A 122,202-nucleotide genomic window follows, 5' to 3' on the forward strand; every position below is an offset into this window, starting at 1 on the left:
CACCCATCGTGTTACACATGCCAGTAATTACACAGTCGTAGATAAGTTCTAATACCAGAATCATTACATTTGTCGGCCACAAGACCATTTAAGTAAAAATAATGTCAGTACATTGATAACAGTCTGTAATGTATGAATAATACAATATTTTCATATTACCGACTGTTGACTCCGAAACTTATATTTCTCGACAGGTTGCCTTTTTTTGTTTTTGGTATGACATCTTGGTACTCTGCTTCAAGTTGACGGAGAACCAGGATTTCCAAACGCATTGAATGCTGGTAAACAACCTTTTGATATCCTCGGAATAATTCGTTCTTTGGGAGAACAACGGTTGCTTATCTTGGAATAAATTGCTTTGTTTGGCAGAACAGTGGTTGGTTATCAGTTTACATACTATCTGCTAATTACATGTAGCATTGATAACTATGTAAGATGGCGGCAAGTATTTTACGATTGTTTTTTATATCTTAATTTCAGTTGGTTATTGACACAAAGTATTGTTTTGGGTATAGAAACATGATCAGCAGTTAAAGAAAGCTATGACCATATATGGGTTTTTAATCTATGCTATGACTTGGAGGTAATGTATAAATACGTAGCCATGTCTAGTCGTTGTTGGGGCATTCAATTTTGATCCTACCTTACAAACTTATTTTCTGGTGGAGATCTAAATTATATTCCGTCGTTAATACGTCAAGATAATCCACTTCATATACTTGATTTGTATATAAGTGTTAATATGCTGTATTTGGTTTTTTGTTTGTTTGTTTGATTATAATAATTGTTCAGTACAAAATGAATGCATATATTAAAGGCTTTTAGTGTTCTCATTTGAATTGTTTTATAAAATATTTGTCATTTCGTGACCTTTGATATATTGCTATGCGGTATAATTGCTCATAGTTGAACGCCGTGTGGTATCCTATAGTTGCTTTTTAAAATTCTATTCGATTTAATTTGAAGGATCTCTTGTGAAAAGTTGTCTCAAAGGCATTCATACCAAATTATCTTATTTATATTTGTATATAATAGGACAAAAGTTGTATTAGTAAGATATTATACGCAACTGCATCTTACACAAACATGTTCAATATAGTGGTGGAAGAATGCATTAGCGCTATCGGCATGAATGATGGTTTGTTGAAAAGGGGCAAATTTAATGATTAATGGTAAAATAATTTGAACAATTAATTCAATCAACTGTAAGGAAGTACATACAATGCATACTTGCTAAACGTGCTAAATGTCCGTCGAGAAATGTCCCTTCCTAATTTTCTTCTTTTTTGTTCAATTTTGACCCATTAACAGTTTTATTCCTATAACTAGGGGGAATTAGTATTGCAGTTTTCAGTTAACACATAAATTAGTTAGAATTTGAAGAAATGAAAGAAAGGGAGTTGCAGTACAAGTTCTAGAAAGGTTTTTACACATTAACGAAGGGAAAATGTAGAATGAAAACTGAAATAAATTTCGCGTAAATACTGTAGGTACCAGTCTTGTAAAACAACTCCAGTCAAAACATGGAGGGAAACAAAATAGTGCATTTTTTCTGAAATTTTTTCTGAACTAATTTTTTTTTCTGTTTGATTATAGGTTTATGCTGAATTAAAACATATATATATAGACTCTAAAAAAATCTTGCATCTTTTTGGGATATCAATCCAGGAAAGTGGAAGGATATCATGTTTACTGGAATTGGTGCGGCCTAGTAAAAACACACGAATTGAATCCTAAAAAACAACAAAGGACAGGTCAACCTAAAATTCAGGTGAAAGTCCCTTTGCGTAGTTGCGTAAAGAACGTTGTTGGATAACTGAAGGACATTGTGAAAAACACAAGTACAAACGTTTATTGATTTAAACACTTTACTATGTGTTTACAAAGTGCATATTTGAACAAATAAACGTGCCAAGTATATTAAAATATTACCCATGATTTGTGTATGTTATGTTTATCTACAGTTAAGTCGTATTGTTGTCTCTCTGACATATTTCCCATTTCATTCTCAATTTTATTTAGGTCACGTTAATTTCGCTTACAACATGTACAAAAGACATTTGAGTACAATGGCCATATATGGAGCAATAACAAATCAAACAAATTTGGACATCCCATGATTCATATTAAAATATTTAATTTAAAATTGTGTAAAAAAACATGAATAGTAACTAATATCAGTCATTGCCTAAACTAATGTTAGGATATAAAAATCCTTAACTAACAGTTTGGATATCTGCTATTTATTTTCCCCCATATAAATTCCATCATTCTTGGCGATAGCTTAGTAGCTGTTATCCGTTTAGAATTCACAAAATCACATGCTTTAGGCGGAGTATCATACCAGAATGTAAAACCATTCATGTGCTGGTGTTTAGTTCGTATTGATTTAGCTAAAATACCAGTGATATACGCATCCTCTATTGGTAAATATGGCATGTACTCAGAGGCCTTTACAAGTCTATTTGCAATATTCCTTGATACTAAATATGTATTTCCAAACATATAGTTGGGGTAATGCGGAAATGGGTATGAATCTGTTCCTACTTTCCATACCCCGTTGCGTCTCACTTTTCCGTCTTTATTTAGTTTTCCTATTATCACACCTCTATAGTCAAATGAGACGTTTGTTTGTAGAACGTGTAATAAATAGGGGGTATTAACAAACGTGTCGTCGTCTGCTTTCAAAATAAATGTTGCATTGTAACAAAACAAATGTGACCATTCTAATCCCATTAAAATATTTAATGTCAGATTATAATACGAGTCTACAAAATCACCTTGTAAAATATCTTTGAAAACTCTGCTTTCTTTTCGTATGTTATCGTTCCATGATGTGTTCAAGCTATAGCCAACTAGGAACACATGTCTTACTAATGTAGACGTTGACATTGCCCATGTTGAACGGATTGCATGGCGTTGTCGACTGTTCTGTACTTTTGAAGGAATAATAATTATCAAATACGTTCTTCCATCACATAAATTTTCGTTCATTAAAGTGAAATTTACTGAAAAAGGATTAATTTTATTTTTACGTAAAATGAAGTAGTCGGCGTACCGTTCGTCTTGTGTTTTGCGCTTTCCATCTCCATTTAATGTAAAATTCTTATGACTTACAATTTTACGACTGTAAAACTTGTGCCACATAAAAAGAATTGCGAATATAAACACGGCTACTATAATCATTGCTTTGACAATCCATTTTGAGAGTTTGCATGGCTTTTTGGTCATCTGAAACGAAACTTGAATTAATAATCCATATATTCGGAATAAGTTAAAGTCGATGCAATTATGTTTTAATAAAAAAAAAAATGTCGTTTATGATAATTTTTTTATACCATAAAAAACTTTTAAAAAAAAATTTCAATGTGGATACCATCGTTTTAATATTAGAGAGTTTTACACTATTATTATTAAAAGTTTTTCTTGCAAGATGCTATTTCGCTGATTAAAACAAATCAATTAAATGACGTGTCTCTTGTGTAATCTTTTTTTCTAGCAATTGTTTGTTTTCACTTAACGAATCTTAATTTATTTTCTTGGATATGATCTTATTGTTTCTAACTATTTTTCATGGAACTGTTTAATAGTTGTAAATTCAGAGACATATGTGTGTGTATACGTCTATGGTTAATTCATTTAAGACTTTTATTTATTTAAGACTTTATTCTAATATGCAAAAGGGAAAACAATAACTGCTGGATATTTGTATCCAGTTTACAAATTTGTTTAAGCCTTTACAAACTTCAAAGTTATAATAAAGAATTCTGCAGCAATTCGCCCTGTGAGATTAACTATAAATTTCCAATAAATCTTATCAATAATTACTGATGAAAATGGTTACTCCTTGAAAAGCTAATCACCATGATCACCTCCACTTTCCTCTATCCTTATTTTTTCTTTCTTTAAAAAGTATTTTTTGAAAGCTTAATTTTTCTTTGTGCGGAGAGTGTCGACACACTATTCGTTAGCCATATTCTTTCCAGCAAAACATACAGACTTATTTCATTTCACAAAGTTATTTATAGATCCTGTGTATTGTTTAAACAAAATAAACATGATGAAGTTCTTAGTGGTAAAGTTGCGATTTCTCTAGTTTTGTTCAGTTTTGATTATTTATATTAAATCAAACTTTTTTTTAATTGTACGAAAACAGATAACTACAATATAACAAGTATGTTGGTATGCATAAATAATTGCATAAGACACATTTCTTTCGCTGGCACAGATTTTGGTAAAGTGATCTAAAGTACTACTTGAACTACACAAACGTTTAACGATTATTTTAGAATAGACTTTCGGTACTAAAGTTAACATATTATATAATAGTTACATACCTCCGGTTCAGTTACATGAAACAAATCGTTTTTGAGCCAGAAATGATTTTGGTTTGGGGATCTTTCATGGAATATATTCATCGCATTCATAATGGTTATCATCTCCCGGAAGTTATCTTATTTCAACAGCTTCTTTATGTTATGATGGTTGACCTTTGAACTTGTAAATTTACACGTGAGTATGAATGATAAGTACTGCCTGATGTATGCATGTTGATATCAATCATATATCGATAAGATAAAAAGTTGGGAATCTCATCTGTTGTAACTGACTACAGTGACTGCTTGATTAGGGAGATTTTGAGTGATAATTCACAGGTACATATACTTTTTATTTCCTTGCATGTGATAATCGATCATAATTATTCATTGAAAAAAACGGTCTAAAATAGGAAATATATTACAGAATTTCAAAAACTATTTAATATGAGCGGATTTTCATAATTTCATTTCTTGCATTGGAAATTGACAAGTTGTAAGATCGAAATCCTATATTATAATAAAAAAATCACTGGTACAAGTACTCTTGTCAAGTGTCTGTGTATTTTAGAAATGTAAATGTAAATGAAAGTGAACAGAATTTTTAATATATATTTTTTTTCAAATATATAAGATTGAAAACTGATGATGCTGCTCTTGAATTACAATACTAGTAGTACTTTTGATTCGTATCATGGTGTGTAAATTGTTTCTTTTTTACGATTATAATTTGAAGAAGACAGGAATTTTCCATATGCTAAAAAAAATCTGTTTTGTGTAAAGAAAAAAGTATTTATATGTCTATTTGAGGGTCACTAAATAAGTTATGGATTTCACACTGCGTCAAATATAGCCTCATTTTGTCTACAAATGAATTTCGAAATTTGTTTTCAAACAAAAAGATGGATGATAGTTTTAATGTCTAACATGAAGCACAAAATAATTAAACATAATATATCAATCAATTTTTATAATGACGTTTGAAATATGAATATGAAATATCTATTATTTTTCAATTTCAAAAACATGACTCTTTTGAACGTCTTTTTTTAAATGATTTCGTGGACTCTTTGTAGTTGCTGATTGTGGCGCCATGCATTTTGTTGATTTAATTCCATTGTTGCTGACAACATCATTTCATTAGAGGTTGCTTTCCGATAGGAATAACACGAATACCAGTGATGCAATACAGATTGTAAGTTATATTAAAACCATCACAAATCAGGAATATGTTAGTCTAATATAATCATATACATGTATTTTATCAGTACAGGCAGTTTGTATAATTGAAGTGTAAAAATGTATTCCATATTTTTAACATTTTTAATGGTCCTAGATTTGTTATCGATATATTGTAACTATAAAGGCATAGACTCGTCACTTTTGTGCTTTGCAACCAAAACGAGAATCCAGGATGATGAAGAAGTTTACTTTTCGCTTCTCTCCTTAATATTCCAGTAATATAGGCATCTTCTGTAGGTATACTCGGCATATGATTGGATGCCGTTACGAGACTTTGTAGTAATGTTCTTGGTATTACATACGAGTTTCCAAACACATAAGGTGGATAAGTTTTATGTGGATACAAGTCTAAATCCACCTTCCATCTCCCTTTGCGATTTACCTCTCCACTTTCAACCACGAGACCTATGATCCTTTCGGAGTGTACATTTTGACTGAGAAACAAGAGGTGATTTGGCACTAGTATAAGAGTATCGTCATCCGCTTTCAACACGTATTTGGTATGTTTGCAGTTTTTATTTATCCAGTTTAATCCAATCAAAACTTTCAATGTCAGGTTCTCATATGAATCAATAAAGTTACTACATAAAATATCTTTGAAAATTTTACTCTCGTTCAGTATTGCTGATTCCTCGTTTCTATTTTTCAAACCTAATATGAAAATATGTTTAACTGTAAAATTTGGATGTAAATTAGTCCAGACTGAATTGAGCCATGTGTTCCGTATTGAATTGCGTTCTTCTTTGGCACCAAATGTTGACGGAACTAGAACAACTAAATATGGGGACGGGTTGCAAACGTTTTCCAATAAATTGGAGTTTATTCTAAAAGAATCCACATCGATTGTTTCCCTTTTTACCATCTGGGTCTTTCTGGATATTAACATATTTCTGTTTAATGCGTTAAAAGCAATGTGCAAAATACAAATAATTGTAAATACCGACAAAACTAAACACCATACATTATGTGATACTCTCACAAAATAACGAGCATGTTTCATTGTCATATCATTATACAAACGGGTCAAGGAATTCATTAACTGCCATATTTATATGTACAAAATGTATATATTTTTAAGAGAGCTAATTATGATACAAAGGTAAACGTGTAATCTAAAAGTAATCCTTCATCATATTCATAAAGACTTTTAATGAATTCAAATACATGAATGATAACGACAAAAATTTATTTTACATTGTGGAAAAGCACCAATAATTGCGTTGTGCATTGCTTGTTCAAAGTCAATATATATATATATATGCATAACCTCGGCCACAAAGGCAAGTTGTTTTTGACGACAGAGATCGCAAATTATTTACCCCAACACTTCATAACACTGTTCGTCTTTCTCTGATAAGAGGGCGTAAATTAAAGGTACGTAGTTTCCATTTTTACATCCGTGTAAAGTATATAACTGATGAAAGTATTTCGGACAACACTTAAAAGTTCCATCTATAAATATTGCTGACATAATATCATTAAAAAGACATTCAAGATCGAGGTGCGTAGAAAGAATAAGCATACCTTTCACGCGATCATTATTGCTAACCTTTTGATATAATATGTATGTATTTACTCGTGTATGTTAAACTGTAAATGCAATAAGAAGCAAAGTATAACAGTCGGAAAGCTGACCCCGGTTTGACCCCATTTCTTAATGGACGTCATGTGATTACCATATATGGGCATTTTTTTCCCCAAATTAGAGAAGCTCGTTTTTTTGAATTTGTAGTTTTTTGCATGAATTAAGGACATACGATACAGTTTTGATCCTGTATTTACAAGTTCTTGAAAACTTGCATAAAGGCTATTTTTTACCTGATTAAATCAAATATGTAATAAAAAATATACCTTCATGTGCTAATTTTTGAGTAAAATTAGGTCGAAATTTTGAATATTTGCTCAAAATTCAGATTTGTGGCCGTAATTTCTTTTTCGAAAGAAAGACATAACTTTTTTGTTATAAAAGATAAACACAAATTGTTTTTTAATAAATAATCGGTAATTTCTGTATTTTATGCATTTTTTTTCAGAAATAACTCATATTTATCAAATGTTTATGAATTGAGGAAAATACGTAATTTTTTGCTGCATGTTTATCAAAATTAAAAAAAAAAAAACTCTCTTTACAGTTTTATAAAATTTGGGTCACATAATCTCCCTGCAAAATGAAACAGATTGCTGAAATCAGTCGAAAAATGCATCTTTTCCCGATATGTCACAGTTTGACGTCGCGAAAATAACATTTTACGTTTACTTAGCAACGTCATTACCTCCCCTGTAACTGTATCGTTTGCCCTTAAAACTAATTTCCTTTTAAGTGAACATTCTTGAGTCTATAAGAAATATATTACTCGATCCAATTATGGATTAAACTCATTTTTTTCTCTCAAAATGTGTCTTCAAAGTCAGGGTGTTGACGAAAAAAAATTGGTCACAGAAAATTCAAATCGTAATTTTCTTTCTTAACTTCTCGGGAAGCTATGCTGAATTTAAATTATGTTATGTAAATTGGTACCAGTCGATATGCTAAGATACGCAAATGTGCCACTTCGATGTGTACATATTTCTGACGAAACGGGGCCGACGGTAATTCACTAGTTACGTCCCTTTGTTTGACACTATCATGAACAATTTCAAACTATTGTTATAGCAAGTAAATAAAAAAATGAGAATGGAAATGGGGAATGTATCAAAGAGACAACAACCCGACCATAGAAAAAAACAACAGCAGAAGCCCAGATAACAATACTTGGTTGGGCCAACATTGGTGATTGGTTGGCAAAGTTTGTAAACAGTTGGCGTTGAGACCAACGTTGGCTGGCCGAACAAAATTCAGCCAACAGTTATTTTGACACTGTTGTCCATTCGTTAGCCTAACAACTTGGCACCAAAGTCTGTCATTTTTGTATGGTTGGCCTGATGTTGGCCCAACATTTTCTTACCAACTGTTATTTAAGTAGTTGGTCTAATGATATTCGACTTTAAAATATGTTGTCAATTGGATCAGTGTAAGATCTTCTGACTGAACCTACTGAACAAATTTAAAAAAAAAAACTTTATTTGAATGATTCTTTGGTTATATTTCATGACAATATTGAAATATAAGCCAACATTGTGCCAACAATATGCCAACATATTAGGCACTTATCTCCCCGTTTTATACCACAGATTTCTTTTTTTAAATATTATTCCAAAGTGCAAACAAAAAAATGTGCTCTTCATTCTCTTTATCTAATATTTTCAAATCTGTATATATAGTCATCTAAATGTATTTATCTTAATGTTTGAATATTTTTTTGCCCAAACAAAAAATATTTGAATCCAGTCTAAAACAATTATTTTAACACAGAAATTAATGTCTACTCAATTTTTACACGGGGTAGTCATAAATAATGGATCAAGACAGTATTAAAATGATAAAAAAAAAACCAGGAGTTTCTTTTCATTACTGACACTTGCAAGTTGGTCCCATCTTTTTCATTTAAGAATTGAATGCTTCTTTTTGTAAATTTATTGGGGTGTAAAAGCGTTGACTGAAGTACATTTTGTATGAAGCGCGCGGAAGCGCTTCATTCTAAAAATGTACGCACGGTCAACGCTTTTACAACCCTATAAAGTTACAAAAAGAAGCATTCAATACTTATGATTACATTTTTTAGCTAGGATTATAAAAACACGATTTTCATGAAGTTTAATTTTTAAATTCACCTGTGCACTTTATTGTGGGACCTCGTGTGATCATGAATGAAATGTTATTGTCTCATGCAATTGCTTACGAAATAACATGTGATGTGCAATTAGCCAATCAGAATAACGTATTAAAATGAAACATACATCTAATGTAATCATTTATCTTAAAAGAGATAATAATGAAAGTAGTCTGAATGTAAAATCTTCATTATTTTAAAAGGACAATAAGTTTGAGATCCTTGTTTGAACAAACTAAATATAACAATAATTACAAAAAAAAATATAAATCAATTGTTTTAAAAACAATTGTTGGCGGTCTTTCCATGTAATAGTTGGTTGGATGTCGGTTAAACACATGGACAACGCGAACAGGGAATTGAGAGTTAAACACGGAACACGTAAAATAGGTATTGAGAGCTTAAATAAAGTGTCCGTGTGTAAACACTAGAGATCTAGCCTCTAGGAACACATGAAAACGGCATTGAGAGCCTAGTGTCCGTGTCTAAACACTAGAAAACCGGCCTCTAGGAACACGTGAAAACGGCACTGAGAACCTAGTGTCTGCGTTTAAACACTAGAGACCCAGCCTCTAGGAACACGTAAAAACGGCATTGGGAGCCTAGTGTCCGTGTTTAAACACTAGAGATCCAGCCTCTAGGAACATGTGAAAACTGCATTGAGAGCCTAGTGTCCGTGTTTAAACACTAGAGACCCAGCCTCTAGGAGCACGCGAAAACTGGTCTGGGAAACATTTTAGTTCTATTAAAATTATGAAATTTGTAGGAACATGCAAGGATATATACACGCTTACACAAAAATCTGTGCATCTTCCTTTATAAAAGTTTTTTTTTTAAATAGGCTTTCCACAATGTTGTCGTGTCTTATTTACTTGTTGATCTTATTGTGTGCATTGTATTCAATTTTATATTGAAAGGAAATCGGACCTGACCTGCATGGTTTTAAATGTACGTACATTTTTTTTTTCGAAAAGGGGAAACCCCTATTTCATTCAAGGAAGTACCGGATGCAGCGATTGTCACGTCATGTGCACCAATCAGATATACTTAGAAAGATAGTTTATTTAAATCCTTTGCAGAGAGAGACTTAGTATGTCCTTTGACCTTGACCTAATTTTCTTAGTTGGGACTCAAGGACCTTCAATAAAGCGACTCTAGGTTTATACCCCTTACGGTTTAGGAGTTTATATGCATAACACTTCTATTAAATGCATAAGGGGAAATAACTCTCATAAGGAGACTCCGGAGTACTGTGGTGCATACCTATACTCTGCATCATGAAGATATAGCAAGCACTTTGGTCAAATAAAATTTTCGGCTCTCCCTTGACACCATTTGCGAGTAAGGTCTTGAGGAAACGATGATAGTCCGTCGGACGGGGACGATAAATGGCTGGCCCGTGTTAAGAGAGAGCCACATCTCTTGCACGTTAAAGACACCCTTGTAGATTTCGAAAAAGAGCAGGCTAATGCCGCTACAAGGCAGCACTCGCACCCACAAAGTGGAAAGGGATTAATATAAGTTGCAAAACTTGTTTCCCAATCCACTATAAATAAATATGTTTAAACTAAATAAATTTGTCGTAATCTTTTACGGTTGCAAAGGAGTCGTGGAAACAAGAAAAACAGTGTCCGGGGAGATAACTCTTACACCATAAAGTGTACAGTTTGGCAGGGTCAGTTTCAAAAGAGCAATAACTGTTTGAGATCATACGCGAAAAATCAAAGCGATATCTTGCGAAACTACCATTTTATGCAAGAACAAAATGTGGCGGAAGAAAAAAATAAAATCTCAGAAGAAAACCAATAGGTCTTTCCACGGAAAAGTGGAAAGACCTAATTACACATTAAACCAATAAATAAATGGTGCAAATCATGAACTTGAAAATAAATAAGAACAAAATAGACTCAGTAATATTTTTCTATTAGAAAAAAAATAATAATAACATTAAAAAAAACTATGCATTTTTATATTTATTAAAGCATTTCAGTGCAGTTTCTAGGGGCTATAAAGTCACTGACGTTTTAGATCACAAGTCAAAATTAAGTCACACTTCATGTCAGTATGATCATGCTTTGAATAAGATTGATTAAAATCATTTGTTTTCAGGGAGGGGGAACTATGGATTTTTCCCCAGACAAGTTGAAAACAATTCTTCCCATTCAATTTTAGCATTTCATTTAATGGCAGCTGAGGGTAAAACTTTTTTTTTCTCAGTGTCAAAATCATATTATTTTTCATCCAAAATTGGAAACAAACTTTTTTTTTCAAAACAATCAATAGCAACCACCCCTACCCTCACCTGAAAATCAAACGGTTGTTGACTGCCTAAGTTCAAATTTGGGAGTACTTTTTCATTTACTTTTTCAGGATTCTTTTATCACAAAAAGAAATATATTACTAGATCTATAAACAACAAATGAGTTTTATGTCAGTCATCTAAAGCAGTTAAGGTTGTGCAAAGACAGTATAAGATTACCTTGTTTTAGTCATGTAAGTCATACATTTCACTGACCTAAAAAGAATAATTAATCCAGTCAAACATTCACAGCTGATCTCAGCATTACTTAAATTATTAAATAATAACCGTACTAAATGTGTACATTGACTGTGTTCAGATCTATGCAAGGTGACATCGATTCACAAGACCGAAAAACAACAATGTCAAAAATGTCTTTCTTTTAGAATTTAGTTCAAACGGGGCGTCCCAAGGGGTGATAAAACGTTATAATTGATGGGTTTTTTTAAATTTTGAGATACGTTTTATTAATTGTATGTATAGTACATATAGTCTGTTAATCTGTGAAACATGGAAGAAAATAATTTTAAACGACGATCAACCGCATTACTGAATCGTTAAAAGACGGCCAATTTGACATGTTTGACTCGGATTTTTTTTTCCTTTTGATAATATAATCCATGCTTAACAATTGAAATAAATCTATTTCAGACCCTAATGGCAAGTAGGAATCGGAAAAAAAGATAAACTTCCAAATTGGTGCCCTAAAAAAAATTTCGCGAAATTAACGCTATTTCAGAATGGCGGGTTTCAATATCAGTGCCATTGTTGTCTTAAAAAATAGCAACAACGCGGGTCGTTTTTAAGAGCTGGCTTTCCGACTGATAAAATCGACGCAAATGAAAGAATGACAAGTCATTTTTAAAAATCGTTGCAAATGTCATACACCCGCTACAACTTAATTTTCAGTCAATATAGTGGGTTTTTAACGATTCAAAACTTTAACCGTAAAATAAGTGTTGTCTTACTGTAATTTAAATTGATTCCAACAGTATAAACAAAAAATCTTCAAATGTGCATATTTGTATATATGAATGATTTTTTACTAAAATATATAGTCTGCACTTTTGATAGTTTAAAGGGGCACTAGCTGTCAAATTCATGGTCACCAATTTGACTCAAATTCTCATATTTGATTAATAACAATGTAAAACATTTACCCAATCTATCAAACGTTTAAAATAAACAGTTTACAGAGCATGGGGTAGATGATTTTAGGTTCGTTTCGTGTGTATTTAAATCCAGATGCCATCTAATTAACTATCGATTTGACCTCAGATGACCATATAAGCGATGTAAACACAAATAAAGATATGAATAGGTTAAACCAGCACGTGCAATTGGATCTTTATAGGTCTGTTTGATTTGAATTTTTAGATTTAAAATATAAGTTTCTCATTGTTTTCAACCGTATAAGAATGATTTATGTGGATCGAATTAGTAATCAAATGATTTACCGTAGTTTCACTTTCATTGTTGACATTTTTTTCTTTAAATAACCAGTTCACGTACAATGCATGCGTTGTCAGTCTCTAGCTAGGGGGTTAAATTGAAGTTCACATGAATACCGGTTAGAATGATGATGACGTATTTACTTGCAAGTGAATCAGTCAAAAATTATGTATAATCGCTCATTTCAACAAAATTAAAGCAAATTGATTGCTAAAAGCAAATTATTATTTCATTATTCCGATTTAGTTAATGATTAATCTAAAAAAAATCATACTTTATTTTTTTATATATATCGTAGCGTGCTCCTTTAAAAAAGGATAACTTGAGCATTACGTAACCCTGAATTCGGAAGACGCTAATTTAAATTTTCTCTGAAGGAGGACTGTTGAAAAGAATAGCATTGACTTGCTAGCATGCAGTGCACTGATTATAAATGAAACGACATTAGACAGCCACAATGTAGACAGCACGGAAATCAAAATTCTTACCAAGAAAATAAAATAATCTTGAACATTTAAAAATAAGCACAAATTAAAATGGTCAATCTAGCAGCAGGTGAACATTTATCCTCCGTATCGGAAATTTTAAAAATCGTTTTCTGCGACATCATGTTTTGTCCCTATCAAAAGACATTTGTTAGAACTGAGCACAGGAACAGGGGGCTCTTGAAATATTTATTTCCAATATTTATATATAAATGATCATGTTGGTATTGTTTGAATCATTTGGTAATACAGTTTGAATTGAATTTATGTTTTCTGTGCGAGTACATGTACGACTCCCCCCTTCACACCCCACCCCAAATCATGCCGGTACGCATCTATGTATCATATAATTCATTATACTTGGATTCGATCACGAGGTTTTGTGCATGTTACATGATTTTAAATTATATAAGATAAGATAAGATAAGATAAGATAAATTTTATTTTCCAAATTAGGTCCCCAGGGGGGCATATACACATAACATATATGATTGATACAACATACAGTATTTTACATAACATTGTAAAATAAACTATTGAAATAGTCATACAGGTATTATTTGTTAAATAAAAAAGTATTTGAGAGTTGCTACTCCAGAGATGTGGCAAACCCCACTTTTTTTTTTTTTTTTTTTTCTCACTTGATTTTATAATATTTTGCTGAAAATGTATAAATATAAAATATAAAATAAATGATTGTTTAGCTGCAACAGACACCAAGGGACGATGCTCTAGGATTGTGATCTTAAAAGCTCTAACAATCCTCCTCGTATCTGATGCAGAAAAACAAACACAAATGAAAAAAGTTTATGTATATTCACAGCAAATAACATATACTGCAGTAAACAGGTATTGAGAATAGTGTAGGTTTCCCTACTGCAACAGACACCAAGGGGCGGTACTCAAGGAGCTGTGGTATTTACACAGTCCTCCTCGTGTCTGAAGCAGACAAGAAGGCCACATAATTAACAATTTTTCGAAATAAATTTACATGCAGCAGTGAGAATAGACTTATCTTCTGTGTTCATAAGCCATATCAGTTTATCTCTTGCGTTAAGAGTTAAAAAGTTGGGGCAACTTTTAGTTATCTCTTGAAATAGATGATTCCGGTCATCATTAAATTTAACACATTGGAAAAAAAAATGATATTCATCCTCCACATCTCCGGAGTTACAACGAGTACAAGTTCTGTCATTTAGGAGAGTACCCTGATACCTTCCAGACTCAATTCTTAAGTGGTGTGATGAAATTCTGAGCTTTGTTAAGCTTCGTCTCTGTTCAAAATTCCCAATAATGGAAAGATATTTTTCTCTTCCAAAAACTGATTTAAATGTAACATAAGTTCTAAGTTTACCATCTGAATGCTTTACCAATTCAGTGTTCCACAAGTCTATAAAATATGATTTTAATATTTTTTTCATATTAGCTTTGAAGCTATTAATTTTTGGTAATGGTGAAGATAGATGATTGATGTCTGGGATCATTTCAAGAATTGACTTCATAGAGCCATACCAAGATGGTTTTTTTGAGTGAGAAAGATTCTGTGATGTTACATAAGCATCTTTAAGAAGAGAAAATTGGGAATCAAGATTTTCCAAGCGATACCAGTAATTTAACATGGATTTAATCACATCATAATATAGTGGGAATCGTCCTAGCTCGGATAAAATTCCAAAATTCATGGATTTTTTATGAACACCTAAAACCAGTTTACAAAATTTTATATGTAGTCGCTCACATTTTAAACTGGAATAGATTTTTTCAAATGGTAAAGTTCCATTTCTGAATCTTGCTGAGAATGGATTAAAAGTTCCCCATATTTCAGACCCATATAGGAGTATTGGTTTTATGGTATGATCAAATACATGTAAGCTGGTATTTATGCTTGGATTAAGTGATAATAAATTCTTGTACAATTTATAATAAGCCTTCAAGGACTTTTTATACAGTTCATTTTGAGCATATGAAAATGACCCTGATGCACTAAAGTGCAAACCAAGATATTTATAATTATTTACACTCTCAATCAACATATTTTCATAAGTAAATTTTTCACAAATGTGTCTGCCTGCTTTATTGAATATCAGAACCTTTGTTTTGGTGTGATTTACACTTAAACACCAATCTTTACAATATTTTTCTAGGTTGTTTAGTCTTGTTTGCAATCCTTTAGCAGATGTTGATAAAAGGACCAAATCATCTGCATATAATAAGCAGTTAACTGGTTTTTCATTAAGTATTACAGGGTCTCCACTTTCTTTTAAATACTCTGGCAAGTCATTTATAAATAACTTAAATAGATTGGGACTTAAATTGTCCCCTTGTTTAACTCCAAGTTTTATTTGGAAAAAATCTGTTACTCTGGATTGAATTTTAACACAAGATTTACTTGATTCATACATGTGTTTAATAACATTATAAAATGAAGTACCCACGCCCGCAGATAGTAATTTCAACTTAATACCAATATGAATGACTGTGTCAAAAGCTTTCTGAAAATCCACAAAGCAGGCATAAACTCTTCCATCCTTTGAATTACAGTATTTATCAAAAATACATTTAATAATAAACATGTGATCTGAAGTTCTAGCTTTTTTTGTAAAACCTAATTGACATTCATGAATTAATTTATGTTTCAATAAAAAATCATCAAACCTACTATTTAGAACACTATTAAACACTTTTCCAATGGCACTGGTCACTGTGATTCCTCTATAATTGTTAGGATTTGTAATGTCACTAGATTTGTGAATTGTTGAGATGTAACCATCACTCCAGCACTTGGGATAAATTCCAGAAGAAAGACAAGTGTTAAAAAGTTTTTTAAGAATAGGTAATAGAATTGATTGACCATGTTTTAACATATTGTTTGAGATGTTATCCATCCCTGGACTTTTGTTAGGTTTTAGTTTAGCTAAAGCTTTTGATATTTCAGTGTCTTTTATGGAAATATCAAGCTCATTAAAGCATTTTACTGTCTCTAATTTATCTAGCTGTTTTTGTAATTCTTAAAATTATTTCCCTCTAAACATGCCAAACATGAATAAGATAACGTCCTCGACCCATGCAGTAAATACATATCCACAATAACTTTTAATAATTACAACCCTGCAAGTGTCCCCCATTTTAAATGCAAAAAATTGAAAGCAATTTTCAGGAAATCATAATTTTACCTTCTGGATTTTCTAGGTCAAGGACACCGTCAATACGTAACAATGTCTACGAGATGTACAGTGGCAGAGTGTGAATGCAAACAGTTTGAACAACAGTACAATGTTATCAAAGCAAAGAACAAACAAGGTTTGCAATGTAAGATTGGTAGTGGAGCTCCTCTCTATATTTTCAATTTATTCAGGTATTTAGGACCCGTGGCTAATTTTATTTTTAGGAGTTGAACTTGTTTATAAATGTAGCTATTTATTTCCAAATCGATATTGAAGGATTTACCAGTTTAGCTATTCGGTTATGTTTATTTTCTACCTAATTAGTCCAGTCAATCTAGCATAAATTTGACCCCAATGAAACCGAAAGTAACTGCAACAGAAGATTTTTAAGATTTTAAACTTTAGCATTATACCCCAAATATACACAGAAAAAAAGTCCCTTGAAATCTAACTTGAGGAAGACTAAAAAAATCACCATTTAAAATTCCTATGGAGATTTGCATTAAAAAGGGAGATAACTTGCAAAAAAGACAGAAATATTAATAAAAATTGATACAAAATTATAATTTTACCGCTTCTATTCATCAGAATGTATTAATTCCTGCATTTGTAGTGGTCTTTAGAGTATAACAAACAACTTTAAAGGTGTTTTCATACTTTTTCTCAAGCCATAATCTAGATTTCATAATTCATCAGTTGACCATTTATTAAATTTTTCAACATGTCAAGGTAAGAAACCTACCATTTGATTTTTATGGGGGGGGGGTGGTTTAAAGTTTCTTTAGATAAGTAAGTTGCTGAAAAAATATAATATACAGATATAAACAATACCAAATTTTCACATTATTTTTTCAAAACGGTTACAAAGCTCCAAATTTGCAATTTCTTCAATGAAAAATGCACAAAAAAAATAAAAATACCCATAACACTTCGGGTTTGAACATTTCATGAGCAGAATATTATATGATTTAGTCAAATACAAACTTATAACCCCATCAAAGTAGCATACTTTACATAAATTTTAAGAAAAACAACCAAAAACTGACAGAAAAACCCTCATTTTAGCAAGAGTTATCTCCCCTTCCAATGTTAATTTCCATAGGAAATTGAAAATGCTGATTTTGAGTTTTCCTCAAGTTAGATTTCACGGGACTTTTTTTGGTGTATATAAAGGGCATAATGCTATAGATTAGAACTAAAACATTTTCTGTTGCAATTAGTTTGAAGTTAAATCTTAGTTTGACTGGACTAAATTTCATTCGTACTAAAATAAATACTTTCTAACTTAAGTAAATAACAAACAAGAAAACTGTTGGTGCGTTCGTCGTAAAGCTTGCATAAATTTTTATGTAAATAAAATCAACAAAAAGATCATACATATGTGTCAATGTCATCATGTTATATAATTAAGAATCAAGTAAGTACAAGAAGGAGGACAGAAGCGGAATTCAGGGGACGGGCACCTGTCCCTTTTTTTTGTCTGGGCCAAATTTGGTTGATTATTTAGGGAATCACTGAAGCTTGCATGACAGGAGCGGGGACACTCTAGGGCAATCCCTACTTAGGGAATCTAACACATACAACTAGAAATATATACTAATAAAATGTGTTTTCCAACTTCGTAGCAAACGTCGCATAAATCGAAAGACCCATACAACTTATTCCTTATTATACCATCAACCGAAACAACGCGTGCAAAAACATAACTCGGGAAACCTCTAAATGACACAACGGAACGCAACGAAATAAAGAAATAGATGTGAAAATGAATAATACTCGCCACTTACTTTTAAAGTCATTAACGGTATCTGTATTTTATCGGTATTCCAATAATGTAACTGTTAAGTTCGTAGTTGATAATTGGGGAGGGGGGCTTCCAATATAAAGATATACACATATGTTTATCATTGTTTATAAGGGTAACTTATTTTGGGAAATCAAATTATAAGCAATGGGTATGCCAAGTGGATCATAATTGTTCCTTTTCTATTATTAAAGATGTCTTTAAACATTGTATACTGTGCTTATTTTCTACTTTTCTGCTATAATATTTAAGATCCCATCGGGTTACCATCGCACTGAAGTACGTCTGTTATTAATTTTTCATTATTTCAAATTTAATATTGAACTATTTTAAACAACAAAAATTCCTCGGTTCAATACATGGACGACCTCAAAACAAAAATATTTATAAAAAATTAAAATACTCTAGAGTACCTTTTTTATTTTCACTTTAACTTTGCTGTCCTTTATCCCCTGAGTATAGATTGTATCACAATGACCTTTAGAGGGTTTACGAATGCCAAAATACGAGTGAAAATTAAGAAATAGCGTACTAGTAATTTGAATAATGCAATGGACTGCCGCGACCCTTCAGCTAATAATTAAGCCTCGGTCACACCTTACCGGATAGCTCGAACGGACGCCTAACGGATAACTTTTTTTTTCCAATCCTTTCATTAGACGTCCGTTCTTATCCATTAGGCGTCTGTCCATATCCGTTTCATGTTCGTTCTGTCCGTTAGAAAATTTTGAGCATGTTCAAAACTTTGAACAGACGTCCAACAGATAAAATGTCCGTTGGACGTCCGTTAGGTGTCTGTTTTGTACAGTACTCGTCCATTTCGTTTCCGTTTTGTATCTGTTACGTGTCCGTTATACATCCGTTGGAGGTCTGGCAGATAAGCCGCGGCCACACCTTACAGGATAACACGAAAGGACGCCTAACGGATGAAAATAAATGTTGCCCGTTGGCAAAATTGTTATCTGTTGGGAGTCCAATGATGTAAATGCCAAAATTAGATTGGAAAGGATGGAGTGGGACAGTGGGTCTTAGGATTGTAATTTAAAAGCTTGACATATATGTATTTATTGTTATCTTCATAAGTCCGTGTGAAACATGAGTGATAAATGCTGTGGAACTATTAAATTATCACAGATAAAGGTGTAAGACAAGGAGATTCTTTAAGCTTCACTTTATTTAATATTTTCATTAATGACTTAAGTCAGATATTTGAAAAGCAAACTGTACCCCTGTAAAGCTAATTAATTGAGACATAGAAAGTCTCTTATTTGCAGATGATTTAATCATATTATCAGAGAGCGAAAACGATCTGCAAAATAGCTTAAGTAATCTCTCTGAGTATTGTGATAAATGGCAATTAACAGTTAATACAAACAAATCTAAAACCATGATACTACAAAATAACCCAATTAAAATAAATAAACCCTTTTTGAAATTTAAAGGAAAATACCTTGAAAAAGTATATGAATATAAATACCTTGGATGTGTTATAACATCTAATGTCAGTCTAACTAGTTGTAGTTCAGATCTTTTAGTTTTATTTTAGTTTTATTTGCTATTAACTCTTAATCATTAGGCTTTGGACAACTTCCTGTGAGAGTGTCTTGCAACCTTTTTGAAACTTTGGTCAAACCTATTTTTACATATAATAGTGAAATATGTTATATGGACACTTATATTCAATTTTATAGAGCTAAACTTCGAGCTTACAAAAATAGCTCAACACCAGATGCTATTCATTTTATTCATAAAACTGTTTTAGAAAAAAAACAGCTACATTTTATTAAACAAGTACTGTGGACAAAAAGAAGCTCAACAAATGTAGCTGTTAGAAATGAACTAGGACTTCTGCCATTAGAAACTTTCCTAAAAACCCAAACTATGATGTACCTACCTAGATTAAAAAATGAAAATATAAACCCACTTCTTAAGGTAGCACTACAGTCTAACATTGATTTTTTGGTCATATTTTTTTTATCACATAATTCTGAAGTAAGTATTATTCTGCACAGTTTGTTAAAATCCCAAAGTCATTATCATATCACAACAGGGAGTAAATTGATAATGAATTTATGTAAATAAAAGCACATGGTAATTAATCTAAATATATAATAGGCATTTAGGAGGGCTAATGTGTCAATCATCTGTTGATGCCAGTGTCCAGCTGTTAATCCCTGACCACAAGATAAATAATGGAGTCTTATCTCATTGTTTTGAAACAAAAATTATTTATACAACATGGAAGTGAACAAAGAAAAACAAAAACAAAAAAACTAAAGGGAAAAAATCTACCAAAAAGGAAAAAAAGTACTATGGAAAAGAGTGGGGAAGTAGTTTTGAAAGCCTCTGACTGCCTGAATAAATTTCTTCTCTTTGGTCTTCTTCATTTATTAAATACAGTTTTATGAATATTAACTAATTTTCAGATAATGTGTATTTTTTCAGTCCCATGAAATTAAATGTATTTTCAAGAAAAGGGTGGGTTGATCTTTTTATCAACATGTTTTTTTTATGCACACTTTTCATGTATTAGCTAATTTCAGACATAGTTTTACTTTATTTCTTTTTTAAAATTCAAATGAAAATTATTCTTTATATATAGAGAATAATGATGTTAAACATTGATTAATGCAGCTGGTCAATCATGTTTTTCTCTTATCTGAGATTGTCTGGAAAGAGGCGGAGCTTTGCCTATATTAAATTACTTCATCACAGATGTTGGTCAGATCTGTGACGTCAAACTCCCGCCAAATGCCAAATGCCAAGTTAGTGTTGGTCAGTTCACATGTAATGCAAAATTTACAGCATTAGCGCATCAAAAACACAAAGTGTGTGGTTCTATTGATATAGTAATGGTATCAGAACACTCCTGGGGTGTTCCCAGTGGAACGTCTGTATTTATATTGACTTTATAGAGGTTCTAAGGGGGAAATTCAGTTTTAAGGTCATTTCTCAGAACAATTTTTCATGAAAATTGTAAGGAAAAAATGACAATAGAAACTTTATGGGTACCCCCTTTGGCTTGACTTTGAAATATATGAATGAAGGGTGTAATGTCTACAATACCGTGTCCCAGTTTTAGGATAATTTGTTTCTAAATGAATTTATGGGTTTCCAAAGATGAAAGGTGAAATGAGGTTTGGCACCCAGGAGTTAAATCAATATATCTTCTTACTGGAGGCATATATCAAAAATCTGAGACACGGTTTTGGAGATTATATATGGTTGATTACAGGGATGAAAACAAATTTAAACTACTATTTGACATGAATGTGCCATTTTCATCCAAGTTGGAAGACCACTTTTTTGGCTATTAATGAGCTATATTTTGAGACTTATCAAACCAAAAATAAATTTGAATATAAATTAAGAAAGAGTTATATTTCAGCTTTAAAATGAGTTAAAGATTTTAAAAATCCATTGAGTAGTTTTGGAGAAATTGATCTTTAAATACTGTTGATTGGAGTCAGAAAATTCTGACTGTAGTGCTACCTTAATGAAGCCTTTAAATTAACTAAAAGTTTAGACACTAAGGGAACATACTCTTGGCAAAAAATGTGTCACAAGATATAAATATTGACATTAAACTTATTGAGGAAACTAAAACTTTTAAAACAGACTAAAATATTAAAACCCCAATTAAAAAAGAGTTATATCAACTATTATCAAACTCATATTGATGACAACATAAATAACTTAAACAAAAATAATAAAATATATCTATATAAATTGCTTAAATCTAATATAAATAACCCTTGAAATGAAATACTACCTATCACACCCAAGTAAAGAAACAAGAAAAATGTTAACCAAATTTAGAATAAGCGATCATTGTCTCTTAATAGAAACTGGACGATATACCAAAATACTACGAAATGAAAGAAAATGTAAAATATAATGTAATGTTTTAGACGATGAATTTCATTTTTTCTCTAACTGTAAAATAAATATAAATAAAAGAGAAATCTTTCTAAAATATTATATACAAAAATATGTAGATTTTTAAGTTAATACACTTAATTTTACTGATAAACTCGTGATTATACTAGATCCATCAACACCAAATGATGTAAAAACAGTTGTTTCTTTTATTAAAAGTCATTAGAACTGAGGAAAGGAGAACAGTAACTGTTTTTATCATATATATCTCTTATAATATTGTCGAGTTTTCATTATGTTTGATCATGTTTGTTTTGTCAATGTATTTGCCATAACCAAAATTGTTTTTTTGTATGTTTTGCAAATAAAGAATTATAAAATAAACTTTTATAATTTTCTTTTTATCTGAGTATTTAGTACACAGTTAGGTGCATTCACCATGGCACGACGTACCGACCCCCGCGTTATATTAACAGTGCTGTTCTAGTCAAATACTTGTTTTTATTGTCAGGAATTATTACAAGTTTCAGTTACTTATGATTGGGACAAAATAACATACATACATGTATTCTAATCATTCAATGCAACTTAGGCCGTGTTCACACCAAACGCCATGTAGAGTAAACATGTTTACAATTAGTTCAGTGTAGTGTACACTGGTTTCACATTACATTTGTTCACATCTATACACCTTGTTTAGCTAACTGTACATAAGATTTGTTCACACATGTAAACTATATGTCATTTAAATGTTCATTACGTAGATCTGAATTCAAAATTTTTGGCATTTTTTCTTGCGGTAAGGGAACAACCATTTGACTTTAAAGAAATAAGGGGGGGGGGTGAAAATGGAAATATTCCGATCCAAAATTTGATAAAAAAAAATGGTCATACAGATGATAAAAAAAATATTCTGAATCAAGAGTTTCCCCATACATTATAGTGTTAGATATTTAAAAAAAAAGTATTTGATCACCAGCATCGAAAAAAAAGGAATAAAAACGTTCGCGCGAAAAAAAATCTGACTCAGATAAAAAAACCAAAAAACTCCCCCTTTTTTTTAAGTTTAGGGGTTGCTACTTTATGAAAGCCATTTTTATAACTTGCAATAGTTTGAATATACTAGAGATGTCTCGATTACGCATTAGAAAACTTTAGCTGCAGCATCGTGCTTACAGCCGAAAAAAAGGATTGAGATATTAGGGATCACTACATTTTTATCTTTTCTGTTTGTTTCAAGGCACTGGCTACGGTTACATGGAAATGTAACAATAATAAAAATATTATTGTTACATAGGAGACTAAATGCCGGAATGCAAAGGCGGATAAGGGACTGATTAATTACGAATGTAGCAATAATTACGGAGGCTACGGTTACATGGCGTTATTGTTACATGAAAAACAGCAATCATTAAACTTAAATCTTGTATAGTTTTGTTGCCTTAATCTTGCATATGTACGAAATAATACTTGTAATAATGATAAATAATAAATATTATCGTTAACAAATGGTGTTTAAATTGTTTTTTCTAACGTATAAATGGTTTTGGTGTTTTAAAGATAGTTACTTTAGATAAGTAGTGCCAAATACTAAAAGGCGAAAATATAGACCGATGGTTTGTTGTTGAGAACTCCGGCTGAGAAAAGTATTCACTTTAAGTATTTAACTGCACACCTACTCGTATTACTGTCATTATACAATGCACAATGGATGAAGAGATTATAGTGACCAATTTTGTTGTGGGTGAAAAATTTAAAACTTGGGATATAAAACTACATCACATGCATGATGCTTCCAACCAAAATATAAGATGAGAACATAAACATTGCTCGAGTGAAAAAGTATTTCTCACCGGAAGCATGGCAAACATTAAAGGTTGCATTATCATCAAAAAGGGATATCGCAGAATGGAACTGTACAGTATGTGATACGGACGTTCACAGTGCGGACTCAGAAATGCTCCAAAAAAACACTTACTGGATATGATAGACCCATCGTATATTGCTGTTTTTCATGTAACAATAACGCCATGTAACCGTAGCCTCAGTATTTATTGTTACATTCGTAATTAATCGGTTCCTTACCCGGCTTTGCATTCCGGCATTTAGTCTCTTGGAGGTGGAGCGGGGGGGGGGGGGGGGGGGGGGGGGGGGGGGGTAGGGGGCATGGGCTATTGATTTTTTTTCAGGACAAATTTTGGTAACAAGTCGAAATCAATTTTAGCATTATATATAGTGGCAGCTGAGGGTGAAACAAACAAACTTTTTTTCAGGGCCAAAAGCGTGAAACATTTTTTGTTTCCAAAACAAAATCAATAGCTCACCACCCCCACCACCTTGTCTTTATGTTTTATACTCAACTATAATACCCCCCCCCCCCCCCCCCCCGGAAAATAAATTGGTTGCTGTTTTATGGGTTCGGCAATGATGCTGCTTTGAGTCTTGATCAGTGGTTAATAAAGTACGTTTATTTTTTTTAACCAAAAAAAAATCTGTAAAATTTTATAGACAATAATTTCTGTATTGAACTATTATAATACTTATAACTATCAAAAATATCAATTTTACTCAAAAATAGTTTCCTCCTTAAATATATACACGGTAAAACTAATGTCCTAAATGTCTAGTTTTGTGTACACTTAACCTACACAAGGCCTACATTGACTATCGACTGTGTGTAGATAAAACATGATATAAACTACATGTACACATTGAGTTTTATCAATGGGATCGCAATTGTGTTTAGTTTACGTGTGAGTAACACTAACACAACACCGAATTTAGGTCAATGTGAACACGGCCTTATTTTTCTATGAGATAATGTAATGTTGTTGATTTTAACAAATTGTCGACAGGTAAAATCACTACGATTTGACTTACGACAGTCTGTTAATACTCGTAAGTTTACGATCAAACTTGCAATAAAATTCGACTTACGATTGTTTATGAAACGGTCAAAAACTAAAGATTTGACGTACGACCGACGTACGATCTAAGATTGTCGTACGATTCTTTGTGAAACGATAGGTGTTTAAATTATTCTGTATAAGAAAAGCAAATCAGTATTTGTTTTAAAAAGGAGAACAATAATAATTAAATCATTTCAATTAACTTAGGGACGACATTAAATGTTCAATGTAGGATAAAAAACTTAATTCACATAGTTTTTTCATTGACCTCGAAGTTTTTTTTATCCTACATCGATCTTTTGATGTCGTCCCTTATTATTGGACGTTTGTAAATATAGGAAGATGTGGTGTGAGTGCCAATGAGACAGCTCTCCATCCAAATAACAATTTATAAAATTAAACCATTAAAGGTCAATGTACGGCCTTTAACATGGAGCCTTGGCTCACACCGATCAACAACCTATAAAGGGCCCCAAAATTACTAACTTTAAAACCATTCAAACTGGAAAACCAACGAACGTTTTTCTTTCAACCGTTGGTGGACGTCTGTATCCAAATTGTATGACGTCGCGTACGGTGTTGGTGATAATATGGGTTCTGCAATTCCAGTTCGCCTTTATTGCATTTGTTAGAAGTTTCGGAATTGATAACTATATGAATGTATATATCAAAATGTGCGTAATTAAAAGTAGAAATGGAATATGCCTTAAAATCAATATTTTTATTCATTTTGTTACTCGAATGATCCCTAATAACACTGATTTTGAGCGTGTAGACAAGTAACACCGCGACATATGATCAGCGTTGCTTTGAAGTTATTCTTGTCATTTTTTAAACTTATTAAAAAAAAGTTGTACTCCTAGCAAGAGTAGTCTTTGGTGTTAATGGTGTATGTTTTCCTTATGACGTCATCGTTAACTGGACGCGTTTGACCAGGACGAAAAGTTCACTTTGTTTTGTGGTCAAGCCGAAAATTGAAAAAAAATATGGATATGGGTAAAGTTAAGAGTAATTTTCAAAGGTAATTCAAATAGATTATTCCAAAAATGATATGTCTTTTTATTCCGTATATAATAAGGAAAGAATAAATAAAAAGTTTTGTTTCAACATTTCAAAAGATCGTGGCAGAATTAATGATTTTTTGAAATTTGTATTTCTGTCACAAAACCAAAATCTCGCATATTTTTTGGAGCTCTTCAAAAGTCGAACGAATGCTGCAGATCCAAACCACAATATACATATCCACCCTTCCGGTGTCAAAATTATACAATAAATATACAACTTTCTATGTCTTCAATTGGTAAGTATTGTTTAAATTATGTCCTAAATTGTTCATTTTAATAAATCCGTTGAAATGTCACACTCGCCGTTTTCTGACGTTTTGACGTATTTGTTAAGTGTCTTATGAAAAGTAAAAGGCAGTTACAGTCTTTTCTACGATATGAAATTTTATTCAAACGTGATAACTTTTTATTTAAGTGTATGAAAAAAAATTGTGTCGAAGTTTTAAGAGAAAATATTGAAGAAAAAATAAACGCGATCTTTTTGTTTTTGTCTAGTCAAAATGTCACAAAACGCCGTTTTTTACATTTTTGTTACAAGTATGATAAGTCATATTATACAGTTTTGGAGGGGGGAAATTTTGAAATTATAATAGCACAAAAATTACTATATAACATTAAAATCTACTGTTCAGGGATTTTTTTGAACCCATTTTCGATCACATGTCGGAAGTATTAACGACACAGTCAGCGGCTACTTTTGTCTAGTCATAATGTCACACCATGCTTTTTTACTTGTTTTGACGTTACGTTCTGTAAAACTTGACATGTAGAACGTTGGAAATTGCGGAAGCCTTTACGTACCATGCTAAGTTAAAAAAAACTTTTATCCAATTTGATATAACGAATTATGAATTTGATATAACAGATAATGAATTTGATATAACAAATTATCAATTTGATATAACAGATTATCAATTTGGTATAACAAATTACCAATTTGATGTAACAAATTATTAATTAGGAATATCAAATTGTCAATTTGATATAACAAATTGTGAATTTCTCTACCAAAAGTATGATTTAATTATAATAATGAGAATAATAATGGTTGAAACATTGCGTAACCCAAATTGGCGCATTTATTTATGTTTTGATTCATTGTTTATCTGACGTCCAGCGACAAATATGTCATTGAATGCTTATTCAAAACTTTCTTAACAGGCTTAATGTTTCTGAAACCCTCTCCCTCCCCTTTTATCTATTATTTGAGGCAGTTTGGAGGACTAGTTTGAATGTTCTCTATTCAGTACATGGGACCTGGTGACTTAGAACGAACGATTATAATAGAAAAAGGATCAATTTATATTGCACATTTTCAAATCAGAAAGAATGGATAGTGTGTTTCTAGGTACATAGGAACATGCAAGGATAAAAAATGCTGGCATGCTTCTTTACCAAGTTTGATGGGCACATACAATGTATTATTCTAATTTTAGTTTCTTGTGTACAATTGGGAAATTAGTATGGCGTTCATTATCACTGAACTAGTATATATTTGCTTAGGGGCCAGCTGAAGGACGCCTCCGGGTGCGGGAATTTCTCGTTACATTGAAGACCTGTTGGTGACCTTCTGCTGTTTTTTTTTTATTTAGTCGGGTTGTTGTCTCTTTGACACATTCCCCATTTCCATTCTCAATTTTACGTATGGTTTGGGTTATAGGTTGAGATCTAGACATTATAAGCATAGTGCTCATTAGTTTAGCCTTGGTATAAAACACATAGTGCTCAGGACGATGAATATTGAAAAAGGAAAAAGAAACCGAATAAGGAAATGAAAATCGAATAAGGAACTAGAAACCGAATAAGGAAATCGAAACCGAATAAGGAAATAGAAACCCAATAAGGAAATAGAAACCCAATAAGGAAATAGAATCCGATTCAGGGAATAGAAACCGAAAAAGGAAATGAATATGAAAAAGGAAATGAAAATCGAATAAGGAAAAAGAAATTGAATAAGGAAACGAAAAAAAATGAGGAAAAAAAAAATTTGAGAAAAAAAAAACTTGAGGAAAAAAATTTGGAGGAAAAAAAAATTTGGAGGAACACCCACCCTCGTTTAGCGATCTTGTGACAGTGTATATTTGGTCGACCGTTTTGAAAGACTGAATTAGTCCAACTATGTTTCATTAAAAAGAAAGAAATATTAGCACAAGTACAAATAACTCATTTTACGAAGAGGCAAATCATGCTTTGTTGTAAAATGCATATTATATTTAATTATACTGATTCAAGCACTAACGTTCTGTATAGATCTGACCGAGATTAAGATTTTTTAGTTTTACACTGGAAACTCAACACTAAAATTTACAACAACAAAAAACGGACGATTTTTCACTTCTTATTGTCAATAAAATCACAAATAGAATATGTTATTTATATTCCTTCACATCAATCAAAAATTTAAAAATATGAAGAACTTAATAGAAATTGTGTTCAATTCATTTTGTTATTTCAAGTTGTGGAACTGTTATCAAAGAAAATTTAACTTATCCAAAATGGTGTGGGCAAACCATCATATCTTAATTTTGTCCACTTTTGACCAGCTCAAACCAGCTCGACTAGTGAAGTGTACACATTTTCAAATAAATATTATAGTTATTCTATAGAATCTCCCCCCACCATTTTATTTTTTGTCATACCTCAAAAACATGAAAAAAGTACGAGTTTTTAATTTTAAAAATTACTAAATAAACTTTACTTTTGAAGATCTGTCAAATGAATGTATATTTATACATGCATTATTAGAAATATAAATAAAAAACGATTTAAATCAAGAAGAAATCACCAAGTATTCATAAATTCCAGAGTTTACTTATTGCCTAAAATTATGTTCGGCAATAGGATGAATAATCATCATCAGATTTCAGGAAATAAGCTTAATGCTTGAAAATTTCAGGCAATAACTTAATGCCTAGGCGTTAGCTTATTGCCTAGGATTTAAGCTTAATGCCTAATTTCACTTATTGCCGCTAACATATACATATGCAGCCTTCATTGATCTAGAATATGTCGATTCCTGTAACTTGGCATTGCACATGGTCATGTTTTTCTCTGACTGTTTATGACGTCTTTATACACAAATCTTCTGGATGTTGGATGTGTACTGTTGATAATTTAGTCTTAGATGCATGTTTTTTATAGTTGTTATTGGCTTTGAACTAGCTATCAGTAACTGTGAGTACTCTCAGATCTGTACTCGTATCTTTTTTGTTGCTGGGATGTACAAGTGTCTTTTTTGTTGTTGAGATGTACAAGTACCCGGCCAAGTCCACTCTGTGTTTTTATACGCCCGTCTTTTAGACGGGACGAATTATGGTATACCGTTGTCCGTCCGTCTGTCCACACTTCGGACAATAACTCAGAAAAACTTCTACCAATTTCCATGAAACTAAAGTGAATTGTTTATATCTATTGACGTAAGCTCCCTTTCGTTTTTTTTTTTAATTTCAGATTTTAAGTTTTGGATTTATGGGGCTTTATTCATAAAAAAGGGGGTCCGTCGTCCACACTTCGGACAACAACTCAAAAACACTTTCACCAATGTCCATGAAACTTAAGTGAATTGTTTATATCTATTGACGTAAGCTTCCTTTCTTTTTTTTTTTAATTTCAGATTTTAAGTTTTGGATTTATGGGGCTTTATTCATAAAAAGGGGGTTCCAATGTCAATGAAACTTTGGTGAATTGTTTATATTTATTGATGTAAGCTCCCTTTCAATTTTTATAAATTTCAGAGGACACATTTCCGTGTTATGAATTTTTATGCTTAAAAAAGGGGGGATTTTCCAATTTTGGAACAATAACTAACACTTTCACAAAATTTTATGCAACTTTGATACATTGTTTATATCTATTGACATAAGCTCCCTTTCCATTTTTATAAATTTTAGATTTTACGTTTTCTTAAGTAATGAATTTTTATACTTAAAAAAGGGGAATTGTATGCAACTTTGGTGATATTTTGGTGAAGATATTAATGTAACATCCTAGTTAAATTTGAGGTAGCTTAAATAGTGCTAATTTTTTTATGCATTTTTATTTATTTATTTTTTTTTGGGGGGGGGGATATTTGACAGGGCTCACACTATTTCTAGTTGATCATATAAATTCAGTTAAAGCATAAAAGACAAGTTAAAAGAGCAACAGGCGTATCATGCGCTAAAGCGCAGCCCTTTATTGTTAGATGTATTTCTATTTGGATATATCTGATTATTTAAGATTTTTCAACGGATTTTTATAATTTGTTCTACTGTTCCACTATTGCATCGGGTAAGGGGTGAGTTGGGCGCCCGCGAACATATTTAACCACGCCACATTATATATATATATATACATGTGGCTGTCCCAAGTTAGGTGCCTGAAAAAAGTAAAATAACAAAATTATCGAACTCAGAAGAAAATTCAAAACGGAGAGTCCGTAATCAAATGGCAAAATCAAACGCTCAAACACATCAAACGAATGGATAACAAAGTCTGACTTGGAACAGGCATTTTCTTAAGTTTTCTTGACTGCGAGGTTGAAATATTAGTGACAAGTAATCAACATTTATATTGAAATTATATGCTTCTTTGGGGTATAATTGCCTCCCTCAAGTAGATCAGCCTCGGGTGGGGATCCACTTTTTTTGCCTTAGAGTGGATTTGTGGCAGGGTTTTCTCCCCACCTTTGATATTCTTTGTCATTTATTCAATTGACATGATATTAGTTGATGTAATTTCGTATTAATTATGTATTATTATTTCATATTAAATATGAACTTTTATGTGAAATGTTTTATTTGCAAAATGTATTTTTTGCATTTTATGATTTTGAATAAATTACCTTTTTTCGTCAGTTTAGTTTTTATATCATATAGCAAATCAAGCTCAGACTCTGGCTTGTGTATACATGGTATGTTTATGATATCTAGCTGTCTGTCTTAAAACCAATTTTATTTGCTAATTGAAAATTAAGCCGAATAAAATAATTTAAGACAGCAGAGAAGATAATTTTGTTTTAATTGGTTATTACTAACCGACTTAAATAAAAGAGTGAGTTATTAATACTGTAAATGTATGATGTCTCTAGTCTGGTCAATACGAAATTACATCAACTAATATCGTGTCAATTGAATAAATGACAAAGAATAGCATTTTTAGGTGGGGAGAAAAACCTGCCCCATAAATAAACATATTTACATATCAATTTCAAAAGATAACATAAAGGGCGGTATGTGGGTGGGAATTTTGAACAAATTGTTTGATAAGAATCACAAGTTAACACATCAAATGCTGACGATAAAAGGAAGTGACCACAATGCACTTACACGTGAACTCGTGCTGACCCGATAAGAATGATGATATACAATTACAAATTCCTTGACTGACCATTGGAAGCCCATCAAAATATACAGTGTGACGTGTAATTCGGGATATATTTTTATGCGTTTTCAACACAAGATGCTTTGTAAATTTTTTTTAATTGTCGGGATTAAAAAATACGAAAGTAGATTTTTTTACAGTCAAAACTTTAGATTCAGTGTCACTGATAATGACCACCCGTTCTATACATCGGTTTTATACTATTGAGTAGATTTTTATGTTTTTTGTTTTTATTTTTCAGGATCATGGTTTAAACCTCTAGCCATCGGTACAGCTTGCCTAGTTGGTGGTGCAGTACTCGCTCCAATCGCTGTCCCTGCAGCGTTGGGGGCTATAGGTTTTACAAGTGGTGGTGTGGCAGGAGGGTCTATAGCTGCTGCAATGATGTCATCAGTAGGTAATGTTGCTGCCGGAAGTGCCATTGCTACCATGCAATCTATCGGGGCCGCTGGATTAGGTGCAGCGGGGACAGCTGTCGGCGCCGGTGTTTCTGGCGTTGCGGGTGTTGCTGTTGCTAAGGCTGCAGGTGTAGGAAAAGGGAAAGAAGAAAGTCATGAATGTTGCTGCAAAATTGAACATACCTGTAAAACTTGTCAACACTGTAGATGTAAACATGAATCGGAATTTGGTTCTGCTCAGGCACAAAAAAAAGACAAACGAGATTGAACATGTCAACAACAAAAGATCAGAACGATATTAAAAACAGTATTTTCATTTAAATATATACAAGTTTATAAGTTAATGTAGATTATTTCGTTTGTGTTTATATTGTATAATAAAGTTTATTCTAATAAAGAGAGGCTTACATTTTCTTAAATTGAAATCAAAAGTGAATCTATTTTAGAATGCTTGTTACTAATTAGATATATTAAAACGTGGTATGAGTGCCAATTAGACAACTCTCCATTCAAGTCACAAGTTTCCAATTGGTAGAGGTATAAAAAAGAAGATGTGGTATGATTGCCAATGAGACAACTATCCACAAAAGACCAAAATGACACAAACATTAACAATTATAGGTCAAAGTACGGTCTTCAACACGCAGCCTTTGCTCACATCTTACAGGAAGCTATGAAGGGCTAAACAAGTGACTAGCATTAAAGCAGTCAAACAGGAAAACAAACGGTTTACTCTACTGTAAATGAAAAAACGAAAAACGAGAAACATTTATGAAATCCATATTACATTTGACATATATCATCTAGTCAATGCAGTGTATTTTATTCAAAATATCACAACGCTTGTGAATCAAAGTTAGCGTTCTTTTTTTTTTTATACCTATGAAGGATACAAGCTAATGCACTTACATATACAAAAGGTTCGGTGCACGTTATTTGTGTAATGTATCCAGTATATGTATTAGGTGCCAGCTGAAGGACTCATACGGGTACATAAGGTTCTCGCTGCATTGAAGACCCATTCGTGGCCTTCGGCTGTTGTCTGTTCTATGGTCGGGTTGTTGTCTCTTTAACATATTCTTCATTATCGCAAACTGTAATACCAATATGATCAAAAGAAATCTAAAAGTGTAGCCAAATTTTTAGTATGCCCTCTTCGACTGAGGAAGTTCTCTGTTAAACTTTATATGTGAGATATTTACACTTTTTATTCTCTTTTGATGTGTCGTGTTTTGTTGAAAGCCATGACCTTTCTTTTTTCTTAAAAGATTTTTTTCTGTGAATTTGTCATGCCGGTGGAAATGTAGCGTATCGCAAACGACAACTTGTCTATCCTTCGAATGTAAATAAAATCATACACAATCATATAACAACAACAAAAATTGAGCCAAAGTTTTATTCAAATCCTGAACAAGGAAAAAACTTTACAGATAGTAAAAGATTAAAGAATGCAGTATAAAAATGTGTTTCAGTATAAGATCCATAAATCATGCCTATTTGAACAAAAAATACAGTATTTGATTCATTAAAACTGGAAAAATAACTTCATACATTTAAATATTGTTCCTGAAACCATTACAGCAGAATGCTTAGAGTATGTAAGTACAGGTAATATCTTTGGTAAACTTGCGTGATATCTGAACCGATAAGTCATAATTAGGTCTGGTAAACTACCTTCCTTTAAGAGTAGACTAGTCCGACCTATAACCAAATCTATCGGTCTGTAGGACTAGACTACTCCGAAAAGAAGGTAGTTAGCTAACCTAATACCAACTTCATGGTTCAAATAATAAGCAAGCTCGCAAAAATATATACCTTTACCTATTCACTCGATGCATTCTGCTGTTAAATAAAATCAGTGCATGTACATATGACTTATTTATCTATTGTAATCGGATATCATTTGAAATAAGAATACAAAATAAACCAATAATTAGAAGAAGAAAAAATTAAAACTCAGTAATAAAGACGCCTTTACTTGATTATTTTTATTCTTTAGGTATATTTCAGATTAAAATAAAAAGATGTTGTTTGAGTGCCAATGAGACAACTCTCAATCTAAGTCACAATCTATAAATGTTAACAAGTATAGGTAAAAGTACGGTAGGTTTATTACTCTCTTTACAAGAACTGAGAAAGCAATAAGACAACTGTAAATATTGTACAGAAAAATCTTAATCTAATTCAAATACTCAATAGAATACATCTTTTGTAACAATTTGTTTTTACATTTTGGAAATAAAGATTAAGTTTCATTTGGACAGAGAAAAAAAACATCAAAACAAAAGTGAAATATAAACAAAAAGATGTCTGAAGCTCTAGAACGTCTTTACTTGTCTGAAATTATTCATTTACAATGAGAATAGAGATAGATTTATATATTAAATATCATCAAATTATTTAACTATAAGTTTTATGAAGATCTATGTTTTTTATAACATGGCATGATTTTCATTCGTTGATCGTTTATAGACAGAACATTGTATATGTGAAAAATAACTGCATTGATGGTTATTTTCATTTTTGTGTTGAAAAGTTATATGCCTCCCCTTTCCCTCTTTAACACTTTGAAATTTTGTTATTACCCCAAAAATCAAATTTGCTCAAAAGAGAGCATTGTCGAAGATCACAACACAAATATATATTGTTTCTCTTAGGTCTGAACCATAGTCATCTTTTCATACTTAAGACTGCGCACTGATGGTGGATCATACATGGGTAAATCGGCTCCTTTCCGTTTACCATAGGCATTCTTATCAAACAACTCATCAAGCCGTTCTTTCTCCATGTATATGTGTGATATCGAGTGTAGCAGACGATCAATCTGGTCGGGGAACAATTCAGTCGGACCACGTGTGTCTGCAGCATGTACGCTGTTTGGTTTAAGAACGTTTTTGTCGGGAGTTCCAACTCCAGTCCATAGTTTTAGTCTGCCTAACATAAACTGGACTATTTCATAGTCGTTATTCTGTTTGTTTGCGTCCATTCGAACCGCAGAAAAGGTCTCATTCAAGATGGAGAGGAACATGTTGACAACAATAAACGTGATCACAACAACATACAAGAACAGGAAAACTTGTGTTAAGACAGGTTGGGCATTTGACATTGCATAAATATCGAATTTACCCATCATCATTACGACACCTGATTCGCAAGATGTTACAAAAGTTTTAAAGGACTTGATGTTTGCCACATAAATCATATAGAATAATTGAATAAAAGCCAAGAAAACAATGTTGAAGATGACACTAAAGTGAAGCAGATCTCTTGCGGATGCTTTAATTGTTGATGCCAAAAGACAGATTTTCTTGTTAAACCGAAGTAATTTCAGGAATTTCAAAGTTGCAAAGAAAGCCAACCAACCAACTATATAAGAAAATATCTCACTCCAATACCCAACATATTGAAATTTCATATACTCATTTCCATGACTAACTTTAAATCGTTCTGTTAACTTGTTGGTTTCAAACATACGATAGAAATATATTACAACTGCGGTAACTGACATTGCACAAATTCCCAACTCTACCAAATTCCAAAACTCTTTAAAATAAGACAGCTTCTGCTTGTAGATGTTACGAGCTTCAGCAAAAATGAAATACACCGTGAATAAAAGATATGAAAACTCACATGCCAATACAAACAACATAGCAGAGTTCATATAGGGAAATAAATTGACTGGCTCAAATCGATACGATGGAACTATACCCTGACTTGGTCGGAACTCGGCAAGCATAGTTGATACTGCAAACAAGTTTATACCAGGATTATATACCGTAAACTCTACGAACACTGCTCTTGTATATCGATCAATCCAACCTTCTTCTTGTAATTCTATCATTTTATTTCTGAGTGTTGAGACGTTTCCACGTAACCTGACAACATATCCACCACCGCTATACATGGATACCTCACCCCAGTACGGATATCCCTCAAGTTCATTAGCAGTCGTATATCGATATTCTTCTCTAGAAGTATTTCCCGTTAATGGCTTCCATCCCGGTTCGTAGCTGCTTTCGTCCTGGTTATGAACACTGTACTCGTCGTTACATTCGTGTATTATACCTACTACTTGGTCAGGAACTTTGCAAGATCCTGAAATATATCAAGAAAACATTTCTTATTTGATTCTGCTGAATAAACTGGTGTGAACAAATATCTGAAATGTTTTTATGTTAAATAGAGATTATTTCATTGTTCTAATTTCTTAAATAGTAAAATGTTAGTTAAACCTAGCCAATTTTAAATTTGAAAATTTAAATTTCTGGAAATGAATAGATGGACTGAAGTGCCAAACTCTGTGATGAATTTTTATGTATATGATCTTAGTTAGCCTTGGTATCCTGTCTGATGTCAATTTGAAAGAAAATAATATATATACGACATAATTTTTAGTTTAGAGAGCAAGAAACTTAAAACATGTATCTGCATAAAAACCAAATGAGCTTAACCTATAAAAGGCTGGTTAAGACAGGATCCCTGTTGTAAGCGATTCCAATTTCTAAAAAACATATTTTATTGTAGTTTCTTTCCATTGAGTTGTTTATCTGCATATCTCCGTGAGAACTGTTGAGTGCGTCCTTTACAAGGATACATGTAAAACCAAACAAATTATTTTTTTTTGCTGTAAATGATTACTTACCCCTTGTTACCCTCAGTTGTCTCATGGTTGCGTATCCCATAATCCTAGATTGTTTGTCATTGATGTAACCACGCAAGAATAGGGGCTGTTCATCATTATAGTAATTCAGTGCTCTAAGTCCATTTCCCATTCCTGATTTAGCCCAAGACCAAAAGTCATCCTGGTTCTTAGCCTTGAAAAGGTACATACAGTTGTATATATTAATGTTATGATAATTTACGCTTCTAAATCAGAATCGATGCGCATATATTTTCCCATACCACTTAGCCCTGAGTTAATTATAAATGATTTTGAAACAGTTTGTCAGATAATGCATCCATTTGAATGTTCCTTTAATACCATACCGTAACATTTGATGAGTTACACTTTAAGGGGGAAGTATTTTGTTGTGACGAGGTCTGTTGAATTTTTATACGAAAAGAAAGAGTCACAAGTGAAAGCATTTCCAACGATTACCAGACTAAAAATTCATTTATTTTGGTTGTGTTTTTTCTCGTATAAACTTATATTTTCTATCAATGTTTTTTGTCCAATGTCACAATTTCTTCAACATCTCTCAACCACAATGATACTATAACTTCATCACTGTTTTTTATGTACAAGTAGCTACAAAGTGGGAAAAACTGATCTTTCCAAGCAATTTGTCATGTCCTAGCATAGTTAGTGTCTGAACTTCGTCAAAGTTTTTTTTTTATTTCAAAAATAATCTATTGCGACTATCTTCAGAATAATGCATTACCTATTTGAAAATATACCTGTAAGAGAATTTATGGATTTCTTTATTATTTCAAAATTAGACTTCCTTTAAACAAATGAAATAAATAGTTGTATGGCAAGTTCTTACCTTCATAAACCAATGATTTGTATCATTTGTAACTATGAACACTTGTTCCATGCTGTTTTTGTATGTATACATCAGCTCCGATCGGTTCCTGTAGCTGATGACCATTAGAATCCACAAGAAAAAGGAATAAAACACGAGTTCCCTGACAACAGACCACATTTTGATTTCCTTTAACCTCACTTGTCGAGCTTTTTCTACCAACACCGGGTCTGGCGGTGCATAGGCCGCTCTCTTAGGTCTTGTAGCGGAGAATACTTAAAGATAAAAGGAAAATCATTTAAACATGGTATTCATACAGGATATATAATAACCATGATTCTACAATATCAAATAAGTACAACGTAAGATGTAACCTTACTTTGCGTCTGTATGATCAATAAAGGTATTCTTTGACAGTTGAAGCACAATGATAATCATAATGGATTATTGTGTTCGTGTTAACTTTATAAAACGCTCCACTAATATTTAGTTTTAACTTTAACTAGCTAAGTAACAGGCACAAGTATCCTAATCAAAGAATAGTGCATAGATTTTGATTTTGAAACAACGAATGAAAACAGTGTTTGAAATTTTAAAGCATACTTGAGTCCTCGTGAAGAAGTGGGTCGTCTGGTGATATGTGTGGTTTTTCTTCATCGTCTTCCTCCTCGTCATCGTCGGCTCCTGGATTTTTTACAAGTAGAGACAAAACAATTGCAGTCAGGAACACCTAAATAAAGTACACAGCTAATTGAATGTATCAAAATATAGGACATGAATAAGTTCTTTGAAGGTAATGTATAAAGGGCAACTAAGAAGGACTTGTAATTTACCTCTTTGTTTTATTCCAAGCCATATCAGTCATCGGTATACATTTTTAAAAACTCGACCCAAATGATGATTTTTTACAAGTCTGATTTAATTTTGAACAGTATTTTCAGGGGAGAAAATGTGTGTTTAAATTAAAACGACAGACATCAGATGCTAAGTGAAGACAAAACTGGGCCAGTAAAAATAACAATGACATTTCCAAAAGTAAGGATTGAACACAGTTTGATTGACTTTTGCTCTTTTTCTAATCTATGAATGAAGTTAAATAGCTCGGCGAATTTAAAATTGAGAATGAACACCAATAAACCATTCTACCAGTGGCACTTTTAATTTTCAGTCTTTTTTCATTGCAATCGACATCTTTGGTTATAATAGGCTTTTCCTGAAAATGCACGAAAAATTTGCTAGACGTTAAGCCAACAACAAGGAAATATCGAATGAACATAAAACAACGTATGTTTACCTTTATCGGCTGCGTCACAAAAATTGAGGAGATGAATGAAATCAACATCGATGTAATCCATTTCTGACACTTTGTGTCTTGGAACTGGATTCCATAGAAAATAACAAATGCCCCGGATACTAATGTGGCACTCCATAAAAGAATCCATCCAAATATTACAAAATACCAAGGTAAGTCCATCTTCTTCTTCCTTTTCTTTCCTGATGGTTTATTTGCCAAGTCGCCGACCGATAATGATGTGTAGCCACGTGACATTGATGTATCTGGACGATTTTTCTGCTCCAGTAGAATTGATGGTGTCAATGTTCCTTCTCTGGTGTTTTCAAGTGTTGGGTTAACATCTGTCATGGATGTGGCTCGCTTAGTAGTGTTGTTTAGAGCAGTTTGTATCCTAGATGGTCGTTTGTTTTTCGGACGTGATTTTCTAAACAACGTTATGATTAATAACGTTACGGGAAAGACTATTAGATTGCTAAGAACTCCAATATATATCTGAAAATATTTTATGTTTATTATATTTATAAATTTCTTTAGTAATCATTTACTCACCCGCGTACAGTTAGTTATATATATTATAAATATATTTGTCAATTTTCAATACTAAATTACTGAATATTTCTACTTATTGTACAATAAATTTCTGCGTTTATTTTATGGATTTAATATTTTAAAAGATGAATTAATTCTGAATAAAATACATGAAAGTCAAAGTTGTCCATCTGAAAAGACTAGGAAATTTATGAAGAAAAGTATGACCAGGAATAAGACAACCTTACGTGCGCTTTAATTAATTGACAAATGAGTTAAGAAAGAGGCTAATTACCTGTTCTGGTGAAAGTGCAAATGGTCCAAACGTGTATGTCTTTGCACCTTCATCTTTCTCATAAAACATGGCATTGGTTAACATCGACAGGTAGAGTAAACATAAACAACAAGATACACGCTGCACACGGGTGAATCTGCTTTGTGGAGGACGAGCAACCACAGAGAACCAGAGGTGACCATCACTTAAACTTTTAGTTGTTTTCTCCGTAAACAAGTGGCTGAATTCTGTCATTTGTTCCTTTCCAGCAACAGGTATTACTCTATCGATCTGCATTAAAATGACATAAATACACAATTATGATGATCTATGTTACATTATACATGAAGAAGAAAATTACTAGTATTTACTTTTTTAAACATGTTAAAAGTCCAATAAGAAGTTATTTGAAATGATGTAATTATTATTTTGTTCTCTTTTTTGAAACAATACTGATTTGACTTTCTTATACAAAATAATTTAAACACCTGTCCATCATCTTCTTCTACGGCAAACCATCTGTTGCTAATAAAAATAAATTTCTCGTCAGTCTGTACATCTCTTATCACCACACTTCTAAGGTACCAGGACGCCATTGTTCCTTTACCAGAGTTGTCATGCCAAATGTGTAGGTAGTTCAGAGCACCTAGTGGCCTGTGAAGTATGCAAATTGTTAAAGTAGTCAATGAACTATATACATGTTTTTAAATTATAAAAAAATGTATCTGAGGACACATATGCTCCGCTCAGGCTCTCTCTTCCAATGAACAGTGGTTGTCGTTTGTTTATGTGTTACATATTTGTTTTTCATATTTTCTTATATACATAAGGCCGTTAGTTTTCTCGTTTGAATTATTTTACATTGTCTTATCGGGGCCCTTTATAGCTGACTATGCGGTATGGGCTTTGCCCATTGTTGAAGGCCGTACGGTGACCTATAGTTGTTATTGGCTGTGTCATTTTGGTCTCTTGTGGACAGTTGTCTCATTGGCAATCATACCACATCTTCTTTTTTATATATGGAAAGAAGAAAAGATGGAATGACGGACATCCACGAGTAACACTTTTAAAATGACCCCTTCGCCTTGCCACGGGGTCATAAATACATGAAAGTCTTTTCTCGGAAAAAGTATTATAATCTGGTATTTGTGCATAAGTTAGAAATTTAAGGAATCCCAACTCCCTAACACGAAGAAAAATCCTGTAATAATCAATTGTCTAAAATTATCCTAAATAAAATTATGATTTTAAAATGTAATGAAAGGAAATAAAAATAAAATGTTGAAATTATTCTACAGACTGCGGGTATTGACCATAACGCAAATCGAAACATAATCCTATCTGTAATAAACTTTATGGTTACGACAAATATACAACTAGCCAATATCTAAGTAAAGAGTACTTTAAGTTTTATTTATAAAACATAAATGATTTTCGCTCAACAAGGCTAAGGCTGGTGCGAAATGTTTGTTTATAAATGAAAAAAAAAAATCATGTCTTGCTCTATGCTAATTCTTATATGGGTATACATTATATTTGTCAATATCCAAAAGAAAGGGAGTGAACTTAGAAAATGACATAAACTAATTCTTTTGAAACTTATTTGCATGTAGGGTTTTAGATGTGAATGCATTTTAATCGAGTACGACTAATGTTTATTACAATCATAAAAGTGAATATGTGTCACCTTGGTGCAGACATCAGGAACCCATCGACAGTTCCTCGTCTTAGGACCTTCCTCTTAGAATCTGATAATGTTCTTACGTCGGTTTCATCGTCTTCTCCGCTCAAAATGAACTGAACCTACAAATAAAGGCAACAGTAGTATACTGGTCTTCAAAATTCATAAATCGATTGAGAAACTAAAACCGAGAGAAACACATAAACTGTAAGTGGAAAACACAGGTACAACAGAACACTGAAGAGCAACAAAAACAAACGTCAACATACATATAAACAGACTAATTTATATCACAACTCCCATATTCAGATTGCCTAGGTCAATATTCAACTTTTTATTTTCTTACACAAAACATACATGTGCTAATTGATTATTACCTCAATGTAATCTGTTTAATTGAAAAGTACAAATACTTTTTTCTGATAGTACATCTAATCTTCAGTTTTGTGTTTCTTTTAATATTTTACCTCCGAATCAGTTCCCGCTTTTCTTCTCATCCCTGTGACAACTACTATTTCGTAGAAGTATTTGTCCTTCTTGTCATTGTCAATTAAAGGTGTAAGTCCAAGCTGTAACAAATCAAATATTTTACTTTTTATAAAACATTGCAATATTGTATTTATCTAATACGGATAATCGGCACAGTAAGAAATATTCACGTTCATTGTTCTATTTTTATCAAGATAGTGATATACTAAGCTAACTTTTATTATTTCAGAAATAGGAAAAACTTATTTTTTCTTAGATAAAATTCGAGTTTCAATTATTTGAAAATAAGGGATTTCTAATTCAGTAATTTAAATGAACTGAAAACTACAAACTCGAACAAGAAAAAGATTTACACTCAAAATTGCCTTTAATACGAAAGTTAAGAAAAATAACTTTAAATTAAATAAAGATGATGCCACTATAAATCACTTTTATAATTTACCTTTTCAATGTCCTTTTTATCCTGTCTTCTTGCCCAAATTACAACAACCAAATACAACACAGATATAACAATCATTGTGATGTACAGAGTAGGATTTTTCAGGAAGTCTGCATTACTGAAGACAAAATTCCAGTCTATTGTATTTGGTGTTACAACCCAGCCACCAGCAAATGTTGTTAAATGGGTACATAAACAGTGTGTTAGCGATGTGTCGGTTTTCGGTCCAACCTTAAATTACATAGTTTATATATGAGTTAATAATATTCGATGAATGAATGTACCATCCATGTTTTGTATGTCTATAGAGATGGATGTAAAGCAATACCAACTGAAACTTAATGAGAAAACAACAAACCGATGACAAAATGCAAACAGTAACATGTTTTTGTTCTTATATGCTATTTCAAAAATAGAACCAAGTAAGCAATCAACTATTATGTGATATTGGTGTAATTATCTTCTGTTCCGTTGCCGTTGCAATCATTGTGTTTTAAGAAATTTGTAGCTATGATTTTTATTGTTTACGAAAAGGCATTGTTAAAATATTTATTCGATCTTTAAATAAGCATGATATCTTTTAGTGGCGAGTGCAGAAAAATCAAACGGTTTGGTATTGTTGTTCAATAATTGAGATTGACAATTTCATATCTTAAAAGTTTAACATTATCCGAGTTATATTTTTTAAGTACTTGGTATCTATGCTATTCATTTTGATACATTGCTTGTTATGTTATCATTTTTTATTTGAGCGGCTGTGGTGAGTTTTTGTACACAACATCAGAGTGTGGTGTAAAAAAAATATCAGCAAGTATTTTTTATTATTTTTTTTAAATAAAAAAAAAGACAGTAGTTTAAATCTTCGACGTTAAGTAGCGGTAATAATATATCAATCTATACCGTGCAAAAAATTGTGAAAGGCATATTCCTTAGTGATATTAGTAACAAGAGAATGGTCAGATGTAATATTCTAAAGCATTGTGGTCGTTTGTAAGTTATGTAGGTGTAAAAATGGGAAGTTATCTTTTTGCTTAGTAGAATAATGAATTCAAACTAGAGGCTCCAAAGAGTCTGTGTCGCTCACCTTGGTCTATGTGAATATTAAACAAAGGATGCATTTGAATTCATGACAAAATTGTGTTTAGGTGATGGTGATGTGTTTGAACATCTTACTTTACTGAACATTCTTGCTGCTTACAATTATTTCTATCTATATTGAACTTGGCCTAAAAGTTTAAGTCGAAAATGTTAGTTAAAATTTACAAATTTTATGAAAATTGTTAAAAATGCACTATAAAGGACAATAACTCCTTAAGGGGTCAATTGACCATTTTGGTCATGTTAACTTATTTTTGGGTCTTACTTTGCTGTACATTGTTGCTGTTTAAAGTTTATCTCTATCTATAATAATATTCAAGATAATAACAAAAAACGGCAAAATTTACTTAAAATGACTAATTGAGGGGCAGCAACCTAACAGCAGGTTGTCCGATCCATCTGCAAATTTCATGGCAGATTGATCTTGACCTGATAAACAATTTTACTCTCTGTCAGATTTGCTCTAAATGCTTTGGTTTTTGAGTTTAAGCCAAAAACTGCATTTTACCCCTATGTTCTATTTTTAGCCATGGCGGCCATGTTGGTTGGTTGGCCAGGTCATGCCACACATTTTTTAAACTAGGTACCCCAATAATGATTGCGGCCAAGTTTGTTTTAATTTATCCTGGTAGTTTTAGAGGAGAAGATTTTTGTAAAAGATTACTAAGATTTACGTAAAATGGTTAAAAATTGACTGAAAAGAGCAATAACTCATAAAGGGGTCAACTGACCATTTTGATCATGTTGACTTATTTGTAGATCTTACTTTGATGCACATTATTTCTGTTTACAGTTTATCTCTATCTATAATAATATTCAAGATAATAACGAAAAACAGCAAAATTTCCCTAAAATTACCAATTCAGGAGCAGCAACCCAACAACGTGTTGTCAAATTCATCTGAAAATTTCAGGGCAGATAGATCTTGAACTGATAAACAATTTTACTCCCTGTCAGATTTGCTCTAAATGCTTTGGTTTTCGAGGTATAAGCCAAAAACTGCATTTTACCCCTATGTTCTATTTTTAGCCATGGCGGCCATCTTGGTTGATTGGCTGGGTCACGCCACACATTTTTTAAACTAGATACCCCAATGATGATTGTGGCCAAGTTTGTTTTAATTTGGCTTGGTAGTTTCAGAGGAGAAGATTTTTGTAAAAGATTACTAAGATTTACCAAAAATAGTTAAAAATTGACTATAAAGGGCAATAACTCCTAAAGGGGTCAATTGACCATTTTGGTTATGTTGACTTATTTGTAGATCTTACTTTGCTGAACATTATTGCTGTTTACAGTTTATCTCTATCGATAATAATATTCAAGAAAATAACCAAAAACAGCAAAATTTCCCTAAAATTACCAATTCAGGGGCAGCAACCCAACAACGGGTTGTCCGATTCATCTGCAAATTTCAGGGCAGATAGATCTTGGCCTGATAAACAATTTTACCCCATGTCAGATTTGCTCTAAATGCTTTGGTTTTTGAGTTATAAGCCAAAAACTGCATTTTACCCCTATGTTCTATTTTTAGCCATGGCGGCCATCTTGGTTGGTTTGGCGGGTCACGCCACACATTTTTTAAACTAGATACCCCAATGATGATTGTGGCCAAGTTTGGTCTAATTTGGCCCAGTAGTTTCAGAGGAGAAGATTTTTGTAAAAGTTAACGACGACGGACGACGGACGCCAAGTGATGAGAAAAGCTCACTTGGCCCTTCGGGCCAGGTGAGCTAAAAAGGGAATTTTGTCCGAAAAAAATACCGCGAAACCAAAAATACTTAGTTTGCTTAATGTACATATTAAATAGTATAGATAAGCAAGGTTATATCATTCAAGCTATTTTTTGGTTTTAAATTTCTCTAGTGTAGTGGATTGATATGATTAGCAACAGGTTTGTATTTTAATTTATTATTCAGTAATTGTATATATTTTCTGTAACAAATTATTGCTTTTAAAGACAATGTAATAATTACTTACATTACATCCATCGGTTTGCCACCTCTTGTTTGTTACACTGTAGTAGTTACACGATGCCGAGAACGTTGTTATTGTGTAATTGGTTGTGAAATAATTGTCTGCTTTAGGGAACGATGTTGGTATTAGATCATTTGAACGGTATCTTTCAAGTTCATATGGTCGCACTTCACGGACTCCGATATAAACTTTTCCTTTATAACCATTTATTTCATCGCTACTTATAAAACATTCGTTTGTTAATGAACCATCAGCCACTAAAAAAGAAACGGTAATTTATATTTGAAATTATATTTATCTCAATCTATAGTTACCTCTTTGTAACACTTTGTATCTGGTTCTGGTAAATTTGGGCAAGACAATTACTAGAGATGGAAGGAGATAAGAAAATTTGACATATAGTGTCAATAAATAATATATTTGATTTAGTTAAAAGAAAAAAAGTGCCCAAATTTACCAGAACCAGATACAAAGTGTTATTTTGGGGAAGAAGTGCTCGATCATTTCAACATATCAGTACTTGGTAAACAGTCAATTATTAGAACAACGCCGATTTTGAGGTTTTTTATATTTTGAAATACAATGTCACACTACAGTTTCTTTAATAAAGTTAGCAATCTCACCATGAAAAATAAATACATGCTTCGTTTCAAATTACAGTTACATATAAAAACATGGCACGTACCTGAAGCTGCACCAGTCGATGGTCCTACTAGACAGGTGAAATCAAATTCTCTTGACGTTATATTCGGAAAAGCTCCAAGTCGAATAACTAATGAAAACTGTGCAGAAGTGTCTTCTATATTTAACGTAATATGAAGGGAACCTCTATCAAGCGTTATCTCTGTTGTATGGTAATAGAAAAACTCCCAGTTTCTATCCGGAATGTACGGCGCCACATACTCCGGGGTTGGTTTTGGCATCAGACGGTCCAGTGGAATATACAGTTCAATAGGATTAACATCTGGACTCAGATTTACTCCTATAGTAGTTCCTGTGTCATCGTAGAAATCTATACTTATTGAACCACTACGAGGAGAAATCTGAGAAGATGTTTCTGTATCCTGGTAAGGTGCATATGTGGTGAATTTTGTCTGTTCATACAAAAAAAAACTTTGAAAATTATAGCCACCAGTAATTGTGATAAAATAATGCTTGAAATAATTTGTATTCGTTATATATCAATATTCATGCAAGGACTTATTGCATCTTGATCATATCTGTACTATTTAGGGGTAAAATTAATATACGAATTTTAATTCAAAATAAAAGATTATTTCGAAAATTTCTAAAATGCCTACCAGCTTGATACTTAAATAAAGGTAACAGTAGTATACCTCTGTTGAAATGTTATAAATCGATAGATAGAGAGAAAAGAAATCCGGGTAACAAACTCAACTGTGGGAAACCTATCAACTATAAGAGGAAAACAACGGAAGAACAGAAACACTGAGATGCAACAAAAACTAACGCCAATTAAACATACATAGAAACGAACTATTTCTAACAACTGCCATATGTTTGACTTGGTAAAATTCAACTGTGTCCACCTGAATTAATTTTCAATCCATAAAGGAAATTTACACAGCACTTGTGACCTTATGCTTATAATGCTATCATAAGATCGAAATTGGAAAGATAGATGTATGAAATTTTGGAGACCACAAGATTAAAGAGGACATAAACAAATTCTATAATGTCGACTTTGACAAAAAAAATTGCAATCTAAACTTTAACAAAATAACTTAATTTTCTAATAGATATGTGTAAAACATGATGTTCAATAATTTTATAATGGAGCTACTAAAACTATAACAATGACAAAGAAAATATAAGCATGCCATTATTTCAAGAAGAAAAAATCTATATTGTTTTCATATCCCTTCTAAAATTTGGCAACAAAAAAAGAAAGATCATATCATAAGCCACATGTGCACTAAGATTCAAGTTGATTGGACATCAACTTCATTGAAAACTACCCTGACCAAAAACTTTAACCTGAAGCAGGTCAGACGAATTGACGAACGGACGCATAGACCAGAAAACATAATGACTTTAAAAGATTCATTAAAACTATTTGTTAAATAAAAAGATGGAAGCATTACCTGCATCATCACAGTTTTGCTGTTATCACACGGAGCGGGTTGCATGTCACACCAAGTTGGTAGGTCTACTTTAGCATTGCCTACGTCTATAGATTTGTTAGCTAATTGTTCAGCACTATTCTTTTCAAACTGTACAGTCATTTTAGGAGTAGCAATTACAACTGGTTGTTCACCAGGTACCAATGTATCCTGTAGTACATTTCTAATAAGGTTCAAAATCCTGTTTTCTGTAGATTTGGTTTTAGCTGACTGAAATTATATATTTTGTAAAACACATCAGATACATAAACACTGTTATTATAACTGAACGCTTAAGTCCATTGATGATTTCTTTATCTTGTGAATTAAATAGTTGAAAATAAAAAAAAAACATGTCGGTAAATTTTTAAACATACGAAAAGAACATTGTTGGTAACAATACAGATCCAAATTGTATATACATATAAAGTAAATATATTCGATATCATTTTCGATATATGCACGTCTAAGTGAACAGTCTTCATCAAGTTCAAACGAGGCAAAGATAAAAGAAACTTTGAAGTATGAAACTTGTTTTACCATTACCTTATTAGTCAACATGCTACTTATATTGTGATTAATCATTGATTGAACTTACTGTTCCTACTTGAACATCCTGGCTCGTATAGAGTAGTAACATGTCATCACCGTCTGATAAGTCAGTTAAACCGACTGGCATAGCTGAAAATATATAATCAGTTGTTAACATCATGTCGAACGATATATAAGCAAACAATACCGCAAGATAGTAATTAGAAAAATATATTCCAAGTTAAACAATTTTATTCAACATAGTAACTATGATCCTTTTTCAACGTTTGTCTTGTGGATGATTCTCTTTCATTCATATTAAAAATTTGTATTCTATTAAATCAAAGTGGTCTTCTAAAGATTTCTGTATGCTATGGGATTTGGTCAGTTTTGATAGTGACCTGTAAATGCTTACATACTTGTCTTTCCGTCTTTCTGAATATTTTTCTCGTTAGAAATTATAGCAAAATTCCAAATTTTGACGAAGCGAAAATGTTTTTGGCCGACACGAACAGCCAATTATGTACCTTCCATCAGATATTTCGAATTCGGATTCATGTTTCGAAATGAATTTATAGAACATTCTTGGAAACAAATCAAGCAGAAGACACCAACAAAGAAATTCGGATCATACATTATAAGCAACTAACATCGAACGTACAAACTCATCGTTGACAAACATCACCAGAGAAACGATGTTAATAAAAATTTGCATCTGATGAAAAAGTAAAAAAACAAAAATACCGAACTCCGGAAAAAATTCAAAACGGATAGTCCCTAATCAAATTGCAAAATCAAATGATAAAACAGATCAAACAAATAGACAACAACTGTCATATTCGTTTTGCATCAGAAGAAAAGGTGTTATATTTCTGACCTTTTTTCAACATGTTGCACTTCTTACACTTAACATTCTACATTAGAAAATGCCTGTACCAAGTCAGGAATATGACAGTTGTTACCCATTCGTTTGATGTGTTTGGACTTTTGATTTTGCCTTTTGATTTTTGATTTTCCTTTTTGAATTTTCCTCGGAGTTCGGTATTTTTGTGTTTTTACTTTTAACAATTTGATTATTCTTATTTGCACGCAGAATAATACAACTTCTTCGAAAAAAGACAGGTGGTACTAAAAGGATATTCAGACGCATAGCAATGGATGATAAAAAAAAACTAAGAAATTCAAGCAACATCATACGCTGGTGGAGATTTATTTCCCCGCGGGTAATACAAGCCCAGTAGTCAGTATTGTTTGTGCTGACATGAATTGTCATTGATATGGTTATATTTATAAATTTACTGTTAACAAATTTTTTAAATGTTTTGAAATACTAAGGCTTTTCTACCTTAGGCATAGACTACCTTAGCTGTATTTGGCAAAACATTTAGGAATTTTGGTTCTCAATGCTCTTCAACTACGTACTATATTTGGCCTTTTGATTTTTTTTGGATTCGAGCGTCACTGATGAGTCTTTCGTAGACGAAACGCGCGTCCTGGCGTATATACTAAATTTAGTCCTGGTATCTATGATGAGTTTATATACGCAACACAAACATCTACTGACTGATCACATCAAACCGCAATAAACACCTTGTTTAACACCTGGTTTGATCTCAGGTCCTCAGGAAATTGTTGTAATGGCATGGCTCTATGAAGTATGCTTCATAAAAATGGAAATTTGAGAAGCTAACCTTAACTTTTTAATTGTTAACTTTCGTTCTCATTTTTAACCTTCATGGTCAATTTCTGTATCAGCTGTGTTCTTCATTGCAATTTTGATAAGATATATGCGATCAACAATTGAACCAAAAAAAAAAGGATCCAAGTTTATTCCGATAGAATGGCGAATGTATGTTACTAAACACGTACAAGAAACAATTAAATTAGCCTTGTGAAAAATACCAGCAGGTAATATATCATATCAAACATCTATACTCTGTTAAGTATTTCTACCTTATGTTTCCATTTTAAAGGAGTAAAATGACAATCCAAACTATATTCAGCAGGTCTTTCATTTGCAATGGTAATAAAACAAAATATATCTTCTTTCTTTACCTGATTACAATGAAGTGTCTATTTCTTCATTGTTTTTGATAGAGAACAAACACTATTAAGATGTGCATGTACCTTTTTTAGGAGATTCCAAATCTGTATCATAATGAGCGAAAGGCTTAACTTTTTCTTTGTCCCCTGTTGTCGGGTTATTTTTGTGTACATTACCAGCCTATAAAAATAAAGAGAAAATATGTCTTGTTGAATAAATTGGCTTGAAGTTTCAGTAATTAAAAATGTTCTGTATGAACAGATGTATCACATTTTTTCTTTGACTCACACCTTTTTTGTACTGAACTATATAGAAATTCTGTGTTAGTCATATAGCTAACTGGTAAAGTAATGTTATGATACTTAAGAATACAAACGGCTTCTTTTCTTTCTGTAATAATTACGAGAACATGGACACAGCAGTTTAAACTAAAATTAAGAAACTCAGAAGTTAACATTGTGTATGGTAAAATTAATCAACTGAACGTTAATCAGCAAGAACATTCTGTGCAAATTAACCGTGCAAATGTATTCATTATCTTTGACAGATAAATATAATGTGCATGGTAATTTTTTAAGCAGATTCCTTTGCAAATAGTTTGCTTAGTAATTCGAATTCAAAATTATAAATGAGATGTATTTTGAACGAATCAAAAATGTAACTATACCTCTTCTACGTTTGCCAACGCTGCCAAAACTCCCTCACATGCCTCAATGGTTTCTTCCTTACTGCTTGTACTGGCTAGTTCTTCTAATTTATTTGTCATACTAACTGCTAAATTTGCAGCTTTTTCCTATCAAGTGAAATGAAAACGCGCGATTAATCTCAGTTTCATTAATTATGTAACTGCAATAGTTTTTAAACAGGCCTCCTGGTACAAGTCGGTTCTTTTTCGAATTTAATCATTTTTGTTTATCTCAAAGGAATGTTTTAGATATCTTCATCTTAGAAATAATATATACTAGAAATGTAAAAAGTCAGAGCAATTTCTATTTTTCAAATATCCCACATATCCAGTTATGCTCATTTATGATTCGTCACTGTTCTGGCATTGACACTACTGGGGTGAACTTTAGTGTTGACTTACGGTTGGTGTTAAGCAGGCTATACTTCTAGACACTGTCGAAACCCTTATCGTCTTGCTACATTTAGAATTCATGCGATTAGCTTTTTGTTTTTGCAGGTTTTTTCGTCTGCTTAATGTCTTAGAAAGAGACTATTTGTCGCGTGTGTTCTTCTCATTACGATTGTGCAACTGGTGGCTCAGCTTATCCTTCTGGAGCAAATGGGATCCTCCTAAGTTTTTGTCGGGGTTTATTTTACTCAGCCATTTAATAGTTTTCTAGGTAGTGTTTTTTTTTTGTCGCTATCTTTTTTTTTTCTTTTTTCTGGTTTATATTTAACATGTGAATGTTATTTAACATAATGAGACCATCTTAAGTGTCAAGACACACGAAATTATCAATTTCAATATATATCTAAATATGTTACCTGACAATCTCTTGCACAGTTTTCGGAAAACTGGGTCAATTCGGCCATGGTACTTCCGGTCAGTGCAATAGCACTTGTTGTTGCTATGGTACAGTTTTCAAGGGCTCCCAAAATTTGACTCGTGAACTAAATTTAAAAACATAAAAACATTATCTTTAAGTGATTAGTTGACTATACAAAGGTCGATACTGTAATAGCAACATCTCGAATATATCTTATTTTCGGAGTTTCCCAAACAAAAAGGAAATTAGTAATCATCAGTTACAAAATCTTCGCTAGCCAAGGGTTATAATTCACTCCGCTCTCTTGGCGGATTGGGATAAAATTTCGGATACACAAGGTAAAATTTTTATTGGTTGCAGTCAAAAATCGCTGCATCCAATAAAAAAGCGCCTATAACATGATCACGTGTAAATGTAGAAAGTGCTTGTAAACAATTACCACGTGTTTATTGTGCAACAAATCTTTACATCTCTAAACATTCGACTATATTTAGTGACAACTTGAATGTTTTTAATCAACAAATAGAAGTTATTGTGTATGTTTCATGCACAAATGCATGGATGTTGACGTATATTAATTTCCGGCTTTTCAAAGTGTGTAAAATCTAGACGCTACCGTGTTTTTACCTCTAAATTGTAGAGTTCAAGTGCTACCATTGGTCAAGCATAATGTATTAGGAATTTGCGTGATTATAATCTTCCGATTGATGGCGCAACATTGTTATCACAAATGTTGACTCAATCCGCCAAGGGTGAAGAGGGCGGGAGTGGATCGTAACCCTTGGCTAGCGAAGATGCAATAACAAGTTATTTTTGTTCGAAGTATTTTTGATTACAGACTCAGTCACATATTATGAAGCACTATGTGAAATTTATGAACATAAATATACAATATTATATCTATATAAAACAAATTCAATGAGCATTATACACTAAGGATGGGTAAGGTTTATTACCAGGTCCTTCAACAGTTTCGTGCCGAATACAAACAAGTTGGTATGTTTTATTATTATGTTTATGCAGCGGCAGAGCTCAATAAGGGAACATACAAACATAACCTTACTTTCCATCATTAGCTATCCCCCATATTGTACGTAATAGCGTGATATGAAATCGACACCAAATGAAATATCACTTTTTTACAATATTTTGGTTAATAAAGGAAATAAAACATGTGCTATTGTGGTATAAACCATATATCAAAATGACCTTTGTGTTCAGTTACTTTCGGACGATCTTAAAATGGGTTTTTTTGTGTCATAGTAATATTATTAATTGTGACAAAGTCACAATGCAGTCCTCTTTTCCTCGATTGTGATATCACTGAATTAGACTTCTTCCTAGAATATGTACATGTACTTCTATAAACAATACGACGGTGCCACAAGTGAAAAAGGATCTACTTCCTCTTAAAGGCACCTGGTTTTGGTGATGATCGCATTGTTTGGACTTCTGTTTTGTAAATGTTCTGTCTTATCGTCGTTTTTCATATCATTTTCAAATTTTATGGACACCATTACGAGTTGGTTGACCGTCATGGAAGGAGTTTCATAGATGATGTCGGATATGTTTTATATGTCGTAACTGTAATACCCTTCCCTTTTCACGAATGTGACCTACCGAAATAGACTATTTACCGGATTTGTAATAACATACGCAACACGACTGGTGCCACATGTGTCGCAGGATATGCTTACCCTTCCGGAGCACTTGAGATCACCCCCAGTTTTTTGGTGGGGTTTATGTTGCTTAGTCTTTAGTTTCTATGTTGTATTTTTGTACTATTAATTGTCTGTTTGTCTTTTTATTTTTAGCAATAACGTTGTTAGTTTATTTTCTATATATGGGTTTGACTTTCCCTCTGGCATCTTTCGTCCATCTCTTTGAAAGCTTGTTTTATTGAACATAAGTTTCAATGTCCTTTTGTTATCTCCAGCCACTTTTTCAAATCTTTTCCCGTTTTCGTGTTTGTAGGAAAACTATGCAAATAAATCATATATGACGTATGCTAAGTTACTTTTATCAAATTAATGCAAAAGAATTTTGCTACAAGTTCCTACCAATGGCACTTTACTTGGCAATTAAAACTTATTATTTCGAACAGCAATGCAGTCTTTTAGACAATTGAGCGCCTAGCATACAAAATTGTTCGCCTTGTTTCTTTTATGAAAACTTTTAGGAGTTGAATGAATCCCAAAAACGAGCTCCAATGTAAATTCATAACGTGAAAGTTCATAAAATCTGACAAGTATCAAACGTTTTTAATCATCGGAGCAAATACGCTGGAGGCTCTATTTTGTAAATGCCATCTATATTTGTACATACTTCTGCTCTTGTATTTCTTTTCGCTTCATATTCTTCTTTCAGCTTTTTTTCGGTATCAGGATCCATAGTTGTCTGGAAATTAAAAAAAATATTTACATGAAGTAAAGTTGTCATCATAATCTAATATATATTTAAGTTATCAATTACAATGTCATGATGTATAATTCATAAACAACATTACTTAAAGATAACGCTCACGTTATTGACAGTTTAAATTGAGATTTTAGTGCTGTAATTTATAAGCCCTTTACCGACTAAGGCTTTTCAATTAAAAGAATGAATGTGTCCAAACATTACATATTCTTTATTTTGATTTTTACTGTTGATTCGACAATGCCGAGACTAAGTGCTTAAAACTTGAAACGACATCTGTGTGAGAAAATCTACTGAGATAACATACTGTTGTAAAAGCACTAGATCTGTCAGTGTAATCTGGTCCCATTCCTGTAGAAGTTTCCCGAGCTGCTATATCTAAGTTGTCATATTCTGCAAAAGTGAGTATAATGGCATTAGAAAATTATTAATTTTATAATTATCTACTGATCATTATACGTTACTAAATATAAAATTTTATACAAATATATCTTAGTATTTTAAGCTTTTATAGACGATTGAGCGAAGAAACCTGTATTATTTGCGGGTATTTAAGATGATGGAAACGTCGCGTAAGACTCCGGAAAAAAACTTGGGAGCACTTTAACAGTATTGTTTTGACAATTACGATGTTTGTGATGTATGGTGGGGATCCGAGCTGCTTTAATATAATGAATAATTTATAGTTAAATAAGTGGCGTAAAAAAACTATATTGTGCATACAAAGGTCTCATCATGATAATTAAGATTATGTTAGAATAAGGTTGATATTTGGAGCATTTTGACAATATGCTATACGGGAGGTGATGCATACACCGCGAACAAATCTTTGGATGTGATGAAATTGATTTTCAATGTCAAGAAAGCATATTAATAGGTTAACAAAAAAATGTATGAACTATTGTGTTGCCCTTTGAAATTGTATTACATTATACTTTTCCTTATATAGAAAACAAGTAATGGCATTTGTATTTCAAAAACTAATATATATATTAACTTGTACTCACTAACCAATAATAGAAAAGTGAACAACATTGAATATACAATGTAACTGAATCATGCACATGTGCGTGTGTGTCATTTATAGCCATGTGATTAATGTGGATATGAAGTGTTAACATGCCAAAATATTGTGCTTTTTGTGATGTGTGCTGTACATTTGTAGTGATATCACATTATCGTATAATTCATGCCATTCCATTTGTAATTAATTTACAAAACTAGTAACATTGCCGATACTAAATGATTGAAATTAGGCACGTTGAAATTATTGCCAGAAAAGTCATGATTGTTTTTTTTAATAAATTTTTATGATTTTTATTTTTATTCTTTTATAAATCAAAAAGTAACTGCAACGTTACATTATATATTTATTTCTCAATAACTCGACTTTTGTATTATTCATGCCCGTACTAAGTTAATTCTTTCATCCTCGTCAGGTTATATTTTAACATGCACCTTACCTCTCTGGAGAAAACTGTGAAATAACTAAGAATAACATCATAAGAATCATCTGAAACAGTCAAATAATTTATTAACACAATATATGTATACAGTTAATAATCGCGTGTTATATAACAAACAAGCAAATCATGCAATGCAAACCTAGTGAATCATTCTGACTGGCCATACTTATGAGGGTGCTGTATGCTAGAGCTAAGCTGTTTATACTATTAACATTCCCTTCAGCTGCTACTTTGTCAAAGGAATCAGCGATGTTGTTCTCCATTGTTTTGAAGAGTTCTGTTACATTTCCAAGTGGAAGTGGATTAACCTAAAAATAATCGTTTATTTAATGTATGTATCAACAAAAAATGAGTAAATATAGATGTTAGTCAATTGCAAAAATGTTAATAGTTCTTTGAAATAATGACATCAAAATCATTAGATTATAAGATAGTGTTATCCGTTAATCTATAGATTTTAAACAAATGCTAGTTTCTTTGAACATTTTACTTACAAATTATATTTCTGTTTTCAAACGTTGGTTGCTTATCCCTTTGGTAACCTTGACCTAAGATGATTTTGATTGTTGTATGGCCCCGTGTTGATTTTGATTATATCTTTAGTTCTCCATACAAATCATTGCAGCAAGATATTGGAATCACAAAGTTATATTTTGATGTCTAGTTAATTATGTACTTCTTGAAGGTAATTAAAATTCCTTCAGGAAAAATTGCTTTAAGACGATTTATATTAAGGCTGTGTGGTTTTAAGCTTTTATTTAACTTTTCAAAGACACCAAGCTTGTAATTTAGTCTGTCAAGCGCAGGTTTCTTCTACACATCAAAATCTTCATTGACCAAAGACTTTAACCTGATGCGGATTGGGAAAGAAGAACAAACGGGCGCACAAACCGAAAACAAATAATGCCTCTTAGATGGGATTAAAAAAGGGAAGGGACAAATATGTTTGAACCCCGAACTGAACAATAAGATTAAAAACATTAATAAAACAATCGTAGTACCTGAACTTCCCCAAGATCAAATGTCATCAAGGATCCAGTTTTGTCCTTTATTCTTACATAGCATAACATTTTATAGTCGTCATATTCAGGTCCTAATGGCATATCTCCATGGTAGAAACTATCACTTCCAAAATATATCTGTTTTAAAACTTGATCCTCCTTAAATTTACCTGAAACAAAATCACATGGACTTTATCGATAAAATAGGTAATGCACAGTAAAAAGTGCAAAATACAAATGTTTTAATTTATCTATTTAGTAAAAATTTCCTAAATCTAACTACATAAACAGTATTTAGATTATGTTTTAAAATTGGAAGATTTTTTATATGTGGACATATGTAGATTCATTATTCCAACTGCATATAACGAATTGTTTTTAATAAACATTATTTTTGTTTTTGTTTTTATTTTTTTAAATACTTACAATACATCTGATATTCTGCAATACCATCATCGTCTGTCCATCCGGTGCAAGTTATGTCAAACTTCTGAGTCTGTAAAACAGTGCCAACTTTTGGAGTTATCGAACATGTTCCGCCACTAGGTGGTGTGTTGAGTATCAGGTTGGTAAATGCTGTTCCGCTATCTCCTGCACTAGTGGTAGCAGATATTGATACTTGATATTGGGTGACGTCTGGATTCAAATTGAATAATTCCTTTCGTATTGCAATATTCATAGAGTTGATGCCTAAAACCGAAGTTTACTTATTATTTCATTATCATATATAAACATGTATTATAAAAGGGAATATATAAAAGTGCATTTAACATCCAGATTTGACAGTGACTCTAATATCAATGTCCGTAGAATCTTTCTTGTAAAATCATAAAATTTTATGAAAAAGGTTTTGATTATAATGTTGTTGTTTGGTCATACCGGTATATATTTATTGGAGTAAACTATTATAAAACTATTTGTTATTTCTTTAGTTTAGAGTAATATTAAAAAGTGTATTCTATTATATAACTGCATTCAACATTTTGTACTATATCTTGTTTTGCATTGTCTATCTTTTATGCGACTGTCGGGAGATTTACTCTGAAAAACATCCACTTATACTTTATTGTAGGACGACATTATTTGAAGTCTTACGCGGCAGAATAAGTACTTTAGCCCCTGCTCTCCGCAACTGCGCGATTTTTGTGATACAGTATCGTTCGTTATTGCCTTCCCGATACTAGTGTTTTCTGTTCCACTATACTGGCATTATACAGTGAAATCCTTCTATATTTTTTATTGCTAGCAAATATTTTTGTACCTGATGTAAATCAACTCATCGCGATTAAATGAAGGTATAAGATATCAATAACCTAGTATAATCTGTTAAATGTTCGTGTGTCTGTTTGAAGTCTGTAGTAGCTTCGGTGGCTTTATGTCGAAATATATGATGCCATTTCATAAATATAAAGTTGGTGGCAAACCTATGATAGTTTCTGTTAAGTTCATTCTCATATCCATTTAAGACTCTGTACGTGATTATATGAAAAACTGTATAAGAAAACTGGGTTATTTTGTAGACATATGTTAACCGCAAGGTTTCTAATCATTTTTACGTTTTTTTTTCATTGAATGTTGGCCCAAACCTCATATTAGTCAAGATTATATCATTTTCGTAATAACAGTTTTTTAGTTTCCGTTATTTTCAACTTGAATCGTTTATCATTAGTGCATATCATTAACAAAGCTGTTCTGTGAAACTGAAATCGAAGGCAGAATCCAATTAAAAAGACACATTGGTGGCCTTTTCTGCTCTTTAGTCAGGTTGTTATCTCTTTGACACATCTCCGTTTTCATTTTAAATATTATAATAATTAAAAGTACTATTTTTCGTTTGTTTTGTTGTTGTTTTTATTGTATTGTTGTTGGGTTTTTTTTATTTGACAATTATTTAGTTCTGCTGTCCTGACAATTTTATGTAAGCATAAACATTCAAAACATAAACTCTTGAATAAGTCTTATTTTCATTTGCTTTCCATTTTTTCTTTATTAATATTCATTTAAATATTGTAAAATGTCAGATCTGGTACATGGACTTGAATTTCATTTGTAACTTTGAATTTTGGTAAACAAATTACGAGCTGACTTGCTACAATAAGAAAATGCCACATTACAAAAATGGAGTCGCTTATAATGAATAATGTTATGATGGTAGGGCAAAATTAATTTGAATGTATTTTATTCTATATCAGTCCCATTACTTTTCTGTCATTTTACATAACTAACTGATAAATTACCTCGGTCAAGAAAAGAAGTATTCATAAGGAGTGGAAGTTATATTTCAGTTAATTTTTAAATCACTGGTGAAACGCTTCTTTTTACATAATAATGTGTTTGGTTTTGCCATCAATGCAAAACATATTCATTGTTATGCATGCTTATAATATTTAATCAGCATTAAAAGAAGTATTCTTACATGTAAATGAGCGATTTAATCTTTGAGGCATATTCATCTCATCTGATTTAACTTTTAACTCTTAATCATTGTGAGCTTATATTTTTTGAATGCTTAAAATGCTTTTTAATTTGCCTTGTTTGCTGTTTTGCAAATGCAACAAAAATACTAAAGATAATGTCTTAATTAAAAATAAACTCATCATAGATACCCGGACTAAATTTAGTATATACGCCAGACGCACGTTTCGTCTACAAAAGACTCATCAGTGACGTTCAAATCCAAAAAGTTAAAAAGGCAAATTAAGTACAAAGTTGAAGTGTATTGAGGACCAAAATTCCTTAACGTTTGCCCAAATACAGCTAAGGTAATCTATGCCTGAAGTAGAAAAGTCTTAGTATTTCAAAAATTCAAAAATTTGTAAATAGTAAATTTATAAATAAAACTATATCAATGACAATTCATGTAAGCACAAAAAGTGTTGACTACAATATTATTCGTAAATGCGTATAACTGTGAATCATTGTTAATGATGCATTTCAGTAATAAATACATATTCATATTTGAAAGATTACATTAGATGATATGAGACATTTTCTTTGCAGAAGATTTAATAAATTACGCATTTTATAAAACAATGATATTTGTTCTTCAACTAAAACATCAAAATTCTATCTATTCAACATAAATTGTGCGACAACATAAACGATATGACAACAGACGACAAAAGGGCAACTAACATAAATATAAAAGCGGGGATAAATGATTACTCACCGTTTCAATAATACCACATTAATTTTATTAAACATTTAGCAAATCGGTCATATAGTCAAATGCTCAAATGAAAAGTAAAAAAGCCTTTCTTTTGTTACTCATTCCTATATATTGAGGACAAGTTCTCTCAATGAAGTTTTTTTATGGCAACTTGTGCATATTTTACTTTAATCTACTTCAAAAACAATTGGGCTTGTCCCAAGTCAATAACTAATCAGTAGTTGTTTCAAATATATATCTGAATATTCAAAGGAGGTTTGTGTTAAAAGCAAAATCTTGTATTTTCTGTGATTTTTTTTTCATGACGGTTCTAGGTATTTAAAGACACTTATCTAGTTTTGAAATTGTATGTGTTAGTTGCTTAGTCATTGACTTATACCCACATCAATCCATGTGTAAGACATAAATCAACAAGAATGTTTCCCAAGTACACGGATGCCCCATCTGCACTTTAATTTTCTATGTTCAGTGGACCGTGAAAATGAGATAAAATATTTAATTTGGCATTCAAATTAGCAGGTCATATCTAAGGGAACACGTTTACTAAGATTCAAGTTGATTTGACTTCAACTTCATCAAAAACTACCTCGACTAAAAACTTTAACCAAAACCACAACCTGAAACGGGACGAACGGACGGACGGACGAACGAACGGATGAACGTGCAGACGGATGGAAGGACGCACAGACCAAAAACAATAATGCCTATAAATGGGGCATAAATATACTAAAACTGATTTTATACATACAAATATGAAGGAACTTGGTAAATAGATTAATTCAAGTCTAGAGTTTAAGAAACAAAACGGTGAAACGTTGGCCTCATCATAATTGCATCCTTTTTGACGAAAAATATTTTCAATTTTGCACATTACTTTATCGATTATATGAAATTTATTTTCGATGGATTTCTGTCTAAGGTTGTTTGGTCATCATAATCATGTAAAAGGTTAATAAAATAGACAACATTGGAAACAAACTTCAAAGATTTTAGCAAAAAATATATGGCTGCAAACAGCGCAATTTGCAGCAGCATAAAAGTCGAAAACATCACTTCAAAATATTATGCTTGCAAAGCGCTTGTCTAGATTTAACCACTCAAAAGACATTCAAAGTCAAAACTTTAAAAACACCGAATTAAACTTAGAGCTATTCGACCAAAAGGGACATACAAATGATAACAAAATGAATCCAAGTTTAAATTTGCCTGCGATAGTTTGTTTAAATTTTTTGCTATATTATTGCTTCTTCCGAACTATGCTCTTCTTTTTCAATCCAGCAAATCATTATAGAAAATCTGCTAATTTATCACAAAATTAAAGTTACACTGACACTATTGTGAAAAATTAGATTTTCAAGCAATGAATACTTTATAACACCGTATTTTTTTCAATAACGGATTTAACTACATACAACCAGCAAACAAATCGTTTTAAAGTTATGCAGCTAAAACGTCTTCAAAATAAAATTAACCAGATAAGTAAAACAAAATGCTATCCAGCGAAATACAAAGATATATACATATATAGATATATAGAGACAATTAAGACAGAAAGGTACAAAAACTAAAGAGTCAAGGGTTATATATATATATTGCTAAAGCGCTTTCGCCAGTTTCGACAATATTAAAGGTTATTGCGGAAGCTAGGTAGGCTAAAATTTATCTAAATGCGTGTTATTAAAGCAATTGCTTAGTTGTAAAACCAAGCCGTAATGCTCACCATTGACTCCTGGAATTGTAATGCGTTCAGTGGCGTACAAATGCGCGCGCATGCAGCAGTAGAAATATAAAAATACAATATTTTGTTAAAAGTGCAAAAGATGACGTAACATTATTTTTCGTAATAGAAGAACATGAAGAAAACATTTAAACATTCATTATCTTTATATGTTAAATTCAAAGAATGTTAAAAGAGATATGTAATAATGAAAAATAGAATTAAAAATTTAACCATCCATATTATTTTAATTTGTTTACAAAAAAGTTTACCATCTGAAAGGGTTGATAATTCAAGCACTTCTTTCCATATCCACTGATGGTCCTTTGTATATATCTTCCATTCGTACTTTGTATTTGAGTCACATCCAGTTGAACAATGCCCTAGTAACCCCAGACGTGTCGATGGTGCAATCCTTAATCCATCAACTGTCGGTACACACAATTCCTCATTCGAGCATCTATGAATAATTCAGAAAAATAATTTAATGCTCAGTGATATTTGTCATCCACACAGCATATGCACATTATGAAATCTATAGCTTTTAATACGAACTAAATCATTACTAATGTACACAAAAATATTCCAAATATACAAAAAAGAACATAAAACATTAATTTTGTATCTAAAGCCTACAGGACGGCTACCATAATATAGCATGAAAGTCAATTCCCTTACTCGGACGCGGAATGTCATTATTACTATGTATAGTATACTTAAACATATTTTATGCACACCACTATACAAGTCGCAACTGGCATCACTACAGATCTGGTCATTAATTTTAATATCAATGTTCTTTAGTGCGCAACTTAAGCATTCGTCACATCTCGGCCAATTCCGTACCTCATCTAGCGGAGTCACCCGAAGATTGACGATTCTTTCGGAGACTGGATGCATTGAAAATAGTAAACGTTTTAACTTTCCTGCGACACCCACCATGAAAATATACTCATTTGAAACGTCGCAATAGTAAAAGGACGGAATTAATTTTCACAGATCAGACAAAATGTCTGGTTTCTTAAGATATCAAACCGTCACAGTAGCTGTGACAGTTGTAACTCATTTGTCAACTGATTACTATGCTAAAATTGTGTGGTTACATTTGAGCGAAAGATAGAATTTGTTTTAAAATTTTAAAAATGAAATTTTCGTTCTCAGATTAAGTTTTGACATATAATCTATAACTGTACAACATATCTCATGTCCAAACTGCTCAACAAAACAACGAGCATAAATCATAATTTCTTCCAGTTTGAAAATAATAAATCTTTCATACATTTGGTTTTCTACGCGTTATAAAGTCTATCATATTTCTAAAAATGATTTTAAAGTTAAGATACCTACAATGTAAAGACATTTTACAGAATTTCAAAGCTAGCTAAATCATAATTTTTTCCAGTTTGAAAATAATAAATCTTTCATACATTTGGTTTTCTACGCGTTATAAAGTCTATCATATTTCTAAAAATGATTTTAAAGTTAAGATACCTACAATGTAAAGACATTTTACAGAATTTCAAAGCTAGCGTGCTAAATTAAATGTTAGATTAAAAAACATCAATTTACAATGACAAACTTAAAAACATTGCAATCACAGTTTTTTTTCACCATTTCAATCCACTTAGTCTGGACTAATATAGTTGTTATCCATTCGTTTGATGTGTTTGATCTTTTGATTTTGCCATTTGATAAGGGATTTTCCGTTTGAGTTTTCTCATAGATCGGCATTTTAGTTATTTCACTTTTTTATATATATACAAGTAAATTGGTTATGATTATCTTAAATTAATATCTTACTTAATTTCAATTTCTGGAGGTATTCCATCAACTATGGTAACAAATGCCGATGCCTCTGCGGGATCATGCTCAGTTTTGTAAGCCACCACTTTGAACTCGTACGTCTTATTAATCTTCATGTTGCCTGTGTCGAATGTTAAGCTTCCTCCGGTTGTATCAATCTGACCAGGACCTTGTTTAAAGCAACCTCCGTTATCAATGGCCACACTGGGCAGGTCTGCAGTAGTATATGGCGAGGAGACAGTCATAGGATCAGGCCATGATTCACCAACCTCTCGGCAATACCAAGTAAAGTTAGCAAAAGTCTAAAGAAATGTAAAAATGAAAATATAATTACTGTAAATTTAGATTTTTTTTTGTGTGCATTTACATGTATTATCGCAATCGTTGAACAACCGACACAACTATGAGATTGATTAATCATTGAGATTTAAGGATATCATGATGCATTGAGATTTAAGGATATCATGATGCACATTAAAAGGTTATCATTTCAAAATGTGTTACAATTTCTCTGTTTATATATATACTACAAGATTTTAATTAGTAAAAAGGTTATTGATAGTTATTTTAAGAGAAAAATCACTGAAAATCCATATTGAAGAGGATAAACACTTCTCTTTATTTTCCAGACATCACTGAGTTAAACTTGTTTTCATTCCGATATATCGAGTCTCGTTGTCATTTGAACAATTCGTCTTTGAACCAAACCGGATCTTCCCAAAACAGCGGAAGTTTTAAGATAAAAGCTGACATAACTATTTTTGCAAAGACAATGGTATCTTTTATTAATGCACCTAGTTCTAATGCTAGAAATGGACGAACTCGCTTCAATTGATGATTTTCAAGATTTTTTATTTAAAAAGAATTCAAAGTGTTTTTTTTTTTTTTTTTTTCATTGTAAACAGGAGAATGAAAACATGAGTCTCCAGATTCTTCAAGGAAATTGAAAAATATTTTTTAACGAATGAAAAATGAAGTATTAAAAACTTTAGTTATTTTAATCATTCTTATATAATTTTACCTGTGTAGAACCTTTTGATACGTCGGGATCATAAGAATTGCTGAACGGATCAATTGTAACCATTGTGTTGATGCCTCTTTGTATTTTTGTCATTCCGCCAGAAAATATCTTTACTACCAGTTTCGATGATTTTACTTTTAAGTACGTAACGGCAGTCGACTTGAACGTTTCGTTATTTGCAAAAGAATCTGCTTCCATTTCCATGGTATATGCTATTTTATATAGGCCTGTGTTAAGGAAAAGACTTGGAAGATCTAACTCTGCCTTCAATCTAGAATCGATAGTACCTAAATCGATAGACGACATTGTTGTACCATACTGAGCATCTACGGATTCTACTGACCACTGCTTAACGTTTTGTAAAAGACTCCCGCAGTCAATTTTGGTTTCTCCAATCACACGTATCCTGGAACTTTTTTCAATTTCCTCGGGTTCCCAGAAGTTGATATATTTATTTTTTATATCTATTTGTGGTTGTGAACAGTCAATAGAAGAAACAACATGAAACACAGAATAATCTGATGTTGAATGCGCATTGAAGGCGTGTACTCTCACGTCGTATGTGTTCTTACTGGTGTATGTATGAGTAGCCTGAAAACTACTACCAGAAAATGTCGATATATATGTTGCTGACCCTGCATATGGGCTACCAGTACAAGTAGCAGAGTCACCAAACATTTCAGCAATGCCGTCTCCATAATCAATATGCACGCAAGTACTTGTTCCAGGTTCAACAAAAGAAATATCAAAGACTTTAGCTTCATTTTCAGATGTTGTCTGTCCGTTGTTTGCTACGCTTACATCAAGGACGGCTTTCATTACTTCGATTGTTGTAGTACCCGATTTAGAATCAATTGGATTATGCGCAGTGATAACAACTGTGTATGTGCCGGTCTGAAATATTGTCAATAAAAAAATATACCAAAATATTGTGTATTTGAAGCACTGTCAGATAAACCTTCGTTAGAAACGACCAGAACGATATCAAACATTTGGAAGGTTTAAATATTCAGTGATAAGTAAACATAAAGAGCTAGGATGATAGTTCTTTGTTACTGCTTTTCCAAAAAACAAAACAAATGATATGATATGTTACAAATTTTGTCTGTTTGATTTCTTCACACATTGTTGTCAATAAAATGAAATTTTATGCGACTCGCATAAGTGAGTGGTTTAGCCAGCCATAGAACCAAGCATTCAAACCACATCTTTTTACTAGTTAAGCCACCATTTTGTTAAATACGAAAAGCCTGTACAAAGTCAGGAATTTGAAAGTTGTTTTCCCCTCGTTTGAATATTCGAACATTTGATTTTGATTTTTTGCCTTTCGATAAGGGGACTTTCCTATTGGAATTTTCTTTGGAATCTGGTATTTATTGGTGTTATACTTTTTAGAAATGGTGCTATTGTCAATGCAGTTATAATAAACTGGCTACAGAACTGTTGATATATCAATGCGATGACTATTTTACCAACTTAATAACGACAAAAGAGACGAGGTCCCTTCCCATCACAAAATATCCTTTTAAAGACGGACGGGTGATTTCATTCGACCCCATCTTACGGTGTGCATACAATTAATAAGTTCATTCGCTAAAACGTGTCTGTAGTGATTCCTTCCATTTTAATGAACATTTTCAAATAGTAAAAATAGTTAGGTAAATATTTCTTAACTATATATCACCATAAATTACGTCAAGAACATATGACAGCTTACTTTATAGTTAAGTTTTTCTCATTTCTAAAGGCTGTATGGTGACTTATAGTTGTTAACGTCCTTTGGTTTTGGAATTTGTGGATGATTGATGAATGTTCAACCATACTACATCGCATTTATTTATGTATTTTTGGGTGGTTAATTTACCCTTTGTTTGTGCGTCATATTAAACTGTTAATCAATTGAACAAATTTTGTTTATGGATTTCTTTTTAACAACTATATCTTAAATTGAAAATGAAGAATCCATCGAGTTTTCTACAATTCGACAACTGATTTAACAAGTCGAGGTAAAAGGTAATGTTATAAACAATGTTGATATACTGCACATCAAATAAAGATCCGTTTGCAGAAACTGAGGATTATCGCTAAACTAGAATACTATTTATTACCTCATTAAACTTTATTTCGAACACATCTTCCGTTGTTTTGTTGCACATTATAACAACTGCTCCATTCGATGCACTAATACTGTAGTATACAAAGGTACCTAAAATACAGGATTTCATTACAACAAAATGACAAAAAGTGTACCAGTTCATTCCCGACATTCTTCATAATAGTTGGGGATATTTCACAAAAAAATCATCTTGCAAATTATTTCAATAAGTGAACAATAATGCATTTGTTCCATGTTATATTTCATTTGCAGAAATTTAAACACATTATCTAAATTATATCATGTAGACCTGTGTCAGTCAAACATACCTTCGGTCTTGGACATATGGAAACGGACTGGTCTATCCAACTGGAAAATGTCTTTATTTGATCCAAATCCGTCTACATCCGGACCGTTGATTGGTATAAATTTTATGAACTTAGGTACAACAGCTAGACCCACAAATTTCAAGTAAACACCACTCTGTATGATAAGATAAGGAGAATTGAATTCTCACGTTATTGTACATGCTATGCAATACTTTTTTACTAATGAAACCCACGTTTTAGCAGCCAAAAAAAATGGAAAATTAGAAAATAAGATCTTGTTTCATTTCCTATATAGGCAAAAAATCAAACAATTATTTCAATAGGAGACAAAGATGTTGTCTTCATCCATTGTACGGTGCATTTAAATTTCCTTAGCTGTCATATTAACGTCCTATGAAACGAGGTTTTCCCCAATTTTGTCATACCATGTGCTTAATATTTGGAGTAATAATATTACTTCTATCAGAATTGATTTATACAATTTTCCTTCCACGTTTGTTTACTTTTTCAATAAAGTTTTTCCATTTTCAATTGCCCTGAGCGAATCTCAAATTTCTAAAAACAGTTTTTTTTTGGTAAGGAAAATCTGTCGACAGATCAGAGAACAAAAAGACATCAGTTATTGTATAATTTGGAGAAGTTATTTGAAAATGTTTTGATATAGAATCGATCAATTCTCTTTCTCCTACGTTTGTTTGCTTTTTAAAAAAATGTTTTTCCAGTCGAAATTGTGCCTTGCGATTACCGAATTTTTAATGCATGTTCTTTGAATAGGAAAAAGCTTACAAAAAATTAAAGAATGGAAAGACGGGAATTCAATACCGGTACACGACTGAAGATTCGGGTAAACAAAAGAATGTTCCATATCCCTGTATTTTATAGTAAACTTAGTCATTCATATTGTGATTTTACCGATGCATTCTATTTGATTGTCCTCACGAAGCCTTGATACGGAGTCATTGATCAGGATGATATTGACGTAAAAAATACTACAACATAAAAAATTATGTAATTTAAATATATACTTACAGATATCTTGAATATTTTTGTAGATACCAGGTTAGACAGTGTGACAGTAGTAACGTAATTTCCATCAGTGGTATAGGTATGGTCAAATAATTGAGTAGATCCACTCTTAGTGGTTAACCAGGTTGGGTCTCGATACTCTTCTGTGCCGTCTCCATAATTGACTAGTACAGTCGCAGCTGTTGGTGCTGGGGTTCCACTGTATAGGAACGTGAAGTCAATTCTACCACCTAATGAGAAACATTACCATTAAACTTTTTATACCACATATGTAAATTATGTAAGAACTTCTTATTTTTTATACCTGCTGTTGTTTCATTTATTTTCGTGTGAACCAATTTCCGTGCATAAATTAAAAAAAATGTTTGATTTCGTGGTTTTACAAAAATGAGCATACAAGCTAATACAAAGTATTTACTTCATTTAAAACTTAGATTCATAATTCACTAGTGGTAACTGAATCTTCCTAGACAAAAAAGATCAATCAACACTACTACAACTTGATGAAGGTTGAACATTTCACTTATAAGGCTTTGAATTTAATTCAAATGTACTACATACCTTTGAAAAAAAGATAAATGCAAATGCTAGAAAATTATATGCCACATGTTCTTGGCCTATCTTAACAACAAATGGCTTTTATTTTTGCACAATTAAATCACTCCAATCAGAAAGGTAAGTTCTGTGAGGACATAGTACCGATTTTGCCCTACAGTTAATCAATCCGCTGGCGCTATTATGAAATATTAAGTACAATATACCTAGATTAAAGTTTTGAGGATGATTTGAAGTTACATCCGGGTCTATTGTGATTTTCCTTTGGCATATTATGTCTTTTGTTGTCAAAATATTTTGCATTGCACTGTTTGCTGTTATTTTAATTGTACGTGTTCCTTCCGTTGGATACGTTGCAACTTTACTGTCTGAGCCGGAAGGACTTACTCCTGAAATTATATTATTGATACAATGTAGACTTTCCGGAAATTGATATGAAAAAACTATATAATAACAATTTTCTGGAACAGATAACGCTTTGATAAGTATAATGAGTTGAATTAATTTTTTGGCCTCTGATTAAAAAACAGATTATGTTCAGAACTATTTGTAGATCTTTCTTTATATGCTACTTTAATCGTTTGTATATAAGCTTTAAAGGTTTAAGCTTGAACTAAATATTCTCTGCATTATTATACCTTGAAGTTGACAACTCTATGTTATTTTTGAAAGAAAATAATGGTCTACAATATGAAAAAAAAGTGGAATATGCATCTGTATGACAATTTATCAAATTTGAGGTAAAGTTTTCTTTTCTTTATTCCACAAATACATTTTCAACTCAAACCAGTTAAGTTTGCAATAACAATAATAATCAAAAGTGGAACACTGCAAAGTAAAAGAAAATTACATATCGACGCATTATTTACATTCATATTCAACTTTGTGTGATATAGTATATTTCAATGTCAGACAACGAATATTAGTACAATCAGTTGATAAAATATATCATTGTATAGCAATATAATATTTCCCACAGAAAGTAACCAAAAGTTAGCGTGCAATAAATTCCAATATTGCCCTAGTGCAATAAATTTTCAAAATTTATGACGTCATCGACGACAAAATCTTAGTTTAAACAAATTTTTACTTTCAAATATTATATTGCTATACAATAAAAGGGTTATTGTATGAATATTGGGGAATATTATCCCTCGTAGAACATATATTGCACTCGCAAACTCGTGCAATATAAAATTCTACTCGAATTGCCAATAGTCTGAAAGTTTGGGAATGTGAGTTGTATAGATTTTAAATTTTGACTTCCACGTTAAACCATCCAATGGAAGAAAATTGGTGATTTTTAGTTTGTGCTGGTGTTGCTGGGAATATATTCGCCAGTATTCATGCAATAACCCTATATAATGTCTTTTAACATTGCATGTTTACTGAGAGAAATTACAATATCTAAAAATTCAGGGAATATATTTTCCTATCTTTTTGAGAGAAAAAAATAATAACAAACAACATTTTACAAAAATGATGTTTGCAAACTTTTAAAACACTTATTTTAGTTGAATGCATTTGTTGGTGTGAAAATCATGTAATGTCTTGTATTTAAGCTAATTTGACATTTTTTTCCTTCACATTATAATTAAATGTTTATCCGCTCACACTCTGTGAGTGAAAAGCTTCTTTTTTTCTCATAATAGCTGTATACATACCTATCCTATTGCCAGATGTAACAGCAGTGCCATCGCCTAGATCCCAATCCAGTGTTAAATCTGCTCCAGTACCACCTCTCCTCATTATAACCTTGACATTCACAGGGTCTCCAACAGCTGCATATTCCGGGTCCGTTACTATCTCAACATCCTCTATCTTCTCCACTACTTTTACATTTCCATTCAGTATCAGATGGCTGATTACGTTGGATATATTAGTTGTTATTGTATACGTTCCAGATGAACTGGTTTCTCTAAATTCATGTGTGTACTGTTGATTGACGTCAAATGGAACGGTTTCACTTTTCCCATCTCCATAGTTAAAAGACACCGATGCCTCATTTGGATCCGGATCAGTAGGACTCTTACTAAATGTAAAGGTAACTGTCGCCGGTGGTATAAACAATACTGGATCAGGAGATATAGTCATTGCAAGGTTCTGAATAGGCGCGATTGCCAATAGTCTGAAAGTTTGGGAATGTGAGTTGTATAGATTGTAAATTTTAACTTCCACGTTAAACCATCCAAGGGAAGAAAATTGGTGATTTTTAGTTTGTGCTGGTGTTGCAGTCCATACAGGTATAGTAAACGAATCATCAGGTGTACCGTCGTTGTATTTCCATTCAATAACAACATTTGTGCCACCGGTAGCATCAACGGTAAATGACACCTGATCATTCTTACTAATAGTGCCATAACCTGTGACGGGGTCTATGGAAACACCACCAATAGTGATAGATGGCCCAGTAAGTTCCTCTTCAATTCCAAAATCTATTACAATCTGCTCATTACTAACCAGGTTAAATGCTGTTAAATTTAATGGGTACTTTATTATTGAACTACCTGCACTTAAAGATTCGGATGATGCTTTATTAAAGTATGGATCTTTAGTAAAGGTTCGCACTTGTGAATCGTACTCTAAAGTAAACTGGGGGTTTGATCCGGCTGTCCATGTCCAGTCAATGGTAAAGGTTGAATCTTTTAGAGCTCCTGTTTTTACGAGTTGAAGGTTAGTTATTTTGAACTGTGTTGTAAATGTTGCAACAGAGGACATAGAATTTATCTGATTGGAGCACACAACAGATATTTCATAGGTACCTTCCTCAGTAAATGTATAATCAAAGGTTCCGCCTGGAGGACTTGATATATCGTCAGTTGTTGCAATGACAACTCCGTCTCTTTTCCATGTACATGTGTAGTTTGAACCTGTTGTCATTGATGTGGGTATAGATGTAGTTTCCCCTACAACTGCTATACTATTAACCAGCGCAAGATTTCTAATTCTATCTTGTACTTGAACAATGGTCATGTTACTCTTGCTACTCATTTGATTAAAGGCTGTTATCGACACATTCATCTCACCAACTGTGGTGTACGTGTAATCGTATGTTACATCTGTTGTATTTATAGCTGTGATACCATCGCCGAAATCCCACCAGTACGTAACGTTTGTTCCTGTAAATAGTTATCAAAGTTACCAGGATTATAATTTAATACGCCAGACGCGCGTTTCATTTACAGGTATAAGACTCGTTAGTGACGCTCAGATCAAAATAGTTACAAAGCCAAACAAGTACAAAGCTGACGAGCGTTGAGGACCCAAAATTCCAAAAGAACTGTGCCAAATACGACTTAAGTAATCTATCCCTGGGATAGGAACATCCTTATTTAAAAATAATAAAAGATTAGAAAAAAAATATTATAAAATTGTAAAATATCAGGAACAATTAATGATAACGACAAGATATACCGTTATGTTAAAATAAAAGTTATATCTGAAAATAATAGTCGGGTTTTTTATCAGTGGAAAAGGCAGTGTTAACCAAATAAAGTCATCATAGATACCAGGATTAATTTCTGTATTTACGCCAGACGCACGTTTCGTCAACAAAAGACTCATCAGTGACTCTATAATCCAAAAAAATAAAAAGGCCAAAAAAAAGTACGAAATTGAAGAGCATTGAGAACCAAAGTTTTGACAATAAAGCTAACGTAAAAAAAGCCTTAGTATCACAGAAAGACTCGGAATACGGAAATTGAAACGTTTTTTTTTTTGTTCCCTAAAAGGTAAGACATAATCAATAATTAAGCGACTTTATTCAAATCATATTACTTAATATTTAGTTAATGCTTTACCTGTATGTGGTAATAACTGGAATTTTGTTGCTAGTCCCTTCTCGATGTATTGTGGAATATTGGTAATAGCCATATCAACTCCCTCCATAACATTAATCTGTGTGTTGTTACTTTCTGATCCAGATATTCGTTTGTTACTCACTGTTATACTTATATCCTTGACACCTGAGGTAGTAAATTTAACTGGAATGTATGCATCGCTTCCACCAGAGGTTATGGCTCTTAGTAGATGTCTCTTCAGTGGTGAGGAAAGTGGACCGGCACCTCCGGCGTTTGTGACGTCTAAAGATTTAATGTCCGTTTCAATGGCATTTGAAGACACTGCTTTCAGTCTGCCTATAGTAGGCTTATATCCCAGGATATAGCCATTCTCGACTTGAATGTAATCGGCTGTGGCGTCTATCGAAATATAGTTGTAGCCAGTTGATAAGATGTTGTGTGTTACAGTTCTTACAATGTTTAGATTTGTTCTCTGTGTACCGTCGTATCGGACAGGTGTTGTATCGCATGTACTAGAACCTGATGTCCAGCAGGACATACTTGACGGACAAAACTCTTTAGATATACAGGATCTTTCATGTATACCACTACAGCCATTTGAACAATCATTTTTGTCAAAACAATACGACGGGGTATTACATGCTGGTGACATTATCTAGAAAAAAATGCATGAATAGAATTTATCAACATTAACGGAAATTTTGTGATATCCTTTATTAATAATGAAATTATAAACTAAAGATACTTTACATATTTATATATCATTATATCTTTAATATTTTACAAATTTACAAATTGAATACACACTTTCCATTGTAGAAGACCTATTTGACCTCTAGCTGTCTTTGTTTTTATGAAGCAAATATTTCTCAACTCCTGTTTCCTGTTTGTGGGTGATGTCCTTCATTTGATTACGGGACTTTCCGTTTTGAATTTTTCCTCGTAGTTTAGTAGTTTCTCATTTACAAAATAAAGTGTTCTATGTTCACTAGATAGTGACCAGACGCCTAGAGGGCTTTTGTCATTTCAAATAATGGTGACAAAACCAAAAGTTATAAAACCACTTTAGCGTACGCATAGTATTGATTATTTTATAAGTCGAATTTGGCAGATAATTAAATTAAAAAAAAATCTGCAAACAAATAATCGTTTATATCTTACCAAAATGTCGATATTACCAATGGCCTCAGCGTACAATTCAAATCCGATGACTACACTCTTATACATGAATTCCGAGGCTGGCATTACAATAATTCCCGTTCCTGTTTCACCTGGAACTATTGTTGTCCCTCCTTTTGTTGGAATGGCAGGACCAGTTATATATATAGGAGGATCTGGATAATAATATGATTTGTTACCTATCATTTTATTGATACAATGTATTTAGTGGAATTACATAACCGAAATCATTAAGTAAGTGAAAGTCAGGGGTTTTTCATTTACGAAATTTTAAGAAATTAAACTAGAGGCTCTTAAGAGCCAGTGTTGCTCACCTTGGTCTATGTGAATATTAAACAAAGGATGCAAATGGATTCATGACAAAATTTGGTTTTGGTGATGATGATGTGTTTGTACATCTTAATTTACTGAACATTCTTGCTGCTTACAATTATTTCTATCTATAATGAACTTAGCCAAGTAGTTTCAGTGGAAAATGTTAGTAAAAATTTAAAATTTTATAAAAATTGTTAAATATTGACTATAAAAAACAATAACTACTTAGGGGGTCAATTGACCAATTTGGTCATATTGACTTATATTTAGGTCTTACTTTGCTGTACATTATTGCTGTTTACAGTTTATCTCTATCTATAATGATATTCAAGATAATAACCAAAAATAGCAATATTTCCTTAAAATTACCAATTCAGAGGCAGCAACCCAACAAAGGGTTGTCCAATTCATCTGAAAATTTCAGGGCAGATAGATCTTGACCTGATAAACAATTTAAGTACTTGTCAGATTTGCTCTCAATGCTTTGGTTTTTAAGTAATAACCAAAAACTGCATTTAACCTCCATGTTCTATTTTTAGCCGTGGCGGCCATCTTGGTGTGATGCTGAGTCACCGGACACATTTTTTTTAACTTAATACCCCAAGATGATTAGGGCCAAGTCTAGATTAATTTGGCCCGGTAGTTTCAGAGGAGAAGATTTTTGTAAAAGATCATGGAGATTTACAAAAAATGGTTAAAAATTGACTATAAAGGGCAATAACTCCTAAAGGGGTCAACTGACTATTTTGGTCATCTTGACTTATTTGTAAATCTTACTTTGCTAAACATTATTGCTGTTTACAGTTTATCTCCATCTATAATAATATTCAAGATAATAACCAAAAAACAGTAAAATTTCCTTAAAATTACCAATTTAGGGCAGCAACCCAACAATGGGTTGTCTGATTTATCTGAAATTTTCAGGACAAATAGATCTGGACCTGATAAACAATTTTATCCTAGTCAGAGTTGCTCTCAATGCTTTTTTACCCCTATGTTCTATTTTTAGCCATGGCGGCCATCTTGGTTGGTTGGCCGGGTCACGCCACACATGTTTAAACTAGATACCCTTATGATGATTGTGGCCAAGTTTGGTTTAATTTGGCCCAGTAGTTTCAGAGGAGAAGATTTTTGTAAAAGTTAACGACGGACGCCGGACGCCGGACGCCGGACGCCGGACGCCGGACGCCGGACGCCATTGATGAGAAAAGCTCACTTGGCCTTTTAGGCCAGGTGAGCTAAAAAAGGAAAGTCCTTGACATAAATGTATGCAGTTGATTTACAGGCCCGGACAAGGTCATGTTTTTCTCTGAGTGGGGATGTCTATACGCTGAATACATTGAATGTTGGATGTGCGCTGATTGATACTTAAGTCTTTGATACATTTTTTCAACAGTGGTTATAAGTTTTGAACTAGTTGTCAGTAACTACGAGTACTATCATATCTGTTCTAAATGGGTTTGGGTTTTTTTGTTATTGGGGTGTATAAATTTCCTACATTTGTACCACGTCGAGTCTGTTATTTTGTGTTCTGATGAGATGAGCCCTTATCAACTGATTCTTATAATTTGTTCATATGTTTTACTGCTAAACCGCTGGCCCAGTTTTGAGGAGAGTTGGACGCACGTTTACATGTTTAACCCCGCCATTTTCTGTATGTGCCTGACCCAAATTTAGAAGCATGTTATTCAATTGTTGTCGTTTGTTGCCGTAGATCATATTTGTATTTAGTTCATTGTTTGTTATATAAATCTCGTCGTTAGTTTTTTTATTAGAATTGTTTTTCATTTGTCAATTCGGGACCTTTTAATGCTGACTAGGCGGTATGGATTTGTGACCTTTAGTTGTAAATGTATATTTATTTGGTATCTGCTAGAGAGTAGTCTTATTTTGCATTTATATCACATCTTATTATCTTTATATCAAAACATATACAAAAATATCATTTCCTCTGAAAACTCAAACTCAAAACAATAATTTCAACAAGACTTAGTAAATCATCGAATACTTTAATACTGTGTAATAGCCATGAAAAGTTATAGTCCCAGATTGGTCTGATGTTAAAGCCGTTTTGTGGATATTCGCCAGGGCTCCCACTAGGTCGTTACACGTCATATCATTGAGTAATCTCGGACGAGGAAACCTTCTGTCTGTGTTCAATTGAACCACCGCCTTCTAAAACGCGTCCGCACTCTTTATTTACACAATGTCGAAACCCAAAAGTTTGAATGTGTTTGTTTACTTGTATCTCTTATTGATTTCATCATAATTCATAAATCGAATGTTTTTTCATTAATGTTTTTTTTTCACATTTCAATCTATAGTCGTACATGAAAACACTCATGTTTTACAGATAACTATGTGCAGCTTATACACAAACAAAATACAACGTGAAAACTGCCAAAATAAAATATTTTTTTAATTATCAATGAATCAAACATGATGTATGAAATTATAACTATTGAATTTATCCGCATGTACTTTTAAATACACTGTACAAATTTCAATGATCTATATCAAAACATGATGTTTTCTGCTCTTTGGTCGCGTTGTTGTCTCTTTGACACCTTTCCTATTTTCATTCTCAATTTTATGTTATTGTTGTACGTATCACGAAACGATATCGAACTGTTCACTTATACTCAAAATCAAACTTTCCAAATAAAACTAAAACGGGAGTTCTTGCTATCCAAGATTTTATAATACTAAAATACACTGAAAAATGTTGCGAAAACGAAATAGCCGTAACTATGAAGATACTACAATATCCAATTCTCAAATCTCAAAATCTACTTTTTCGACAAAAGCACATGTCTTGTCCCCGATATTGTTAAGTTAAAACAAGTGCCTTTTAGTCAATCATCAATGTTATTCATATATGTAAACTATGAATACATCACTATGTATTTCCCAAAAAAATAAACCTTGAATTATTTTTCAAGGTTCCGTTTTTTATTTATTATATTAATTATAATAAGTTTATTTACCTGCTATGGAGAATGTAGATTTGAGCACAGAATCTACAGAGTACTGAAGTTCCAAGTTAGACCCTTCCAATACACTGACAGTACAGAAATCTTCCTCGTGAGTTGCCATGTAGGGTGGACAGGTCAGTGTATAGGTTTTTACAGGAGAATCTATCATAACTGATGTTGTCGCTTCCTTCTCCTAGAATGGAATAATACAAAAAATGTATAATGTATCGTTCATGATATTTCATAATCAAACTTAATCTACACAGATATCTTAAAAAAAGATGTGGTATAATTGCCAATGAGACCACTCTTCCTAAAAGACAATGACAGGGAAATTAACGACTACCGGTCACTGTACGTCTGTTAACAATGAACACTCCTGTTATGAGCCTTGCATTGGAAACTATTGAAACAATATATTGATGATAAGTGTTTGTCTACCATTTCATGTAATGTTTTATCATTTTAACCTTATTTCGGTTTAAGCATATTTAATGCAAAAGATGAAACTGGAACATTTCTGAAACAAATAGCAGCACTTAATGGCAGTCAAGTCCACCAAATTAAATTTAGACTGTAAGCAAAGCTAGGACACATGATTTGACTTTGAACAGATTGAATCAAAACAATTTAAACTTGATAAATTTTATGCCGAAATTTCGAATACAACAGTGAAAAAATACAAATATTGTTTAAAACGAACACTTTATTACATACCATTAATGATTCCATCTGGTCATTTCCGTAAACGGACACTTTATAATGACCAGGCGTATTATAGGTTCTTTTCCACAGGTTGGTAGCATTTTGGTCAGTTTTACCCGCGCCATCATCATAATCCATCTTGAAGGCCAAATTGGCTCCACCTGATGATATGCTTGCTGAGAAGGTGACTTCATTGCCAATTTGGACAACATTGCTGCCTGCATCCGATGTCAATGTAAGACCTAATATAGGAGGCGCTGCAGTGAAGACGCTGACATAGTCTTTACTCCCGCAGTCTTGTAATACGTCACCTGAACATTTTTCTGTACATTTGGTGTTATCTATCAGTGAATTGTCTGGCAGAGCGTCTCCGCAAAAACAAAATCTTCCTAAAAAAAATAAGCCATGGGTAAAATAAGCAAGTAAAATCATGGTTGTATATAATCACATGCAGATTTTGGCAACTAGTTATAAATTGTGCTGTATAATATTATTACTTTAATGTTAATTAAATATACAAATTATCTAATGAATAGGTCATCTGCTCAAATGTAAAATTAATGAATAAATTATAGGTATGTCACCGTCTCTCTCTTTTATTGCATACCTTCAGCTATTGCTGCATATGAGAATTTAAAACTGCCACATTTTGCTGCACATACAGTAGGCGTTAGTGCACCCGGGTCAAAATCCCCCGGGTTCCTACTGAAATATCGGCGTCTTTTGTTCTCTTTATAACATCCTATGCCTGCCAAAACTGAAATATTCAAATGCAAAATTAGAATACCTCTATAGCAACCACTATTAGATAAAATGAAACATCAGTATTAATACAAGACAAACAAATTAAATTTTAATCTAGACCATGTAGATGCCGTATTGTGTTTTCCTTTCAATCAAACCGAAAACTTTTTAACGAGAGTAAAAACTATAACACCGTAGAATTTGGATTAATTCACTTTATATTTCTCAAATCAAGTATTCCTTTTTAACTATGGCATTGAAACTTCTTTAAGAACATAATAGTTTGAATGTCCCGCTGGTATCTTTCGCAACTATTCTAGAAACCTAATTAATGTTTGACAATATTTCAATACTAGTTCACGAAAACGTTTTGGTTTGTAATCAAAATCTCTAACAATGGATATTAAAGTTTTGACCAAAGTTTCAAGTTCATTATCTTACCAAAACCACGTATTTGAAAGGTATAAAATTGCACGGAATTTGTGATAATACTCATGTGTCTTGACCACCCGTTTCTTCCTCGTACCACTAGTCTATTATAATTTAGTTACATTTTTAATCAAATTGGTACCTTCAACACCGGGTACATCCAATAATGTTCGCAAAAGACAACATTTATCACTAGTATCATACTTTCTACTTACCACTGAGGGCACTCTCTACCGTAACAACCTAAAATAGACATGTTATGCTTATAAAATCACTTGTCCGTGTAATGTTAACTTGTGAATAAAAAATTGTTTCAACTCTTGAGAAATTTTTTTTTAGACATTTAGAGTCGACCAAGAACAAACCACTGGAAAATCAAAATAAAACAAACAAGGGCATTGTGAAATAACACCCATAGTCAGGAAGTTTGCTCTCAACACCCGTACTCTGAAAACAAATAGTACTGTTAAAGACTTAGTCTATTAGAATCGAGACTTAGATTAAATGTTGACTACTGAAGTCCACAAAATAACTCCATGTGAGGCATCCTGACAATGTGTCTGAAGGTTCTTCTCAACATTGAAAATGATGTCGGTATATAAGTAGCATGTATATTATTGAAATTGTGGAAATAAGTATCATAATCATTCGAAAAAATACACAATGTTTGAATGGGAATGATTTTCATTTTCGTTTTAGACATATTACTTTGATGTTTGAAAATATTTGATAAAAACACGAATATATTTCAAGTTCTTTAAAATTCTTAACATTAAATCGAAATAAATGTATAGTGAAACTTTATAACAGTAAAGCGTTTGCATTTAAGACCTAGAAGAATTTTATCCTTTACGAGAAATAAATACTTACAAAAATTAATAAGTAAATTCCTAATTTATTTTTCATGTCTGGTCATACCAATGTAAATGTGATTTCTGCTAGGTAAAATCAATCCGGGTTTTTCAACATGAAATACTTGATCAATTAAACAGCCAATAAGAACCACCATCAAAACACCACTCTGTCAATACTATTGTATTAAATCTATATTTTCTCTATGTCATTTCAATAGCACTATCGATATTTTAATTCTGGTCCGATGCTTTTACGCAGAAATGCCAACTGAAACGGAACTGGGCTAAATAATATACAACAAATCCATATTACAATTTAAATATTGTTTGTATTGGAATTGATGAAACGAATAAACTAATTCATTAAAACCATCTCAAAGCGTTTTTAAAATATGATCATGTATTATGTTATATATTTATTCAAATGTCCTTCCTGTATTATCAAAAATAGACTATAAAAGCAAAAACAGACAAAAAAGATAAAAGCAGACCAACGTTCATGTTGATTATATGTTTCCCAAGTGTGACGTCATAAAAGATGAACATCTCCTAGTTAGTGGTTTACTTTAGAAATGAAGGCATCAATAATCAGAAATGATTAGATATACTTTTAAGGAGTACTGAAAAGAGAGATAACATTGGAAAACAGTCATATATATTCCCTATACAAGCACTGATTTGATGTTGCTGCATGAAAATGGAAAGTTTACGATGAGAAAATTAATGTCAATCGTTAAGTCATATTTTATACCAGACTTATCTGTCGATTATGGTATGTTTGAAATAGACGCTTTAGATAGCTTTATCTGTAGAAATTTGCCATCTAATATAAATAAATGTAATCACTGACTTTTGTTTACAGCTGATTTCATTTAGTGTGTAGCCAAAGGTAATACATTTGGGAGGGTTGAGATCTCACAAACATGTTTAACCCCGCCGCATTTTTGCGCCTGTCCCAAGTCAGGAGCCTCTGGCCTTTGTTAGTCTTGTATTATTTAAAATTTTAGTTTCTTGTGTACAATTTGGAAATTAGTATGGCGTTCATTATCACTGAACTAGTATATATTTGTTTAGGGGCCAGCTGAAGGACGTCTCCGGGTGCGGGAATTTCTCGCTACATTGAAGACCTGTTGGTGACCTTCTGTTGTTGTGTTTTTTTATTTTGGTCGGGTTGTTGTCTCTTTGACACATTCCCCATTTCCATTCTCAATTTTATTGCTTGTTAGCTGAACTGTGCGACATATCAGAAAACGGGAGCGATGAGAGGTCGGTTTTTAATTAGATTGAGGTATACTACCCTCGTATCGAAGTAGCCTAGTCCAACAGACAGATAGATTGGTTATCTGTCAAACTATTCTGCTCTTAAAGGAGGATAGTTTACCTGAGCTAACAATTACTTCTCGGTTCAGTTAACAAGCAAGCTTACCATAGATACTACCTTTGGCAGCACACTCAATGAAATCGGCTGTAAAACCCGTAAACTTTATGAAGTGGTGTAGGTTAATGATAGTGTAATACATAGAACCCGATTCAAACACATTCCAGATTGAAATTATAAAACGGGATCGCAGGAAGTTCCCAAAAATATTATATTAAAAAGGAATTTCTAGAATATAACGAATTAGAAATTAAATGTGAGATTCATGAAACTATTTGGTCAAAGATTCAGAATAAGCTTTGACTATCACTAAAGTTCACGGTCTTTTGCAAGCATAATCGAAGTATTGTTCTTTATAATTTTTAAATTGATATTGAAAAATACTTATGAAGAGCATGGCAAAGTCAAATCTTTAAATATTTGCGCAATGAAATGCTTCTTGAATTATGTATATAAAAAAAATAACAAAAATATGAAACTCCACGGAATCTTTAAAAAAAAAGTCCCGTGTCAAACGACAAAACCAAAAGTTCAAACCAATGAGATGAACAACTGTCATATTTCTGACTTGGTACAGACCTTATGTATGAAATAGTGAATTAAACCTAGTTTTATAGCTAGCTAAACTTCTAACTTGTATAACAGTCGCATATTATTTTAAATGAATTTTAATACTTCATTGGCTTTTCTAGAATTCACATAATGTGAGCGGTTTGGCTAGCCATTAAAATCAGCTTCAAACCAACATTTATTTTTTTAAATGTTCTGTACCAAGTCAAGAATATGGTAGTTGTTATCAAATAGTTCGTTTCTATGTATGTTTGCGTTTGTTTTTTTTTTTGTTTTTTTTTTTTGCTAGTATACAGATGAAAGTGATTTTGTAAGAGGTCTGTTAGAAAATAGACAAACTCAACAACAATATATTGTTTGAAAACTTTTGGAGTCAACAAGATTGAGAGAAGATAAAGTTTGTTTTTGTAAGTAAAATCGAGGTCGAAATTGGAAAATTAACTGTCAGCACACAATAGCTTTATAAATATAATGATCATGTAACGCAATTGTTTTCTAGAGTTTGTCTTCAAGGACAGCAACATGAATTACGTGTCTTGTGACAATGAGAAATAAAAAAAAAAGATGCTGCGTGAAGCAATCTCGAGCTCCTAAAAGATTAAGAGATTTTTTCTCAAATCGACTTAACATTCTTGAGTTTTGAAATCGGGCGTATAGCGGGATTCAGATATGAACATTATTCTAAACACAAAGTACGTATATTGAATTTCAGTGACAAACAATTGTTTTTGAAACTAAAAGTCAATGTTTTGGACCAACTCCAATTATTTGAAACTCGTGACGCATGGCATGATCTTTGATGTTAGTAGTTATAATGTTTAATACCAGTCGGAATGTAGATAATATAACTTCAGGCATCAATCGAACACATGTATCTTGGCAACAAACACAAGTTAATGAAATGAAAATCACAATCAAATGGTTTAATCGAATAAAAATGGTAATTATGATCCTAACTAAATCCGCCATTCCATAGAGCTAAAGTTGTCAATACTGGTGATGCTGAGAACATAATGTAAAAATCAATCGGCGTAACATAACAATTAAAGTATTATTGATTAATGAAACATTTATTGTTACCTGAATCAGGTAAATATCGTCAACATTTCAGGTTATACTAAAATCATTACTGAATTTCATAATCAACATTAATACTTATTATAGTATTTCAATTGATTAGACATATTTGCTCTTTAAGTTTACTTGACCATTGTTCTATACAATACCCTTTGTTTTTCGAAGGGGTACTTTTGCAATTATTTGTACTTAAAAGTGGACTAGTGATGAATAAATATATTTTTTAGTCTAGTACGTTTGGTTTTGTTGGAGTTTACATTGATCGATTATAATATAAGGGTTTGTCCTGAATTGCTATACATATGGATCTCAACTTAAAGTTTAATTGTATTGCCGTATAAATTATTTAAAAAGATTTGTGAGATTAACATAACAAAAATAGTTATCACATATTAACATTTTATGAATGCAAATATACATAAAAAGAGAAAATCCAACCCAAAGGAAAACATATCCAATGTGCAATTAACATAAACTATAAATCTATCTCTATATGTATATATTAAATAATTCAAGAGTTCCCTGTCGTCAGTTCTAATGCCAGTTTAAAACTCGACTCCTCGACGTAGACTCAGTCATGATCATCGTCATTATACATCACCTTCTCTGCATGATGTCTCTATAAATGACTTGCTGCCATTCATACAAAAGCCGTTAGGTATTCATTACATTCGCACGAAACTTTATTCATTACCCCTTTCAAATCTTCATTCTCTGTTCAATTTATGTTTGGAATCCACTGTTACAAACCCTCATTCCAACCAATACAATCTTCAAGCTATAATTACGGATATTGCAAGTCACAGACTTTTCAAGCCAGTTCGCATAGGAAAAGATGAAAAAGAGAAAAGATCTTGTCTAAATCTTTCCTTTGCCAACAACGGTCTCGATGGCGTCAACCTAGGCAATATCCTTCATCATAAATTAGTTCAATCGAAAATGCCTCCTTATTTCAAAGACCAGTCTGTACCAATAATTTCTTATACCTATACCAAACCTATTGCAACTAAAATTTTCAATTACAAACGCGTTTTGCAGGATCTCGATATTGACGACTTCAAGTCTAAACCTCCTGATTGCACTTGTGCTAGTTCCCAATTCACATATAATCCTGCTGGCCACGTTATTACTGGTGACCTTAACTTTGTTAATTACACTTCTCTACGAAATGTGTTATCGAAAGGTCCGAAATATCGTGAGCCTAAATCCATCAATTGGAAATACAACTTTACAATTTTGATGGATTCAGTCGAGGATTATGCCAGGCAATGGACTAAGCGCGAGAAGGAAGACGTACACACTCTTTCCGAATGGATTAAGGCAGTGAGGTCGTTGATACAAATCAGAATTAGGAAACTGAATGGGTTCATCAATGCCCATGCTACGTCAATCTTTAAAGACCCAAATGTTGTAAAAGACCTATCCAACCTCCATGACAAATATGTTGTTGTCCCCGCAGATAAAGCCCCAAATAACAAGGTTTTTGTGTGTAAAAGTCATTACATTAACTGCTTGATAAACGAATTAGGTATTGACAATTAACTTGGAAACTCAACATATACCCTCACGACACTTACCAAAGAGGAAATCCTGGATAATCATAGGTCTGTTCTATGTTCCTTTGGAATTTCAACCAAAGATATAGAACTGGATCTTCAATCACTGTATTGGATACCTAAACTACATAAGTGTCCTTACAAACAACGGTATATTGCTGGGTCTTCCAAGTGCTCCACGAAACCTCTTTCTAAAATATAAACATCTATTTTATCAGCAATCAAAATCGGGCTTCAAAGTTATTGTGAAACTGCCTATCCTAGAGGTGGCGTGAATCAGATGTGGATACTTAAAAATTCCAAAGATCTTTTAGAGTACATACAATGTAACTCTCTTTCATCTTGTAACAGTATTAAAACATTTGACTTTCCACTCTTTACACACAAGTATTCCACATTCCAAACTAAAAGACAAATTGAAAGAGTTAGTATTACTTTGCTTCATAAAAAAAGAATGGCCAACGTAGATACAAGTATCTTGTCTTTGGGAAGGATAAATCCTACTTTGAAAAGAATCACTCTGATTCAAACAAAAAATTATCTGAAACTGATATTATCAAGATGCTTGATTTCTTGATTGACAACATATTTGTTACGTTCGGAGGACTTGTTTTTCAACAGACTGTCGGCATTCCATTGGGAACAAACTGTGCCCCTCTACTGACTTGTTTCTTTATTATAATGAGTCTTACTTCATGCAGGAACTTCTTAAGAAGAAAGATAAGAAGTTAGCAATATCCTTTAACTCTAATTTCCGCTATATAGATGATGTTCTTTCACTAAACAATTTAAAATTTGGTGACTATGTGGAACGCATTTATCCCATTGAACTAGAGATAAAGGATACTACAGATACAGTTAAGTCGGCTTCATTTCTTGACTTACATCTATAAATTGACAATGAAGGTCGGTTGAAAACAAAAAATTACGACAAAAGAGATGATTTCAGCTTTCCAATTGTGAACTTTCCATTTCTAAGTAGCAACATTCCAGCAGCACCTGCATACGGGGTATATATCTCCCAATTGATACGATATTTCCGTGCTTGCATTTCCTATCATGATTTTCTTGATAGAGGGTTGCTGCTCACAAGAAAGCTATTAAACCAAGAGATCCAAATGGTGAAGTTGAAATCATTTCTTCGTAAATTTTACGGGCGCAATCACGAGTTGGTTTACAGTTATGGAATAACCGTTTCACAAATGATATAGGATATGTTCCTTACGTCGTAACTACAATCCCCTTCCCTTTCATGAATGTGACCTACCGAATTAGACTTTTTAACAAATTTGTAATCACATAAGCAACACAACGGGTGCAACATGTGGAGCAGGATCTTCTTACCCTTCCGGAGCACCTGAGATCACCCCTAGTTTTTGGTGGGGTTGTTTACTTAGTATTCTTTAGTTTTCTATGTTGTGTCATGTGTACTATTGTTTTCTGTTGATTTTTTTTTTTCATTTTTAGTCATGGCGTTGTCAGTTTGTTTTAGATTTATGAGTTTGACTGTCCGTTTAGTATCTTTCGTCCCTCTTTTATAACAAAACCATTTAAACCTTCTTCTTCTTTCGAGGTTGATGGACAAATTGTCTCAATTTATTGCCAGGACATAAAATCTGGCATATTTTTAGTAATGGCATCCATTTCACTGAACAAGTATACATGTTTTATAAGGGACCAGCTGTATCCTACCTCCGATTGCGGGATATTCTTGCATTGCAGACCCGTTGTGGGCTTTGTGTTGTGTTCTGCTCTTTATTCGGTTTGTTGTCTCTTTGAAACACTCCCCTTTTCCCTCCTCTTTCAGATCGGTACCTAAAGTTTTATGTTTCGTGTCTACTGGATGAGTTTCCAACTGAATATTAAGAGCTTGATTTGATTTTGTGTTGTAACAACTGTAAATGTTATGTGTAAGGTCTCACAAACATGTACATATTCTTTATAAGCCTGTCCTAGTTTACGAGCATATTATCCAGTGATTTTTCGTTGGTCGTAATCTGCCATACTTATAATTTGCTTTAGCTTTTTTTATCTTTTTATTGTTTTTAACGTATATATGTCTGTTTATTTCTCTTTTGAATGAATATACATTTTGTCATCGCAGCCTTTCTATAGCTAATTATTTTGTATGGTTTTTGCTCATTGTTGTACATTTCTCCCGTTTTAATCATACGATATGTCTTTGTTTTTCCATATTGTTAGATATATACTATTGTTCTATTGTTTAATTATCAAATCTACTCTATAACTGAGCTTACTGCTACCCTTTTGTCAGTGCATTACAATCATAATCCAATGTATATTGATATCGTTCTCAAACAGTGTTGTCCTGAATAGCTTTTATTTGACGTTGGACATTTTAAGCTGTAAATAGTCAATTTAACAATTTCCCACCATTTTTTTTCTTTTTTTCTAGACGTGGTAGGTCTACACCGCAAATTATCCATGTACCGAAGGATTGTAAGAGGAAAAACAGTATAGCATACTTGAATTAATTAAAATAATAACTTGAAACAATATAAAATTGAAAGTCCATTCAAAAGAAATTGACAGTGAATCGTGAACTTATTATGTCAGCTGATACAACAAACTGACATATTTCTCACGTGGTTAAAGAAATAAATAGAACCTGTTCACAGAGCGATAATCATCCAACTTCCATCATAGTCTTAAAATATTTCAAAAATTAAAATGCCTGAGACAAAACACAAATAAATTATTAGTTAATATTTATTTATATTTCACAAATTTGTTGTATTATAAATGTTTCATTGCAGTAATATCACAGGTGTCAGAAGATCATACACCCACATATACAGAGCAATGCACTTGACTCTCACATGTGGGTTGCACATTTCCACAACTTCACTCGTAGATTTCATGGAGTTGCTTCACACTTTCTTCCACACCAAAGACATTAACACAAATCATACATTTTAATACAACACAACAAATATATAATATGCAAATTATCAAAAATTACATATTGATGTATTTTTGTATGACATCAGCATAAGACAATGGGAGAGTATCACTGTCATATCGCATGACTGGTTTGCCATTCTTGTCGATTATAAATTGTTCATAATTCCATCGGACGTCTTCGTTCTTCTTTGGTGAGTAGAACAAACCGTCTTCAAATTCATCGGATACTGGTGGGCAGTATTTCTATAAAATATTGAATTAGAGTATTCATTCATAGAAGATTTTGACATTAGATAGGTAATAATTTACAGAAGGAACTAGATTAAATTAGAATATAAATGGTATGTGTTCTCAAATGAAACTATTAAGAGTATTCTTAAAGAGTAAAAACGTAATCATGACACCAATTATATATAGATGATATTTCGAATTCCTTGTGGTGTAAGTAGAAAACGCCATTCCGATTTCAACAACAAAAAAATCCTTCGAATTAACATCATTAAAATGCTTAATTTTGTTTATCTTTGTATTGTCAACATATTCATTAACTTAGCTAATTAGTTTTCACTGACATTTGTAAATTGACAGTATCACGGTGGGTATGGTTGTCCTGCGAGAGAACGTACTGTGCTGGTGATTTGGTCCTGACGGGTGCTGGTGGGTCCCGATTCTGTGCTGGTGGGTTTGTTTACATTGTATCAGAACGGCAATAAAACGACTGTTTTGTTGCTTAATTTTTCTCTGAAGTGTCATAAGTACCATGCAAAGTATATTTCAACAATATTATATTGTAAAAGTCGTGCAAGTTCGTTAAACGGAATTGTCCTGACGCTGTGCTGGTGATAAGAAAAACGGTCCTGGTTCTGTGCTCCTATGTCCTGGTTCTGTGCTTTTATATTTTAGTTAAAAGTGGCATATATTCAAGATCATTGATGCTGTACTGTTATTGACTTATTAGCTGTTGTCTGCTTTCTTGAAATTGACATTGTTGTGAATCTGTTTACTGTTATTATGAGAGAAAAAAATACCCCTATTATAAAAAAATAAATTTAAACTTACTGTAATCTTATTTATTGGCCTGTTAATGGAACCCTTCTTGCCCCCTTTTAAGATAAGAAAATTTATACAATACTTATATAAAGTAGATGATGTGGTATGTTTGTTGTCAATGGACAAATTTCCATAAGAAACCAAAGGAAGTATGTGTTAACAACCGTACGTCATCGTACGACCTTCAACAATAACCCATATATAAAAAAGTAAAAGGTTTTGCATAAAAATGGAGAGCAAACATATAGAACAAAGGACTTTCTGAGCGTTTGAATCATATCTTTAGCAGCTTAAAACACATTTGTTTGTGAATAATTGAGTGCTGACTATAAGAATGACAATAGTATTTCGGGTTTGTTTGTTTGGTGAGTTGGGTTTTTTTTGGGGGGGGGGGGGGGGGGATGGGGATAAGTTAGAGCGAGGTTACAGTGAAAGCTTGGAATAGTTTCCCGGAAGATTTAAAAGTTGTATTGTAAAAGAAAAATGTATCTTATATCTATTAAGAATCACTTGATGTAAGATTTTCCAACAATTTTTTTTTGTCTAAACGGTAATCAGGTAATTTTTTTTTCGAAAGTTCGATAGAACACTAAAATAAAGAAACACTATTTTATGAAAGGGCAGGCTAGAATATGTCAGAGAATGAAGACGAGATAACCTAGAGAACACTTATAAAATTAAGATTTCTTAACTTTTTTCATTTCAAAATAAATATTTTTGATAAAGAGTTACGGGGGAGGAAGTGAACAATGTGTCCTTCTTTTCTATATATAAATATTTTTCATGAATAAAAATAAAATGTGCCTTGATTATAATTGAAAATGAGTAAATGGAAAAAATACCCAACTAAAATACACTTTTATTTTTAATATTGGTAATATCACTAAGCTTTCAAGTTTTGTGTGTCAAACTCACCATCTCTGTAGTAATGACTCCTTACTAAGATATTTCACTTCATTCATTTTTTTCGGCATTTTTTTATATTGTGAATTCATAGAATTATTATATTACAATGTAGCCTTAATTTATATTTTAAAAAAAACTGAATCTAAAGCCAGATATATCAAACATTTTTGTTTCCATCTATCCGTTTTCAGAACTTTAACAATCAACAACAACACGCCTGGAAAGTAAAATGCGTAATCGGCTGTCTGTAATCGACCATTTTTAGACACTCCAGGCTCCTAAAAACAAGCCGGGGTGGGGGTTCAAAAATGCAAATTAAGTACTTAAGTATCAATATTTTATCTTTACGTGTACGGTTTGTGAACCCTCCTGTGGCCTGTCATTTCCGAAATGTGCAAACTGCAATAGTATCAAAACAGCACAGACAATGAATAATAGAGATTTAATTTTTTACATATATCAAGTGGAAACTTCTTGCAAAGCATTATTATTTATAGTTCATTATTGTATTTAGTAGAAAAAGAGAATTTAGTGAAAAAAAAATCACTATTTCTGTAGAAAATTCACAGACCTTTGTAAAGAGCTTTTTGTTATGTTTAGCATGGGATCAACACAATGGTTCATCACCGAGTAAAAAAAAATCAAAATGTCTATATACCTTGCACATTTCAGAAAATTCAGATCAGATAACGAAACTGGTTCCAGCAACATTTCTAAGCAATTTAAGATTGTGACACTCACAGTTTCCATTCACCACAAATATTCTCGTTACAACGAATCATTTTAAATACAAAAATACGTATTGCATGCAGCCTTTTGTTTATCTATTAATATAGACCGCCTCGGTGGTGTAATGGTTAGTGTGCTCGCCTCGTGTGCGGTAGGTCGTGGGTTCGACCCTCGGCCGGGTCACACCAAAGACTTGAAAATTGGTATTTGCTGCTTCTCCGCCAAGCACGCGGCATTAAGGAGTTAGAGCAAAGACTGGTCGGCCCGGAGTCAGAATAATGTGTCCGGGTAAGGTGACATGTCTTCATGCGAACTGTTACCTTGTGAGCTAGCACGTTAAAAATCCGGCTTAGCGTGTCGGTCTAGTACAAAGCGGGGTTAATATTCATTTATCATTATCATGTTCTCGTCCTGAATATGCATCTGACTTGCCACTGGACGTTAAACAACCATCCATCCATCCATCTATTAATATATGTATACGGATAAAGTTATGAAAGGCAGCAGGGTCATCAGAGTGAGGAGTCCGTGTCATCTGAAATAAATGCTAAGCATAGATCTAGAAAGCGACATATAAGCATGACGTTAAAAAAAGTCTCTTCTTTTCGACTTTTTTCGAACAAATTGACACATAAAATGAATTATATAGTATTGTGGAATTTTTAACTTATTTTAGATACTATATATTGTTATCTGATATTGGACGAAAGATGTTGCCCTTTTATGTTATTATGTAATACAAGTTCAAATCATTTGAAAACACATATTAAACAGCCAAATGGATGCACAAGAGCTAAAATAGGAGTCATAGATCCTGTTGGCAACAATTATCTGGCGAATTTTATTGATTTTGTAACATTTGTTTCAAATACGACAAACTTCTTATCCAAAATCACCAGCACCGTATCAGGACCCTCCAGCACAATGACAGGACCCACCAGCACAGTATCAGGACATGAATAAATTGAGAAAATGCTAAATTTTAATAAATTGCAATGTTTTTTCACAAAATTGTTTTGTCGTGTGGATTAGGGTATTGAAAGCGGACTCTATGAGCATTTTTGTTTTATTTTTTCAGTTCGAGATTTTCTGAAAATGAGCATTTTTGTGTTAGGCTTACTGAAACAGTTTAGAGGGTCATTTTTTTAATAGTTTATATATGAACCCATAAGAAACGAAATTGGAAAATCTCAACTGTTTTCTTCCATTTTTTATGAGTGAAAACGTCAAAAATCATCATTTTCGTCTTTGTTTACTTTTTTTCATTGATCACCAGCACCCGTCAGGACCAAATCACCAGCACAGTACGTTCTCTCGCAGGACAACCATACCCACCGTGAGTATACTTCATCTCGTCAAAGCGTACACTTATTTCATAATTTGTATGAAACTGAAACATCCAATTTGACAAATCTCCCCTTCATTCTTCACGAGCCTCTAAATGAGAATGGAATAAACAAAAAATGTCTCCTTCGTATACTTCAACGTTTGCTGCGGGACTTTAATTGCTAAATGCCTTTGCTAAAAGCCCCAATTGCAATCACATTACGTCTTTTATTATGCTTAATTAGATATAGGAAGATGTGGTGTGAGTGCCAATGAGACAACTCTCCATCCAAACAACAATTCAAAAATTAAACCATTATAGGTTAAAGTACGGCCTTCAACACGGAGCCTTGGCTCACACCGAACAACAAGCTATAAAGGGCCCCAAAATAACTAGTGTAAAACCATTCAAACGGGAAAACCAACGGTCTAATCTATATAAACAAAACGAGAAACGAGAAACACGTATATATTACATAAACAAACGACAACTACTGTACATCAGATTCCTGACTTAGGACAGGTGCAAACATTTGCAGCGGGATTAAACGTTTTAATGGGCCCAAACCTTCTCCCTTTTTCTGAAACAACAGCATAACATCACAACATATAAAAACATACGATAAAATATCAATTGGCAGACTTAACTCAATCAAAAAAAAAAAAAAAAAAAAGTTTGTTACTGTTATTGATTTGTTTATTTTGGACTTGTATAAGCTTAGCATAAACGATAAGTTATGAACAAGTTACATCATAGTATATTCCTTCCGATTTATTGTTTTGATGGCACCAACGAAAACAGTGTAGATATATATTTACCTTTAAGAACGTAAAGAGTGGATGTTCTTTGGCGCCATTTACGTCAACCTTCCAAAACACGGGGAACTTGGGAACGAATCCATTCCCGGGACGGACATATTTTATTCCGTTCAATATTTCGGTTCCTGTATCTTCTGGTTGAAGCTAAAATAGAAATAAATGACATATTAAAGAAATGAAGAAATTTAATAAAAGCATTTGAAGTTAGTGTGTGTGAATTTTTAGGTAGACTTAAAAATCAATGAAACAGTATGTATGGATACATCCTTAAATTACGTATGTAAAGGTTTGGGCGTTATCGATGGAGGTAAATCTAGAAATGAGCTTTTGGGAGAGAATTTCACTCAAATTTCTAGCTTGTATTGCGTTTGAAAAAAATACAAAGTATTAAAAAAGAACGTACGATGACTTATAGTTGTTAATTACTGTGTCATTTTGGTCTCTTGTGGAGAGTTGTCTCAGTTGGCAACCATACCACATCTTCATTTTATATACATCTTCATGACAAAGTCTTAGAATACAAGAGTATGGATAAGTCAGGAACAATGTATATAACGGAAAACTCAACCAATTGCTTAAACAGCAATGTCAACTTAAACTGAAGGATTTGCTTTAAATTTCTAGAATACATTATATAGATATAGGAAGATGTGGTGTGATTGCCAATTAGACAACTCTCCATCCAAATAACAATTTATAAAAGTAAACCACTAAAGGTCAATGTACGGCCTTAAACACGGAGCCTTAGCTCACACCGAACAGCAAGCTATAAAGGGTCCCAAAATTACTAGTGTAAAACCATTTAAACCAACGGTATAATCTATCTAAAAAACGAGAACCGAGAAACATATAAATTACATAAACAAACGACAACTACTGTACATCAGATTCCTGACTAAGGACAGGTGCAAACATTTACTTTCAGTAAAAATATGACAAAACACGAATAGTACTTACAAGATAGAAATCGTTGCAAGGAAAAGCCAAAATCTCAAAGGATTTGCCATCAAACTTGCTCTTTAGTGCATTGTACCCAATGTAATGGGAAGCTGTTAAACCTCAGTAGGTCGCCACGTTTGTGATGACCACCACTTGGTTTCTGTATTGCGACAAACTGATGTTCTTAGTTTGTAAAATGTCCATCGCTGCATAATCGTATATACTGCCTGTAGCCGGTTCACATTCTGTAAATACCCCTGCTACTACTGCTAGACAGCATAGAAGGCTAGCTGCCACCAAGGACCGTCTTGTCCCCATCATGTTTTCACACGGTTTACAGAAAACGATTACCACAACTAAGACTTATATATGATAAATTTTATCATTATCTTTATGTCACGTTTCTGATAACCGTATTTACTTGTTTTTGTTATTTCAATAACTGCTGATTTCAGCATGATATGGTAATTCACAAAATTTTATAAATCACGGGTTAATGTTTTTCATAATTCTAATTTTTCGAATGCAATATTTTTATGAAATTAAAAAAAATGTCTGTTTTATTTTGGTTGTTACTGGTATAGCTGTAACTATTCATGTAATGGTTTGATGATTGCTTCTATTTTGAGTACGTATCAACCATAGATTGTTACATCCTTTAATCGTCGAGAGAGTTCATTTCTTTTAAGCATAAACTAAAAGATCTTGTAGTTATTACATAGTGATATCATTCTGTTGACAATTGTCATTAAATTTCATCTAAGAAGTTGTTAATTTGATTTTTGTATTTGTAACATTGATAGAATAAAACAAGATGTTGAATACCATAACATTTTCCAATCAATTCAAAATAAATGTATACACAAAAACTATCAAAATATAGATTCGGCGATGGTGCTTTAAACTAGCTCTACCAATACCTTACCCTCATTTTAGTTCAACTCCAAACCCTTATCCTGCTTGATGAGGATACAGAAGGATTAACGTGGTCTTTTATTATGCCCGCGTCACACTGTCCCGATTTTTACGCCGATGGCAACACGATTATGGAAATTTTCAAAATCGGGACTGATCGTATCCAGATCGGGCTACTCGTAGCGCCATCTTTAACCATCGTAGAACCATCGGCCACTTTTTCTAACCTTCGGGGACAACTTCGGGAAGGGTTCTAAATTTTTTAACATGTTAAAAAATCCCCGAAGGTGCGTCCGATGTTGAGGGTTCGTATTGAGTTCGTATCACCATCCTCACCATCGTAATGTCACCGGGAATTCATCTTTGAACATCGTAATGCATTCGTGTTTCCATCGTTTCCATCGGGCAGTTTTGACATTACAATGTCTACACGAATGAATCACGAAGCTATCCGAAGATCTTACGATGGAAACACGACTTCGTGAAGACCTCGTAATCCCATCGTGTTGCCATCGAATAAATGTACGAAGGCGACAAGATGGAACTACGACGGCAATAAATCCAGCTAAATGTAACTTAATTTTCGCGCTAAAATACATTTAAAGTGCCATGCGCGATATGCACTGGTCAGTCTAATACGAGAGTTAAGAAAGAAATTCACAAAACATGGAGCTCATATCATATGATTCTATGAGAATAATAAAGGCGACAGCGTTGTTTCAAATGGAACAAGAAGAGCAGTAATTACAGGCTCAGGATTTACTTTTACAAGTAAGATATTATTGTTTGTCAATTTTTCATATCAAGTAATATAATGAAAATCATATACGCGCCTCGTACACTAACACTGCAGGTACAATTAAATATAGGTAAATCAACTTTTTCTTCATTATTCTGATTTTTTTTTTTATGTATCATCTGAGTTGTTGTAACACGAATGTTTACTCCATTTCTTTTTCTGTGTGTCATATTTTGCCGCATTTGTTGCTTTCCCAACACCCTTCCTTTTGTTTATACTATTATGATATTCTTCTGGAAAGAGCTATTTTTGAATAAAAGGGATCAACGAACCTATTACCTTACCTTTAAGATAGACCAGTAAACATGGGCATAAATATGGGTGATTATTCAGACTAGTGCACACATTTTACAGTTCAAACATGTCAATGCCGAGCGTGACATCCCCTCGTATGTAACATATTAAGGACAAATATGGACACTATATTTGTATATGACACATGCAGAAAATGGTAAATTATATATGCATATTTGATACAAACTATTTTTTTAGAAATCAACCAAAACATAGTATATACGATGGTGCCGAAATTATATACTTCAGCAAAAGATGGTCACTTTTTGGTATTTTAACGAGATCGAGAACAACTTCGTACGATCTTACAATTTTCGCATTCGGGTGTCCATCATATATAAAAATCGGGACAGTGTGACGCGGGCATTAGAGAGTCAATTTGGTAAATTACTTTAACAACTACTTTGAAATGTTGAGGAGTACTAAAATCTAAATGCAGAAAATAAGTTGCATATACCTTAAAATAATTGTCCTGGTTTTCGTCTCCCTTTCCAAGCGTCCCCACTCAGTGTATTTTAAAAAGGGGGAAATTGGTTTCCGTCCGGTATTCTTTTGACATTGTACATGTTGTTCTATTTTGTTAGGATAAAACTTCTTAAACTAAAAGTTCAGTCATTTGATTTCCTCCACTTTTCAAGGTTCTTCTCTTTGTGAGTGAGGTATGTTTAAACTTTTTGTTCCCGAACCTTACATAAACAATAGCCTATTATATCATGTAATATCCTGATGTTGGGAAAGGAAGAAATACTCCATAGCTTTTATGAACAATGTTTCCTTCTTATTGCAACGTTTAACTTTCTGAATCTACATGTCCAAAACTAAACATCCAACAAGATTTGGCATCTATCACCATAAGAATTTTCGTGTCAAGTACAGCTTTAACCAATACATTAATTGCTCTCGGGTCTGTAAACCTGTATGGTAATCTCACGGCCACAACTCATTTGCATGCACATTGTACAACTGAAGAAGAGACAGTTTGTCATAGTAAGCATATTTAATTCACGAATAGTACAGGTAGGTTCCATTGGTGTGATCGTCAATTAATATTTAAAATTATATAATAACCCTGTCTAAATAAACTCATCATAGATACCGGTACCAGAATGAAAATTTATATTTACGCCAGAAGTGCGTTTTGTCTTCATACGACTCATCAGTGACGTTCGAATAACAAAAATGTTGAAAAGACCAAATAAAGTAGGAAGTTGTTTATCACCATACTCAATGCACTTAAGGCAACAACAATATACCGCTGTTCAAATATCATATATTGATGAAGCGAAACAAAATCAGGGTTACTAACTTAAACCGAACAAAGAAGGAAAGCAACGGAACAAAATAGCACTGAACTGCAACAAAAATAAACGCCAAGATGCATAGAAACGAACACTGTTTCCTATAGCTACAATGTGCGTGTAATAACTACGCTAATTAGAAAAAGTTGTGCCCATTATTTAGTGGTTATCATTTGTTGCTTTGATATATATATTTGTTATTTGTTCATTTTTGGTAAATTAATTATGCCGTTTTTTCCCTCATTTGAAATGTTTTACATTTGGGTTTGCGGGGCCTTTTAATAGCTGTTAATTTCTGTGTCCTTTTGGAGAGTTGTCTTCTTGATTATCATACCACATCTTCTTTTTTATAATTACCAAGTTCAATGAAAATAGAATCACGGTTAGATCAACCATGCCAGACAGACATGTACTACTAGTAATTACAATTATTCCATACACCAAATAAAGCTGTAATATCGCTAATAGAACATGAATAACAGATCAAACAACAATTTCTTAATATTATTCAATGAACAATGAAAAAGAGGTCATGGTTAAATTAACCTTGCAAGACAGACATATACACCTTACAATCATTGCATACACCAAATACAATTGACCTATTGCGTATAGTATACGAGAAAGACATAAATGTTACCCACTAAACATACCATTGTCAAATGAAAAAAATAAATAAGGCCAAGGTCATGACAACTGCCACTCAGACATACACACCTTATAATCATTCTATACATCAAATATGGGGGCATCGTTGCTTATAGTATCTGAGATATAAACCAAACCCCTATAACTTATCATGTCCAATGAACCATGAAATGGGTGTTAAGGTCAAATGAAACCTTGTAATTGGACATGTACATTTTTCAATAATTCCATACAAATATAGTTGAAATAATGCTTGTAGTTCCATATGGCTGCTGGGATGATTGTATGGTGCGTACCGTGTGTGTGTTGTTGTGTGTGTGCCTGTCACTTTCGCTCTCAGCCTCACCACTGGATAGCAGCTTGCTGTGAAAAGGAAGCCGAGTGCGTAAGTCTTCCCTGCCATTGAAAGCCTCTCATGCAGTAAAACCAATGTGGCCAGATATGGAATCCTTTTCGAGGTGGCAGGTATCATGTGATCCCAGGCAGAACCACAAGGTCTCGGAGGAGACTGGGCCTCTAGATGCACGGCATACAGGCCCATCGGTGTGTGGACAGGCCCTGATGCCTGCAAACCTAGCCCCCAGCTACGGAATAAATAGCTTCATTGCCTTGTGGATGATCAAGTTAAAGTCAAAGGATATGGAAGTGAATCCAGACAGAAAATCCGGGTAGATGGAGATCGTAAGCTCAGTAACAGCAATCGTCTAAGGCACGAAAAACCTGACAGAAAAAGTCCTACCTTCATGTATGAGGTTGAGCTTACGGCTAACAACCCTAACTTGTAAAACAAGTTGTATTACAGAAACAGAAACGTAGAATTTATCTACAATTGTGGAGAAGAGCATCCAAGGCAACAGTGGATCAAGTGTGACTGTTGGCAGTGAAGCTGAGAGGAAACTACCAACATGAATCTGGAGACCCTTAACACAGCCAAAACTAAAACTAGAATTTGGTTCTGGAACGTCCGTGCAATGCACTCTGCTGGGAAACTGCAGAAATTACATCTGAAGTGAGACGTTACAAACTTCATATTTAGGCATAGGCGAAAACAGATGGAGAGACTGTGAGAATAACAACAAGAATTGGAGAAACTACACTATACTCTGGAAGAGTTGATGGGCAACATAATGGAAGGGTAGCAGTTATTTTGAAGAAAGGAAAGGCGAAATATTTTATGGAATGGAAACCAATAAATAGTAGGCTGATTATGGGAAGGCTAAAAGGGAGACAAGTCAAAATTACAATACTGCAATGTTACTCTCCAACAAATGATTCCAGCGAGGAGAACAAAGGTGCATTTTATGAACAAATTCAACTAAAAATAGACAATCCTTAAAACATGACATAAAATTATCATGAGAGATATCAATGCAAAATTAAGACCAAGTAACACCCACTTTGAAAGAGCTTTGGCAAATTATGGATGTGGAAATATGAGAATGGTGAAAAACTATCAGAACTATGTACCACTAACAACTATGTAATAGGAGGAACAATTTTCCCTCACAGAAACATTCATAAATTGAAATGGTGCTCTCCTAACCAACGAGACTAGAACCAAATAGATCACATCATGATAAATGGAATGTGGAATCGATCCCTGTTTGATGTTGAAATCATATATAAGAAGCTGATGTTAGAAATGATCACCATTTGGTAACAGCGGACATTAAACTCAAACTCAGGGCTAATGGAAAGAACACAAGATCTTGGAAGCAATTTGACATAGAAAAGTTGAAAGAAAGCAACATAAATAAAGAATACACAACATTCATGAGAAATAGATACAGACTATTAAAAAACTTAAATTTGGTCTCAGATATTATTAAACCTGTTTTTTCTAGTGACAAAACCAAACATCGACAAGTTGATATTTAATCATATTGCATAAATTTGTTGTATTATAAAAGTTTCATTGCAGTAATATCAAAAGTGTCAGAAGATCATACACCCATACGTGAAAAGCAATGCACTTGACTCTTACATATGGGTTGTACATTTCCACAACTTCACTCGTAGATTTCATGGAGTTGTTTCACACTTTCTTCCACACCAAAGACATTAACACAAATTATACATTCTACAACAACAGAAAAATATGTAATAATAACATTATCATTCAACTTATACAATATAACGTTACATATTGAGGTATTTTTGTATAACATCAGCATATGACATTGGCTGTGTGCCAGTGTCAAATCGCAAGACAGGTTTGCCATTCTTGTCGATTACAAATTGTTCATAGTTCCATCGAACATCTTCGTTCTTTAGTGGAGAGTAGAACAAACTGTCCTCAAATTTGTCTGTCACTGGAGGGCAGTATTTCTATAAAAGATTATGTGAAAGTCATCATTCCAACTATTACATCAGTATTTTTAAAACAACAACGTTTGACGAATGCATTTTTCCCCATTTTATCGGGACCCAAATGTACTCTTTATCCAATAGCTTCGTCTGATATGTATGAAACATACTTTATTTATCCTCAAACCCACTTTTTCAGCAGCCTTTTTTTTAGAAGATAGAGATAGAGATATATTTACTTCATTATATAATTTTCACCTAGCAATCGACATTCAGGACCTTATGAGAACAGAATTATTCTAAACTTTCTCATTGACATTTCTGTTTTATGAAACATTATTCCCTCTACTTCTGTTTGTGAATATTTCAAAGGTTTCTATATGAATTTTCACAAAAGGAGTTGTTGTTTATCTACTGAACCAATAGCCGTTCATGGCAAAGTTCAAGATATCATCTTGTAAGTTTCACCGTGATCATTCTGATTTAGTTGTCTTCCCTCAGGACCAGAAATTATCTCCCTAGTTATAAACATTGTCGTACTGTGATTATTTTCTCTAAATAAGTGGTTTGGCGCGTCTGGTGTGAAAAATAATAATCATGGTATCTATGATAATTTTATTTACATGATGCTATAGTGCAACTTTGATCTTTTGAATGATTTCTCTGGAAAGTTCTTATTCTTTTGTTTCCTCTGACCTTAGCTTAACGCCTGATAAAAAAAAAATATTTCTCGTTCTTTGCTAACGTTCATTCTTGTAATTTGTTCTATTTATTTTCGACAATTTTTAGCATAGAAATTAAATTATGCATATGACAAGCTATACCAACGTCTGACGCCCTTTTATTTTGTATGAAACAATTTATAAACGTATGTATATACCTTCAAGAACGTATAAAGTGGATGTTCTTTAGCACCATTTACGTCAACCTTCCAAAACATTTGGAACTTCGGAACGTATCCATTCCCTGGACGGACATATTTTATTCCGTTCAATATTTCTGTGCCTGTAGCTTCTGGTTGTTGCTGAAAAGAAATGAATAACATATTAAGCATTATCATGTATTTTTTTGCTGTGAATAACTAAAAAATATGAGGTAAGTTTGCTTGTATGTAAGGTAGACCATGAAACCATTTCAAGTATTACCTTTATGCATAAACTAACTTTTAAAGTTTGTTTAACATGAATTAAAATGATGAATTTTTATTAGCTGACGGACGAATTATTTAGCAACCAATGCCATAGTCAAACGACCCACGATTCTATTATGTTATGTCTAACTATATTTAGTGGAATAATACTGTTTTTATCTGTATAATTTCTCCAAACGTTCTGTGTTTAAAGTTTAACTTTCAGATTCAAAATGTAAATACGTAACAAAGGTTTGTTATTTTTGGATAATCTGAAAATACAAAAATTGATGGCTTTGTTTGAAAGAACATGCCGTCACATTTCTAACAAAAGAACCGGTTTACAAGGAACTTTTGAATTTTCAAGCTAAAACTAACATGTGAATGGACAGGATAAGTAACAAAGTAGCTAAACAGACAGACCAAGCGTTAACATTACGGTAAACTTTTCGTGTTATTATTTAAATATTTTAGTAAATTTTCAGTTATTCATAGCATATCAAATACATAAAAGGTACTTACAAGTTCGAAATCATTGCAAGGAAAAGCCAAAATCTCAAAGGATTGGTTCTCAAACTTGCTTTTTAGTGCATTAAACCCAATATAATGGGAGTTTGTTAAACCTCAGTAGGTCGCCACGTTTGTGATGACCACTACTTGGTTCCTGTATTGCGACAAACTGATGTTCTTTGTTTGTAAAATGTTCATCGCTGTAAAATCGTAGATACTGCCTGTAGCCGGTTCACATTCTGTAAATACCCCTGCCACTACTGCTAGACAGCCTAGAAGGCTAGCTGCCACCAGGGACCGTCTTGTCCCCATCATGCCTACTGATAGTCTGCAGTCATAGATAATTAAAATACTTAATATACAAGTATGTGATAACATTTTATCAATTTCAATGTCATGTAATTGATAACCGTATTTACTTGATATGTGATTTTGTTAACGGCTGATTTCAGCATGACATGACGATACACAATATTTAACAAGTCACGAGTAAAATAAAGATGACTATCTAATTCTGAAAAGTACTGTTTTAGCTGAACCATCATATGGTCTAATTGTAATCTTTTGTTTTGGACTGAACAACTTCAAATTAGTATATTACTCATGAAATACAAACTTCCGAGTATCATATTAGGTCAAATTAAAGTACTAAGGAAGTAATTTGATGAAATCGACGCTTTTTTTTTTATTTCTGACAATTAATTACAATGTATATAAACAGGCCTTGTTTATGTTGTACAATAAACAGATGAACGAAAACAAATACGACAAACAGCAACCAACGATAACTACTGAATAAGGTTCATTGTATTGTACAGACATAAAAGGAATGTGACGGAATGAAAAATGAGTGCTACCACTCAGCCTATTTCAGTAGTAAAACAGAAAAACACTTTGTAAAAATACATTTGTAGCTTGAAAATGTATGACTCGTCAGATAGAATCGAAGTAAAATTACAACTAACAAAAAGACAAAAGATACAGGTTGACGATCTAAAAGAATCAGTTTTTGCATCTTCTGAAAGCTAGTTAAAAAAAAACTAGAGGCTCTAAAGAGCATGTGTCGCTCACCTTGGTCTATGTGAATATTAAACAAAGGACGCAGATGGATTGATCACAAAATTGTGTTTTGATGATGTTGATGTATTTGAACATCTTACTTTACTGAACATTCTTGCTGCTTACAATTATCTCTATCTATAATGAACTTGGCCCAGTAGTTTCAGTGGAAAATTGTTAAAAATTGACTGTAAAGGACAATAACTCCTTAGGGGTCAATTGACCATTTCGGACATGTGACTTATTTGTAAATCTTACTTTGCTTAACATAATTGCTTACAGTTTATCTCTATCTATAATAATATTCAAGATAATAACCAAAAACAGCAAAATTTCCTTAAAATTACCAATTCAGGTGCAGCATCCTTACATCGGGTTGTCCGATTTATCTGCAAATTCAGGGCAGATAGATCTTGACCTGATAAACAATTTTACTTCATGTCAGATTTTCTCTAAATGCTTTGGTTTTTGAGTTATAAGCCAAAAACTGCATTTTACCCCTATGTTCTATTTTTAGCCGTGGCATCCATCTTGGTTGGATGGCCGGGTCACCAGATACATTTTCAAACTACAATCCCCAAAGATGATTGTGGCCAAGTTTGGATTAATTTGGCCTACTAGTTTCAGAGGAGAAGACTTTTGTAAAAGATAACTATGATTTATGAAAAATGGTTAAAAATTGACTATAAAGAGCAATAACTCCTAAAAGGGGTCAACTGACCATTTCGGTCATGTTGACTTATTTGTAAATCTGACTTTGCTGAACATTATTGCTGTTTACAGTTTATCTCTATTTATAATACTATTCTAGATAATAACCAAAAACAGAAAAATTTCCTTAAAATTACCAATTCGCCGAATTTAATGGGGCAGCAACCTACTGTGACAACGGGTTGTCCAATTCATCTGAAAATTTAAGGGCAGATAGATCTTGACCTGATAAACAATTTTACCCAAAATCTGCATTTTACCCCTATGCTCTATTTTTAGCTATGGCGGCCATCTTGGTTGGTTGGCCGGGTCACCGGACACATTTTTTAAACTAGATACCCCAATAATGATTGTGGCAAAGTTTGATTTAATTTGGCCCAGTAGTTTTAGAGGAGAAGATATTTGTAAAAGTTAACGACGCCGGACGCCGGTCGCCGGACGCCAAGTGATGAGAAAAGCTCACTTGGCCCTTTGGGCCAGGTGAGCTAAAAAGGGGAATGTGATATAATTTCAAATTAGAAAACTATCCCAAAGAAATTAGAAACTAAATGACGTGGATTTCAGCAACTATTGGTAAGCCATCAACAAGAAACAAACCCTTATAATGATCGTATAGTAAGCTATAAAAAGCCCTGCCGAGATAAAACATAAAACAAACAAAAAGAAGAAAACGAACGGTCGGGTAAGGTTCATCATAACCTTTTGGCTAAAATGGCCGTATTTACACCCCAAATTTTACTCTGAGTACAGACAAACCTATACACCTGCAACAGTTTTAAGGGATGGCAGGAACTAGATATATAAATTTTAAATGCATTTTATGTTTTAGAAAATTATAAACTTTTCTAGATTTTGCTATCCATTTTTTTTCGTTCCTGCAGAAGGTGCAAAAATTAACTAAGTAGTGAAAACGATTGAGAAGCTCCCCTCATAATCAATGTTGTGAGTAGTATTGATTTAAATGGACAATAGATGGACAATAGACACCTGTAAACAATAGGTGATTTAACAGGTTTAAACTGTGTAACTGAGTGGACCGTATCAAATGAAACTCGGGTGTTTGTTTATTTTGCTATCTTCTGCAAACTGGAAAAAAATGCACCTCAAAATGCAGGTAAGTTTTTAATTTTCTGAAACGTAGACTTCATATAAATTTTATATATCTAGTTCCTGCCATGCCTTAAAACTTTCCTGGATGTACCAGTGTGTCTGTACTCATAGTAATTTTTGAGGTGTAAACACGGCCATATTTTTCAATTCCTTATGATGAACCTTAAACAAAAAACAAATAGAAATATCATGCTCCAAATTTGGGACAAGCACTTGTAAATATATCGGATTTTACACGCGTGCAACTCTCTCCTTGACCAGGGGCAGTTGTCAAACAGCACAAATTAGAACAAACTTAAAAATCAGAACGAAGCAAACGAGGTACTCGCAGATACTGAACACTAGTTCAAAGTCAATTAACAAGTTAACACTTTTATATAAATGATGTTATCCATGACTTAACTATCAATAAATAAAATAAAACAGATTAACTGATAATATAAATTTCACTTACTAATCTCAGGAGGAAACAGTTGCGTGTGGCAAGTCGTTCCAGTACTACTCCGGTCCACTCGAATAGTCCTAAGCTATTGATGTAATTTACAAAACTGTATTTCTTTTTATAAAGTTGTAATTTCATATATTCTTTTTTCATATTTTTCATATTACTTTGTATTCTCTGCTGTTCATTGTTCATGTAGTAAATACTTTTCGATTTTTTGTTCGATTTTGTAGAGCAAAGTGGACTCTATTTGTGATGGCTTCCTGACCACCGGTGATGTTTGCTATATTATGAACGAGGATCCTTATTCTGCATCCTGGGCAACTAAGAAAATTGTGAACGGGACAATTTTTGCATGAGAAATTATCTATTTCATTAAAAAAAAAACAGCCAGTACACTTCCTTTGAATTTATTACAAAGACAACGTAAACAGTATGAGTTTTTATTATTTTGATTAACTAAACATTTTTGTTGTTGATTGATTTTGCAACCATGCAACTTTACATAGTTTCTACATTCAAAAATGCACATGCTTTATGTCCCATCTATTTTATCAATCAGCAAAGAAGAGTGTAAATTTAGATAAGGGTTTTCCTTGTAGTTTTAGAAGAATTTAAAAATTATTTATAAAAAATAACTATCATGTGTTATTCTTATACATGCCTCACTTATTAATATTTGTTTGTTTGCTTTAAACAAAACCATAAATTCGATATCAATTTTACCATTCGAGTTCTCGTGAGAGAAAAAAAAACTCTGGAGACTCCTTAAGAACACATTTGTGAAATCTGAATATCGTTCTTAAAGAAAGACAACGCCATATTCATGCTCAATATTTAAAAAAGGTTAACTAAAAACTAACCGAGCTTCCACTTACTCCAACTACATTAGTGAACGAATCATTTGGCGATAAGGATAAATTTTGGTATGAAAACTTAACTGAAAATAGGCCAAACATATTTTTCCTTGGTCTACGTATTAATAATATAAAAAAGAAGATGTGGTATGATTGCCAATGAGACAACTATCCACAAAAGACCAAAATGACACAAACATTAACAACTATAGGTCACCGTATATTAAGATATTGTAGTATAACGGCATCTAGGGTCAATGGCTGAATGTCCGACTTATATCGTAAAACCGCTTTCCCAATTCCATCGATTATCTCCGTTCTTCAGAGGTGAGAAGAATAAGATTTCTTGAAATCTATCTGTTACACTAACAGGCAGGCAATACTTCTACAACAAACATCTTTAAAATTTGTTAAAGTAGTTTTAGAGAAGAAGATTTTTTTTTAAAGATTACTAAATTTTTAGAAAAATGGCTAAAAATTGACTTTAAAGGGCTATAACTCTTTAAGGGGTCAACTGACTATTTTGGTCATTTGACTTATTTGTAGATCTTACTTTGCTGTACATTATTGCTGTTTTTAGTTTATCTTTATCTATAATAATATTCAAAATAATAACAAAAAAATGCAAAATTTCCTTAAAATTACTAATTCGGGGGCAGCAACCCAACAACGGGTTGTCTGATTATTGAAAATTTGAAGACAGATGGATTTTGACCTGTTAAACAATTTTTTTTATTTTTTTTTCATTTGATTTTTTTTTAGGTAAATCATGTTTTATTAATAGTTGTTCACATGTGTTAGTTGATACATCAAATACTAGTCCTATAACATATGACCTCGGGGGCATTATTCACTATTTCTATTTGCTGTTCTGATATTTTCTTTTTACTATCAATGTGCCATTCAAAAAAAATAAAAAATGAAAATATCAGTTTAAAAACGTTAAAAATTTAATAAGAATGCGAAGTCATATAATATAGGACTAGCATATAAAACAGCTAGCTGATTCTTTTTTTTACGAAAACCTCAATTTGTTAATATTCTATGACATTGGTAACTGTTATTTGGGAATTCTGAAGGATGAGAGTAACTGAATTTTTGAGATACTTGTAGCTGTACTTGGATGTTGAAGATGTGCTATTTTCACTTTCAATTAGCTTGTTTCAATTTCCTCCTAATAACTCTCAGTCAGTACTCAAGAAATGTAGCCACTGGGTTTTTTTTCTTATTGGCCGTCATACCATATTGCCTTCTTTATTATACTCATAATACAAATTGGCAAAAATGTTCAATTTTTTTTTTATTCGCCTTTTAAACTGAAATACTATGACATTTTCGACAGAAAATATTTAAAATAGATTAAGGCCTTTACAGACAGCGGACAAACGGTGGTTATAGATGGAAAACCAAACTACAAGCAGGCATTAATGATGCTCTTCAATACGGGAAGCTGATTGAATTTTGGACTTCCATCCAGGAAAAAAGAATGGTTCTCATCTTCACTCATAAAACAAACCATTCAACAAAACTACATCTATAAGAAAAAAATTGAACGGTTCCGCTGAACCCAGTGTCTCGCCTACTTTTACTGTTAATCACACACTCAACAAAAATTATGAAAAAAACAATAAAAATATTCCTCTCAATACGATCTTTTATTGTCAGAAGCTTCTGTATACTATCTTCTGATCATAAACAAGCTTCTGTTTAAGTTTGGTATAATTCCAGGATTGTTTAAGAAAGTTATTAATTTTTAAAACTTTAACCTCAGAGTGAATGTAATGGTTCCTGGCAGAAAAATAAGTCCATTTTTATTTTTAACATACTATATCCTCTGGTTAAAAAATAATTGGTAATATAAAGAATCAGGAATCACCTTCAAATAGTCTAGAGGATTCCTGTTGGCATCACCCCCTGAAAAATTTAAATGCCAGGATGTTTGGACCTGAGAATAAGTAAAATACGGAAAAAATGGAATTTTATTTTATGCAAAATTTACTTCTGGATACTTTTTTTTGAACACAAACAAGCTTCTGTCCAAGTTAAATAGAAATCCAGGATAATTCAATAAACTTAAAATTTCAAAAAATTTAACCACAGAGTGAATATTTGTGGACGCCGCCGATGACGACGACATCGATGTGGACGGAATGTAGGATCGCTAGTCTCGTTTTTTCGAAGGCTAGACAAAAACAGTAATATATCTGTAACTAAAATGGAACCACCATGATATCAACTCTGGAATAGCACTTCCTCATAACACACTCACCGTGTAATCATTCACCACAACAAAATTATAGTTGGCTCATTGCTTATGGTATCTTAGAAACGTACATAAGCATGAAACAATTTTGACTAATGAAGCAGGAAATTAAAGTCAAGGTCAGGTAAGCCCTGTTAAATAGTTGTGTCCAATCATTCCATAAACCAGATATAGCATGTATAGTGGCTCTGCTGCTACTCAGTATCTGAGTAATAGACCAAACCACAGAACTAATCCCAACAATGTCAAATGGACCACTAAAACAGGTCATGGTCAGGTAAAACCTTTCAGACAGACTTGTACACGATACAATCATACCTCAGACGTAATACAGCTGATCATTTGCTTAGGTATCAGGTTCGTTCGCGCCCAATACACTTTCGCACGCTACACGTTCGCACCCCACACGTTCGCACCCAAGGTCCGTTCGCACTCTACACGTTCGCGTCCAATTTTAATTCAAATTCCAGTTGAATAATTAGAATCATGATTGTTATTATAAATTGCTTTGGTGTAAGTAAAACATTCAAGATTTTAAATGAAACACAAAAGATAATTGTTTTTAACAGCTTGGTCCCTTTGATCTGAAACTGAGTATAGTAGTCTCAGTCTGAAACAATAAAATATATCAATACACTAAATTATAACCAAAACATGATAAAATTAATTCAACACACAAAAAAAAACGTAGTCAGAATCTCACTTTTATATTTTGAAACTAAGTCAATGAAACAAAGTTATAGTAATACACTAACCAAAACATGATTAAGAGTTATTCAACACAAAATAAAACGCTGACAGAATCCCACTTTATTTAGAAAGGATTTTTTTTTAACAATACACTATCCGAAACATGATTAAGATTTATTCAACACAAAAAGAAATGCTGTCTCACTTTATTTTGAGACAATGACAAAAAATATAAGAATACACTTGCCAAAACTTGATTACAAAGCTATAGTTATTAAACACAAAACCAATTAAAATTGGGCGCGAACATGTAGGGTGCGAACGGACTTTGGGTGCGAACATGTAGGGTACGAAAGTGAAAGGGGGCGAACATGAGTGGGTGCGAACGTGAATGGGCGCGAACGGACCCGGATTCATTTGCTTAATGTATCTGAGAAACTGACCAAACCACCAAAAACTAAGAAACCAATGAAGCATAAAAATTAGATCAAGGTTAGATGAAACCTGTCATTTTGACATGTAAATCTTATAATCTTTCCATACACCAAATATAGTTGACCTACTGCTTATGATATGTGAAATGACGGACTTGACCATGAAAACTTAACATTGATCACTGGTTCATGAAATGAGGTCAAGGTTCAGTCAATCTTGTCTGGTATACCTGCAGCCCATGCAAGAATCTCATAAACCAAATTCAGTTATCCTATTTACACATAATAAGTGAGTACATTTTCACAAACCAAAAATATAATATTTTTAAGCAGTTGCTGAGCCATGAAAATGGGGTCAACAACAATGGACAAGATCAAAATTTCGTAACATAAGGCATCTACATACAAGGTGGGACCATACAGGTCTAACATCTGAAATAAAAAGTTTTTTACAAATATTTGTCACCATTAACCTACTACAATCCATATGTTTTGTAAATTGTGATTTTTGTCGCAGGCAATACAGACAATTACTTAAAATGTGTGCTGCCTTTATATGTATGCAGCAACTAACAAAACACAGGTAGTGTTTTAGCAACAAAAAAATATTTGCCTTGTTTGAAAAGATTTTTTCTTGTAATTTCAAAGGTGCAAATAAATGAAATTGACCCATTCAAACCATAAGTTACCTTTTATGTTAGTGAAATTGACAAAAACTTGCTACCCTCTACAAACTGTTTTTTTTCCAATTTCTAATCAATTTAGACCAACAGTTTCACTGGAGATGATAAACAAATAATTTCAAGTGCACATACAATGGATACAGCTAAAGAACACCCAAAAGACATATGGCAATAGTTTACACTGGTCCTTTACCAAGGTAAACAATACAAATGTTTACCATGTTATATATGTTGTGAACAGTGGGTGAATATTATTTTCACCTATCATTTTCAACATCAAGACAATCAAACAAGCAAATATTTAATTTAGTCTGCCATTAGAATATTTTCAAAAAGCTGAAAAAATGTTTGTACATAATTTAATTTAAGTCACTTCATCATCAAATAATGACAATCCTAATATATCATTATCTAAAAAATCATTATGTTTTGTAATATGATCACAAGATTTCAGGGTATCTGTATTGTCTGTATTGATAGATTCAACATTTTCCTGATCTTTTAGTGTTTGTTTCTTTGATGACACAGATTCCACTTTTCCTCCAAATTTTTCAAGAAATTTCTTTTTGACTTCCTCCTTACATGGTTTTCCTATATGATTGTCATCTGATTTTTGTAATAAAGCTGACTTCAAGTTTTCAAAAAACCTGTAAAATAAAAATTAAACGTCTGTTAATTAAGATATTATTGTTGGGATTTTATTAATGCAAATAATACAACTTGATGATAATTGAAATAATTAGAACTGACATTCTAATATCTGATACACTTTTCTGTATGAAGATTTTCCTGAAATCACAATAACTAGTCCCACAATTTTGTCCACTCTTGAAAAATCACAATAGTTTCTGCATTTACAGATTAGGCCACACCAAATTAATTAGTAGTTCTTTGGAAAACCCGCACCTAAATTGCCGAAATTAAAATAAAAAAATAAAAATAAATTTCCCGCACCTCACCTGCCAAAATCAAAAAATAAAAATAAAAATAAAATTCCCGCACGTCAAAAATAAATCCGCATTTTCGACGAACTCGATTCCGGTATTAAAAAAAAATCTTTATCAATTAAGCGTTTGAAAATATGCAGTGTTTGTCATTTGTCAAGCATATTTTTGATTCTGATCAAAAAAGTTACAAAGATGGAAAACGTGCTGATTGTTTCTGTGGAAAAACATTCAGACAAAAATAACAACAAGGCATACATATTAAAAAATACGGCAACACAAACAAAATGTCGGACATTCAGGGAACTATATCAAGAAGCCATTGAACGATGTAGCGATGCACAAAGTGAGATTATTAATATTAAAACCATACAAATAAGTAAGTCGAACAGTTTCGATGATTCTAGTATCGAAATATCTGACGAAAATATGGTATGGTCAATATGTAATAACCTAAACTTTAAATATGTGCAGTTCACAATTGATGATGGATCTACTGCTACTAAAGATGCATCAAATTCAAAACCAAGTGGAATTAATGCATTTTCGGTACTCATGAGCTCACAAAATGAGTTACACATGCCTGATAAACCTGTCCCCTTGTCTGGGAAACAGCTCACTGGGCCACAAAGACTTTACTCTGATATCATTGATTGGATGTAGGTATTTCCATGTTGGTATGTTTTGGTGTAATTTATTTTCTGATATTTAATTGTAAAGTAGCACTAGCTAGAACCCCCAGTTTCCACTGTGCTTGGATTGACTGGTTAGTGATCCATATGCATAAACACAAAACACACACCATGCAGTTATGTTACAAGAAGCTAGCTAGCATACTACAGAGGGTGTCTAAGGACCAGAAGGTGCATATACTACAGATGAAAGCAGTGCATATTAAAAGCAGATAGCCATATAAAGTTCATGCATAAAAAAATATGTTCAAAAGTGTATATTTGTGCAGTGTTAATTATACAAACAACAAAACAAAATGAAAAAGAATGCAGAAAGTTGAAATACATATAAAAAGGGAGATAATTTAATTATATCAAATTATGTCCCCTTTTAGGTAAAAGATATAAAAATTGAGAGAAAAAAAATATCGCTCGCTCCATATTTCTTCAAAATTTGAGGCGAATAATTTAAAAATATAAATTTAAATTTCGCTCGCTCGCCCCATTTTTTTTGGGTAAAATCTCAAAGAACTATTAATTAATTTGGTGTGGCCTTACTGAATGTTACTTTTTGAACAAGTATACTGTAAATTCAGAAATTATTGCGTGAATTTATTATTGTGATTTTGTCATTTTACACTTGAATGCGATTTTAATTTTGACGATTTTGAGAAAAGTTATGCTTAATTCAATTAAAATATTACAAAATGCGAGTTTTAATTATTGCGTTTACAACTCAGTCTCATTATTCGCAATATTCAAAACCTTGCAATAATTTCTGAATTTACAGTATTCAAATGTTTGCTAACATTTGGTTCTTGTAGCAGGGTTGAGTGGACCAGCAATTTGGTTATAAAAATCTTCAAGGTTACATACATTATGCACAGATAAAATGGCTCTTTCCGCTAGCTCTCTATTGTCAATAAAAACTTACGAAGGAAGACTACAAAAGGGATCTCTAATTACAGTGTCAATTAATTAAGAAATTGGCAAACCGACTACTGATAATCATGCTAAAAGCATTAGACACAAGAAACATGAAAACTGGGAATTGATTCATCCATTCACAACTTCTGCTGCATGCAACAGGAGAAATTGTCAAAATTCATATTTTGCCTTAGATTGTTTATTCTTTGGGCCAGACATACTGTTAAACATTTATGTCTTTATCAATATAGCATTTCATGAATATAATACCAACCTATCAATCCTTCTGAAGTTCTCTTCCATCTTTTTATTTGCAAGACTGATTAAATATTCAACATACTGAAATATAAAATAAAATTTGATTTATTTTTTTTAGATAAAAGGAATAGGCAAAAAATTCAAAACAGACAAAATTCTTTACACACAAAGTTTAAACATTTCTTTAAAGAATACATAAAAATCATGATTAATTATGATGGTTTCGGTACAGAATGATGTGTATAACTTCAGAAGAAACTCCTTTTAGCTGACTATGCTGTATGGGCTTTTCTCATTGTTGAAGGCCATACAGTGACCTATAGTTGTTAATTCCTGTTTAACTTTGTTTCTTGTGGAGAGTTTCTAATAAGCAACCATATCACATCTCCTCTATATATATTTATTATGCATGCAACACAGTTCCTACACCACTTATTGCTCTGTATTGTCTAACAATGTTCAACGTACTATTGTCATCCTTATAACATCACATCTTTATGGCACATCCTAATGACAGACAACCTTGTTATAGTATAAGGAAGTTTTAAAAAGGTATTGGGTGTATGTCCTTGTGGAAAATGTTTTTTTAATTTCAGAACTGCTATGTCAACTGATCTAAAGGAAGATCTCAAAATATTTATTCTGAATTATTTTTTTAGAAAATTGATTTTTTGAAAGGACACTAGTTAGCTATAGGGAACTTCATCAATGATGTTCAAATACACGCTGATTAATATTTTTATAACATCTGTAATGTACATACCTCTGTTGAGACCAGTAATTGACCAGATTGTGACAATGGTACCTCCATAGAATGTGTACTTCTTACTCCCTGTAATGATTAGGTAACTTTAATTTCATTTAAAAAAATAAATATTTAAAATATATAAGAAAGAAACTGATACTTCTTAAACAGTTATGCAAAACCCTGTGCATCTGGACTACAATTGAAGACAAAACAAAAATAATGTCTGCTTTAAATTTTGTTAAAATTCATCAGTGTACCATATTTCATTCTAAAAGCTTTTTTTTATTTAAAATTGAGATTTTATCATTTTCTATTTCAATTTACAAATAAATACATGATAAATAGTCAGATTTGTCTTCAAGAATTCAATATAATTTTTTATCATCAATTCAATCACCAAAAATTTCTATCCCTGGTAACCCTCATTTGCAGTAATGTCTTCTATTTGTCATGTCTTCTATTTGTAATGTCTTCTATTTGTCATGTCTTCTATTTGTAATGTCTTCTATTTGTCATGTCTTCTATTTGTAATGTCTTCTATTTGTCATGTCTTCTATTTGTAATGTCTTCTATTTGTCATGTCTTCTATTTATCATTTGTCATGTTTGTAACGGGTAAACAATACTTTTTTTGTAATCTACATGATCTAGATATTTTGGTTTTTTATTGTTTGCAATTCATTCTCAAGTTGCACCCAAACTTACCTGTGTTCATGAACTTAAAGTTGATCATTAACTAAATTAAAGAGTTTAAATTAGATGCATTTTTTACGACCCTACAATAATTCCTTTAACAATATACTGTAGATACTGTAGGTCATCTATCACTGTAGTTACAGCAAAATGACCTGAGTGTGTAGGTAAAAGTAATATCTTTGGCTAGCTTGCTTGTTAACTAAACTGAAATTATTATACGGTTAACTATACTGCCCTCCTTTGGAGTAGTCTAGTCCTACAGACAGATTGGTTATCTGTTGGATCTGTTGGACTTGTCTACTCTAAAAGGAGGGTAGTATACCTAACCGAACAATGACTTCATGGTTCAGCAAGCAAGCAAGCTCACCAAAGATATTACCTTTATCTACACACTCAAGTCATTTTTCTATAATGAGAAACTTACCTCAGTACAAAAACATTGATTACCCAACCATGAATACAGATCAAGGTGAGACAACTCTTATCAGACAGATATGTACAACTTACAATGATGTTAAAATACCAATAATAGTAACATAACCTACAGCTGTTATCAATAAGCAACTGAACTAATTGCAAAAAATAACATTATCTTTTTGAAGACATTAAACCATGAAAAATTGGGTGTAAAACAACTGACATAAACCATATGTAAACTTCATACTACAATAAGCCATTTGTACATAATATGGACTAGTCTACATCTAAAATATTGAGTATAATGCAACTATAAATGTTGTCACCATTAATCTAGCTTACTTATGTCCCATTTTCTGCAACATATCAAATTTGAGACAAAAATTTAATTGTCCACCAGTAAAAGTTCTATATAAATGTTTAAATATAAACAAACAACACTTACAACAACATATTTTCCTTTCTTTCCAAGACTGATTCCTGAATTTCTAAAGCCAGACTGGACTGCACATTGAAGCTGAAATATAGAAACTCTTGTATTTTAACTTAAAATCTGTACAAATAAATTGATTGGTCAACATTATGAATTATGTGTACTGTCATCGTCTTTTAGGTTTATCTTGATTGATAAGAAAAAACTGACTGTTTGAACATACCAAAAGATAATTATATTGAATTCTTAAGAAAAATTATATTCATGGTATAAACATGACAAAAATTTATTGGTATCTATGCATAATACTGAGTGACAGAGTAACAATCATGATATACAGCTTAGATCTATTATGGAGGGGTCCACCATTGGATTGAATGTTTAAATCAAGATCAAAGAATTTTTTTTCTACATGATGACATTTCAAAACTGAATTGCAATCATTTATCTTACAGACAATAGGTTACAAATGTGTTTCAACTAATATTCTTCATACATGTAATACATGTAACAGTCTAAATAACATAACATGATATGCGATGTTAAAAAGTGGAATATCTAGCAGTTTTACACATTTTCCCAATTGCTAAAAGGTGGACTTGGTTTTTTTTGCAATAACTATTGCTACGTTTTTTTGCTGGTGTCAATTTTTGTGGTTGGAGAAAACATTTCAAGAGTATATAATCTAGGGGTTTCCTCAATCATTCTAATTAAAGTAAATGACAAAAACTTTATTTTATAAGTATTTAAATTTGTTATTACCTGTAACCAAAAATCCCTCCAAAAAATTGTTACATGTGCATGTATCTCAGTAAGGCTAAAAATATAATTTAAAAAAGTATATTTACCAACAACTGAGCAAAATCAATTGTTCTACACTGTACATGTAGTACAAATGGTTCAAACTTAAATACACAATCCCCAGTGATGTCTTGTAGAACAGGCAGCTGAAAAATAGGAATTATGATAAATTGGATACTAAAATCACAAAAGAGAGCTGCTACTATAATATTACTAGAAACAGACCCTTTCACTTTTTCTGAGTTTTTATCATGTTTATTCAAACTTTTAAATTGGATGCATTTGAACAGAGAATGAAATAGCTTTGTGATGAAATTTTGTCAGCATTAAGAATGATTAGACACGTTTTAATTTTGTTAAACTAGATACATTGTACCCTAATCATGCTAATAATGATTGTGGCCAAGTAGTTTTGATACAAAAATTTGGTAAAAGTTAATGACAATGGACTAGGGACGCCAAACAATGAGAAAAGCATAAAAGCCCAAGTGATCTAAAATGGGACATGAAAATGTCACAAGACTTTTGTGTCTCTAAAATTTGGTTTTAAGTAAACTTTTAATACAAATACAAACTACATTGTATTGTACAAAAATGTACATGTAATAAAGTATGCAGAATTCTGATAGGCAATCAAAATAATTTATAAGTTTGCTTCAGATGAAAATATCTCAAATAATAATAACTAAAAGTTTTCTAAAACTATTGAAATTTTATCTTCCAAAAAGATCTTACTTGATCATGTTGATAATACTAAATTATAATCCTGGTACCTTTGATAACTATTTACACCACTGGGTTGATGCCACTGCTGGTGGACGTTTCGTCCCCGAGGGTATCACCAGCCCAGTAGTCAACACTTCGGTGTTGACATGTATACATGTATCAATAATGTGGTCATTTTTATAAATTTCCTGTTTACAAGACTTTTGAATTTTTTCAAAAAAATAAGGATTTTCTTATCCCAGACATAGATTACCTTAGCCATATTTGGCACAACTTTTTGGAATTTGGGATCCTCAATGCTCTTCAACTTCCTACTTGTTTGGCTTTATAAATTTTTTGATATGAGCGTCACAGGTTAACATTGTAACTGGAAATGTCAGATAAAGAATCATGCTTTTATTGACAAATAAACTGGTAAGTGCTCCTATTTGTAAGTTTTATCAATACATTGTAGTTATCTAAGGTACCAGGATTATAATTTAGTATGCCAGATGCGTGTTTCATGATTATATGTTTGTATTAACCATTTGTTATTTGACTACTAAATTATGACTTGTAAATAACCACTGACAACCCTGTTTGTAAGTTACTTTATCATGATTATGTTTGTACTAACTATTTGTGATTTGTCTACTAAATCATAACTTGTTAAATAATACTGACGTTCCTGTTTGTTAGATACTTTATCATGATTATCATGAGTATGTTTGTACTAACCATTTGTGATTTGTCTACTAAATCATGACTTGTAAATAACCACTGACATCCCTGTTTGTTAGTTACTTTATCACTTTCACCTACCTAAAATATATAAAACACAAATATTTGATATGAGACCACTATACATTCTATATGTCAGCAAGTACATGTAGTTCCACTTCCAGAAGATGGTTGATAGTAATGGATTTGGAAGAAAATTTAAACTTGGCCTTTTTCTGTCATCAAATTAAATCAGTGTCAAAGTGTATCTTAGTTAAACAATGCAAAAACCCCTGCTTTAATTATGATTGGCAAATTGTAACCATAGCTAGGTTTTAGCACAGAACAATATAATGCTTGTGTCATGCTACATGTACATTTGTACTTTGGCATCTAGGGTCATCTGGCACCATGGTAAGTGTAATTGGGAAATTTACCGCCATAAGGTTGTGTAAAATATCAAACTACTTGAGTAAGCAGATTCAAGTAGAAATCTAATTTCATAGGCTTTATCCATTGGTAAACTACCATCCTAGGCTAGGGTAAAGGTTAAGGGTCACTTTATGGGATAGGATAAGGCTTATCATGCTTATGGTAGTTTTAGGGTTAGGATTAAAAGGGAATATGTAGCTGACAGCTATGTCAAACCCAATCTAGCATCATACATTTTTTGTAGGTTGTGTCAAAGAGCAATCTAGTGCTGAAGGCTGTGGCAAAGATAACTAAAGCACTGATGTGTCAATATGTAGATTCATTTGTAAGTCAATGTGTCTGTGATTGGAGACTACATTAACAGGTAAACATTATATTTAATACAGGTCTCAATGTGTCTATATGTCAATGTGTCCATATGTTGATGTGTCTGTGTTTTGAGACTATGTCTCAATGTGTCTATATGTCAATGTGTCCATATGTTGAGGTGTTGATGTGTCTGTAATTGGTGACTAGTTTAGCCATGTTAACAGGCATACATTATATTTGATACAGGTCTCAATGTGTCTATATGTCAATGTGTCTATATGTTGATGTGTTTGTGTTAAGAGACTATGTCTAAATGTGTCTATATGTCTATGTGTCAATGTGTCTATATATGTCAATGTGCCTATATGTTGATGTGTCTGTGTTTGGAGACTGCCTAAATGTGTCTATATGTCTATATGTCTATGTGTCAATGTGTCTATATATGTCAATGTGCCTATATGTTGATGTGTCTGTGTTTTGAGACTGCCTCAATGTGTCTATATATGTCAATGTGTCTATGTGTCTATATATGTCAATGTGTCTATATGTTGATGTGTCTGTGATTGGAGACTGCCTCAATGTGTCTATACATGTATGTCTACCTGTATGTGTCTATATATGTCAATGTGCCTATATCATGTATATGTTGAGGTGTTGATGTGTCTGTGATTGGTGAATTGTTTAACAGGCATACATAATTTTTGATACATGTCTCAGACTCCTATATATCATTGCTTCTGTATGAATATGTAATTGGGTTAAGAACTATCACTACATTAAAACAAAGGAGATAACAATGAATCCTTTATACAGTATGATTTAGTCGTTGTTGTTAGTTGTCACTAGCACAAAAAAAATATAAAGATTGAGACACCAATTTCACTGACTTAACCACACTGTTGATTATGACCACTTAAGGAGGCCATATGGGTAGATAATGTCAATAATAAATAAAATTACAACTAATTTTAGTTGTTTGTGGTCTTACACTGTCATCAAACAGAATTATTCTTCCCGAACAAGAACTGGTAGTAAAATAGTCTTTCTGATTATTAATGAATATTGATAAATCGATAATTTTAACATCTATTGAGCCTTTTCTACTAAAATCTACTCCTGAAACTGCAGATGTTTTTTGTTTCTCAAACATTTCCATTTCTTCAATGTCAATCTGTGTCTTGGTATAAATATCTGCCTTACTTAATCTACAAACAGTTTAGTGATAACGATTAAAATAAAATAAATACACACACTGAAGAAACCCGGACTGGACCGGACCGGACTCCGGACCCAGAGGTATCAGGTCCGTTTGCGCCCATTATATACTTTCGCACCTCGCACGTTCGCACCCAGGCCCGTAGGGGGGGTCGTAGGGGGGTTCGTTTGACTCACAAACTCGACTTTAACATTCACAATTCGAACAGAATATCGACTTTAACAGTGCTTATTTGTTTTCAAAGGGGGGGGGGGGGGGGTCGTCCGACCCCCCCCCCCCCCACCGAACCCCCCTGGCTACGGGTATGCGCACCCAAGGTCCGTTCACACCCATATTAAAATCAAGTTCCAGTTGAATAATTAGAAAATCATGATTTTTGTTTTGAAAATTGCTTTGATGTAAATATTGCATGCATTTAGCTTCGTATGACGGAAGAAAACATTGAATATTTTAAATGTAAACACAAAAGATAATTGTTTTAACATATTGGCCCCTTTGATCTGAAACAATTTAACAAAAAATTATAGCCATACACTAATCAAAAATGATTAAAATTTCAGATTTATTCCACCTTAAAAATCTCCGTTGTCAGAAACTGAGCCTCTCACTTTATATAGAAACAATGATTAAAGATTCTTAAAAATATTTTAACAATACACTATCTAAAACATGATTAAGATTTATTCAACACAAAAAAAACACCGTTGTCTCACTTTATTTTGAGACAATGACAACAAATATACTAATAGGAATACACTTGCCAAAACTTGGTTATAAAGTTGTTAAACACAAAACCAATAAAAATAGGGCGCGAATGTGTGGGGTGCAGAAGTGAAAGGGCGCGAACGCGATCGGGTGCGAACGAGAATGGGCGCGAGCGAACGGACCCAAATTCGGACCTGGACTTAAGTATGAAACCCGGACCCGACACTTACGAGGAAATCCTGGATTATTATAGGTCTGTTCTATTTTCCTTTGGAATTCAACTAAATATTAAGAACTGGATCTCCAATTATTGTATTGGATACCTTAAGGGGACGATCATTTGATATTCTGGGGGGGGGGGGGGGGGGGGCGGGCAGGAGGATTTGTTTTTGATCGGTTATTTATTTTTGTAAACTGAGAGGACAGATTATTCATTTTCTGCAGTATTGAAGCAAGATTTTTCATTAAAGCAAGGGACTGATTATTCATTTTTTACCACTATATTTATGATATTCGAAGAAAAATACAATTTTTTAAATATATTTGTTAATTATGAATAATTAGATATAGGAAGATGTGGTGTGAGTGCCAATGAGACAACACTCTATCCAAATAACCATTTAAAAAAAGGCAAACCATTAATACATGTATAGTCAAGTCATTGTGTACCATTTAATCAGAATACTAGTAGATCAATATCCCCTTCAGAAATTTTAAGATTCAAGATTTCTTTCATAACCTCAGACACTTACTTGTGTACAAGAGGACAATATATACAAATAATTTGAGATAATACATAGCGAGACAGGACAAACGAAACACAAATACATAGTAATAAGTATATTATAAGAGACAATTGACCAGTATAATTAGATTAAGTATTTTATAATTTTCTGAACGAAAAGAATCATTTATATTTCCAAGCAATAAACACATATTGCATACATAATGTATGGTATTAAAGTTAATTTAGTTCGGTTTTACCTAGCCTCTTTCAGAAGTTTTGTCAAACATATTACGCCGAGCGGAGCGAGGAAAATTTTTTTTTGAAGGGTTTTGGAACCACTGAAGGCCCAATAAGCTATAGACCTGCTGAGTTATTTATTTTCAATACATTGCAAGTCAGGTAATTTATTTTCAAACTAACACAGAACAAACCATTTATTTTTGTGATTATCAAGGCTGAGTTATTTTCAAAATCCTCCTGCCCCCCCCCCCTTAAAAATTCCAAACGCGGATTTTTTTTTTAGAGTAAATACAATCTAAATCGCTTTCATCTTGTTATAGTATTAAAACATTTGACTTAATTTTCTAACTTTACCGACAAATAAGTATTCCACATTCCAAACTAAAAGACAAATTGAAAGGGTTGGTATGGCTTTGTTTCATAAAAAAGAATGGCCAATGTAGATACAAGTATCTTAGCTTAGTGAGGGATAAATCCTACTTTGTAAAATTAAAGATCACTCTGATTCAAACAAAAAATTATCTGAAACTGACATTATTAAGATGCTTGATTTCTGGATTGACAACATATTTGTAACGTTCGGAGGACGTGTTTTTCCACAGACTGTCGGCATTCCAATGGGAACAACGTGTACCCTCTTCTTGTCGAATTGCTTCGTTATTACTATGAGACTTACTTTATACAGGAACTTCTAAGGAAGAAAGATAAAAAGTAAGCTATATCCTTTAACTGTATTTTCCGCTATATAGATGATGTTCTTACACTAAATAATTCAAAATTTGGTGACTATGTTGAACGCATCTATCCATTCGAACTAGACCTAAAGGATACATGCAACAGATACAGGTAAGTTGGCCTCATATCTTGACTTACATCTAGAAATTGACAATGAGGGTCGGTAAAAACCAAAACTTTACGACAAAAGAGATGATTTCAGCTTTCCAATTGTGAACTTTCCATTTCTAAGTAGCAACATTCCTACAGCACCTGCATACGGTGTATATATCTCCCAATTGATACTATATTTCCGTGCTTGCATCTCCAATCATGATTTTCTTGATAGAGGGCTGCTGTTCACAATGAAGCATTTAAACCAAGAGTTCCAAATGGTGAAGTTGAAATCACCACTTCGTAAATTTTACGAGTTGGTTGACCGTTATGGAATAAGCGTTTCACAAATGATATCGGATATGTTCCTTAAGTCGTTAATTCAATCCACTTCCCTTTCATGAAAGTGACCGGATTTGTAATCAAATAAGCAACACGACGGGTTCCACATGTGGAGAAGGGTCTGCTTACCCGTCTGGAGCACCTGCGATCACCCCTATTTTTTGGTGGAGTTCGTGTTGTTTATTCTTTAGTTTTCTATGTTGTGTCATGTGTACGATTGTTTGTCTGTTTGTCTTTTATCATTTTTAGCCATGGCGTTGTCAGTTTATTTTCGATTTATGAGTTTGACTGTCCCTCTGGTATCTTTCGTCTCTCTTTCAAAATTAATAGGCTAGGCAATACTTCAGAAAAGAGTAAAAACCGTTTTTAAAGAAAATAATTTGAAATACCACTTAACCAAATATTGTGGCCATATACTAGTACTTTATTTGCAGATCTTGTCTTGCTGAAATTTTTTGTTAAAAAACAATTCTATCTTATATTAATATTAAAGTTTTTTAGAATTATGAGCAAAGAAAAAGAACAATCGTCAATAAACGGTAATAATTAACTTCAATAATGAGTCAACTGATAGTTTCGGTCCTCGGAAATAATGTGTAGATCATATAAGCCTTTAAAGTTTTGCCAAAAATGCTAGAAATTGATAAAACTCGCCATATATAAAGGCAAAAGTGGTATACCGTTATTCAAAAGTCATAAATTGTTTGAGAGAAAACAAATCCGGGTTACAAAATAAAACACAGAGAAACACATCAACTATAAGAGGAAAACAACGAAACAGAAGAACACTAAAGTGCAATAAAAACACCAAAAAAAAACCAAACAAACGACAATGCAAAATACAAAACTTGGTACCGGACATTTTCAGAAGAAAAAAATGGTGGGTGGAACCTGGTTTTGTGGCAAGCCAAAGCTCCAAGTTTATGGCAATGTTGACTATACCGCTAGAATGACAACACTACATGTGATAGAAAACAATTTCATGAGGAGTCGTCTGACTATTTCAGCCATTGAACTTATTTGTAGATCATGCATGTGTTGCTAATAATTTTCTTGATGATCTGTTTTCTGTATCTATTATAGTTTTCGAAACTTTCGAACTTTCTTTTTTATTCAAGGGCTATTACTCCTATTAAAAGTCGACATACATTTTTGACGTTAAAAGACAGCAGGTAGAACTTAAGATTCTCTAAATTTATGCTTTCTGTTAGATTTTTTCCATTTACAGTGGTTTTCTAGGTAAGAGACAAAACTTGCATGTTTACCTCTATGTTGTATGTTTATACTCTTTCCATCCTCCTTGATTGACCGGCGGAGCCATTGTAATTGTAAACAAGTTTGGTTAAATCTAGCATTGTAGTTCCAGAGAAGATCTTTGTAAATCAACAGACAACGAGTCGACGAAGACAGACACTTACGACGTACGAACTACAAAAACTGTTAAGAAAAATTCACTTGGCTGTTTGGCAATTAGCTCAAAATAATACTAGTATCTGGTTTATTTTGACTTAGATTGTATGAAAATCGTCTCCAGAAACGACCA

General features: G+C 32.6%; 6 protein-coding genes and 1 pseudogene across 9 annotated transcripts; 1 reads left to right on the forward strand and 6 right to left on the reverse strand.

Moving 5' to 3' along the window:
* Nucleotides 1–1,914: 1,914 nt before the first annotated feature.
* Nucleotides 1,915–4,488, reverse strand: LOC134725508 (beta-1,3-galactosyltransferase 5-like). Its single transcript, XM_063589379.1, has 2 exons — nt 4,338–4,488; nt 1,915–3,231 (listed from the first exon to the last, which is right to left on the reverse strand). The coding sequence occupies exons 1-2, from the start codon at nt 4,437–4,439 to the stop codon at nt 2,221–2,223; spliced, it is 1,113 nt and encodes a 370-aa protein (XP_063445449.1). The 5' UTR covers nt 4,440–4,488; the 3' UTR covers nt 1,915–2,220.
* On the forward strand, nt 4,374–32,449 carry LOC134725511 (interferon alpha-inducible protein 27-like protein 2B). 4 transcript variants are annotated; one of them, XM_063589384.1, is made up of 4 exons: nt 4,395–4,512; nt 5,393–5,511; nt 16,694–16,804; nt 31,927–32,447. In XM_063589384.1, the coding sequence occupies exons 3-4, from the start codon at nt 16,720–16,722 to the stop codon at nt 32,349–32,351; spliced, it is 510 nt and encodes a 169-aa protein (XP_063445454.1). In that variant the 5' UTR covers nt 4,395–4,512; nt 5,393–5,511; nt 16,694–16,719; the 3' UTR covers nt 32,352–32,447. The 4 variants fall into 4 exon arrangements, with proteins under 4 accessions (XP_063445452.1, XP_063445454.1, XP_063445453.1 ...); XM_063589382.1 differs by lacking the exon at nt 5,393–5,511 and having other exon boundaries at nt 4,374–4,512; nt 31,927–32,446; XM_063589383.1 differs by lacking the exons at nt 4,395–4,512; nt 5,393–5,511 and adding an exon at nt 4,567–4,655.
* Nucleotides 5,507–6,602, reverse strand: LOC134725509 (beta-1,3-galactosyltransferase 1-like). Its single transcript, XM_063589380.1, has one exon. The coding sequence runs from the start codon at nt 6,592–6,594 to the stop codon at nt 5,581–5,583; it is 1,014 nt and encodes a 337-aa protein (XP_063445450.1). The 5' UTR covers nt 6,595–6,602; the 3' UTR covers nt 5,507–5,580.
* A 1,016-nt stretch (nt 32,450–33,465) lies between the features above and the next one.
* Nucleotides 33,466–79,194, reverse strand: LOC134725512 (uncharacterized). The gene is made up of 37 exons (XM_063589385.1): nt 79,134–79,194; nt 78,479–78,506; nt 77,698–77,847; nt 77,103–77,479; nt 76,398–76,578; nt 73,078–73,250; nt 71,917–72,571; nt 69,781–71,235; nt 68,323–68,505; nt 67,565–67,791; nt 66,536–66,689; nt 66,220–66,317; nt 64,112–65,005; nt 63,088–63,392; nt 61,560–61,747; nt 56,828–57,091; nt 56,402–56,571; nt 55,540–55,708; nt 54,242–54,327; nt 53,842–53,913; nt 51,515–51,640; nt 50,691–50,816; nt 50,107–50,203; nt 48,047–48,129; nt 47,431–47,679; nt 46,011–46,419; nt 45,329–45,582; nt 42,257–42,484; nt 41,793–41,894; nt 41,332–41,447; nt 40,133–40,298; nt 39,666–39,935; nt 38,843–39,334; nt 38,152–38,278; nt 37,570–37,823; nt 36,726–36,897; nt 33,466–36,178 (listed from the first exon to the last, which is right to left on the reverse strand). Exons 1-37 carry the CDS (start codon nt 79,167–79,169, stop codon nt 34,737–34,739), a joined length of 10,578 nt encoding a protein of 3,525 aa, XP_063445455.1. The 5' UTR covers nt 79,170–79,194; the 3' UTR covers nt 33,466–34,736.
* Nucleotides 79,195–86,419: 7,225 nt separating this feature from the next.
* Nucleotides 86,420–92,747, reverse strand: LOC134727202 (glutathione peroxidase-like; annotated as a pseudogene).
* Nucleotides 92,748–98,208: 5,461 nt separating this feature from the next.
* On the reverse strand, nt 98,209–103,712 carry LOC134727203 (glutathione peroxidase-like). Its single transcript, XM_063591582.1, has 4 exons — nt 103,627–103,712; nt 100,305–100,620; nt 99,534–99,677; nt 98,209–98,674 (listed from the first exon to the last, which is right to left on the reverse strand). The coding sequence occupies exons 2-4, from the start codon at nt 100,605–100,607 to the stop codon at nt 98,486–98,488; spliced, it is 636 nt and encodes a 211-aa protein (XP_063447652.1). The 5' UTR covers nt 100,608–100,620; nt 103,627–103,712; the 3' UTR covers nt 98,209–98,485.
* A 4,585-nt stretch (nt 103,713–108,297) lies between these two features.
* LOC134725513 (tRNA wybutosine-synthesizing protein 3 homolog) lies at nt 108,298–117,796 on the reverse strand. The gene is made up of 7 exons (XM_063589386.1): nt 117,590–117,796; nt 115,879–115,962; nt 114,483–114,581; nt 113,647–113,718; nt 112,105–112,173; nt 111,358–111,422; nt 108,298–109,188 (listed from the first exon to the last, which is right to left on the reverse strand). Exons 1-7 carry the CDS (start codon nt 117,755–117,757, stop codon nt 108,906–108,908), a joined length of 840 nt encoding a protein of 279 aa, XP_063445456.1. The 5' UTR covers nt 117,758–117,796; the 3' UTR covers nt 108,298–108,905.
* Nucleotides 117,797–122,202: the final 4,406 nt, after the last annotated feature.

Source organism: Mytilus trossulus, chromosome 7 (assembly GCF_036588685.1).
Source record: "Mytilus trossulus isolate FHL-02 chromosome 7, PNRI_Mtr1.1.1.hap1, whole genome shotgun sequence".
Lineage (NCBI taxonomy): Eukaryota > Metazoa > Mollusca > Bivalvia > Mytilida > Mytilidae > Mytilus > Mytilus trossulus.

What these genes read in the sequence shown, in the direction of transcription:
- LOC134725509 (XM_063589380.1), bottom strand. Translation starts at nt 6,594, where the DNA reads ATGAATTCCTTGACCCGTTTGTATAATGATATGACAATGAAACATGCT.
- LOC134725512 (XM_063589385.1), bottom strand. Translation starts at nt 79,169, where the DNA reads ATGAAAAATAAATTAGGAATTTACTTATTAATTTTT. An exon ending in TTGATCTTGGGGAAGTTCAG is followed by an intron (nt 55,709 to 56,401) that starts GTACTACGATTG and finishes GATTATTTTTAG; the next exon opens with GTTAATCCACTTCCACTTGG. An exon ending in ACTGTGCAAGAGATTGTCAG is followed by an intron (nt 50,817 to 51,514) that starts GTAACATATTTA and finishes TTCACTTGATAG; the next exon opens with GAAAAAGCTGCAAATTTAGC.
- LOC134725513 (XM_063589386.1), bottom strand. Translation starts at nt 117,757, where the DNA reads ATGGAAATGTTTGAGAAACAAAAAACATCTGCAGTTTCAGGAGTAGAT. An exon ending in TAATTCTGTTTGATGACAGT is followed by an intron (nt 115,963 to 117,589) that starts GTAAGACCACAA and finishes TATATATTTTAG; the next exon opens with GTAGGTGAAAGTGATAAAGT. An exon ending in TTGATTTTGCTCAGTTGTTG is followed by an intron (nt 113,719 to 114,482) that starts GTAAATATACTT and finishes TCTATATTTCAG; the next exon opens with CTTCAATGTGCAGTCCAGTC.
- LOC134725508 (XM_063589379.1), bottom strand. Translation starts at nt 4,439, where the DNA reads ATGATAACCATTATGAATGCGATGAATATATTCCATGAAAGATCCCCA. An exon ending in TTCATGTAACTGAACCGGAG is followed by an intron (nt 3,232 to 4,337) that starts GTATGTAACTAT and finishes GTTTCGTTTCAG; the next exon opens with ATGACCAAAAAGCCATGCAA.
- LOC134725511 (XM_063589381.1), top strand. An exon ending in CAAAGCAAAGAACAAACAAG is followed by an intron (nt 16,805 to 31,926) that starts GTTTGCAATGTA and finishes TTTATTTTTCAG; the next exon opens with GATCATGGTTTAAACCTCTA.